Genomic DNA, 126349 nt, shown 5'->3' with positions numbered 1-126349 from the left:
GGCAGGGAAGCTGTGCAACAACTACAGCCAGGGAGAGGACGGAGAAGGAGTAGCTCCAGGCACCAGAGCAGAGGTTCCCATGCAGCCCCTGGTGCAGCCCGTGGTGAGCCAGGCTGTGCCCTGCACCCATGGAGGTCCATGGCAGAGCAGATCTCCACCTGCAGCTGGGGGAGGACCCCACACCAGAGCAGGTGATGCCCGAAGGGGCTGTGACCCTGTGGGAAGCCCACGCTGGAGCAGGCTCCTGTCAGGACCCGTGGGGAGAGGAGCCCACACTGGAGCAGGTTTGCTGGAAGTGCTTGTGACCCTGTGGGGGACCCATGCTGGAGCAGCCTGTTCCTGCAGGACTGCACCCTGTGGGGGACCCACACTGGAGCAGTTCATGAAGAACTGTCTTCTGTGGGAGGGACCCTACACTGGAGCAGGGGAAGAGTGTGAGGAGTCCTCCCTCTGAGAAGGAAGAAAGGAGTGGCAGAGATGACAAGTGATGAACTGACCGCAACCCCCAGTCCCCATCCCCTGCACTGCTGGGGTGGAGGAGATAAAGCAAATTGGGAGTAAAGTTAAGCCTGAGAAAAAGGAGGGGTGGGGGTAAAGTGTTTTAAGATTTAGTTTTTATTTTCTCATTATCCTATTCTGATTTGATTGGTAATAAATTAATTTTTTTTCCCAGGTCAAGTCTGTTTTGCCCATGATGGTTATCCGTGCATGATCACTCCCTGTACTTATCCCAACCAATGAGCCTTTTGATATATTTTCTCTCCCTTGTCCAGCTGAGGAGGGGAGTGCTAGAGAGGACTTGGTGGACATCCAGCTAGGGTCAATTCACCACAGCAGAACATTTCAGAGGATATCTGTAATTATTTTTTGACTTAACAAAAGAAAACAACAGAAGATGATGACAGGTGAAATTTCAAATGATGGAATATTGATACAGAGTGTTAATTAACAGAGAATGTTTATTCATGCTACATGGTGCATATAATCAGTTACACTTACTAAATGAGGATTTGACTGCCCACTATTCCAAAGCATTCCAGCACTTTTACATGGTAAAGGCAGGGACTCTGTTCATTTGTACTTTCTAAGTACAAGACGGATGGCCTCTGTGAGGAGCATGAAATGGTACCAGAATAGAAACAGAAAATTTTAATGTTGCTGAAAATGCTGCAACATCCTTTATGTCTGGATCTCAGCAAAGAGGGCGTTGTTTTTTTCCCGGAGGGGGGAGACAAAATTATTGGATATGATGTAGTTCTTCACACCTAATTTTAGCCACAGAATCACCTTCTTGAAACCTCTCTCCTCCTTTAACACTGGAGGGAATGCAGAAGACTAGAATAGCTTATGTGACTAATATCTCAGTCACTGAAGTTCTGTAAAGTGACACTAACCCCTTATCTTTAAACAGTTTCTTCAATAGACTGCCTCATCGTAGAGTCTGAGTATAATCAGGAAATTTAATCTGGGTGATGTGGTAGAAGTGTCCATATATGAATATTTATAGGAAGCCTTCAGTAATCAGGAAAATCTTTAAGCATGCTTTCAATTTGGAAAGAGACCTAAGCATGTGCTTAAAATAAAGAGCATGGTTTGTGTTTTCTTAAATCAAGATAGCCATAAGGCCATTCTTTGGTGCTTTCCTAATAGGGGTTTGAGCTCACAGAGATGAGTCGGCAATGTAGCACCAGTGCTACACAGAATTGCTGCAGCTCTTATTTCAGCGTTTGAAAAAAATGTCAAGTTCCGGTGATCCTAGATAATCTTTCCTAAAACTTCCCCATCTAAACCAGTTCCATTCTTGAACTCTCCCTGTCACATCCTTTCAGCCTAAATTCACAAGCCAAAATTCATATTAATCTCCCTTGTAGAGAAAAGATATGCTTTGACTATTCAGATATCTTTCTTGTAGTTATGTTTACTGTCCTGACTTATAATTTCCCGGGCAGCTCTTTGGTTTAATAAGGAACAAAACTATATCCAAATAAAGCATTGCAGATTTCATAGTGAAGTATGTATGTATCAGTAGAGTTTGCTCGCAGCTCACTACAAGAAAGGAGTAATCTCTATCTCACCTTTTCCTTGCAGTTTAATGCTTACCATGTCCAGCAGGAACACAGGGATGATAAAAAGTAGATCTGCAGGAGTGTTGCAGAATCAACTGCTGAAATTTTCAGCCATGTTCACACACGTCATTTAAATAAGTTTGAAGGAAGTCTGTGACATTGTATCCAGAGTGAAACATTTGGCCTCTGCTTTAAAACAAAAGAAAACTCATTGTATAATTTAGTCAGCAAAAGCATTCACTGTGTGTCCCAGCGCCTGATTAATTGTGAGTGGGTCTGGTAAGCTGTTGCAGTTGGGCTTGTTGCCATTCCAGCATGTGCAGTTTGAGGGTTTTTTTTTTTTTGCTTTGTTTTGTTTTTTGCAGCTGTATATTCTTCTCCTGCTGAACGTCAAAAATCTTGAAGTAGTGCCAATCAGATACAGCTGAATTGCATTTGCTGCAGTAAAAAAAAAAAAAAAAAAAAAAAAAAAAAAAAAAAAGCTTACAATTTATTATTAGAATAGACCATTCTAAATTTTTATTCTCATCACAGCAGAGAGCTATATCCATTTTTGTATAAAAAATTACTTAGCACAAATAAAAGGAACAGCAGGTTAGCTGGTTTTAAGACCATTATCCTACTTTAGCTGGACTCACTGCGGAGTGGACCTCAAGGACAGTCACATCCAGTGCATTTAGTTGCACTTGGGGAACCCTTTCTCTCCCACTCCATGTATAAAGCTTATTAAAAAAAAAAATAGTATCAGTGACTTAGGAACCTCACTTCAGTGAGATGAATATGTTACTATTTGAGAGAACTACGAACTACTGATTAAGCAGGGATGGGTGAATTTCCTCTAAAATTAAAAGGAAAAATAAGGCATCCACTGTGTCTCACTAAAAGACAAGGGGGAATCACATCTCCAATGCTTATATTTGGCTTTGAGAGTCCTCCCTGGAGCTCTGGCTTTACAGTCACTTTCGAATCTGCTTAATTCCTGTGAGTAGTCTTTTGAAAGCAATGGGAGGAACTGTCTGCAGGATGTTAGTAAATCCAGTCACATGACTGCACTGGGAAGACATATGTGTTCATATCACAAAGGTCAGAAAACATGTTTTTTTCATTAGAGTACACCAGTGAGCAGATAAGGAAAAATTATTTCTACAATAGCTGTAAATTTGCACCAGGACTCCCTGGATCCTATGCCTATTGATTTAGGAATTGTTTAAGATAGGATTTAAAACAAAACAAACCAACCAAACAAAACCAAACCACCAACCATAAACCCGCTAAAAACAACACTACCAGCATAAAAGTATTAATCGTTTTAGGAGCTCCCAAACTTCATCTTTGTGTCATAAGGGATGTCCTGCATGCAAGATACGGTAACCACTTGTGACTCTGGGAATGGTCTCCAAGAGCCTCAGGATTTGCAAACTCTACAGCCAGGGATCAAAGAGAACACACCCTGGGGGAGCTTGGAGGACCCAGATCTGTGCTTCCTGCAGCAGAGCTGAGTTATTGGTGCGATTCTAATGAATTCCATTAGGACTGCTGACTATGTCTTCTAGTTACTTAGTTAATCAGTAAACAAAGGAAGCAACTTGACTAAATTAGTAAACATAAACATCTTCATGATTGTTCAGACAAGTTGCAGAAGGAAAGAAAAAAACTATGTGAGATTAAGGTTGTTCTAAAATAAAAACAACTAAAATCACATGACTCATGAGAAAAATTAAGTTCAAGCCTCCCTTGGGCTAGGAATTTTGTGGAGTTATTTTTAAAGCAGTAATAGGAGCAGTGCTAAGCAACAAGGTCTCAAGGGTCATCACACACATCCTCATGGTGCCCTAGTTTCATTCAATGTAAGAGGCCTTCATCACATACCAGCTTTGTGCTCAGATAGTGGGGCTGAAACACTAAATTCTGCACTGAAGCCTCTGATTTTATAATTGAGTCAAGTCTGTGGAAAGCAGTCTGATAATTAAAGTGAAGACTGTTACAACATCAATATGATGAGGAAGATATCTAGCACAGTTATTATAAAGTACGCTTCAAAAAAATTACCAGGACAACATTAATTTGGTAGGATAAGTACCTTTGAGGAAATGTAGCCTGCAGTCCTGCATAGAGACTGCCAGTTATGGATTGACCAGGGGAGGACAGGGGACAGGCGGAAGGGAAGGGAAGGGAAGGGAAGGGAAGAGAAGAGAAGAGAAGAGAAGAGAAGAGAAGAGAAGAGAAGAGAAGAGAGGAGAAGAGAAGAGAAGAGAAGAGAAGAGAAGAGAAGAGAAGAGAAGAGAAGAGAAGAGAAGAGAAGAGAAGAGAAGAGAAGAGAAGAGAAGAGAAGAGAAGAGAAGAGAAGAGAAGAGAAGAGAGAAGAGGAGAAGAAGAATGAACTTTTTGCTCATCTATTTATAGAAGAAAGTAGTCTTAATCTGATGCCCTTTCTCCAGAGATGATAGTACATGAAAGCTAAAAATGTTAGCAAATACCCAGTGTTACTATATTTCAGGAAATACCATCTGCTAATCTGACTGTGTCTATTTGGCTCCATGTTGCTGCAATGTGGGAAGCAGACTCGGGAATGGATTTAAAGTACACACATTTATCCAATACTTTTGTTGGACATGCCCCACCTACTGCTTTGGTCAAAGCAATACTGTGATTAGAAAAAAATCAACTTTGGGTGTGTCCCACCCATGCCTGATCCATCCAGACTAGAAAGTGTAGAAAAGAGGCTGAAGCTGTTGTTAAAGTACAAGAGAGCTTAGGATCCAACCTCATAGAAAGCTCAGGCTGAGGCAAGCCCATAATTCATGTTTCACAAGGACAATCCATGTGATGGAAAAGCAACCTTTGAGAGGATTTTGACCTGCACTTAACTAGCAATGAAAGCATAATTTAACACTTCAGTAACAAAACATGCCAGGCTCCACAGGCATCAGGACTCTTGACTTTCAATTTTCCAGACATTTTGGAGTTATGTAATGACCTAGAAAAAAACTAATTTCTTGAAGTTATGGTACAGATAATACAGTTCCAACTACGTAAATAAGAATTAAGGGTTTCAGTCAGACCAAAGGTCTAACTACACCAGATCCCCTAGGAACAACGACTTCCAGTGTTTAATTCTGTTTTGTGTGAGCAAGTCTTCCCTTTTGTTTTAAAGTTCATCATGATTAACTTTATGTCTCTTTTACTTATTTTGTTATGCAAAATACAGGTGGAAAGCCTGCTCACAGATTTCTTGAACTCAGCAAGAGTTTATAGTATGATTACCCTCTCCATGTCTACCCAGCTCATGTTACCACTGTCCCAAATGTGTATTATCAAACATCATGTCAGCTGTTGACTGGTCTAGAGTACAGGCAGATGATGTGTTTTTCAGCAGTGTCAGGTATCAGATTGGATAGAAGGTAGGAATCAGAATTCTGTCTGATCTTTGGACGTGACATTACATATAGTCACAGAGAATCTGCAACACTTTGTCCACTGAGCTCTTGACCTTACCCATTTTCCCTCCATGGTGTCATTAAATGAACTACAGTTCATGGAAACCCAAGCACAGGGCTGTAAAGAAGATGTAGTGTCTACCTATATTTCCATTTCTCAGACTGATGGCATGTTTTGAGAAGGCTTTGCATTGTAGTGTCGCTGAATATTCCCCTGAGAACACAGGTCTTTACAGACACAAATGGAAAAGAACTTTCCCCAAATAAACTAACAGCCTAAGTGGGGATGCCTTAAACACAAACAGGCACACTACATCCTTTAACAACAAATAGTTGTGAGATAAGGCAAAGCAGGGGGTATGCTGTGTTTGTATATCCCAAAAGTTCAAGTAGAAGTCAGAGGAATGGTAAAAATAAAGACATATGCTTGATATACAGAGTAGGAAGGAGAGTGGATCACTTACCTCCAGAGTAAATCCACTCTTTTGGGTCAAAAACTTGTTCCATAACAATTACTGTTATGACTGTTATGATTCAGTCAGAAAATTCCTGCTCTCTGCCCCAAGAATTTCACAAGCTAGTTGCAGTTAGTCAGTGGCCACGTAGACACCACATAAAACATGAGCTATACTAGCATTATAAACCTTTCTGTGTAATAAATCTATTTTGATCCCTTTTGCACGGTGATAAAGGTTTCGTACTCCATGACATTACACCAGACCTGAGTTAGCCCACACAAGGGATGGGTAGTCTATGGCCAGTAATCCCTACTCTCTTAACACAAAAATAAATAAGAAACAGGAAGAAACTAGAGGACTGAAATCAGAGGGGAGACCCTACCACACAAGGTAACAGATAAATAGACTGTTATTCCTTCCAGAGATAGAGAGGAAGTTAATCAATAGAAAATGGTATTTCACAGAGTGTCCGGAGCCAAAATGCTTTCCTGAAATATCTCTCATATGAAGTATCTCTCCTTCAGGATTCAGCCTAACTTCTGCTGCACCATAGCTGTATCTCTCTTTGACCTGCAGAAAGTCTTCAAAGTTTGGGATCCATCCCAACCACACATAGCTCATCAGCCTGGCGTGTTTTGAAGTGTGTAGCCAGCAGAGGACAGGAGAAAGCCAACACCATCTCTTACACCAGCTAGCCAGGGGACCATGCACACCACTGGCTCAACAAATGTGGCTGTCAGTACAGGCATGAGGCCCATCTTGAACTCACAACCAGGCAAGAACTGCTTCAGCCACTGCTACATCCTCTCCTCAGAGGTCCAGGTGGTGGATCCCCTCTCTGAGGGGTTCAGCCTCTCTGAGACTCGGAGGCTGCACACAGTGGACAACAAAGGATATTACTGAGAGTTTTCCACTCAGCCTCCTTCAATCTTGCCACAGTTTTTACAGGCTAAAATTACAGATTTTGCATTATGTTTTGTCATGAAAACCCAACGAAGACAGTGATTCAGAAAGAGAAGATGTCCGATTGTTTTCAGGCTTAACTTCCTGAAGAGAGATTTTTTCCCTTTGGTTTATTTATTTATTTTCCTTCAAGTGTAGCCTGAACCCTCCCTTCCTGTTGGTAACAACAGCAGCAGCATAGGGCATCGGTTTGCCAAGCCTGAATGATTGTGAAATATCATTTCTCTTGGAGCAAGGTAGTATCAAAAAGAACAACCATGGGGGCCTGACTGAATTCATTACATAGTTGTGCTTAGGAGGAGTAGGCTAAGTGGCAGTATCAGAGGCAACAGAGGTCCCACTTCTGAGCTAACACTCTTGGACCTGAAAGGACTGTCACATCTGAAAGCACTACTACAACAAAAAGCAAATTTTGGTTTCCTTGCTCAGAAAAACACTCTGAGCTTTCAAAGGTTAGAGATACAAAAGTATTCACCAGGGAACATGGTGGCCCCAGAAGATGAAGTAATTGGCTGATGAAAGCCACACGGCTGACACAGACACTTCCCATCATACCTGCATTATCCCACAGATCTGGTGGATGCTGCATGAATGCCACAGCCCTTAGATAAAAAATGCTTTCAGCTAATCCTTCTGTTATCTTCATTCATTTGCCTTTTTGTGGGACTTTTTTTTTCCAGAAGCAACCACTGTATTTAAAGTTCAGGAGAGAGTTCAGACAAGCTGGAAATTATCAATTAATGATACATTTTCACCACCACCACTCCACTCCCATCTTTTGCTCTGGGTTACTTTGGTGCTTCCTGTTTAGTAGGAGCAGTCAACTGAGGGTTGGGGCAGGCAGAGCACTGGGATGCTCTTTGTTTTGTGCCCTGGTCTCAGGCTCCTCCAGAAGCATGCTGGGCTCTGTGGAGCTGTCATGTTCACTTCCTTTTTCAACCTCACATATTTCCCATTAATGATGAGAGGGAAAGGTCAGGGAGGGTCTCTTTAATGGCCCACTTGAGGGCAAGCAACAGCCTTGGATGGTTCTCTGATTTCCTGGGAACCTCAGTCTATTCAATAAGCAAAGAAAGAAGTCCTAAGAAAAGTGAAGATTCCAAGGTGTTAGAAGGGACTTTCCCACATAGGCTTGCCAGGCTCTGCCAGGATCCTCTTATGTAAGCTTGGGTATAACTCTCATGATTTTGGTGGTAGGAGAGTAGCCTTAATAAGAACAAAGAACACAGATGCAGGACCTGTTGGACAGATGCACTAGGAGCTAAGTGGGCTCAGTTTAGGGGAGCCCACTTGGGTGCCTGTATGCCATTTTGAGCAGTCCACCACAAAACTCCTGGGAAGGGACTAGACCACTGGCAGTAACATAATGAAGGCATCAGTACCTTCCGTCCTTCAGTTCAGCTGCAGCATCTAAGAAGTCTTTTCTTGACAGCAGTTCTGAAATTTCTCAGAGATTGGGATGATGAAATATTTAAATGTAATAACATGACAACGATTCTCATGCCTTAGGACAGAAAGCCCCAATTTTACCTGTGCACACTGTGCTTCAGATATAGAAGAAGTAATAAATAATATGCCCATCAGTATTTTCATGGAGAAACTATCTGTTGCAAATCAATGTAGTGCTATAGAGTTGAAGCCAGTGGAGCAATGTCAGGAGTTTTTGCTCTTTGTTTTGTGCCTTGCTTTGCTCCGTCTATCACTAAATGTTCCAGGGCTCTCTACCACAAGCCCAGAATGTGGAAAACGCTGACCGAAGTAATTTACTGTATCTGTGCTCACAAACAAGCTGTTATTTGTCGTTGGCATGTAAATAAGTCACCGTTAAACAAATACTGTGAACCAAGTTCACAGCATCGATTTCTTGTAGGTCACTGAGATGATTTCGCAGAAATATCCTGCAACAGTTTTGCAAAACAGGATGAGTCTCAGCCTGAAATTCATGACTGTTTTTTTCCACTTCTATTCCAACGGTTACTGTGTTTTTGCTGTCACAGATGAGCAGTTAATTCATCCTGACTGGCAGAGACCAGGAAAATGGAAACTTTGTCCACTCTTCTTAGTGTCTAAGACATATGCATTATAAATTACTTGTATTTTGGTACAACCTAGAAGTCCTAGCCCATGTCAGCTGCAGACTGACTATGTATGCACACTTAGAACAACTACATACCACTGATCGCAGCATAGCATGCAGATAGCAAACAGATAGCTTTAAATGGTAGAAAAATGAATGAGGAAGCTGGTAGCCTAGTCCAGGCTGAAAAACTTGCTGTGGTGTATGAGTAAATTGACCCATGCAGATCAATAAATATATCCTATTTATAAACAATGCCTCCCTGCAGATTAAAATAAAAATAGCAAAACTTGGAGGAAATCAGTTGTATCACTGAGGCAGATATTAAATGCTTTGCTCAAAGTACCATAGGAAGCCTGTGTCAGAGCCAGGACTGGACTTACTTGTGCCTACAGCCACAGGTTCCTCCTGTTCTGAGCACAGTATAGATTCATGTTATATGCTGACATAACTACGCTGACCTAGTAAATGTCATTCGCAATTTTCACCTGTTAAAAGGACAGAATCAGACTGTGAATGTTAAGGGTGCTGCTGGGCAATGAAAATTGAAAGCCCTACTTCCAATCTCTGATAACAGGCATTTTAGGAAGGGAGTCAGCAGCAAGTTTTGCACTTAATATCAACAGCAGTGAGTAGGGGTTTGGGAAGCGAATCTAATAGGTGCCTCTAGATTTGGCTAAGAATGAAAAGAACATTTTCTTTCCACTGGTTGCTGGCTAGTAAAAGCAAAGGGGTGGAATACATCCAACTTGCGAAACTTGAATACAGTTACTGCTATCTGCAAATGGGTGCCCCTCCCCGCTCATGTGAGCTACACAGGCAAAAGAGAATGACACATGTGCTGTTTCCTTTTCCAGTTGTAAAAGGGTCAGGAGCCAGGCAAGGAGAGCCTGAACAAGAGGAGCATTTTCCTGGGCTCTTCCAGCTGTTCTGTTCAATCCCGCCGTCGGTTCTGAGCAGGGAAGAGAGACTGTCAACACAAATAAGGCATTTTTCAAAGGCGTAAATTATGAGTTACCAAAACAATACGACATCTCAACCACGTGAGTACCCTTATCTCCCCCCCTCCTTACAATAAGAGTGGATTTATCAGTCTGTCACTTAAGGAAAAGATTGTTTAATGCATTTCGTATGCAAAAAAGAGAAAAAGGGAAAAGAAAAAAAGAACGCCTGAGACTAATCCTGAAGAAAAAAAGCTGTGATGAAACTGTTTTCCTTTTTTATTCTTTGTGTTTGTGTGCGCGTGTGTGTGTGTGAAGAACTGAAACGGGCTCTGCAAACTCTGGCTCCTGAATAGGACCGAGCAAAGTTAGTAACATTTCCGCCTAAACCCTGGCTTAGAAAAGTTTCATTTGCATGTTTTTCCCTCCCCCCGCCTTCAGGAATGAAAATATAGAGCATTTCGAAAGTGTACTGACGCTTTTCTAAGATATTAATGGTGCTGCCCAACTTGTGTTTAGAGTCTCAAGCTGTCTGTGTGTAATATGAGACGCAAGCCACAAACTGACAGTCTATATTTAAAGCCACAATGTGTTTCAGCTCCTGGAAATTTAGAAACATGGGCTTAAGGACTAGCGAATTAGTTTCTCAGCAAGAGAGGGTACAGGAGGGCAAGTCCTCTGCTGGTGTAACTCTTCATATTTCAGTAAATTTGAAAAGAGGGAATTTGGCCCAAACAGGCAAGTGCGCACAGAGGGTCAGCTGCATCGTGGTAGTGTTCATTTTGGGACAGTATTAAAAAAAGGGAGGAGAAGGGAGTGGATTCTGATTTGATAAGAAGGGAAAAGTCAATGGGAAAACTCTGAGGTTTCAGTGATGCAATAGCTCCATATCTCTTCCATGGCTTTAGTAAGGTCTTTCCTGGTTTAGTTCAAGACAGTAGCTTTGCATTATTTTTAATAACCAAACAGCCAATAGCAGAATTATTTATAATACGGTGGTATCAGTAATGAAGGCAGAAAGTACAGATGGCAGTGCTGGGACCTGCCTGTGATTCAGGATTTGATCCAGAGATTTCTGTAAGAATATTTGTTCTGTATGGATGTTGACACTGAAATGTTTCCCAAGCTTTGAATAAGGCAGGCTGATCCAGCAGAAATGACACAGTGAGCATCATATCTGAAATCCCGACCAGTAATTCCTAATTACCCTTTAGTCCTTTTTGCAAGTTCTAACCAACAATAAAGATTAGATGCTAGCTTTCTGTTCTTTTTTTTTTTTTTTCAGCAGTTTAGAATATTATAGTTTGGTTTTTGCTGTTTCTGTTACAGTTTGTTTTCTGTCATTGATAGGAAAGAAATACGCAGGCTAATTCAGGATTCTGAAAGTCTGGGTTTGGGAAAACTTGAGTAAATTACTATTATTGGTGCTCTCCAAGCCTGTGCAGAAGGATGGTCATGACTCACGGAGGTGCATTTTGCTCATTGTGCAATATCAACAAGGCTCCAGGCTCAATCATGTATCTTTAGTAACAGGCTTGGCCAGGTGACAAGTCCAGGACCAGCTCTACAGTTCTGAATACATTGCAAATCACTTCTCTGGCAGACCCAGGCTGTCAGAGGACACTGGAGAAGGCCCTAGGCTGGATCTGGATGAAGAGTTAGTATGCCTTGGGGCCTTTTGTCTGTTCATAACAGAAAAAGTCTGATGCATCAGGTTCTCTTGTTTGTTCCAAAATCTGGGTAGGAATTCTCATCTTGATACAATTTAAGGTCATATAAATGGCTTGCAATCTAGCTAGAAGAAGTATACTGACTGAAAAATAGTGACCATCTATGCTTTAATTGCTCTCATAATTTCCATTACTAATTCAAACAGAATGTTCCTGTATTTTTTCTCAGTCTTTGGGGTTTTTTTTGTTTTGTTTTGTGTTTTTTTTTAGTTACATGGACAAATTTACAGATTAAGAAAAACATTGAATCAGAGGGAAATCTGGTATAATATTCCTTTTATAATGCAAGTTTGATGCGTTGCTTTTATGATGGCTAAGGTTTTGGGGTAGGTCTTGGGGAAAAGGGTCTTATTTCTTATTAAAATTCCATCAATTTCTGAAAGAAACAAGCTATTGTAAGATCAGTCTATTGACAGGCACTATACAGCATGGACAGCATATATTTGCCAGAGAGGCAGAGTAATTGGGAATATGAATTTGCTTCATAACCATAGTGAGAATCTTTGAAATGGGTGTGAAAATGCATAAAGAAACAACAAAACCTTTGACTATACTGAACATACTAATCCTTTGCAGAGTACCTGGGGGTGAGACCACAAAGCAGCTGCCTACTGATGTAAACTGAACAGTGTTAAATTACCTAATTGCTGATGTTCTTCACTTATCTCCTTGTATTTGCTCACAGCCGATAAGGATTTTTTATTCATTCTATAAATACAGTATGATCCTGGCAATCCAGGTGGGAGCAAAGTACTGTTTCAGATTTAAGATACTCAACTCTGTGAACCCTGCCTCTATACAGGGATGCCATACCATCTAACCTCAGGCACTTCCCATGCCCATCTCAGATATCCCATCACTCTTAGTAGACTCTGTATACTCAGCAGAGGCAAGGGAGCCAGTAATTCAGCCTGCTGCTGTTAGGCAGCGTATGTATATTTACTCCATCATTCATTGCTAAAGGACATTTGTGTGTGGCTGGAAAAAAAATGGAATACTTAAGTAAAGAAGTCTGCTACCAAAGCCAAAAATGGAGCTGGGCTTAAATTTTATTGGCCCAGTTTGAATACAACGTTGTGCTGTGAATATATCTCCAGTTTCTTTTTTTTTCCCCATCTTATTAATATTATGATATAAAAGGGATCTAGCCTGACTGCAGGAATGTGAGCTTCCTAATTTTTCACTGCATCACTTCCATCTCTGCTCAGATATACAGGCAGTAGCTGCCTGACTTACTACAAAATCTGAGGGATTCCACAGGTTTGGCAATCTCTGTTCAGACTGCAGCTTTCATCCTCTTCCTTTTAGACTGCAGTGACCCAGTTCCAAGGCAACAGGACAGCTCAAATGAAGTGAAGGACTCACGCAAATAAATGTCACCAGGTCAAAGGTTTGGTCTGGGTAGGCAGTGATCTATGCAAAGCTGTCTTTAGGGGTCAAAGGTGTCCATCCCCTCGAAGAAAGCGTTGTGCACCTTACAGGATTTAATCTGTACTGGGCACACTGGGAATGTTTTATCTGGGCCTCATACTCCAAATGCCATCTGTCAAAGGAATTAGTGGTTAAGGACAGCAGTTTTTGGAGGCTTCTCTTCCTCACCACCTACCAGCAGATAAGGTCTTCCTTCTGAGTGGGCAGGGAAGCAGTGTGGTCGTGCTGTGTAGAAGAATTGTCCCAAAAGGAGGCAAGGCTGGGCTTCAGTCCAGCTGCAGAGAGGAGGAGGGTCAGGAGCAAGGTGAAGCAGCGCAAGCCGTGTGAGCTGTGTGCGTTCCATCCCCATTGCCAGCTGTAGTTCGGCAGTAGCCCAGGCGCAGGCCCTGCCCTGCTCCCAGGGAGCAGACCCTGGTGCTGCCCCTGTCCCACAGGAGGTATCAGTTCCATCGTGCCCAGCTTCTCCACCTGCTGCAATGACAGCCAGGGCTTCTGACAAAAAGAGACAAGTACGTGTGGGCTGTCCCCTCCAAGGAGGCTGAGAGCCCGGCAAAGGTGGCCCCTGATAAAGACAAAGCAACAGCTATGAATGGCAAGCGGGGTTCTGAGAACAGCCTTGCTCCATCTTTAACTCATTGTGAGATGTACGTTGGGACTGCAAAATGATCCTTTAAATGTTCCTGGAGTAATACCACTTACCTTTCACATGGGGCCTGCAAAAAGCCACAAATGATCCCTGTAGACTTTTAATCATGTTATTCACTGCCTTGGCAATAGCTTTGATTTCATTGTCCTTAATCAACAGAAGCGCTTGTCTGTGACAGTAACTAATAAACAAAAATGAAGGCTATTGATTATGAAAATTTTGGTCTTCACTGGTAAACCTGTGAGCATTTATAAGCAAGGAAACCTATAGATCATAATAACCTTTCATTTTTAGCACAGAAGTCTCAGAATGTGTCCCACAAGCATTTATGTAAATTGAATGCCTCTGCTTATATATTTGTCTCCCACCACTGTGCATATGAAATGGAAAATTTGGCTTTATACCCCAGGGCTCTCCCTGACACCCTCATGAGATGTTGATGTGAAAGTCTGCAAATTGAAAGGATCAGAATGTACCTGAAATTTCAGTAATTAACAGAAGATATGTTGGCAAACTGCTAAGATGGAGGGAATGGGGGGGATGTCCACCCAAACAGGATTCTGCTTTTTTAAAATACACAGTTCTCAGCATTTCTGGGCACTGCTTTTCACCAAAAAAAAAAAAAAAAAAAAGCTGATTATTTATACAGTAGACATTAAAAATTCAGGTTATGGCTGGTTATGTGCTTAAGCCTATTAGTATTACAGAATTGTGCGGTGTCTGCATCTCATTGCTGATACTGCTGCACCTTTCTTTCTAGGCTCTCATGGAATATACGCTGTATCCATCACTGTTCAAATAACTGAGTCCAATCAGCAAAGCCTTTTGTAAAACAGGCTTTCAGGACTGCATTCTCTAATGAAAGTCTGTTTGTGTGTCTGCTCTGTGGAGTGCCTGTCTCTATTGTTGGGGAGGGATTAGTATTCCTATAGCATAGAGAAATTCAAGCCAACAGAGGGATCTGATTGTGCTAGGTGCTGTACAGGCACCCTTTCTTCAAAAGGCTGTTAGACTACATAGAGAGGACAGATTACAGGTAGGAGAGAAATGATGGCTTTTCAGGGGCACTGCTGGAGATGCAGATTTTGGCTATGGGAAGGCATTTATAGCAGCCAGGAGGTAGGAGTTAGTAAAGATTCCGGTAGATCCACTGGGGCAACAGTTCTTTGCTTCCCACTCTCTAATTTTGTAATGCATGTTTAGGAAAAAAATGTAGCTCAGAAGTAATTTAGCAATCAGGCTATTTGTTTCCCACAGAAAGATCAGAAAACTTAAACATGGCATTTGGACTAGCTTCACATTCAAGTTGTGATAGGAAAAGCATGAAAAATTGGGGGACATGCAGATGCTGCAGTGACAAGAATACATGAAGACCTTAGCTGGGCAAGTATTTGGACAACAGACAGACTACATTTACTTACTTCTGAAAGACTTAAGTTCTGAAGTCAATGAATTTGACGGTGTTACCCCAGTAATGAGTTGATGGAAAATTCACCAGATGCTAAGCATTCTGAAAAACTGCTTGGCAAATGAAGAAAAGTGGCACTTGAAGAAATCAGGTTTGGTTTGCCAACAATTTATGAACATGAATGGAGAAAAGGACTGCCTTCTCTGGATAATTTATTTGTAACCATAACTCAACTGCAGCAAGTAACAATACTGCAATGTTATAACAACAGACATGGAGCTCTTAATTTGTAGCTGAAATAAGATCTGAACTCCTCCGTTTCTCCAAGAGTCAGCATGATCTAATCTTTTCAATATTAGCATGGAAATCAAATGCCGTCTGCGCTATGCTGCTCCCTTATTGCAGATGTACCTTGCACGTGTAGTTTCACCAATGAGACATCTGGCTAAGTGATTTTCCTCTTAATTAATCTTCTCATCTGCAAAGGAGGCCAGTTTTTCATATCTTCTTCTCTTCTGACATATGTTTCACCACAGGGTTCTTCCTGATGAAGCAGAAAACTTCACTTAAAATCTCAATGGGTTAAACTTGTTCTACTGCATTGAAGTTTTAAAGTTGGGTGGTGTTTTTTTTTTCCTTCTCTCTCCCTCTCTTTTTCATCTTAGGAAAAAAAAAAAATCAGTTATTTTGTGAGGGTCTACCTCTTTCTTCTTCAGATAAGCCCTGAAATGGAGTTAAGCTTTTTATCAGTAAGTTGCAGGGGGGCTTTTGAACACACCCTGAGACAGCTCCATGTTATTACCATGAGTGATGAATGCCTATTTTACTGAGAACTGCATGTTTAAAATGTCTAGTTTTATGAGGCAGTCCACATTATAAAGAGCATGTGTGACAAGGTCACAGCTATGCAGAATCAGACATCACAAGTCTTTACCTATGTGTAGGTGTTTAGATTTGCAAACAGAGACAACTTTAGTAACATCAAAACAAAATGGATTTTAATTCTTTATATACCTACATACATACTCACAGAGTGTATGTATATATAATATAGTGTATATCTGTAAGCACATATATATATATACAGACATGCATATATATACAAACCACCCTTTTCACTACTTATATGGCTTTTCACAAGTGAGACTTCTGGGTATGGAGAGTTTTATTTCCCTGACTACTTCTCTGTAGACAGACCAATACCCACAAGCTCACGTTTCCCTTTATATATGATCGATACCTTCAAAAGTAGCAGAAAAAATGACTAGATTTTTGAAGGCTTAGCAAAGGCATAAACTCAGTAACAAGAAAGAAAGCAAGAAGATGATTTGGGCTATTTACAAGAAGTTAGGAAACATTACAAAATATCCTTTTTACATGATGTAGTAAAACATTAGCAAAACAGCCTTATGCAAACTGTCCCTTGCAAATGCCAGATTCAGGCGTGTCTCTGCTGACTGTATATACAGTCAGAGCCTAGCAGCTATTAATGGTATAGATCACCCCATGTTTTGAATTTAAGTATCTACAGCTTTTGCCGAAATCCATCTTGGAGACTATTACAGAACCCATGTCCACATAAACAAAGATCCAGAGAAAAGTAACGATAATGATTTAAGAAACAAGGAGGAAGTAGGTGTTTCATATGGATCAAACTACTTAAAAGGGGATAACCCAGATTAGGAAAGGCCAAGTCTGCGTTCTTCTTCAGGCAGTGAACCCTGCAAGTTAAAACCTCAAGCAGGTAGGAGATTTGGTCAGATTTGTGTTCCTTTAGTAGGTCATCTGTACTAGGAGAACTTGTTAGTTGCATCTTCAGGACTGTTTTCTAGAAATACTGATCATTTTAGCATATTCGTTCTGAAATAGAAATTATTCTTTAAAGAATAACTATCTTCCTTTGGAAACAGAATACTTATTCATTAATCAATTCAATCACATTATGTAATTCTGTGTCCACCTCAATTAGTTATGGGAAAATGAATTTAGACTGGAATAGCTTTCACAGAATTGTTACTCCCAGTTAACTTGATCCCTTTGTGTAGGCAAATTTGTTTGTACGCAAGAAAAATAAGCTTGTTTTCTTTGCAAAAATATTCTTCCTACAGCAAAAGCAAATGCTTCTCATCTGCTAATGGGATGTTTCCAAAATTTCAGTCATTTAAAAAGGGATGAAAAAAGCAGCTCTTGATGACCAACTTGAGCTAGACCAAATAATCTTTAGGTAAAACAAATAGCCCACAAATCACTTAATCGCAGGTGATTAAAGAGTTACATGTATGAATGAGTGCAGGGGAAAAATATTTCTAGTGGATTGTGAAGAGTTATCATAAAAATGTGGTCATACAAGAATTCAGGAAACGTGTATGTTTTCAAAAATTCTGAAGTATGTTTAAAATGACACTTTGTTTTTTAATATTTTCTTTCTATTTTCTGTATCAGTATATCGTTGAATTCTGCTTTCAAGGTTTTCTTAGCATGTATTAGGGCTAGAAACTTACCATTTTATTATGAAATTATATTTTCAGTAGAGTCTGTTATTTCCTGAGGTTTTAATAGCCAGCACTCATGAGCTAACAGAGGTGGTTGTTCTAACTATTGATGGTTCATTCAAATGTCATGATCACAGTCCCTGTCCTATCCAATAGAGAGAACAGAAAATTAAATTCTTGATGTATCTTTGACGCAAGGATGCTCTCAAAGAGCAGAATAGTCTCTATCATTACGTCTCTCTCACACCTGCCCTCTCAAGTTGTCTAGTTTAGGTATCCTCTGTACCTCCTAATCCATCCTCTCTGTCCCTTTCTCAGCCCACAGGTAAATGCTCATATCTCAGCATAGGAGAGACACGCAGGTCCCAGTTGTTAAATGCCTTTTCCTCCCTTCTTTTAAGGACCTTCTACAGTCCTGGCAGTGGGAAGGAAGAAAAGCACAGGGAAGGAAGACATAGATCTTTCCCTGTCATCCTCTCGGCTGAGGCCTTGTTTCCTCTGGGAGTTGCCTTCTCTTCCATCTTCCTCCCTCTTCTCCACTGGTTTCTCTTTGCTTTCTCATCTTCACAGCTTGCTATGAAACAGCACCTCCCCCCTCCAGATCTTTCCTGTCATGCCATAGGAGTTCTTATTTACAGCACACTTTTTACATTCTGGATCACACAATTAAGAGAGTTTATTATTGTCTGTCTCTCTTGAATTTTCATAATTATGTCAATGGACTTTGATTTTTGGACTCTGTTACATAGAAATCCAATTTTCCCCTCACTGAACTCATTGGGATTTTTTATTTTAAAGATGACTATACTACCAGTTGCTAATGGTAATTAAGCCCTTGGTGGAAACAGGGGGATATACACAGGATTAGACTGCATCTCTACAGAAAACCCTGCATAAGCTGTTGAGCAGAGCAGATCGAGAAACAAAACTGCCATTGAGAGACATGCTTCCATTCCAGCTTCCCTTCTGCTTTAGGAAAAGGGGAAGTCATGGTTTTCTCACTCTTTCAAAACCACTCAGTGTGCTCTGCATACCCTGTTGCTTTTATCCTATCCCTGCTCCAGTCATGAAGAAGAGTGGAGTGAATGGCTTCTGCTAACATTAGCATGGCCAAGAAGAATAATACCAGGCCAGGGAGGAGAAGGGTGCTTTGTCCGTCCTTGTGCAGGCTGTGCCACCGAATGGAAAGGGACTAATTCTTCTGAAACCTTTTTGATTGCCTTTGGCATTTTCCCATCTCCCACTGAGAGGTGTCCTCTCTTCCATATCTAGAGCTCAAGCAATGGTTAGTGTCAGGACCCTTGATTATTATTTTAAAAATGAAAAATCACTTTCTATCTCATCTTTTGTAGGGTTGGATGGATCTGGTCCCTCCAAACACCTCTCCCATACTACTTACTTCCCCAGCCACCTCACCATATCTCCCCATATCTCATTCTCAAGTTAACAATCCCACACCTGATCCAAGAACCCAGTTCTCATTTCTGCTTACTTGCTCTACAGGGAACAATTTGAGATTACTTCAAGTTCAAGTCATTACCACAAAGGCAATGATGCATGGTGACTTCGTGTGTCAGGAAATGGAAAAGATGGTGGTGTACAGCCCCAGAAAGAAACTGGTTTACTCACAGCCTGGGTTAGCCAAGTCCTTACTCTGTTTCCAGCTCTCCAGTCAATGACTCCTTCCTACTTATGATTAATAGCAAGCTCTTACCATCTTTCCTCTCACATCCTTCCCATTCCTTCTTAACGAAATACAGTCTTCTCCATTGCATAAATGTATCCTTTTTGCTTTGTTTAGTCTGTAAATTGCTCAGGACAGAAATTATGTCTCCTTCCATCTCCTTTCCAAACAAAAGTCGCCAATTATTTGTGACTTCAATGTTTATGATAAGGGACACTATCCACATCCGTCTTAACAAGTTACGTCTTCAAGTTGATCATTCTGGGCAGAGATTTAGGCTTCCTGAAGCATAAAGATAAAATGCAAAAAAGAACCTTAGGTGTGACATCAACTGGCAAGGCATATCAAGTTGGAAGGATTTTAGAGGTTTCTCCTTGAAAATATTTTTTCCCCTAAACATATTTATTTGTACTCTCTGAGACAGTCTCTAAACTGTGGAGATCAAAGCAAGCTGGAAATCTAGCAGAGTTTTTAAGTGTATTAAAGGTAGTGTGATTCAAAGCCACATGCTTGAACATTTAAGCACCATGGAAGAAATGAAGTAGCAGGTGGTAATACATGTAAATATGATTGTTCTAATCTTCATACTTTTCAACTTGTCAAAGCCTAACTCTGTGACACAGTGTTTGACAAAGAGCAAAAAAAAAGGATGCTGCATGCGCACACAGACACACAGGAGAGCATAAAACCCAAGGACACCAGCCAGCTTTGGGTTTTCTCTTTCAGCTACATTTCTGATCTTGTAAGTCACTTACAGCAATAAGGACATGGATTTACCAGACTTATGTGGAACCTGACAAATTTGAGCATGGAGGGAGTGCTTCTTGGGAGGTTTGAATACAGAAATACAGTTCTCTGCTGCACATTTTTTTGCCAAGGTAAAGAGTATAAAATGTCATCCACTACAGACTAGTGGCATTTTGTAAATGTCTGCATATTGTGAATAGATATAACCAGTTTTTATGTTCCTCACTTAGCAACTGAAGAATTGTGGAAATATGTTCAGGTGGTTTCAGAGAGTCAAAGTGAGACAAAATTAGATGATTCTTCTTTTTATTACTCCCAAAGAAATGAGAATATAATAACAAGAGGTGTCCACCAGAGCTAACCCCTTTCCTACCATAAGTTTTGGTGTATGTTTTGTGATTAGCTCTAGCTGCAAACAGAAAGCTTCATCACCTGAGATCCTGACATATAAACAAATAGTTGACCATTTGTGTCTCCTCCATGTTTCTGCAGAGCTTCTCAGGAAATGCCCTACTCACTGCAAGTTATCATCACATTGCTAAACTCAGTGGTGTTGAGATACTTGTACCCTGGAATTTGAGATTGTTCATACTGATTTCATTGGACTTTGGATCAGAATTTGCTGATTTCAGTTCTTCACTTTTAAATATTATGCTACTTCAAATACCTTGATTTAGCTCACAGCAGCCTCATCTACTATTAACAGAGATTTTAATGAAGGCAAAGTGATTTCTCAGTGTTAACTAGAACTCTTGTAGGAAACACTATTGAAAGCAGGAGGTAGTGGAGAGCAAATAAAGATAAACTGATCCCGTATGCTCCCAAAGAAGAATACTTCCTGCTGAGTCAAGGTTCTTAAACATTAAGAAAAGATGCCTATGTCTCCTGAGCTCATTCTCCCTGTGGATTAATGATCCATAAGGGACTCCTTGTACCAAGGAGGAGTAAATCACCCCTCCCACTTTTGGCAGGCAGGAATGCGACTGGGGAGATAAATGCTTTTGCATTTCTCTGAACTTTGTTGTTACTTCTCAGTAAAAGATTTCCCCTTCTGGAATGCATTAAAATCTGTGAATCTCAGACAAAGACTCTTCTTTCTCCTCCCATGTTCTGTGTGAGATGCTTAATCTCTGCATCCTGGGGACATAACCATTTGTGAGCTGGAAATAGAGCATGAACCAAGCCCTTCTCCTCTTGGGGTGCCTTGTCTGATTTCCTTTGCCTGCAATGAATGAAACCTTTCATTTCAACAGCATCTGACTTGTGTCAGAAGGTTCATAACAGACTGCAGCAACAATGGGGTGGAAAAGAGGGATGAAACTGTTGAAAATGTGTCACCGCTAAATAAGTAAGGATCAGCTTTAAACATAGGGGGAGAAAGCAAGAGAAGGTATGATTGCATGACACTGTTTTTAAGGTAAAATGCAGCCTGGACTTTTTCCCCCTACTCCTCTCCATGACTTGTATTTCCTTTAAGGAAAAGGTCATGCCTTCTCTCCCTAGCTGCTACAAGCCCTTCCCAGGCAGGAAGCATATCCTGTGTCCTGTTTTCTCCAGAGGCCGGTAGTGGAGCAGGTGAGAGCATGACTTCCACGCCACTGCTTCTACTGTGCTAGGAAAATCTCCCTCCCTTTCAAATGTGGCACAGCCCAGCCCCAGGACCTTGCAGAGACTGTCAGCTGCTGGAGGCGGCCAGAGGGGGAAATAAAAGCTACTCCCTTTGAAGGTCTGGGTGCTTGTTTTTATCAGAGATGAAACTGCATCAGTCATTTGGGGGAGAGCACATGTCTTGTAATTAAAGATTGTGTCTGTGATTCATTCCAGAGGAGAAAGGTATATTTTCCTCATTGAATGAAGAACTTGTATAGCTGAAGGAATTCAACCTTGGGAGCTCAGCATTACTGAAGGCACAGCTCGTGTCAGGGAGCAAGGCACTCCCCTTCCTTGTTCCTCCACTGAATGAGGAAAATGGGCTTGGAAGCTGGAACATCTAGCACATGCTGTTTTCCACCTAAATGATTTCCTTCACAGTTCACACCAGAGAAGAGGCTTTCAAACTCTAAGGGATCAACCCCACCAGTCATGACCTGCTGACTGCAGCACAAAAGGTCCAGGACTTGTGGGTGGATGAGTGAAGTCTGCCAGGGAGATACTGATAAATGTGGGTGTCCAGTTTCACAACTGATTTTGTTTGCCACTGTTTGGTACATTAAGTTAACAGCTTGCTGTCTGTGGGCATGAGCATCTATATCTCTAAGAGGCTACTTCTCCCCCACACTGAACATAATCCTGGGTGAGGGAAGATGTAGCAAGAAATGCAAAATCAGTCCCCTGACAGGCGCAAAGCTGTGGCACACCAGCTGTGGCCAAGGGCAGTATATTCTCTCCAGACTACCGGGGCACCCATATCTATTCCTTCCCATTCTCCATCCCTGCTGGGATATTTCCAATCCAATTTCTAGCTAATGGGATTTGGTAGCAATTTTTCTTATCCTCTGTTTCGCTGCCATTGCACAATGAATCAATGTTGTGGTGTTACCAGAGCTGCCTGTATGTCTCCCTTGGCCCTCACCAGCTGAACGTTAGGTTACACCATTATTAAGGAAAAAATATTATCTTTCCCAGGGCCACTGACACTTCTTCCCATCTGCTACAGTATCCATGACAAATGATTGCCAGTGTTGGTTTGATCCTGATGGTGCTGGGTGTGCAGGACTTAAATGCTTTTCCAGCTCTGCTCATGAAAGTACTGTAGTGAGCATGGAGCTGATGGTCCGTCTGCCCCGTTAGAGCCAGTAGCAGATGCCTAATGGAGAGTTAAAGCACAAGGCAATGATCTAGGGATCTGAGGCATGGGAAATTCTTGAGCCAGAGTTAGTATTTCCGTGTTTAAAAGGTTGCCTTGGGGTATAAAAGCTTTCTCGTTTTCCAGAGTTTCTCATATGAAAAACTTTAACCTCCTGCTCACATCCAGACTCAGCGCTTGGCAGGACTGAGCCTTACCTCCCCCTTCTCCCTCTTCTTGAATGAGCTCTTTTAACTTGTAGCTGAAGGAATTCAGCCTTGGGAGCTCAGCGTTACTGAAGGCACAGCTCATGTCAGGGAGCAAGGCGCTTCCCTGCCTTGTTCCTCAGGTAACCACAGAGCCTCCAGGAGCCACGCAGAAATGCGTGTGGCCATGGCTATCGGTTTGTCCCCTCTAACAGCCAGCCGTGCAGCAGGAGCTGGTAGATAAAAGCCGTTGCCTGAAACTATCCATGCAACTCCGCACAGCACGTGGTTGCCGATACGCCTAGTCCCTGCCTGGGAATGCAAGCAGGATAGGAAAAGTCTGTGCCGTTCTTTTTTCCCTCATCATTCAGTGGAGCTCCTACTTGTAAGACAGAAGTGTTCAGTGGGAGGCATTAAGGAAGCCAGACTGCTGTGTATGTCCCTTCTTTGTAAAGCATGTGCACATCCTAGGGAACACTTCTTGCTGACTGTCTCCTAAAGCAACTCCCAAGGAAAAAAAAAAAAAAAAGCTAGAAAGACAAGCCTTAGAGCTTCTGTCTGTGTGTTTAACTCCACTGGGGGTGTCAGGGACATGGGGAAAGGCTACCATGTCTCATGAAAGTAGCTTAATGGGTTTAGAAACACAGACATTCAGGTCTTGTGGAAGAAGGAATTAAAATTGACAGACAGGCTCTGTAAAACTGTGGGCTGTTTTAACCACTTCTTTCAGTTTTCTATTCCATCCATGTAGACAGAACCAAAAAATGCAAAAGGGATGTGGACTTTACTCCTCTCTGACTCGTAACAGATACATACTTGTGTCCAAACCTTGCCCTGACATGAAGTACAGCACAGCTCCCCCTGAAATAAACTGTAGCTCACACTATCTCGGGGTGGAACTTGGCTCTTAAACAAAGTTTAATGGGAGTCTGCTCTGGCTGAACTCTACTTATGACTTCATATTTTCCAGGGCTGTACTAATGCTGTTGGTTTGTTCATTTTTCTTTTTTTTTTTTTTTTTTTTTTTTTTTTTTTTTTTTTTTCATTTTCTTTATACTAATAGGTGTTTCAGTGGGATAACTTGACCTTATGATAATGTTTCAAAGCAGACTTCTCTGGAGGCAATGGTAAATAGTTTGGGTTTGTTATGAAAGGGCTTTGAGAAATTTGCAGATTCTCTTCTGGCTACTTGAGAAGTCAGGGGTTTGCAGTCTTAGACAGTATCAACTGGTGAATTAAACTGGGAAGTTGGAAAACAGAGAGGATGGACACAAGAGGCTACATATGATGATCTTGATGATGAATCCTTGGTTCTATCATGTTTCTAATATTCATAAAATAGATTTTTTAAAAGCTTTCACCATTGGCCCAACTGAGCAGTTGGAATGCGTGGGAGATCTGTCACCAACTTCAAAGGGAGCAGAAGCAGTTTAACAGAATGAGCTTTTGCAAATCCCACCTTGTATGTATACCATTTGGTATTTCACTTTGTGTATTGGAATAGTGCCCTGCTTTGATACAAGTCTAAATGGGACAACAGTGACTTCTGCTGCTCAGCTGCAGTGCGTGACTGTTGCTGATTCAGCTGTGAAAGAGCAGCATCCCTCCAGGCAGGGAGGGAGGTAGAGTAACAGCTCTGCACTAGGGTCCCTATTTTGACAGCTGAGAGAAGGGTCTTAGTGCATTCCAATATATTCTTACACAGGGAATACCAAGCTCAACTTTTTCCATGGCCTTCTAGAGCTAATGTATTTCAAAGAAGTGACATGGCTGTAAAAATCTTGAGTGTTCTGTTCTATTCAGAGCAATCTAGCAAGGAAATCTCCAGCTTTATCCAGATGTTTTTCTCCTTATGCTTCTCTTTTGGGGGACTTGTTTTTTTCTGAGTGCAGATTTGTAATGTACTCCACCTGCCCAAAAGAGCATTCCTGCTTTTTGCCCTCTCTCTCTGCACCTAGCAAACCCCACCCAGTTAACAGATCGACAGACAGCCAGGCTACATGATCACTTTGCCAGTAAGTAAATACCCACCACCTCTCCTTTTGGTGGGCTGGTTTTCTGCTGGGTCAGCTTGAAAGGAAAAGGGTTAGGAACGAGAATGCCCTTTTCTGCTGGAATGTAGCAACCAGCTCAAATCACAAGAATTCACTCTCAGCTTTCCTGCATGTATATTTCATACCTTCAGGAAAGGAGCAGACCAAAGGCTTTATAGTAAGTCAAAAATATGTTGATCAGAGAAGTGCCATAGCAAGCATTTGTTGCTATTGAAAAGTACTAAGCCGTATTTCTTTGCTTAATGACACACATTAATCCTCTATTGAAATTGCCAGGGCTGTCCAAGCCAAATCTGGCTTTAAAGGTTTAAAATATAGTCCAAACTATAAAAATATAGCATTCTGACAAAAAATTAAGCTGAAAAAAATTTCAGCAATGTCCCTTTGGTTTTTCCTTTGCTGTTTAAACCACTAAGGACATCTTCTACAAGCCTTGAAATGGTTGCAAAAACATGGCATTTTTTAAATTGGTGACCAAAATATTAATATTATCCGAGTACCCACTGCTACTTCTGTTTCAGTCCAGTTTCCTAATGAAATGAGTCTTATGTGTTCCTGCTGTCTATCTGTCTGCTTAATCATCTGTTCATCCATCTGTCACTTCCCATCAAGAACTTTTGGATCCACTGTTTCAACCACATTTGAAAGAGAAGCAGAAGCCTCAGAAATTATTATCATTCTCCAAGTTGTGTGAAAGTCAACATTTGTCTACAGAGAGCCATTCAAGTGAGCAGTAACCCCAAAAGGACTCCTTATCAGGAGACTAAACTAAATGGAATTCTTTTCTAGTTAGGAATGTAATAGCACCAGGTTTTGGCACAATAAGATTGCTTCCATAAACATGACTTCAACTTTACAGGCAAAAGCAGAGTGTAAGACATTATTTAAGAACCTGTAAGAGAGATCTAGTCTTTCTGACCAGTGCATGTTGAAAGCTCTGCAAAAAAAGGCTTTGGAAAGGGATGGTTAAGCATTCCTAACAGTAATGGTTGGGATTTATTTTCCCTAAATATAGACTCCAGAAAGCTAGGTTTCTAATCTAATGTAGTCTTCCAGGTTTGCTGCTTGGTTGACAGGAAGACAAATTCCCATCTTATGCCCCAGGGTTCATCATACCTCAGTTGAAGCTGAATGGATCTTCTTGAAAGAAGGCATGTCAATGGAATGGAATGGAATGGAATGGAATGGAATGGAATGGAATGGAATGGAATGGAATGGAATGGAATGGAATGGGATGGAATGGGATGGGATGGAATGGGATGGAATAGAATAGAATAGAATAGAATAGAATAGAATAGAATAGAATAGAATAGAATAGAATAGAATAGAATAGAACGTTCCAGTTGGAAGGGACCTACAACAATCACCTAGGCCAACTGCCAACTAGTGTCCCCTCTGCAGCACCTGTGGAGAAAATTTAGATCATACAAATTCCTTTCCAGTGGTCAAATGTCTTGCCAGGTTGGATATTAGCTCTCCACATACATGGTACTTAGCATTCATGTTTCACTAGGAGAGAGGAACATTAGTAATGAGCTGTTAATGAATCTCACAACAATATAAATCCGGCACTGAAAAACATTCAGTATATGGCTGCAGTGGAGGCTTTTTCATGTTCAGCTCTCTTAATGCATTCAATATGCTATTTGTCAAATAATGCCAGACAACTGTCCAAAAATAATAGACAAGCAAGACTTTTTTTCTTTTTTTCCCCTCTCTTTTTAACATTTTTTGCGCAATCTGTCTAGAATTGCTCAGATGAATGATAGATGGTAAAGAAGTTTTGCTAAAATTACTCAACTTGATTCAGACAGCTTGGACGGATACGTAAACGCTTTTCAGATAATAAAATGGTCTTTGTCTTTTTAAATGGAGCAGATATGCAAAAGAAATCTGCATATTCATTGCAGATTCCTTGGAAAATGAGAAATGTTGTTGCCCTGAGCTACTATTTGCCTTGCAAGTTTCTAAGGTGTTTCAATATGTTTTATTTTCTTTGTTTAATATGCTCAATATTTAAAGCATTTGGAAGATTGTTTCTTCTAGAGATATCTCCATTAATAATATTAACCTCATCAGTGCTCCAGGAAAGATCTCTGTGTCCCTGAAGAGCATATGCTAAGCATCCTGACATTTCCACTTGGAATGCTTAGTAGATGGTGCCTTAGGCAAGCACTGGTGTATGAGCTGGATGTAGCTGAATACAATTCATATCAAATAAGCTAGGGGATGGAGCACAGAGAGCTCCTGTTTCCAAGAATTGTCACCTTTTTGCTTTGCTACAAAATATTGGTGGTGGGAATGAGACATAAAAGAAACTTGCCCATGCTGGGAAAATGATTATACATTTCTAAGGATAATAGCCTGGCACTGCATTCTTTGAATCATCAGGATAATATCTTTGTGCATAACTTTTGATTTTTGCTAGGTTCCAAGAGATTTCTAGATGACATCACCTGTAATTTGATCATATCACCTGTAATTTAAGCACAAGGTCAAGCTTTTTCATCTGAAAATGAGAAACAGACATTTATCAGCCTTAATAGAGTAATGGCCATGTTTCTTTCCTTACACATAAGTGTTCATTAAAACAAGTTTTCTGCCAGCAATAGAGCCACTGAAACACTCCTGCTTTGGGATTTGTGTCTCTGGCCCCTAAATCCCACCTGCAGCATACACTGGCTCCCTCCCAGAGCAGCTCCCTGCAGGAGGGGAAGCACCTTGCTTCAGGTCCTCTGGATCTACGGGCATGATGGTTGGAAAGCACGTGGTGACTGGAGAACCAACTGCTGCTAAGCAGAGCTTAAAATTTTTGAGTCCTTGCTGCGTCTCCTTCACTGTTGGACTACCTTAGTCTCCCTTTTCTCACCAGCCTACACTTTTCATGAAAATTGTGGCGAAGTGCTTATCTTTGCCTGTTCTTCCTTTAAAAACAGTTGGGATTGAATAATGGAGTCAAAAGTTGTAAAGGTTACAAGGACAGTCAGGCACACATCAGGAACAGAGAAAATCCATGCAAAAATGCTGCTGAATATATTCAGTGGAAATATTTCAAATACTAACAAACAGTTCAGTCTGTCTTAGTTAGGGGGACTAATTTTAACTAATGTTTGTCTTGAATAGTGCTGCATCCATAAAAAGGGTATGTTTCAAATGTAAACTAAAACCCAAACTTAAGAAGTTAAGGTCATAAAATCAAGCACAGCAACATTAAGAAACACAGAGATCACCATATCCTCTGATGACATGGTCAAAAGGTCTGAAAGTCAGGACGGAGGCTGGTAGACCTGTTAGGTACAAATTAAAAGCACGTCTTGGTAAATAATTACAAGCAGTTTAGTAGTTAAATTGTCTTACAGCATCATATAACCATTTACACAAGTGCTGGGAAGGAATTATCATGTCCTCTAAGACCTCTTGGCCTCTGACTTTCCACTGAAAGGTTCTGGCTCAAATTTTTATGCTAATGTTTCTAACATGCAAAGTTCAGGTCAGTGAGGTGTTCTTCTTTCATGCACTGTTTCTCAAGAATTACAAGTTAAGTATCTGTTGCAGGTGGTCAGATGGCATTTCACTATGTCCATAGTCAGCTTCTTTGATTACCTATGATCATTTCCAACATTTGCAATGGTTAATCAGTGAATCCAGTGACTCCTTTCCATTCAGCTTTGATCTCAGTGAATATGCAAATTACTGTTTTGTTCCCATTTTATTTCAACAAAAAATGACTAGAGCTTGAAATTGTTGACTTTGGAGGAAAGTCAGACAGAAATTTCACTGGATATTTAGTGTTTCTTTCAAAACCTTCCTGATTAAAAAGCCCTCAAAAGGAGTACTCTGATGAAGAAGGGGAAGCAGGGAGGAAAACACATGCAGGAAAACGTCCTGATCATAGACTGGACCCTATGGATTTATTCATACCATCACTTCTTCTTTAATGAAGCAATACCAGGTCAATTTATCTTCCCCAACAACATGTTGTACATTTGGAGCACGAACCAACTTTGGTGGTTGTGGAGGAAAAATGTAAATGATGGCCTGGTTAGATTAGCATAATTCCATGGAAAAGTAAGGAACTTTTTAGTGATATGACTATAAACATGAGACAGACAAAACAAGGCGCAACTTGGAAGGTGCCACATGCAGCATTTTTTGAAAAAGACTAGACCTTCTTCCAGGTCCACACACTTCATGCACCCTTGGCATGAAAATAAAAGAAAAAGTGTTTGATCTTCAGACATCAAGCAGCTTTCCTATAGGAGCACAGCAAAACCTGTCCACTATACATGAGCAGCAAGACCACCACTGAGTGGACCTTGGTGGCTTGCTACATCCCATCCCTAAAATCAAGATTTCTACAACATCCTTTTGTGAGCTTCATTGCCTGCTTGCAAAGGAACTCCAGTGCCAGGGAAGGAGCTCCTCTCTCTAACTTCTCCTCTGCTCTGGTTTTCTTCTGCTGACCCTGAAACCTTATTATCCTTCCTGATGCTATAAGAAGCAGATATATCCATATGAATGTCTCTGTCCATTTTATTCTGTATATACACATCAGTGTGAATACTCAGGACACATTAAATATCTGTTATCAGAGAGGACATGGGCCTAAAATAAGCTCTCAAGTACTGTGCTGTATGGGAGCTTTCAGGTTGTAAAATTCATACAACTTCTAAGGGGGAAATGCCATTTTAATGTTCTTACTGGATTCACTTTACTTAATTGCCATCAGAACTGGTGGCTGCTGTCAGCTACCCTGAGCTAAGGAGTCAAAGTACTTTAATGTATGTGTCTACTAAGTGCAAATTAAAAAAAGAGTATGTGGTTCAAACAGGAACGGGAATTGAGAGGGATGTCAGCTCTTTTGGGGGATAAACATAAAAGTTTGATTTAACTAAAAAATCTGTGGTTTTTCAGATTATATAACCCTTTAAAACATTATTTTCTTATCATCTCTTTTTTTTTTTTTTAATATAGAATGTCTGTTCAGTTTAAAAAGATCCTTAGTATTTACCTAAAATATTTTCCCAAATTTCATGAACATTTTCTCCTTGTCCCTCTTATCATTAAGGGATACCACATGATTATTTTTTGACAAGCTGATTTTTAATGTATCTCTCCATCTCTGATTTTCCCCAAGGCAAAGCACAATTCAGCTTCACAATAGAAGGAGAAACTATGTGAGTGAAGCCATTACTTCCTCAAACATTGGAAAACATATTTTCTCCTTCTTAGTTTATAACATTCTAGAATGGTACAAAAATATTTTGCTGACACTGTATACCAGAATCAAATGAGAACTGTTAAAATTATGTGGCAATCTTAATATAATTAAACTAATTTGATAATGCCTTTTTAACCTAACTATTTTAGAATGTGTAAAAAGTCTTGAACAGACTTTTATTTTAATTGAATGAGACTGGATTTTGTCTTCTCAGAATTAATTACTTGATAGCTAAAGTACTTGTTAGCTAGGATAACAAGAGGATTGGCCCTGGTGCATTTTAATTTTGTAAATATTTTTAGTCTGCATGATTTACCTTACATTTGAAGCATAGTCCATTTATTTACCCTAAAGATTATGTGGTGGTTGTTGTATGTCACCATTATTGTCCTTATAATAATTTAGTGTATAAATGGAAGCCAAATTATTCTGTCTCTTGTCCAGATTGACAGATGAGAAACTGCTCCTTAATTTTGAAAGAACAGCCTTGATGTGTTTCATTATCTAATGGGAGATGGTGATGGGTTTTTCAGTGCAATGTGTCAAATTGATGGGTTCAGGCTGATGACCCTTTGGGATAAGAGATGCCAGCTCTGGCAGGGCACTGCATGCTTACTGGCAAATATTAAAATAGGTAATAACTTCTTTTTAATCCAGAAAGGCCTTAGTGCAATGCCTCTGATATAATACAGGCCAGAGAGCAGCTCAAGCAGTTAATATCTTTTTAACATGAAGTTTTTAGAAGTTGGTTCAACTCATTTTTACACATGCAGCTGCAGTGAACCAGTTCTAACTATAGCTTGTAAATTAAATCAGTGTGCTAAGGTTAATAGATTAATGATTTTCTCATGAATGCAGTGTGTTGGCAAGGCACAAACATAAACCAAAGGGCAAGGAGGACATACCACCATTGCATAAACAATGGAGATGTTAAGCCTTCATTAGTTCTTCCATACTAAATGTGTGGTAAGAAATGTCTTGCATCAGTGATGACAACAGGGACACATTCAGACCTGCTTTTACACTCAAGAGGAATGATGACTTCAGAAGTGCATACAAAGAACAATAAGATCCCCTGGGAAAGGAACAGTTGTAATAAATACATTTTTAACTACATTATATTTCAAAAAATTAAAAATACAAAAGTTATAACAAATGTTTTTACCAGTTGCAAAAGCTTCCTAGTACATTCTGTTTATTCCTCAATACTTTCAGAATTTTATAATGTTTTACTGAACCCAGTCAAATACCTTTCTGTCATCTTCAGTGGAAGTAGTTAGATAGTGATTAATCTTTCTGAAACCCCACCTAAATTCTTTACATGATAAGACAGTCTTCCTTTAAAATTCCAACTTTTTTAAAAAAATAAGTCAAAATTGGTATCGTATGTTGTGCTAGGTCAATTGATACAACCCCCAAAATAGACAATAATTTACTAGACTCAGTATGACTGAGTAAACTGTATTTCATTAGTCGCCAGTTATACTTAAAACTTTCCTTCAAATGTATGAATGTATGAAAGAACGATCAATATAGTGGCAAAATCCTTCCCTAAATTCCATTTATATCTGACCTGAAGCATGAACTGGGTGTTACTCAGTTTGAACATCTCCCTTGTTTACTGAAAGTGCACAGATAGTACCAATATTTAAGACAAAACCATTAAACACTTAATAGTTGAATTCTAAAGACACATTTCAGGCTACAGAAGGCTTACACAGCACTTCCTACAACAACAGTCAATATTTGGGGTGGTTCTACAAAGCACATCGGTGAATATACTGAGATGAAGTTGGATTGTCCCTCACCTGGAAAAGTCCCACTAGCAGCAGTGTTTTTCATAAGGTGGTTAGGTGAGCTGATTAAAGATGAAATCTTACAGTGTGATTCCTAGTCTGCACACCTAGGAAAGCTGTAAGAAGGAAATGACTGCCCTAAGGAGCTCAGCTCGTCATTCACAGGGATTGAATGAATTTCAAGCACTTCTTATGCAATGAATAGGCACATCAAGAGAGAAAATGGGTTGCCCAAGAAAGCACTTAGAGACCTATTTGAGTGTAATTTAGCAGCCAAGACTTCATCTGAGATTGTAACCACAAGCAGGCAGCAATGGAGCATCATGATAAGAGATGGCTTAGGTTGCTAAGAATCGAAAGCACAAGCACGTGGATAGGAAAATCCTGAAAGGCAGGAGCAGTGCTGCCTGACTGGTGTTGAATGGCTTTGAAAAATGTGTTGTAAAAGCTGCTTATCACACATAGATATCTATATACTCACTCAGCTTGACTCGCCCACTCCAAAACAGCAGTATCACCCACAGCTGCAAGGAAACTGTGACAACATGAGCTGTAATCTTGGGCTTTTCTTTCTATATTCAGCACTGCTTAGCAGTAAACACTTGCCCAGCTTTAGTTTGGAGCATTACCTTAGTAAATGAGAGAGACACTGAGAAGTTTGGGGTAAGGTCTGCGTTATCCCATCAAATTTCTGTTGTGGTTGACACAGCAGAGATTTGGTAGTTTGCACCAGTGGGTTAGATGTGTCCTGTAGGATGATTCCCATGCATTCATATCAAATGTGCCAAATGGGGATCCTTTTGCAGGTCCAGTTTTCCTTTCATGCCTTTTCCATGTGTAAATCCATAACAAGCAAACATGTAGGTACTTAAATTGCTACTACCACGCTGACCGCAAAACCACTAAGGGTGCAAATACTAGATTTTTTCTGGAAATTCCTTTAGCGGGCAAAAACGATGCCTGAAAAATTAGAAAGCTTGAACCTCTGTAAATTTATCCCATGCGTCACTGACAGGAGCCACAGAAGCACATTGTATGCACAGAAGCACAGGTATTGTTTTCTGCAAGTAGCAGGATCTAAAATGTGTGCTTTCTATGCTGGATGGGAGAAGGTATTCTGGGAACAAATATACCCCTTCCCATCACCATGTAAGTTGAATGGTTTGTCACTTTGGATGTCTTAACATGGTTATTCTTCTAAAGTAGCTCACTGATAGGTCTTGCATTTTTATCAGAATTATCATAATACTTCGTGTTATCCTTAAAGATATGTTTCCTGGTGTTACAAAATCAGGCCAAAACCTCTACAAAGTTCATTTTGTCTTTGGTGTTGTAGAAAAGGCCTGGAAAGTAAGACTTGAGTAAAGCTCAGGTATGAAAGAAAGGGCAAATAAAAGAAGTTTCAAATTATTTTAAAGCCAGTGTCATAGTTTTTTGAGCCAGAAGTGACTTACGTCTTTTCATGGCTTAGATTTGTAATTTAAAGAACATTTTCACTGATGGACCAGCTTCCTTCAAAAAAATGCTCAGCCGAAATGGAATGGGATCAGTTTAAACTAGAAAAAACTATCACAATTAATAAAAGTCAAGTTTTATTAGAAAATCACACCTGGAGGAGATGGTTTACAAAATTTCCTGACAAATTTCCTGACAAATTTAGCAGAAAAAACTCACCACTGGCTACATGAACATAAAAGTTAGTTGTACTGGCTTTTCACCTTTGAAGTGTAAAGCCAGAGATCTGCTTGCAGTATTTAAGCCAGGAATATACCCCAGGCTTTCAGAGGCTTCTGCCTCCTCAGCATTATTTGATGGATGAGACTGACACAAGTAGCAATTGTCGTTCTATTGCAAAATTCCTTATCTGTAAGTTTATGGGCAGAACTGGAATTTGATGAATTTCAGGTCATGGTACAAAGTCATTTCTTTCCCTTCATTCTGGATTTTAGAAACATACTTTCCAATAACAAGCAATTTGATTTGTTTGTTCTGTTCTTGATTTAGTCAACCCATTCTGATGGCCAGAGATTTTACGAAAAACAAGTTTTCCCACAGTCTTTTGATTTCTGTGTGTCATGGTAACCAATGGCACTAAATAACAACAGTCTAGACACTTCAGGGATTGGATTGTAGCTATGGACAAGGGCCAGTGTAACAATGAGAGGAAGTTTTGTAAGGACAATTTAGCGGCAGATAACACAGAAGATGTCCTTGAAACAAAGGAAAATAACCAAAACAGGTGCAACAGCAGTTACTGAAACAGACTTCTGAGTGCTCTGCACACAAAAAAAGAGCAGAATAAAGAAGGTGCAAGAAGGCCAAAGCCTACAGCCATCGTTCAGCTGAAAATTCTTGCAGTATGTTGGATGTCTTTTGTGTCTCAGAAAATAAAGATTCAGTCCTACAGTAATGCAGTGTATTTCTCACGTAGACTGAGCTGAAGTTTGGAGAGACCATGTTGAGTTTCCTGGCCAAGCATGGATTCCTGTCTGAAAAGTGGCTGTTGTCTCACCCCTGCTCTGGGAACACAGCCTCATTTCATGAGCAGACGCCTTGAAATTTCCTCAGTCATATTTCATGAAGGGTGATACTGCTTGAATCTTGAATGACAATGATAGCTTCTCCCCCTGCCTAGCAATATCATGATACTGCCATGAATCACATAGCTATTTTTGGATAAAGTGATATTTCAGAGGCTGAGACAGGCATTGAGGTTCCCTTTCTCCCCTCCATTATCATTGCTATAAAATTGATCTGAGAACAGACCCTGGAAACTTCTGGTCATTAGTGTGTATTGGTTTTGTGTTGCAAGGTTTTGGTAGCAGGGGAACTACAGGGGAGCTTCTGTAAGAAGCTGTTAGAAGCTTGCCCTGTGTCGCACAGAACCAATGTCAGCCAGCTCCAAGAGAGACTCACCACTGGCCAAGGCTGAGCCCATCATCAATGGTGGTAGCACCTCTAGGATAACATATTTAAGAAGGGGGAAAAGCTTTGGTGGGCACCTGTTGTCCACCCTGTCCCCCTGCACCAGTGGTGGGGGAAGAAGTAGGCCCTTTAGGAACAGACTGCTCCAGTGTGGGTCCCCCACAGGGTCACAGTTCCTCCAGGAGCCTGCTCCAGCGTGGGCTTCCCACAGGGTCACAGCCCCTTTGGGCATCACCTGCTCTGGTGTGGAGTCCTCCCCCGGCTGCAGGTGGAGATCTGCTCTGCCATGGACCTCCATGGGTGCAGGGCACAGCCTGGCTCACCACGGGCTGCACCAGGGGCTGCAGGGGAACCTCTGCTCTGGTGCCTGAAGCATCTTCTCCCCCTCCTTCTTCACTGCCCTTGGTGTCTGCAGAGTTGTCTCTCATACATATTCTCACTCTTTCTGGCTGCATTTGTGTTGCACAGGTGGGTTTCTTCCCCCTTCTTAAACATGTTTTCCAAGAGTGCTACCACCGTCGCTGATGGGCTCAGCCTTGGCCAGCAGTGGATCCATCTTAGAGCCAGCTGACATTGGCTCTGTCAGACATAGGGGAAGCTTCTAGCAGCCTCTCAAAGAAGCCTCCTCTGTAGCCACCCTGCTACCAAAACCTTGCTACACAAACCCAATACATGGTGGTAGCTGCAATGTCCTGACACTCTGGATGATGCAGCAAAAGACCATGTGGGAGAACAGCAAGGCCATTCTGTGGTCAGAAGTTGACACACAAAGAAGTCACTCTCATGCTTGCAGTAAAATGGAAACTGGTGAGTGAAGCCACATCATGGTGTTAGCTGGTTGCTAAATAGCACAGCATCGTTATCTTAACCGATAGATCAGTGCCAACTACATGATAGCTTAATATGGGTCCAGCATTCTTCTGAAAACTTAGAAAGTGCAGTATGGAAATGGAAACTTTTCTGCAAAGTGATGCTACTGTAATCCATTATCAAAAAGCACTGTGGTGGCAAGTACTAGAGATAAGGCACCTGCTTGTTATCTGAATCTGAGAGGCACCTGGGAACGATAGGAAAGAGCGGAGAGTTACTCACATACCTTTTTATAATTAAAGGGATAATGATTTGATCTGGAATTAATGTTTGGAAGCAAGCTGTGTGGCTAGGGAAGCACTTTAGAATTCACACCTTCAAGTATTTGATTGCTGTAGAGGAGCCTGCTTTTTTGCCATGCAGCATATATTTGGTGTATAAAGAAATACAGAACAGTTTGACCTTGAAGCAATTAATCTCTTCTGAGGCACACGGGTTTTGAATGGACGTAGACATAATTAGAGTTTTTAAATTACACAAGGCGTGTTCAATCTTTCCATCAGTGTATAGCTGGAAAAAAATGTAGGAAGGATCTCTGGGGTAGAGGGAAGTATTCCTACTTTCTAGAAAAAAGATCTCCCATGTTTGGGAAGAAGGGGCTCCTTTGAATCTCAGTTCTTCTCAGTTTATTGCAATTTGATATAAAAGACCGGACATGAGTAAAGAGAAAGCTGCTGATAGTGTCTTATGTTTGCATCATATATCACATATTTAGCAAAAGGAGAGCCAGATATCAGTCATAGTGCCACTGTTGAATTTGTAGAAGGATTTAGAACTAGTATTTTTACCTTTTCCAGAGAAGTTTTCTATCCACTGTATTTACCAAAGGGAAATAAAAAAATACCTTGCATAAAGTTATTATTTGCCTTGTTCAGAAACCAATATATAGAATTGTATAAATAGTATAATAATAAACAAAGAAATGAGTTTCCTTCATAAACCTACATGGAAGAACTCCAGGAGTTCATCACCTTCTCAGTCATTCACATAATTCAGGACTAAAAGGGTTGATACCAATACTATGAAATAAGGAACAGAAAATAAGATCAGAATTGTACTCTGATCAGCCAAGGGGAAACTAGTGAAGAAATGCTTGTCTATATGAATTTACTTTCACTTAATTTCTATATCAAATAATAATGAGAGATAAATCCTCAGCATTTTTTAGGATATTTTTTCCTCTGCCCTTTAAAATACTGGCTATTCATTAGTTGTTTCGGATATTCTTAGTGTTATAATTAAGATCAAAATGTAATTCGAAGTCTAACAGCTTACAACTTTTCAGACCAATTTCTTACTTCTTAAAAAGACATGGTCAGGTACTTCTCTTTTGCATTTAAATTGTAAAGTTACTTCTTTTTTTTTTTTTTTTTTTTATTTTGATTTATCAGCACTGAATTCATACTTACTCTTAGGTGGGGACTATGTTTTATACCACTCATATAACAGGCTTGCCTTGATTCCAAATGTAGGTTTAAAAGAAAACAAAGGCTAAGATTAAAAACAGGATGCTACAGATAAATAAATACTAATTGAAATCAATAGAGCCAGATTAATTTGCATCAAATCAAGATCCAGACCATACTCTGAAGATCCATAAATGGGAACATAAATAGGCACCAATATTTTTTCCCCAAAACCACCTTTCTGAGAGTAATCACAGTACCTAAATGCTCTTAATTTAATCATTCACTGGAGGATGTTACAGGTAAGTGCTCATAATAAACAGTAGGTGTTTCCCTGAGGGCCATGATAGTTTGCATAATGTGCTAGCTATTTATTTTACAGTGTTATGGTGACAGAAAACTGTTACAGTACAGCTAACTCTAATGAGAAGTTTCATAAATGTCTTTTGCTAACAAGGTATCTTGTTTAAGTTCTGAGTTTCAGAGGTTAAAATAATACACCACCACCAGTACAGTTACTGCTGTTACATATGATCCAATTCCTTTTTCTTTAATTAACTTTGGTATGTTCTAATCTATTTATAGATGGAGACATCGAGAGCCCCACAGCTGGAGCAGATGTGGCTGTTATTGGAGGTAAGTAGCAGACCGTACTCAGCAGCACCATTAGAATTAAAACAGCAGGTTGGTTGATTTCTTGCATTTTGCAAAACCCCACTTTGCTGACAAGACAACAGGAGCGGCACAATTAGAGTTAATTAGGCCAGTGGGAAATCTGCTCCCAGAGGGGCTATTGGCAAGATAACAAGATGAGATAACGAGCATAAACCATATAGTGAACAGTACCACCCCCATCCATTCCTCATTTTAGGACAAAATACCTAACAGTCCAGCAGCAATGTCAACCTCTGATATTCTTCATTATTCACTGGGCCAAGATTTTCATTTAATACAGAACCAGTGTAGCACCTTTGATTTGAGTCATGCTAGCTCATACCAGCTGACCCTTTACTTTCACAGAATATACCACGGTGCATTTCCCGGCATTCCATTAAAGCTCTCTCATGCATTTAAACTAAATACAGTTGTCAGAATAAATGAGCAAAGCTATGTTCACAGAAAGAACCTGTCTTTTTATTTTTATTGTGTTTGTTCATTTCCATGCTAACACACTAATTTCAGTCATTCACAAGGGGGTATACCAATCATTAGTGCAAATTGGTGAGGTTCTGCTATATTTCCCTCAGGTCCCATCTCCTGTAACTTTAATTTCAGCTTTCTATGAACAAGTAGCAGGTAAATTGATTTGTACTTAGTCCCTTAGGCTTATTAATATTGTGCTACATCCAAAGCCTATTAAAGCCTCTTGTGTCAAGGGATACCAGTGAGGTCCTAAAAATTGATGAAGCCCCCACTGCAACTATGATATTATTGTAAACCTGAAATTCTTTCTATAAGCATTCTCATTTCTGTGAGCAGTAACTTCACTTTCCAAAACCAGGCACCATAAAATCTGCAGGATAACATTGCAGGCATATTTTTTAAGAGAGAGTTATCATTTTTATTTACAATGCTAATACTCATAGAATCATAGAATGGTTTGGATTGGAAAGGACATTAAAGATCATCTAGTTCCATCCCCCCTGCCATGGACAGGGACACGTTCCATTAGATCAGGCTGCTCAAAGTCCCATCCAGCCTGGCCTTGAACACTGCCAGGGAGGGGGCAGCCACAGCTTCTCTGGGCAACCTATTTCAGTGCCTCACCACCCTCACAACCAAGAACTTCTTCCTTATATCTAATGTATATCTACCCTCTTTCATTTTAAAGCCATTACCCATTGTTCTATCACCACATGCCATTGTAAATAGTCCCCCTCCTTTCTTGTAGGCCCCCTTTAAGTGCTGGAAGGCCACTAGAAGGTGTCCCCAAGAGCCTTCTCTTCTCTAGGCTGAACAACCCCAACTCTTTCAACCTGTCCTCATAAGGGAGGTGCTCCAGCTCCCTTTTCACCTTCATAGCCCTCCTCTAGACTCACTCAAGCATGTCCATGTTCTTCTGATGCTGGAGGCCCCAAAGCTGAGCACAGTGCTCCCGGTGGGGTCTCACGAGAGTGGAGTAGAGGGGGAGAATCCCCTCCCTCGACCTGCTGGCCACACTTCTCTTGATGCAGCCCAGGACACAGTTGGGTTTCTGGGCTGTGATCGCACATTGCTGGCTCATAGTCAGTTTTCCATCCATTAATACCCCCAAGTCCTTCTCCTCAGGGCCGCTCTCAATCCACTCACTGCCCAGCCTGAATTTGGTCTTGGGATTGTCTCAAGCCATGTGCAGGACCTTGCACTTGGACTTGTTGAACTTCATGAGGTTTGCACATGCAAACAAGCCTCTCAAGCCTGTCAAGGTCTCTCTGGATGGCTTCCCTTCCCTCCAGCGTGTCAACCACACCACACAGCTTGGTGTCATGGTCAAACTTGCACTCAATCCCATTGTCAGTGTCACCAACAAAGATGTGAAACATCACTAGTCCCAACACTGACCCCTGAGGAACGCCACTCATCACTGGTCTCCACTTGGACATCAAGCTGTTGAGTGCAACTCTTTGAGTGAGACCATCCAGCCAATTCCTTATCCACCGAGTGGTCCATCTGTCAAATCCATGTCTCTCCAATTTAGAGACAAGGATGTTACGCGGGACAGTGTGAAAAGCTTTGCACAAGGCCAGGTAGATGACATCAGTTGCTCTTCCCTTAAGCACCAATACTGTAACACTGTTGTAGAAGGCCACCAAATTTCTCAGGCACAATTTGCCTTTAGTGAAGGCATGTTGGCTGTCACCAATTTCCCCTGTGCCCTAGCATAGTTCCAGGAGGATCTGCTCCATGATCTTGCTGGGCACAGAGATGAGACTGACTGATGTTCCCCAGGTCTTCTTTTCTCCCTTTGCTAAAATGAGGGTTGTGTTTCCATTCTGTACATTCCCCCATTTTCATGCCAATGGAGTATCTCTGATCAGTTTAGTGATGCTGATAAATCTAAAGCTTTGGAGATACCCACTCCTGCCACATATCTTGAACACAGGGGACAGAAGAGATTTACTGTCTACATACCCCTCATCGTCTCCAGAATAGTAGGCATTTCCAGGGAGCAATTAATCTGACCAAATGTAGGAATTCAGTTCTAGAAGAGGAATTTACACACACACACACCCCTTCCACTGACAGTAGAGGAAGCCCAAGGGGAGTAACTCATATGGACCCTCCTGTCCTGTAGATGCCTACAATGGGTCAGACAAATTCCTACATATTGCATCTTCACAGCAGCTTCACACTCCAGATATGGATTTTCCTAGGAATGTCCTGTTCTGGTGCTTTTTATCGTCATGGAGTCATGTGAATATAGAATCAGCTCAGTATCATGTACTTGTACAGAATCACAGCTGAAGTCTTTATAAGCACATCCCAGCTATATGCAAGAAAATGTTAACAAAAATAAATACTACACTTATTGAATAAACTTCACAATACTTAATTTGTTTTCAGGATTCTTAACTGAACAATTTGATCTGGGATGAAGGGGATACAGCTTGTCATTTTTTAAAAACAACCAGGGGGTTGCCTCTCTTTTATGAACTACATTTCAGAATAGAGAAGGAAAAGAAGAAAGGGCTCTGGGAAACAAGGACACCCACTGTTCTCTGCACAACCACTCCTGGAACCTGAATTTGCTTTCCTTCACTAGGAGTGCTTCTGTTCATCGTTTAGTCCTATGCACATTGGGGTTACCTGTGGAAATTTTTGTCTAGTCAACACATTGATAGTAATTAGCCTTAGTCCAGTAGACAGGAAAGATCTACCCAGAGTCCCTTCCTTCTCCCATGTGTCACTTCCACATTCATTACAATCAGACTTTCTTAATTAGAGCACAGCATGAAATGGCAGCTTGCAAATACAGAGCAGAACTGCAGTCACACAGCTCCTGTTATTTGTTGAATGTCTCCTAAGAAATACTCACTGCCCTGTACTTCTCCTGTAACTGAGTACACTTACGGAGGCAGTCAGGTTGCCTGCAAACTCCCCTGGGTATCTGTTACCGGAAGGGTGAAAGAAACCTATTGGTTTTCCTTTATGTTCTCTAGTTCTCCTCATTCTGTAATGAACTTTTAACTCCAATGAGTTCAACTAAATCAAATGATGGATTTGAAAGATAGACAGTGAGAATTTGACCTGCATTCCTGCAGTATCTATGTCCCATATTGGTTTTTGCAGTGTCAGACTGTTCTGACAATGGACACTGCAACATGTGAGCATCCTATGATACATGGGCTTTTCCCTATCAAGTAATTCAAGTTGTGTTGTCTGCCTGTAAGATACTGCTCATATTTTGATCCTGACTGTTTAACTGGTCTCTTTCCTCTAGGTGTGATTGCTGCAGTGGTATTTGTTCTCATTTGCCTACTGGTGGTGATGGTCCGGTACATGTACAGGCATAAGGGCACCTACCACACCAACGAGGCAAAAGGAACTGAGTTTGCCGAAAGCGCAGATGCTGCTTTGAAAAATGACCCAGCTCTCCAGGAAGCAGTGGATGAGAGCAAAAAGGAATATTTCATCTGAGGGGCAAGGATTTCCATGGAGGCTTCTCCAAGGGAATCAATCAGAAATGCTACATCAACAGAAGTGCTAAGAGATGGATAATATGAGGATACAGGCAAGCATCCTAAACTGAAAAGTACCTCTTTACTTTTTTTGTCACTGGGTTGTTTCTTTTCTCTCCTGGTGAAGAACTAAATGCTGGGTACTTGCCTGTTGAAATTTATTAGCAACACAGCTGGTTACAGTTGAAATCAATATCAGATAAGAAGAAACAAAATCTCAGTATGAGTGATACACCAAAACCAGATAAAGATAGCAAATGTCAAGCCTTGACATTTGGTGAAAATAGCAGATGCCAATGGAAAATATCCTCTTAGAATTAATGATGCGTCCTATGCTGATATGATACAGAACTACCTGAAACTGAATTTCAAATGGTTACAGAACAAACATTAAACTAGATAAAACTGATGTAGCTGAAATAAAAATAGCTTTGTAGCACAGCTAACTCCCCCCTCCCCTTAAATGTGCAATTTTATTAGCACAGGGGACTTTGTTTTGTTTTTTGGGGGATTTAGATTGGGATTTTTTGTTAATTTTTTTGAATTTTATATATATATATAAATCAAAGACACTTCAAAGAAATAAACTGTTGGAAAACATGGGAAATGTAAGAATGAAGGACTTATTTCTAACTTGCTCTGCATGGCAGCTTGAGAACTGCAAAATGTTGGAATTTACAATGTAGCATACAATAGTCAGTAGACTTACAAATACAATTCCAATTAGTAAGCTCCCTGCACGCATGCATAAATAGGTAGATGTTAAAAAATAGAACATCTTGGTTTGAGCAGGACTTCTGAGTAAATGGAACTCAGCTAGATTTTTTTTCATGTAAGATATTTTTGCCTGAGTATTTATTTATTTATTTTGCATTGGAAAATTCTCTTGAATGCTAGCCAGCAGGATTTTGGATTTTTGCAGGGAGACAAATTCAGTTCTGGTGCAGATACCAACGAATGTTTTACAAATGCAACCATAAGACTGCCACTGTAAAGAAGTTTGTTCATCTGCATCCCACTGGCTTGTATGGATGTCTCCCTCTGTATGGACTCTCTATATCCTTTGCATTGTGCTAGCTAAGAGAATTACACCAACCATCAGTGCTTTATTTTTAACAAATAAATAGATTAGTCATGGTGGGTCACATGAAAACATCTTATTCCTTGCCTAAGATCGACAGTGATGAGTTTCTTTAACCCAGTAAGTTGTCTTCCTAACTGAAGCCCACAGTTATCTCTGCAAATAGGATAATTGTTCTTTTCACCTGCTCACCCCCAGCTGCAGTGGTGCACTGGACTACTGAAAATAGAGGGGGAGAAATACACTATAACAAATAAGATACTGATGAGCTCTGCTCAACTTTATGTATTTTTTCCTATGTTTTGATCTATATATGTGTGTACATACATATAAAGTCACCTACAGCTGTGCTTTCAAGACATTGTTGCTGATCACTTGTGCTCACTTCCTGGCACCAAAGCTTGGAAAGCTTCTGGATTCCAGTATCCATTACTGACACTGGCCACAAATATGCTGTAAGAGAATACAGATCTGAACAAGAAAAGACTCTGAGGACCCAAGTGAAGAAATGGGATATTTTTGTCTTTCAATCACAATCGCAGTCTTTTCTCAGTACTTGAAGGGGATGGACTCTGGTTTATTCTTAGAATCCTGATACCTATGATTTTGAATCTTAAATCCCTGCTTCTTTGCATTTTAACCAAAAATATCAAAATTGTGCCAAATTTACTAAATGCTTAAGATATTTTTTATAACATACCATTGCACAACCACATTGTATTCTGTGGCTAGTGCAATATAAAATGCCTAAACCCCAGCACTATCAGAGTTCAAATATTTTGGTATTATCTACATGACTTTTTATTTCTAAGATGCATTACTATCTTAATCTTTTTACTACTTTTGGAAAAGAATATGGTTTTATTTTTCTGGGACAAGTGTTGGAGAAATTCACTAATCTTAGCTGTAAGGTTGAATTTGTAAAACTGAAGACCCCTGACCATCCAGTTCAGTAAAAATGTAAATATTTCCTCTGAGGAGAGGATAAATGTGGTGATTTGAGCTCTGCTGCATCTCCCACACAAGACATGGAAACACCATGAACCATTCCTCCAGTTCTAGCAGGACCTATAGAGGGCTACCAGCCTTTTGTTCCCTGTTATATATTCAAAACCATGTGAGGTTAGCCTGGTTGTTAAAGAAAATTGACTTTAAAGGAAGGCATGAGGAACATGGGGAGTAAATTCCTGTCTCTCTCCGCAGTCATGAAATTCTATTTTTTGCAACTTGAGCCTTCTGCTTATAATTAGACAACTGTGTCATACCTGATACACAGGAGAACCTGAAATAGTGTCTCTTTTGGGGGGTGCGTGAGTTTTTTAATTATGAGGAGGACTTGAGACAGGCTAACTGTCCACATTGGAACATAAGGGCCAGATTTTCTGGTGGTGTATGAGTTAGTGGAGCTCAGCCAGTTCTTCTCAGTTCAGTCAACACCAGGCTTTGAGTCATTGCTTTCCCTAAATCTGAACTGAATGCAACTACTGGTCTTTGACTATATTCCTTCTTAGTAGCTTAGTTAAATCTCTTTATCCCATTTTCCCTATTCATCTAAGCTGACAAACAGTCCAAGCGTACAGCAACAGCTTCCCTATCGGTAATGAGCCACTTTGAATATTTGCAGAGCAGTGACTCCAGCAAGAGCTATGGTTTCAGTTAGTTTATTTTTTTTTACAGTGTTCATTTGGGTTTTAGGACTTTGTGTATTTAGAAATGACTCAAGCACGCTGAACAGAAGGAAGAGTTGGTTTGTAGAGATTTTCTGTCTATTTTTTTTTCCAGGACAAATTTTGCTTTGTAATGAAGAAAGCTCATGACATTTGATGACTGGCAGACTCTCATGTCCTCATCCTGCTATTTTTTACTCATACAATAACTCTACTGTCTTGATTCATTCAGTTTAGCTATAAAGAGAGTATATTATAAACTTCCTATAACTTTTAGGACTAATTAGCAACACATCCTTCTGCAAGCAACATGCTGTGCTTAAACAAACATGATGTACAACACCGAGACATCTCAGCTGGCAGCCATAGCTTTTCATCACTGATGATTAAATGATTTTTACAATTTGCTTCCTGAATAGGAGAATTAAGGAAACAGATTCTTTTTTTCCCCACATACTTTTATCCCGGGTCCCTCTACTGCTGTGGCCTGTTGTCCTGCGACTCTCTGGTGCCCCATCTACCCAACCATGACTGCTATTCTTGCTTGCAATCCCCAGGCTCCCATCTGGATCACTATCTGGATCACCACTGGATCACTCCCCTATGGCAAAGGATTGGCCATTTATTTATGTATTTATTTATCTATTTTTATCAGTGAAGATACTCTGTCCCTCTCTGCCAGCCAAGAACCAATTTTCAAAAAAAGTTTAGCTTTGGATTGACAATCCTGTGTCAAATTTTATCAAACCTGAGAAAGCTGACCTGAGACTGATCACATATGCCACATTTTCAGAAAACAGATCTAAACTAGCACTGCAAGCTCTGTAGTTAGTTAAATTTAGTGCTATAAATCTCCAGTGTGCACTAAACAAGGGAACAGTATGAAGATTCCTGATGCCTTAATGCCCTGTGAAAGCTTGTTGAATCACACTTTGCATAGAAAGCCACAGGTCCACATTTAGAAATATAAGTAATTTCTCAATGATGTAAAGGAAAGCTGTGCATCAAAATGACCAATATTTACTGGAGCTGGAAAAGAGAAGATAAAAAAGATCTTGTAGGAATACAAGACATTTTTTAACGATATAGGATATGACAAAAGTTAGTATTTCTTATTACATTGGTAAGCTTTAATTGTGGGTTCATGGAGTTTTCAAATTCTCTCACTGAAAAGAATCTTTGTTTGCAAAGGGAAATTAATCTCCTTTTAAACCATCTCTTCTTGTTTGGCTTTGAAAACAGTCTTCACAGATTCAATATTCTACCATTCTGCTTTAGCATCTGGAACTCAATTTCTTTGCATTTTTGGAGCATGCCTGTACAGTCCTGCCCTGCACAATGCTGACTGCTTGCCAATGTCAGCCCCTGGAGCAGCATTACAGCTCAGCAGAGTAATTCTGTCCAAAAGTGAGCCCCAAATGTGTATCTGGCCACCCATTACTGGTACGCATTTTTTTCTGGGGCTTGGCTTCTATCATTCCAGGTTTTCCTGAGGTCCAGTGTGCCATTGAACATTAATGCAGTCCTGCAGAGGATTTAATCAGCCACTAGTCAAAGTAACTATATATGTATTTTTATCTTTTTTAGAACAACAGGACCAAATAACTTTGGGAGACTATCAGAACATCAACATTGATTTTTCTGTTAAATCAAATCTAGGGGTCATTGGGGGAACACCAGGACAGAAAACCGAAAAGGACTGTTCCCTTTCAGCACAGAATGCAGACAAGGTGCTGAAACATTTTTAGCTGCAGGATAAGTAGGATAGCACCACTAGCTACAGCCTGTGAGGATTCCTCACAGAATACAGGAAACACTGAGACAAGACGTAAATCAGTAAAAAGATACATGGTAGGAGAAGGCAATTAGATGCCAATAGAGATGGAGAGTAGTTTTTCATCAAACAAAATAGATATTGCTGTTTGGAGAAATCAAAGTGTATTTGTTGAAGGTAACTGCTGACAACAATTTTCTTTGAATTATATGAGGTGTCTGAATACCTTGCATGTGCAAGTCCCATCAAAAAATGCTGGTAAATACACAGCAAAAGGGTATTCACTTTAAATGTATTAAGAGATGTTTATTGCATTTTCTAAGATCTCTCAGTTCTTCACATGAGAAAGCTTTGTGTATTTAGAAAATGCAGAACCTTCACAGCAGCAGTTCTTATAAGTCAGAAGACTAAAGAACCCCTGGATAAGCAATGAACACACATCTGATGCCTGGAAATTTAGGTAGTTAATAAAGGAAGCTAACAATACCAAAGAAAAACACATATCGTGAGTAAAAATTCCAACCATATTACAAAAAAATGAAATGTTTGTAGTAGTAGAAGTACTTCTCTAGTTCAAGATGGTGATATTGTCAGTGAGTGGAAATAAGGAATCCTTATTCTACATGACTGTTCCCTGTGTCGTTGGGATAAAATCCCACTGAATTCAGCAGAACAAGAATTTTGCTGACTATATCTATCCTTCCTGCAAAAAAATTGTATTCCGACCCATGTCAGAAAGAAACACAGTAAATTAAAGTAGAAATCTTTATACGTGCTGATCTTTCAGCATATCCTCTTGCCTTCCCACTGTTCTTCTGTTGTTTCAAACTCTATGTATGGCAGAAAGTATCTGATACATTCTATTAAAGTCTATTTGAATTGCAGCATTGCTATGACAAGAATAGAGAATACAGAGCATTCAAAGCTTACTGCTGATTGTATGTTAAAGCTGACTATAATGTTTGTATTTACCAAAGCTATTAATACTTTGCTGGTGTAAATCTACTATATCTTGAAAGGGGGGGGAAGCAGCTAAAATATGAAGAAACAAATAACTTTACAATTAAAGTTGTCATTTTCAGCATTTAAAAGACTGTTCTCATATTTTTTGTTTTCTTTTAAAATACCATGAACTTTTAGAATTGCCAATTATATTGTTGTCATAAGAATGTAGATCAAAAAGGAATAGCAGGCTAGAATTTTTCTTAATAGAGCATGCAAACCCTAAAAGATATACTGCTGGTGTTTGCATCAAAAAAAAAGGAAGAAAAAGCTTTTGATACATCTGAGAAGGAGTAAAACTTCAAATAAGAAATCAAACAATAATTCTCTCTGAAGGAACATTACCTTGTGAATGCCAGTGTGGATCTGTACACCGGTCTATTATCCTAGGCACAGTATTCTTAAAAATTCTAGGCAGTCTTGCACACATCTAATGGGTCTTTACTGATGGATGGCCTGCCTTCCACCCAGCTGCTACCAAATGTGAATGCTTCTACTTTATTCTTCATACTTTCTATACAATTTCTCTTTTATCTTTATATATCGATAGTTAAAGAATATTCAGAGGCTATGTCTAGTATAATATATATTGTAATCTTGCCACCGTTGCTCCTTTTTTCAAAGATTATTGCTGTCAGGGGGGAAAAAAAAAAAAAAAAAAAAAAAAAAAAAAAAACCAAAACAGTAGATCTTTAAGTGATATATTATTGGTTCAAAATGGTGCTTGAAAATGGTGAAAACCTAGAGTACCAGAAGGACAGTGGATCATCTAAGTTTTAATATCTGTAAGTGGAGAAGTTGTGGTAAAACCAGCTCTTCCAATGGGCCTTTCATGTGCCATAGGACTTTGATGTGTACAACTGTTTGGAGGCCAGCAACAGTCAAATGGTTCATAAGTAACGTTCTTGATGGGATGACAAGCAGAGAGGTAAGACTGCTGAAGATTAGACCCTGGATCCTCCATTATTAGCCAACCTTGTCCTTGACTGCATATCCCATCTGACAATGGGATTCAGTGTTATTGGAGCTGTTTTAGTAACCTAAATCTGTGATGGCTTTTACTGTAACCAGTGGCACTGCATGATATGGAGATTGGCCAGTGGTTGTTTGCTGAGGAATAATGAAAGTGTGTTGGAACCAAATTCATCCTTTATGGATAACGAGTAGCTGACAAGCTTACATCAGTAGTTGACAAGCTTACAGCAAAAACAAAGAGATGAATAAATGAAAAAAAAAAAACCACAAATAAAGGGAAATACATGAAAATAAGACTTTTCAGCAATATGTGTAATCACATAGCAGGATCTTATACATATGTATGATCTGCTTCACACCTCTTCTATCATCAGTGCTGAACCTAAAGTCTCAGTACAGGATATTTTGACTACACTGAGAAAAAACAGGGTCCAAACCTTGCAGTAATGAACCTGCTGCCCACCAAAGATTTTGATTAACATTTCTACTTCAGCTTAAAAAAAAAAAAAAAAAAAAAAAAAAAAAAGGTGTAAAAAACCCTTTTGCAGCCAGTCTTGCTAGGGCCAGTCTTGCTAGGGCTACATGTAAAGAGGTTTCCTAATTTCTGATGTTAGGCTAATGACCAGGAAGACCTGAGTGGTCACTGAATTTCCAGCATCTTTGAAAGAAAGTATTTAGTCTCCCTGAGGGATTGCTAGCAGATTTACTTGAAAGCCCTTCTCAGTGTGACATATGGATATGCTGATAAAATGCAACTCAACACCACATTCTTGGTTACTGGGACAATCATCCTTATTCATTCTAACACCTAATGGAGTGATCAATAGCATTTTAATAAAGTCTGCTGTAAGTCGTATTTAACTCAAATAAGATTTTATATTGTATTTCGATTAAATTACACTTTCAGTCGTTCTTTACTGTCAATTTCTGCTTTCCTCTCCATTCATAAATTTTTGTTTCAAAAATGCATGTATGACCCTCAGGGCTCTCCATACTTTTTCTAATATTCCTGTAATGTTATGCATAGATACAGCCTTGCACTCAGAAATTCTTCTATAGAGCTGAAATATCACCATTCCCTTCTGTTCAGCAGTAGCACAACTCACCTACCAGACCAGAAGTTGAAGAACCAGAAAGATTATTACATCTCTCAGTTTTCTGGTAAAGGGATAAAGACTGTTGTTCCATGAAGGGAGCTCAGGACTCTCTCAGTCTTTCTTCTTGCATGACATGATTCATGCTTCTGACACGAGGACATAAGAAAGCAGAAAGAAAAATGAAAGGCAGAGCACAGAATTAGGAACAAGCTGATTCCTCTGAACAGCAAGGTGCTGAACACTTGCTGAAAATTAAGCCACAAGAATTAGTCATAGAGACTTGTGCCCAGGCCCCAAATAATTATTTTTCTTAGTCTTCACATTCAATACCTCTCTCCCCTTCTTTCCCCCCAAAAATATCTGACAGTTCTGCTTAAGTTTAACCAGATCTCTCATCTCTGCAGCTTTACTGACTGCAATGAAAAATTAATTACAGACCCAAGGAGAAGAACAAATAGTTCAGGATCAGATTACTTTAAACCTTATCTGACCTACCAAGTCAGCTTACTCACTGTCCCACTTGGAGTTATAAGTTACATGGATTTTTAAAGCCTGTCCCATTTTTTTCATTTTGCCCCAGCCTTCCAGTCCAGTTTTTGTCCTCTAGTGCTGTAGTAGTAGGAAGTTTCTTATTAGATTATGGCTGACCTTTTCATAGATTAAATCTTCAGGGGAGGGAGGGGATAGTTGTTGGTTCAGTTGTGGGGTGTTTTTTCCTTTACAAAAAAACTTTTAACTTGACAAAACAGTTTTGTCAAACTCCATTCAGTAAGGCATTTCAGTAAGGAAGGTAATGGCAGTTGTGAGTGAAGGTCACGTTCCCAAAGGTCAGCCTCCCTACCCAAAGCAGAGGGACACTGAAGATCTAAAAGAAAGCATTACCAGAATATTGTTCTGACATGGATCAAAATTACCTTTTCTATAAACCAATTCTTGGCCAAAGTTTAATTGTTTTTGAAAAAAGTTAACCACTTAACTCCTCATAATTGTCTCTTCTCTGCAATAAAGAGTAAATAAATAATCAATTACCTAAGGAAAAAGCGTTTTCAATCAAACAAATGAATAAGAGGTTATTATTCACTAAAACAGTTTATTTTCCATCGGTTCTGTGCTGTATAGTAAAATTTGTTAATAGTGCAGAAAGGCAAAGTAATATTTTTGTTTCATCTTCCCTCTGCAGTAACATTCATGTGTCATTTTCTCTAATAAACATTTTTCTTGTGCAGTGTCTTCCCAGGTCTTGCCCTCTCTCTCTCCATGCATTGGGTTAAGGTGGAGCTCAGAAAATATATATAATCATTCATTGCCTATCTCTGAGCACAGGCAGGAGTTCACATCTTCCAAGGGCTCTGTTTTGTTTTATTGGTATTATTATGGAAAATTAAACCCCTGAGAAAATGCTATAGAGTTTCTTTAAATTGTGTATTTAACATGTATCTCTGTAGTCACTATCCAGACTATCTGCAAGAACATATCCTTGTTTTTATTTGCTAACAATCTTCCAACATTGTCTTCTCCACCCTGTTGCTGTGAGTACAAGTTTTAAGTCTGTATTTATCCAGTCTTAACTCTCAGCAGTATTCTTCCAGAAAGCCTGAGAAAATTACAGCATCATCAGTGTAAGGCTTCATAAGGATGCAGTTGGGTCATGGTACATGACATGGTACATTCTGTTGCTAGCAGTCAGGTTGTGGGATGTTCATTTCATTTTAGTTAACATCGTCAAAGCTGACTTACGCTTTCCTAACTAAAGCTGGTTCTGAAGAAAACCAGAAAATCCTTTGGATTTTGCAAGTAAAGCAAAAATCTCCTGTATCTTGGGTAAAGCTCAGTGATTCCTAACAATAACAAGTTTGGCACTCTGTTGTCTTCCACAAAGGTGAAGACTTCTTCTGCAGTTATACATGCTGGTACCTTAAAAGCCACTGGTCATAAAGAGAACTGAAACTTGACTGTTAAAGCTAAAAGCAGGTTCTCCAGATTTAGCTAGGCAATTAAAAGATTCCAGCTGAGACTGGTGACTCTCTCACATCCTTAGTTGGTCAGGAATACTTAATACACAAGAGATGTGTTGGCATAAGCTTCTATTGGGATAACTTAGAAAAATTACAAGTGACTTCCTGCACTTCTCTATCCAATAGATCATGATATATACTCAGTGAGTATCCCTTTTCAATAAAACACAAATTTCAGTTCTGTCTGCTCCAACAACAAATTGCATGAATATTTTGTCCCCCTGCATCTAGAAAATAATTTTTAGGAGTCTCCCTTCAGCTGTACAGTATCTTATAGACCATTGTACTGGGTCTGGCTGAGCCGGAATTACTTTTCCCCTGTAGCAGCCCTCGTGGTAGACTGTTTTATGTTGGGAGCTGGCAGGGTGTTGATAGCACATGGTGTCGTGGCTACTGCTGAGCGGTGCTTACACAGCACCAAGGCTCTTTCTGACGTTTCCCCCCTCAGTGGGATGGGGTGGGCAAGATCTTGGGAGGGGACACAGCCAGGACAGCTGACCCCAACTGACCAAAGGGATATTATATGACATCATACTATGTGACGTCTGCTCAAGTATAAAGCTGGGAGAAAGGAAGAAGGGGACAGGGTCATCCTTGGTCCTCCAAGGCAACCACTACACGTATCGGAGCCCTGCTCCCTGAGAAGGCCTGACATTGCCTGTTAATGGGAAGTAGAGAATAATTTTTTTTTTTCCTTCCGCACGTGGACCTTGGCTTCACTTTGCTTATATTAAAACTGCTTTTGTTTTACCCACAAGGGTTGGTCTATCTTATTTTCTTTCTCCTCTTTGCCCTGTTGAGAAAACAAGGGGAAAGGGGGGGAAGTGATAGAATGACTTGTTGGGTACCTGGCATTTGGCCAAGGTCAGACCACCACAACCATATAGGGGCACCACAAGCCCTCTAAGAGTTATGGAGCAGAAAAATTACTTCCCCAAAAGAGCAGTTACATTTGCCCATTATAGTTTATTTGTTTAGCAAAGTCCATCAGAATAAAAATTATTTGTTTCCTGAGAGTTATAAAGAAAAGAATGAGTATTTGAAATATCCATTTGTACTAAATTCATGACGAAATCGTTAAGTGTTGCCTTATTTTTCTAGTGGTTTCTGGAGTAACAAGGATCCAGCATTCTTATTAAAAGTATTCCCATATGAAAAATCCACTATTAGCTAAAAGCAGTTGACATGCATTGTCAGTACTGCAGAGCTCGAGATAAGGACCCTTGCCAAGGTGAACAACTTTCTAAACGTATCAGCTGGTAGACACTTGGGGGCATAAGACTGACCGACTTTCAAGCAAACTGGGATTGTTATGATTTTGTGTGTACTTCTAGTTAAGGACACTGGAATGGGGAAAATCTGTAAAGAAATCAAGGACAAAAGCAAGCAGCCAGACCAATAAGTCTATGGGGTGAGTTATCCAGGGTGATATGGCCAAGATGGCATTCTCAGCCAAAAAGGCAACAGAGCCGACAAACTGGGAAATCAGGAATAAAGGACTTCAGTAGTCCTACAAGCAAGGCATCTGAGTGTGTCTTGATTTGCCCTGGGACTTCAATAAAGTGGGGGGGTTGTGGGTTTTTTTAACAGTGGTATCGCTTAGCTGGTGAAATTCCTGATAGGAGTAAAAGAAAATAATCACTCCAAAGGTACATAGGCTTCTGCTCCAGAAGAATATACACAGCTTCTGGGATACAGAACATTTACATGCCCATTCCGTTGCCATGTCAGTGGCTGCTAAACTAGTGTAATCCAAATGATATTTGTATCTACAGGCAACGCCTGAATGCAAAAAAGCGGAAATAAAAAGATCTCCATACCTTGGAGTCTCTGCCTGTGTTTCTGTGTTTCTGTCTGTGTTTTCTAGGTTCTTGCTGATGGCAAGTGAAATAACAAGACATCTCTTATGCTTACTCTGAATGACATCACCTGACTGCACAACACCTCATTGAAACAACCTTGCAGACCACGGAATTTCATATTCCAGCTAACAGGACAAGATACCAATACAAATTGTATTTCTTAAGGTCTTTTGCAAAGCCAGCGTAGGGAAAGTTAAGCTTTGCACCGCTGTACCTGTTAACACCAGTGGGAACAGGAGATCAGGAAATTGTTTGTATCCCCGGGTGTGTGTGTCCTAATTTTGGTTGGATTATTTGACAGAGCTATAAGCAAATGCCTCAGTTAACTTCATAAAAAGGAGAAGCGTCTAGAGTCACTCCAGCCACCCCAGACTTGTGCAGCTTTTTGTGGCTGTGGCTCTGTTTCAGAGCAGCTGCTTCATTTCACAGTTACCGCAAGGAGCTCCGCTGTCTCACCCCTCTCAGATCCGCATGCAACCTCAAAACCTCCCCATCAACATCTGCTGCCAGCTTGTGAGGGCCATCAGCTACAGACAAAATGCTTTCCAGAGGGTCTTATCACCTCTGATTGAACCAAAAGAAATGGACTTTGCAATAACATTAACAACAGCTGAACGAGGCTACAGATGCTGGGCAGAGTCCATAACTCGCAACAGCAGCTGGATTGGATGCTGTAAAACCTGTAGGCTAAAAATGCTGTGTTGGTGGGTGAACACACAAACACATGGACCTGAGCAGGCAGATGGGCTCTACCCTGGTACTTTGGGAACAGTGGAAAGTGAATTCATATTGCCTAGCACCTGCACTTTGTAAATACAGCTATATACTTGTGATTCAAGAGCAGCCTGGCCACAAAGACAGGCTGAATTAACCCAGCACCTATCTGTGGTTGTTCAAACTCAGTTACAACAGAGTCTGAGAGAAATCTCTTCTGACAGCTGAGTCAGATAGGAGTAGGAATTGATGATAATCACTCACTATGAAGATCAAGCTGTGGATCTCACAAATATTTTATTGCCCTATAGCACAGAAAACCTCTCCTTGAAATTCTCTGCACCTGCACACTAAGGGACGAAGTCCAGGCAGGATCTCCCTGTAACAGGCTGTTTTCTTGTTGTTTGGATCCAGGGTTTCAGCTCAGCTCACAAGCAGCTGGTCTAAATTAACACAGATCCCTTGACTTCAATGGAGCTACTTTGACTTAAATAAGCAAAGTAAATTGGTCAAGTATCTGATACATGAACATGTTGAACATTGAGATCTGGATGAATAGTTTTTGAAAAGGCTTGAATCCAGGACTTAAGTCTGAGTATATTTTTTATTAGGTTTCCAACAGCAATTAATTTTGCAATAGGTAAATTTGAGAATTAAAATTACCACATACAAATAGCATTTTTGAGAGCAGAGGGATCTGTTCCTTTCTAAATTATATTGGCAGAGTCTTAATTTTGCAGAACTGATGGTTTTTGTTTTATCTTCTCGGTACAGTTAATCTGACAATGTGCTACTGTAATTATAAGCCAAGGCAAACTTGCTTATATTCTAGGGAGAGTATTTTTTAACAGAACAACAACAAAAAAAGAAGAAATATGCTATTGTGTATTAATGACTTCATTAAACAAATTTCTCAGGATTTTGGGAGGGGGACTGAAGTGATGGGCAAGAATTATCTTCAAACATCTGGGAGCAGAGCACAGCTGGCTCTCTATTGGAGCTTGGCACTCAGCGTGCTATGAGACATACTTGAGTACATAAGAGAGGCTCTTATAAGCTGAATCATTTGGGCAATTAACACTCAAAGCAATTTTCACACAAGCCCTTGATATATGAAATTTGAGTTTTCCATAAGTGACAGTCAGGCTTCTGTACGCAGACAGCTCCAGCTTTGCTGTAGCACTTCAAGGTTTATGAAGGGGAAAATGCTTTCAAAGATGGAAGGTGCTTTAAACAAGTTTTTCTGTTCATTTAAAAAGGAAGACTTACTGACAGTGTTTTACTATTATGGGCTTGTCCAAAGTTAGTTACCTCACAGAAATATTCATATCAAGGGGAGAAGTTTGAAAGTTCTACATTGCAAGCATATATATCTTATAGGACTATAAAAAACCCTTTTAATTGATTTTCACCTCTTGCACAAGATCTTGCATTGGGTGTAAGCTAGAGAGTCTCTCTTAAGAAGGCAGAGTTTTGCTCATTTTCTGTGCACAGCAACAGCTTAAGGTAATGACAAGAAATTGAAACAGATGACAAAAAATATGCATATGATAAGTGTAATTACTTTTTATCAGAATTCCTGGAAAGTCATTGATTTTTAAAATATATATATATTAAAAACACAACAAAATTTATGTTGCCTTTTAATGTTAAAAGGCCACATACAATATGGTTCACTGACTCAGAGTTCCCAGAGATCCAGAGATAGACTGCTGGATCTATGGTGCTTAGAATGGTTAATCCTGTTCATAAGGCAGCCAGAAATTATCATAGGCAGGTAAGGATGGTAAAATTTGGAGTTAGTCACAGACAAGAATAGAAAATAGAATTTGTTCTACCATCACCCATAACCCAAGAACTTCGCAAAGACATCATCCTTAAAGCATAAAATAAGAGGAAGAAAAACTTTCTTCTCTCGCCCCTTCAGTCCGTGAACTACAAATGAAGGTTTGATGTTCAGAAAATTAGTTCCAATTATTTTTAACTTTTTGGGTTATTTTTCCTATTTTTTTAATTAAGTGCAAGACTGAGTAAAATAGAAAACAGAAGAATAAATTTTGCTGCTCCTTTGGTTCTGCAGGGAAGTGATTTCAGATACTCTTTGGAAAGGAATATTGTGATTTAGTAGCAGTACAAGGAAGGTTATTTAGAAGACGAAGTTACATAAAGCATACACTACCCACTGCTCTGCTCTTACACTATCAGCTGGTTTTGATAAAGCTACTCAATTTCCACAGAGATAACTGAAAACAGAATCCACCTGAAGACTCCTGGCTTGATTAGAGTTTTTAAGTCAGAGTTAAACCCTATCGTCAGAAGCAGCCTTCCTGTAGTAACTGCTTCATAGTGAGAAATAGAGATACACAGTCAGATCCTTTAGACCTAACAGAAAATTGAACAGAGATGCCTTCCAGAGGTAGACCTATGCATTCAAGGTATTTCAGAAAGCCTATATTTGCTGCCTGCTAAGGTCAATAACAAAGACTTTATTTATGCATTGCTGCTAAAACTGACAATAGCACTTTGCCATTAAATGCCTCAAACTCATTTTAGCCTAAAATGACATTATACCAAACTTATTTTATGCTCCAATGACCAGAAAGAAACTTTTTATCAATGACATGGAACTCCCAGCATACCTTGCTTCTTGACACTGACTCCATCTCTGCACACCTGGATTTCATTCCCAAAAATACTGCTATTATCCAAGTGACCAGTCACCTAGGGTTTGCAATCTAACACAGCAACTAGGTGTAGTTAATTTTCTGTTCTGGCTTCCACTAAGAAGCTAATTCTAGCCACAGCTGGGCAGAAGCTTTTATAAGGAAGTTATTTGGTCAATCCTTTGATTTAGCTAGAGGGGTGCAAAATAGAGTGTTTTTCATTTGAGCTTCAGAAAACACTTGTAGCCAAAGATGAAGTATGGAGGAAGGAAAACTACAGTGTGAAAATACAGTGATGTTTAGTGAAGAGCACCTAACAATAGCTTTTCTTGGTGAATATGATACTCTGCATTAGAAGAGCAGGTCTGTATTTCTGTGTAATTCTATATGGTTATTCCACATAAGGCTGTTTTTCTGGCAGAGCAGAATACTTAAAGGGGGTAAAATTTCTTCCACTGTCCTTCTCTTTCCCTGTGCGCCTCAGCCAGTGTGGTGTGGGCTTCTCAGTCAGATCTTAGCATTGCACCATTCCCATGGAGACATGAGCTACACCTGGCACAGCTCACACACTCTGGTCTGTTGTAGGGACCAGAAAGTACACTGCTGGGCAGCACCTCTCCAACATGCTCTCCTGTTGGTACACTGCTATCAACCTTTTGACTGCATCCACCCCTTATTTATTTCCTACTAGAGCAGTTGCTTCCCACCAGTGACTAAGTCTGATTCCCTGTGTAGTGACCTTTTCTTTCAGCTTATTTTGTCCCTAATTGATTCAGATCAACAAATCTCTCTCACTGTCCTCGTACTGATATGCCGGTAAACTGCAGAAGCAGTTAGAGGCTGACTCCGGTATCGTAGAGAATGTCTGTAGCTCTGTAAGAAGGTAAGCATAACATAAAAGAGCTTTACTGGGACAGAAAAAAGATCCATGTAACCTAGTACCTCATTTGCAGATCTTTACCAATTGCAGATACTTAAGGGAAGAATACAAGAACGGAGGAATCTTATGGTGCAATTTCTCTAAAATAGACTCCAAACATAATTTAGAGATTTCCTCTATCAGAGGAGAGTTGTGCTGTCAGATTGTAAGGCTTTTTCTTCCATTAACTTTAGGTTAATGTTTTGAATTCACATAACATTTTTTTTTTTTTCCTCAGACGTGCTGAAGCAAGAAGCTATGCAGCTCAACAGCACATTTAATACAGCAGTACTTCCTTTTCTTAGTTCTGAACCTGTCCCCAGTGGTTTCTCAGCATATCCCTGATAGTCTTTGCATTAGAAGGAATGACCAACAGTTATTTCTGTTTACTTCCTCAGTGGTCCTCATGTCAGCTGGAAGCTCTGTCCTTTAAGACAGCTACAGTAACATGACCTGTCCCATATGAGGGAAACTACAGCAGCACTTTCAAAAAATGTGAGTAAATTAGCTAGGAAATGATGTTATTTAGATGTTTTTCTTATTGCTCTTGACTTCTGTTAAATTACTGTTTTAAAGCTTGACACATATTCTCTGCATAATAAAGCCAGCAAGACACTACCTTTCTGGCAGCAGCTTTATTCAAGAAGATAATACTCTGCAATCCATGGCTTCGATGCCAACAGACAGCATTTTAATCTTCATGTTGGACTTGCTTATGGAATCCAGATAAATTGGTAGCAGGAATCTCTGCTAACACAAAGCAGCTGCAGGCTGCAGACAGGATAAATGCTAGTCATGGAGGTGGCATATTTCACACTAGCTGACAGCATGGGAACATTACTAGAATGTTTCACCTACACATCACTCTCCCGTTTCTTTTCACAATCATAATGCTATTCTTTACCAAGGTTAAATAGGACTTCTCTTGTCTTTTTGTGAAACATGAAACAGCTCTGCATTAGAAAAACTGGGAATTCCAAGCCTGAGCTGTAGAGTTCCTAGTTTACCTTCCTACAGGGTATCCCACAGGCGAGCTGGAGGTAAATATAGAATTGCTCCCCATCAGAGAGGGTGGCATGTTGAATAAAGGTCAGTAAGGGCAGTTACAGATTTTGCTTTGAAATTTTGGTCCATCAAAACAAAGTGCATTTTAGTTAAGTGAAACGCATTATTACTGACCTAAAGGTAAGAAGTGAGGAAACAAACCCTAGAAATCAGTGATTCATATTTATAGTTCATAACAAAGAAACAACTCTACATACTTTGCAGAGGTGATATAATGGGTAAACAAACTCATTCATTGGATGCACCAGCAAGCAAGCATTGCAATGATTTTTGTTCTCTGTCTGGCACTGCTCACCTGACACTGGTGTGTTTCCTGCATACTGGAATGGCACACCCAGTTCTGGTGTTGACATTTTAAAGAGGAAGTTGAAAAACTACAAGGTGTGTAGGGAAGACACACAAACATAGCTCAAAGGATGGAGAAAAATATTTATGGGTAGTGAATTTGATCTTATCTCAAAAAAAGACTTGAGACAGCCATGATTAGTGCATTAGTAACCTTCCTGGGGAGAAAATAGCATATACAAAATGGTCGTTTAATCTTGCAGAGAAAGGCATAACAGACAATTTATGGAAATTGAAATGGAGCAAATTCATATAAAACACTTTTTAATGATTGTGATTAACCATTGAAATACACTGAAACAGAGCATAACATGTTCTCTGCGACTGTGGCTGTGATAATACTTAAAGGAAACCAACATTCTCATCACCAAAGCTAGAATCTTTCTACCTAGACATGGGTAAATGGATCACACTCACACTTTTATGGCTTCAGGTCAAGACTGGCTGTGCATTCTGTAGTAATATGTAAGCCGAAGCATAGCACAAGCTATTGGACTCCATCCAGGAGTAACAAAGTGAGACCGACTGGCCAATCACTTGGACTTTTTCATCCAAGGGTCATGTTTTAGTTAACACATCTACAAATCTACACAACCTTACTTGTTCACAAAATGTCTTGAATGCCTATACTTGCCCAAAGCAAGCTTGCTTGCAGAAATCATTTACGTGGATAGAGGGCAAGTACTGCAAGAGTAATAAAACCAGCATTACAACTGTGCCTCATGCATGAATGAAGCCAGTAGATATTGCCTCCTGGAAATAACAGTGCAGGAGGCCTATCAGCTTCTCAGGTACTGTTTAACCTGCAGGCATTGTTGTTCGTGCTACTTAACACAAAAATGTGTTACAGTGTTATCCCTCACTCCAGCAGACATAGCACTGCTAATTATCCCATCATGTAGTCACTTTGCAGTGATATAAATAGCCCAGTTAGTGTCATTTTACATTATCCACCACAGAACCTCCAAAGCCTGAGTAGGGCATAAAAGTTGCTTAAGAAGAAAAGCAGGTCACTTTAGAAATGGATGCTGTAATTTCTCCCCATACTCTTCAGATGATGCTGCTTACTTGAATGAAGTCAGTAGAGATGGAAAATGGGAATGACAAATAGGGTAATGAAAGAGATAAATTAGTAAATAGTCCTATTGTTGAGGATTCACCAGAAGCAGATATGTAGAGGCTGATGTGATTATTTTCCTCAGTCTCTGCTAAATACTATACTTCACAGTTCACGCTCCATAACTTGCAGCCTTTTTTTTCTCCCTGCAAATGGTCATGTTTCCTTGTTGCCAACAGAACAGTTCTCCTAGAGACCCACATTAAGGATCTCTTAGGCTTACTCTTAAGGTCCACCCCACAGCTGAGAAATTCTGCTGTATCTGAGCTGGACTGCTTACTCAGGTAAAAGGTTCAGTGCAATGTTAGACGCTATATGGGAGATTACACCAGATGAACAGGACTCCCAAATTTCAAGATGAGATTTCCAGGCTATAAATAGATAAAATAAGGAAGAAACTGTGAAACACAGGTGGTTTGGACTATTTGTGCACATGCATATGTCTGGAACAGCTAGAAATTCTGGACGAAAGACCTACATCCTCAAACTCTGCCTAGGTAAGATTTCCAGATAGTAAATGTATCTAAATGGGAAAAAATATTTAAGGTAGCATTATTATTATTATTATAAGTATCTGTAAGAAAAGATTGGAAAAACTGGGAAGCACAGACCTAACTGTTGGAGAGGTAATTGACAGAGAAGGTTATTAAAACCAAACTGAGCAAAGGAAAATGTAAGTAGTCTTAATGAAAATTTGCAGACGGGACACTGTGCTACACAGTAGAATCACTGAAAGGAGGCAGTGCTATCCTCATTTCACAGCTGAATAATTAAAAAAATAATCCAGTTTAGATATTTGGAAAAGGAGATGACACAGTAGTCTGAAATTTGTTTCATCTTTTTACAAGTTCTATAGTAATTGTTGGCACTGTAGTCTTTTCATCTGCAGTACATCTTGCTTGTGCTGTCTCTCTGATATGCAAGCAAGCTCCCTTTACTAGGAACCACCAGATTATTACCATAGCCAGCTTGGCTCCAGGACAGCTTCCCCCATGGCTGAAGGCTGGAAGATTTTCCAGCAGCAGGTTGTCATAGATCAGCATAGGCAGCACAAGTTACTAAAGTGAGGTCTATGATATTCCAAGGATACTTCATTCTGAGAGACTGACTTGTTATGCTTGTTTTCAGGTATCTAATTTTGCTTTAAACCACCTAAATAAATATTTTCCTGGTCTTTCTTTTCCAGTTGAGTAGCTATATGAGTTGCCACAGGGACGGTAGTTAATTGACAGCAGGAGAGAAGACAGCCCACCTCAGAATACATCAAAGTGTGATTCCTCTCCTTCAGGGTGTGGTCCACACTCTGGAAATCCGAGACCTTCTGTCCAGCTGCAACCATGGCAAAGGAATTAGTCAGAATATAATAAGGGGGTCTTGACAAAGAGGTGGAGAGTCACTATGTGAATTAAGGAGAATCTGGATGAACACATCTTCAAATGTCTTCATGGAAAGGACAGCACCTCCATAGAAGTATGTCCATCCCTACAGACTGCATTTATTCATGTAACATGGTAATCTAAAAAGTGCAAAGCCAGAAGAATACGGTCTGGGACACTAAAGAAATTACTCTTTGCAAGCAGAAGGCTGTGTAGCCTCTGTGGAAAGAGGAATAAAACTTCTACAACGTTGGACATGAAGTTTTTTCCCAGATTTGCGCTGAACTCACACACATTTTTTTCCCCATAAATTCTTTAAGGTGAGGAAGTGATATGCAAGCTCAAAGCAACCTTAGGGTATTATTTTCTGAGCAAATGCCTCTAAAATGAATGTTGTAAATCTCATCTGTTCCTTGAGATGACACAGCCACCTTCATGTCTCAAGGCAGAACCAAAGTTTTAAAAAACTTGCATACAGTCATCCAGGGAATTTTTCATGCACATCTCAGTCTCTATTTGCTATGCAAATTGTATAGCAGCATGCCCAAATAACTTACATGTGTGTCTGCCTATTTGCAAATCAAACGATGTAAGTTAATAGGCAGCAGAATACTTGGTCCCCACAGCAAAGTACATAGATTTACAATTTATAAATCAGCAAGACCTCTCTGTTGCTGCCTCATAACTCAGTTGCCCAATGAAATTACCTCCCATCTTGCATACCTCTAGCAATTTTTTTTTCTTCTGACAGTCTTTCTAACACCACTGTTCGCAAGTATGCCACGCTTCTATGGACCAGCTCCAGATCCCATTGAAGTCAACAGAAAAGCTCTCATTAGTTTCAGCAGCCTCTGGAGTGGTAAATAGGGATATTGCATCTGTTGCTCTCCATGCCAAATTATTCAAGGTACCATTGTAAAGAATACAGCAGTGGTTTGATGGAAATGAACATGTGTCCTGCAAAGTCTAGAGAACTGGAGCTGAAGCCCGGGAACTCAGAACGTAGCATGTACTGTGAGGTTTTACTGACATTTCAACATTTTTCCAAAGACTAATTCACAGCACTTCTCAGGGCCTCGCCATAAGTAGTTGCAACAGCCCAGACAGGATGACCCTTTTATGCACAGTACCTCCACTCTTGCATTTCACCTCTAGCAACACTGTTAGGATGCTCATCTCTTCAAGCTTTTTGGTGTTTTAAAGTAAGCTGGAAATTCTATTAACCAAACACTTTTCCCCTTTCAAAAGACGTGTTGCCTTCTCTGGAACCAAAATTTTTATCAGGAATGAGTCTCCATCTAGGTGAATCTCTTATATGAAAAGCATCTTCAGTCAAAAAAAGAAAGAAAATACATTGAAATTACCTATTTTGATGTGCCTAAAACCAGTTATATTTTCCACTCCAACAAAGTTCTCTTTGTAGATTATTTTTTAACAAAATAACTAAAACTGAACTCACTGCTTTGAAATGATCAATCACGGTGACTTTTTTCTTACGCCAATTCATTATCATAATTGTTTCTATTAATACATTTCCAGATTTTTGTGCCTCTCACCTGCTTTTGTGCACTGAAAATAAGAGCAGATTATCCCTTTTTCCCCACCTCCTGCCCAGCTTCCCGGGGTTAGAAGAACTGGGTTTTCATCCTTTGTGTTAGCAGCTCATCACTGACACCTTTTTTGTTTGTGTCCATACAGGCTGCTGCATTTTTAAATCCTTTAGCCAAGCAGCTTTTTTATACATCCTGGATCAATGTTGCTTAGAGCAATATTACAATCGATCCCTGCCCTTTTCTTGAATGAAGTGTTCACTGCAGCACCAGTAACCATGTTCCAAATATGCACCATGTCTTGGACACAAAGCACTCTCAGAATTTTGCAACCCTAAATTTAGCATTTGCTGGGCTATGTACTCACCCCGATGGGCGGTACATGCTAAAAGCTCATGCATGTTTCCTCTGAAAGGTAACACTACAGTATAGACAAGTGAAGAAGGGATTTCTATACCTCCCCTGGGGAGCTGTGCAGGGGCTTTTGTTCAGTGTGAGTGCAAACAGAAGGATACAATCTCTGGGGTGATTTTTGTAGCCATGCATCCCCAATAAGTTTGTATTTATCTTGGTATAGCTTTGTGAATATTGGACTACTAAGTGTTTGAATGACTGAAGGATGATAGAAAAAGCATAGGCCATGTATATCAACATAATCAGATTTTAGACTTGCAGACCTCAGGAACAACTGCATTTGAAGTCACACATAGTTGCAAGGGAATTAAATACAATTCGCTGATACCTGGTCAGAAAGTTTGGTTGAAGACAGCAGCATTGATTCCATTTATTATGCATAAATCACTTATGATCATGGGATGCTTGGTAAAATATATATGAACTGCTCTGCAGTAGGCACCTACAAACAGCTGTATTTTGGGAAGGCCCAGGAGGTCTTACCCCTCTCTCTGAAAAACTTTACTCCTTCTTTGTAATGGGATTTGGAAAGGAAAATAAAAGGAGTGAGCTTTCAGCCACCCCCAGCCTAAATCAGTATCTTTCCTATTGCTGCTGGGATCTCATGTTGTGACAGGTCATTGCAAGATCTGCAAATGCAAAGATAAAAGCAATTGAACCTCTTAAGGGAAAGGCAAAGAGGATAAAGCTGGAGGTAGCAGCAGGATGCCACAGGGTGGGAGGGGAAATCTGGAAAGAAACCTTGAGATTTGCTCTTCCATGACTGGCAGGGTTTGAATTGTTCTTGCCTCCCCTAAGAAGGCTTGCTGTTTCTGTAATGGGGTTGTTATTGTTTGAAGGCTAATTATCCTTTCCAGAAAAACAGACAAAAACAAAGATGTTGGATGAGTGTGAAGATCTAACAAAGTGAAACCTAGCAGACACATGACAAGGCCTTTCCCCATCCTGTCCAAAAACACAAACCTAAAGAGACCCTACTCTTCTAACAGAGAGATGCCACTCTTCTCTATTTACCTACTTTGTCATGTGATTTACTATTTTCTAAATCTTGCTGTTCACTAAGTAGCTCTCTAAGCTATTTGTAGATGAGCCCAGAATGAGAATGCACTGAGCTGATTGTTGCTCTCTGGCTTTCAGACTTTCAGTTTAGGAAAGGGGAGACTAATTTTGATTCTTTCATCTGGGATGATACGTAATTCATACAGGGAAAATATTAAATCAAAAAATCTTTCAGAATTAAAATAATGGGTTTGCTTACACATGAAATTGACGTTTTGACTTAAACAAAACTAAAAATCCCAAATAAAATTTTGTCCTTTTCCATAAAAATGGTTTCCATAAACTGTGGTGCTTGTGGAGGATAATAATTCTTGTGTGATATGCCCCATCTTCTTATCTAGTGCAGGGTGTCATAGCATAATTTAATCTCCAACACTGCACTATGGTAGCACCCTATGTCATATACATCTCTGCAGGCACAGGAGTTGTTGCTGTTGAGATTTTGCAGGGTGTTTTTAGCCTTCATCATTTGCTCTGCATTAGATTTAGGATGAAATCTGGCTGAAATGGAAAAGTTCAGTAATTTGGCACTATTTAGCCCCCAATAACTACAATATATGAGCACAAGTCAGTATTGAGAACTCTAAAAATTATGCTACTATTTGTCAGCTGCCATGAATAGAGCCTGTAAGTCTGGCCGGCAAACTCTATCAAACACAGGGAGACTATACCCTCAGCAATTTGATCTACAATATTCAATAGTATCCTGCACATTTCCAAGAAATTTCATCTGATTTTGTTTAAGTGTGTTTGAGTTCATGGGATGTTTTGATTTTCTCTTTGATATTTTTACACACAAACTCTCTGCTATAAAGCTGCCATATGTGTCTGAAATATACACCAAGCATGCTGGGGTTTTCCTCCCTAGAGAGCTGCTGTTCTCTATGGAGCACTGAAAAAAATTCATATGGGTGTTTCAAAGCCAAATAATAAAAAAAATGTAAAAAATTTTTTTAAAAAAGAGGAAAAATAAAATAGCTTCTGCGGGATTGAGGGAGTCAGATCTAACCGTCTTTACCAGCATTATGTCATCCAAACAATGTTCTCACTACAACAATAAAAATGTTGTCACAGTTAGCCTCTACAATTCATCCTCAGATTACACCACAAATATTAGAAAGCTTGTGCTACATGTGAGGTTTACATGCTATAGACCAGAAGGATGTAGAGGAGGATTTGGCTTGTAAAACAAACCAGCAGCAAACACTGAATAAAGCTCATGGGCATCACTCACTGAGTAGGGATGAACATTTGGTGGCTATAATTACTGTTCTTTCACTGTCACTGGACCAACCCTAACCTCTTATGCTGCACTGGGGACCAGTGCCATTGCTTCACTGTCACTTATCTAGTCTGACCACTGAGGGTACTTGAGGACCATCTTAAAGGTGAGACAGCCAGTTTGGGTAGCAAAACTTTTGATCGTAGACTCTGGTAGGGCCAGCAGCTCCCCGATAGAGTAGGGAGCATCCTGAGTTTTCCAGTGTCCTTAGCAGGACACATAGATCTAGACCTAGCACATGACCATGTCAAAGTGCCAGCATGACTTTGTCTTAACCTGGGTAAGCAGGGTCACATAAGAAATGTGGACAAAGGCCATTTATGCTGATTCAGACCTCTGATCCACAGCCTGGAGCACTCCCATATGGGATTCCATTCCTCCTCTTTCCATGACTGATTTGTATTATAATGATGTTCAGAACCCCATTCAGGAGCCAGCTGCCATACTGATGGACATCACAATAAATCCTCATTATGGACTGGACTGGTTGCCATCTTCTGTGAACTCCATTATGAAAATAATTGGCTCCACTGTGGACTTCCTTGCCCCTATCAACTGGAAAGTCTGGTCATGTGCAGTAAAGGCAATTCTTGCCCTCAGGAGCTTCCAAAGGTTTGTATTAGAGAGTGATAAACCGCAGTGCTGTGAAGTGACTTGCTCCTCTTGTCTGCTGATAGTTTAAATGAACAGCTCTTGCTGAAGAGAGAAATCATAGGTGCACAATGCTGTCACCAACAGCTACACTGGAAAGATTTTCTGATGCACTTCTTGGAACCTGCTACAAAGTGGTACATCAAGAAGCTCATTCACTACTAAAAGCAGCAATATGCTGCATCAGACCTACAGATCTCAGGCATTATGTTGAGTGTGTGCTTGGTCAAAGCCTCTGACACCTATGTCTTAATTAAGAATGCAGCTGCTGTTGTCATGACACAGCAGTTACTCAGAGTTATCGGAGTTCCTTGCAAAATGAGAACAAATGCTCCAGCTTTGGAAGATATGCCTTCCTTATTTAGTTTGTAACACAAAGCAAGTAGATAGAGCAAGAAACACTGCAGAAGAATTAGTTCTTCATCACAGGCTTTGGCAGAATAAAATCCAGGTAAGCAGTTGGTGATGCCCCCTCCCTGGCAGGGTTCAAGGCCAGGATGGATGAGGCTTTGAACAACCTGATCTAGTGGAAGATGTCCCTGCCCATGGCAGGGGGCTTGGGTTTAGGTGATCTTTATGGTCCCTTCCAACCCAAAACATTCTATGAGATTCTATGAATTGCCCATAGGGAGCAGATATAGGATTTCTCAGAAGTAATCCCTGAGAGACACCATTGAAACAGTGTATTGTTAACTTCATCTGTCTCAGGCCTGGCTTATGGCATTAAACCTTACGTGACCTGGAGCAAAAAGAAGAACTGATGTGCTCTGAGCTGTGAAAAGATACTGAGGCACAGTTAGGGAAGGAAGCTGGGAGTTCTCATTTTTCACAGCTTCCTCTTCTAGCAGTGGATAACCCACCTATGTACCATAATTGAAACAGAGAAGTCCTTTCACTTTAAACCATGTTACAGCTTTGGAGCAAGCTGTTCATTTTTATGGCCTGGAACCTTTGAGGCAATAGAAAAATGATTGTTACCCTTACTGAAAACTGCATCTGTCTCTGGGATCGAGCACTCTCTGCTGTCATGATATGGTGGGATACAGCCGAAGATTCAGAGCTTGCTGGTATCAAGGGGAGTTTTTTTCACTGACTTCCATGGGTGCTGGATAAGGCCTTATCCTTTATGAATGTTCAGTATTAAATATTTCTTTTTTCCACAGTTATTAGTGTCTGATATACACAGGACACTGCAAAGCATTTTTACTGCCAACCCTCTGTTTGAACCAATGGGCAGTTTGGCATGTTATGGTCCATTATTTTTGACTGAGACTCTAAACTTCACTGTAAAAATGCTGTTCCTCGTTGTTAGTTTGCTATCCTGGGTGTTGCCATAAACACAGGTTCTTGCCAGCCAGGAGACAAGTAAGGTAATTTCTGATGATCTGATGAACCCCTGGTTGCTCCCAGGAAGAAGTAGGATGCCTCAGCTGGGATCACAGTGATTTAAACACCAGATTGAATCAGGAATGGGGCTGTACAGTGCTTGCAGAGATATATCTCTTCCCTGGCTAACTACTCACTGTATGCCAGCAACTCACATGTGAAAGGATAAACCTGAGCCCAACTCACACAATTTACCTGAGGACTAAGCTTTACATAAAGCCTGTTAAAAGATTTTTAATGTGCATTATAGGCCAGTGAGCAGGAGATTCCCTCCAAACTAGTGAGCATGGCATTTATTGACCCTATTTTACCAATGTCATTCTGGGGAAATCTGTGGATTTGTGTCAGCAGCAGCACACAAGGGACAGATGACAACCTGTACCTCCCAGCAGGTTCCCACCAGCTCTACTACATTTCATCTTACAACTTTATCGATCTACAACAAACAAACAAATAAGGAAAACTTAACAAAATTACACTAGGCAGCCCCAACATATACAATTTTGGCTCAGATATTTTCCTAGCCAGTGATTTTAAAAGTTGGCATGAGTTTCATTGGGATTTGAATAATTAATAAAAAATAAGATGAATGCAAATGGGGATTCTAAATATGAGGATAGCAGCCCTGGATGTTGGGATCATCTGTGTGTGGTAGCACCCTATCTTGGAGTCTCCTATTGGCAGCACTGTCATCAGGTTCCCACCCCTGGCTCCCCTCTCCCAGTCATGTATGGTAGCCAGGTGCAGGGGTTTTTGTGACAAACTAGAAAAAACACAAAAGCTGCCAGAAAGAGGAGCATATCAACAATATAGCTAAGAAGTGAAGCTCTGTATAGCTTTTTTCTTCCTTTTAAATCAAAGAGGATTTCACAACTGCCCAGTCTACATGCTTTTGTAAAGCTCACCTCTGCAGTAGTATAGTTAATAAATAATTGGGCTTTTTCATCTCCTGATTCAAGAATGGCAGCTGTTTGTTTATATGCTTTTAAAGATTTCAAGAGGTCTTTTTTAAATAAATAATGGGGCAGAAGCCTTATATTTTGACCTCTGGCTCACAAAATAGATTTTTCAAATGGTAGATTTGTATACAAGTGGATAGTGGCAGGGTGCCTTGCCCATTTTGCTGCGAGAGCGTTGGGCCAGGCAGTGGGGCAATCAAGCAGTCCCGGGGGTTCATTATCACTAATGTGACTTTTCTATTTGTCTCTTTGCTGAGAGCAGGGAACTATGAGGGAAGTCCCTGTTTGTGCTAGGCTGTGGTGCCTGGGCAAGGCTACTTCTCTGAAACGTAAACAAAACTGGCTGTTGTCACCCAGGAGATGAGGAGGGTTAGACCATTCCTGCTGCAGAAAGGTAAAGGGCTTGAGAGGACAAAGAGTGGGGGAGGAAGGTGCAATGGGTAAGACTGAGGTGGTGACTTGGCCATCAGTGTGTCTCCAGGTGCTCCTTCTTCTTCCTCAGAGATGACAACAGCAGCCTGGCACATTTTGACATGGTCCCTCTAAGGACTGGTGCTACAACACCTGTGTATACAGCAACCTGCAGTAAAGAGATTCAACGCAATAGCACTCCCATGAAAACTGGCATGAGCCATTGAAATTTTAGGAATAGTGAACCCTGAGGTGGGGTAAGGGGACAGACTAGATGATTGCAAATATAGAATGTCCCACCAGCTCTGCTGAGCCTGTAGGAGCAAGAGGTCCTTTTGTCATGGTTTGCATTCAGTAAATGTTCCTGGACTTTCACTGTGTTTTCAAAGGTGGGGTATTTTGAAGATGCTGTATACCTTTTTTTTTTCCTCCCCCATCACCAGACAGCTATATGAGTTTTTCTTGCAGTGACTTGTGCTTGCCACTGTGATCAGGTGAAAAATGCAGACATCTTTAGCAAAATGATTTAAAACACACCAGATAATAAAAGTAAATCAATTAAGGTTAAAATATCTGAAAATCAAAAATCAAACTCATACTCATTCTTAATGATTCCTTCCATCATCTGTTTTAATTCAAAAAGAGCCTCTGGTTTAGAAGGCTATTATCATCAACCAATAAGAAAAAGAGAAAAAGAAAAAGAAAAAGAAAAAGAAAAAGAAAAAGAAAAAGAAAAAGAAAAAGAAAAAGAAAAAGAAAAAGAAAAAGAAAAAGAAAAAGAAAAAAAAAAGAAAAAGAAAAAGAAAAAGAAAAAGAAAAAGAAAAAGAAAAACAAAAAGAAAAACAAAGGGAAAAAGAAAAAAAGAAAAAAAGAGACCTGTTAAGTGCTGGGTGCTAGCAAGTTTAATTGGCCAAGATTAAACATGCTTTTACAGAAATATAACTACTCAGGAGGAAGAGAGAAAAAAAAAAAAAGTTTCTGCCTATGAGGTCTGTTTTATGTATGGAAATGCAGTAAACTGTATCATTCAGCTCCTGTGTCTCAATAGTTTAATCCAAGGACTCTTTTTCTGGGTCTCTTCCAACTGGTTCCCACTTGGGATACTGCTTTAGGTTACTTTTAACTCAAACTGAGGAGAAATTAGTCACTATGGAAAGTTATAAAATGTCAGAATGAATCGGTAAGTGGCACAAAGTTCCACAATAGAGACAGTTGGATAAAAATAATGCTAACTTCATCCTAGTTAGAAGAATACACTGACTAGTTGCCTTCTTCCAGTACACAGCAAATGTGATGTACACTACAGAGGTGGTTCAAGCCAATGCATTTTACCTCATATTCACACCGAACTAGAAGTATACATGGGACTGATTACTGCTGTTCAGCTGATAAGTGGTAACATGTTAATTCCTTGTTACTCAGTCATGTCTCACTGCTCTTAAAAGGGAGATTAAATTTTCACTATAGTGCATGATTTGGGTTACAAGACCAAAGCCTTGGGCAGGTGTCAGCTTCTCCCCATCTGGCCTTTCTGGTGTAGATGGATTTAGAATGGATGTTGTCTAAGAAATCCAAAATGTTCCTCATTTTCTGATGAAAGCAAAATCAATTAAAAAAAAATCTCTGAGAAAAATCCCTTGACAAGTAAGGTTTCCCAATTCCCTATTAAAGGCTCCTTCCCATAGAGTTCTTCTAAACTTATCTTGCAATGTATCTAGCAGACCTGAGTTGAGTTTTGATGTCTCATATTATTCATCTGAGAGCTGTAAGACTGAATCTTGGTCCAAGTGAAGCAAAACTAGAATAATTCAATGACTTCTTTTAAGCCTTCTTTTGAAAACTTGAAACCATATCTTCATGTTCCTTTTCAAATCTTGCCATGAATGATTTGTTCAAAGCAGTTTGAGGAGGAGAAGTAAATGAATTCAAGTCTCCATGGCTCCTGCTCAGGGCCATCATTTCTTTACCGTCCTTCTTGGCAGGGGATGAAGTACACACAGCAGAATTAATAGAGACTAGCAGAAGGGCAGTTCAATGTGTCAGCCATCAGTATCCACTTCTTTGACTACAGACCTTTTCCAGCTGTATCTACTCATAAAAAACAGCTGGAAATGGCTGGTGCCTCCAACTGTGCCGCTATGACACTGGGAAGCTCCTGCAGACAAATTAAAGCAGGAGGAGACTGATGGTGCCTTGATTCTGCACACACTGACCCCAGCACCTGCCTCTAGTCTCCTCCCTTGCTGAGCTGCGACATTAGCTAATGTGTTCTTGATTGCTGCTGCACTTAAGCAAATGAACTAATGCAAAGTTGTTAAATGCAGAGCAAACAATTAATTAAACACTTTATTTTTGTGCTGTTTAGAACAAGAAAAATAAACGAAAATGTGACTTTCCTCCCCAGCCATTGACACCTTTCACACATGGCTTTTTTTAATCAGCTTGGCATCCAATCTGCTAATGACCTGACTTTTCATACCACAGACTTAATGGCTCAGTAAATACCACCGTGTGACAAATAGGTTCAGTTAGTTCCTCAATCTCACCCTAACTGTTTATATAAAGTTTTGTTGCCATTTAGAGCTCCATTTCCTGGAAATATGAGTCCTGGACTTAGTACCTGCTAGAATATACCTATCCTGTTCATGTCTATGAGGTCAAAACCTTCCTCTAAGCAGAGTTCTCCTACTGATGAAGTTTTTAACTCTCAGAATTCACTCAATGTAAACTTTTATAGCCTTTAAACTGCAAGGATCCTTGATAAGGTAATTTTTTTTTTCTGGTATTAAAAATTGTGTACCAAGAACTGTATTCTACAAGTAGATGAATGCCTTAGAAAGAATCAGGACCCCTGAATGGAACAAACTAGACATATAGAAAAATCTGTTCCCACATGTTTCAACAAACACTAAGTTTAGACCCCCATCTTCAGCAGATGGTAGCATTCTGGGGCAGTTCTACCAGCACACTCTGCAAAGGAACTATTCAAAAGTGGGAAAGTCACGAGCAAGAAGATGGGGGGACCAAATAATAGAGGTTGACCAGGTCTTGAAAGCAGAGTTCCTAACCAAATAAACATCCTTTCTTAGGAATGTGCTCTACAAATCCCTCTTCATCTATCCCCAATTTTCAGGAGGCATAAAACTCAGTTGGAACATTGCTTCTGGGCTAAAACTTGTATCTATGCTTTTAGTCAGAAAGCAATTTTATTTTGCATACTTTGAAGAAAAAAGGTCGTGTGAATGATCTCAAGCTTACAAAGTTTGAAACACACACACAAAAAAAAAAAGAAAAAAACAAATTGAAGTTAGTTTTTCTGAAGATGCTCTTTAGTATTTACATAATGGGTTTGTATTTCTAAAAAGAAAATTTTGCAGACCATTGAACCACAGCACAGCAACTAAGTGAGTTTGTTACTAAATCATTCAAAACAAGAGTTATTTAGCTTTTAGAAGAAGCAAAACATATTGTTATATAAGGCTCTGAAAGGACTATTACAGTTTTTGTGCATCATTAAAGCAAAACCCCCAAATAATCCCTTAGTACATAGGTTGGGAAACCATAGCCTGTAATGAAGCTATGAATATTTATTATAGCAGAACTACAGCAAGTGAGAAGTAGCTTTGGCTTAATAGTCTATAATGTAGCTGGCTGGATAGTCTGAGTATTACAAAGTCAAGAATTTACCAAAGCTAAATAACAAAAATCTGCTGTGCAAGTAAAGCAGCTAGACATACAGGAAGAAACAAACCTCCCCACCGTATTGGACCAAAAGTGACTGTGTCCCAGCCTGCTGCCTCTGTTAGGGGTCAGCAGCAAGTGGTGAGGGCCAGCAGCATCCCATGGCATTCACAATCCTCTACTATCTCAAACAGATCTTCCTGAGGGAGGACAGCCCTTGCTAATGCCTCTTTCCTGAGGTCTTATTTCAGCCATGTCCTACAGAACACAGTGGTTCCAGCACAACACTTGAACAGGCTGATTGATCCTGTTCCTGTCCATATACCCAAACCATGTTATCCCCACATTCACATTGAATTAGAATATGGGCACAGCCCAGATATAGGGATGTCATTAATGGTGTTTTATGCCCTTGTCTTATTACTTTCCTCATAATTTCTGACAAATTATTTTGTTTCTCTGATTTGACTGATATTTCTGTACTTTTATCTGACTGATATTTTTGACCCGTGCCAAGCATAGGGATAGTGTTTTCAGGGAAATCTGCAATAACTAATTTAGAGCCTATACTGCATAGATAGTGGAGTTATTTTTCCTGTTGTGCATTACTTCACACCAAGCAACACTGAATTTCATTTAACATTTTATTACTCAGCCTCTCCATTTCACCCGCCCGCAACTATTTATCTGCACCATCAACTTCAGGTTTGTCGGATCAAAATAAGTTCATGTTAATGGCAACTCTGTCACTTCACTACTCCCAGCTTTTCCCAGGTCATTCATTATTATCTTGATCAGCTCCAGTTCCATGGTATCTTTCACTCTTCTGCACTGTGTTATTTTTAACAGTGGTCACTGCAAAGTGATGACTTTTAGTAACCAGATATTATTTTCTATCTTATCTCACAATGACCTTATGTTTTACCCAAATATGATTGTTTGCACCAAACTGTTGGGGTTTTTTTACCGCAATAACTTTTACCTTCCCAGAACATTCTGAAAATCCAAGTATATTTTATGAGCCTAAGGCATCCTCTTTGACACATGCCTTGACTACTTCAGTGAGCTATGGTATACATAACTTTCTCTTCCACCGACACTTCAATTTTAAACGCTTTTTTCCCAGATTAGTTCCTTATATGGGAATCTCCTGATTTCCCCCAGAGTAAACACCAAGACAAATAGTTTAAGTTTTCTGTTTACCCTTTTCACTGGGTGCTTTGGAACATTCTACAGTTTAGAGGTCACTAATACCTCCCAAAATGAGTAAAACTGAGAACTATATCCACCTCTTATTGCTTCCAGAGGGAGTAACCCAGTCAGTCTATCTGCATATTTATAACTTAACCGGGCCAACTCTTCACTCAAGACAAAAGTTCAGATCCACAAAATGCTCTTGACCTTGAAGTCCTGGTGACTGAGCATTTGTTTAGTCACATTAGGCTATTAGTTTCTACATCACATAAATGTTTTGGGGTTTTTTTCTTCCACTCCTATATTCTAGAGTTCATTTTAAAAGACCTTTCTTTCAGAAAAATTCAGAAGGATTAACTTGTGTCACATAGCACCACTCAACAATTCGTTAAGTTTTGATTTTTACCTTACATCTACTTTGATGAGCGTTTGTTGTTTGGGATTTTTTTTTTCCCTTGTTTCATAAAATATACAAAGGTGCAGCTTACGCTGGCACCACAAAGAGCAAGTGCCTGTGGGTGGCATGCAGCTCTGTGCCATCATGGTCTCAGAGTTGGAGGAGCCCAAAGGTTGCTCTGATTTAATCAAGACAGCAGCCCCTACTGGTTGCAGTTATGTTGATGAAAGGTGTAAGGAAGCCTTTGAAGGTTTACCCTGCGCCTGTGGCCACTCTGCTTCCTCCATCACAGACAACCATCGGCGATGCAGATCTCTTCTGTGCTCCTCCCTTCTGAGCTGAAACAGCCCTTCCCATGCAGCTGCAGGTGGCAAGAGAGTAACATACAGTGGCAGATCTCTGTTTTTTTGTGCAGAAAGCATACCCCTTTTCAGTGAGAGCACAATACAGTTCCTAAATCCATCTAGGACAAACTGACATAATTTCTGTAATGTCACATTCTAATTAATGCCGGTTATAAATGGGGCCCCTTTTATACCGGATTATCATCTGTGTTTCTAGGATTCAAGTCATTAGTTCATCTTCTGAAGTAAACCTGTATACACAAGCGGCTCTTCGCTGGAGAAAATAAACTTTGGCAACAGTTTTTGAAACTCACCTTCCCAAGGTTGAATTTCCTGAACACTACTACTTTTTGAAACTCAGTAGGATCTTTTAAAATTAATAAAGCAAAATCTTCCATCTTCTGTTAGAGTATGATTAGGATTTAGGGGTGGATTTTTCTGGTTTTTAAAAAGATGCATATTTCTTTTCGATTCCCTTAAGACAACACAAATTGTCTTGATCTAAATAATATAACCTTCTTGCTAACATTAATTAATCCTCCATTACAGAAACACATTTTCCTACAGAGTATTTCTCCTTCCTTCTGGCAATGTAGTCAACCAAAAAAAGAAAGGAAAAATCACATCCCTCACATAAACATGTGTGAGTGTGCACACATACATACAGGGGCACCCCCAAAAGACTCTCTGGGAGAAGCAGGAGCACGTGGACACCAGAGATCTGACCCATTTCTTCTCCAAATCAGACTGTTACCCACTGAGTGTTTTGCAAGTCTGACTGCAATGTATAACATTGAAGTTAAAATCACTCGAGTCAGGAGCACAGATAAAATCAATGGCTTATAGCTGCTCACATTTATCAGTTGAAGTGGTCAAATTCTTTATGATATAAGATCCATTTGAAAAGATTTACTCATGCTTGATTTCTCTGTATTTTCCACTTTCAAGGCACTGAGCAGATCACAGATTTTTGAAAAGCAATTGCTATTCAGACATGGAGTACTTTTTTTTGGTGTCAACCTGTGTACCCAGGAATGATGATTTGACCAAATCACGGGAAGCCTTTATTTAGTTTTCCACCACAATTGATTTGGCATTTATCATTGAGAAGTCTAAGAAAGAAAAAAAAAAAAAAGTGGGTTTGCACGTAACAAGTTACTGCACATCATCTAAACTACACTAAATGACTCTGTAAATGTTGATATCTGCTCTCCGATGTGTGAGAAAAGGTGACTTCCTCCCAATCCATTTCACCTCTTCATCAGAGGACAGCAGTGCACTAGCTGCCTGGTGAGCTCCAGCAGAGGGACCCCAGCTATTTTGGTTGCCAAAAGAAATAACTGTGGAGCCACAGCCTCTAGTAGCATTTTCATGACAGCCTACAACAATTTAACCAGCTAGCAGAAAGCTGGCTTAACGCATGGTAGCAAAATAAAGGTGAAAATATATAGCTGGTTTTATCTGGCTTAGTGTGCTGAACTGGTCCAACAAAAGTCTGCAGGAGAGCTGAGATTACCACGGGAGGAACGTGAGCCTAGGATGAGGGTAAGGATGTGGCAATCAGTGGGTGGACTGGTGAGAGGTACCATGCAGTAAGATATGAGCCTCCTTCTGCCTTTCAGTGTTGATCACAGCTTGGCTGATGTGCAGAATCTGTCAGACCATGATCTTCCTATGTTGATGCACTAAGTTTTCAAAGAGATCACCCAAACTACCTAGGATTGTTCTCTTGCCTTGACTAAACTTATGACACTACTGAACTACAAATAACACAGAGAGATTAAAAAATTGAATGAAACCAGTGCTTTCAAATTCAGTTCTGTTTGTCACAGCAGTTTCCATACCAGGATCCCTGGTGACACAGACAAAGGCATATCAATGTCATAACAAGTTTTGACTGATTTCCACCCCCAAACACCCCCACACCCCACCCCACCCCCCAAAAAAATATGTCAACGGCAAATCAACTTTACAAATGCTTCTGAAGGACAGTTTCCTGACTCCATGGCTGTCCTCACAGGGCACAATTTGCTTGACTCACTGTATTCTGTCCCTTCCACCACAGTACTATGTATCCTTACATGCCCGGCTGTGTGACAGCCCTTCTTCCTTTGAGGAGGGACAACAACCACACTGAAATCTCAGACATGGATGAGGCAGACTCAGGCTCTTGATGGTAAATAACTTTACACAGGATTTACTACTTTTGTGACCTTCTTTCATCAGAAATCTCTCTAGCAGACCCTGATACCAATCCCAGTTTCTCATTCTGAGGTAGAAGGGACCCCTTTGATTTCATCCTCATCATCTCCATAATAATTGTTTGGATTAAAAATTTTATACAGAGGAAGGTTCATAGCCCCAAACTGCTGTTTGTTTCAGTGACCTTGACAGTTTCTCTACACTTGCCCTCTGTTCCAGAAATTGCTTTACCTGGAGGCTCTCCTTAGTCTTCTCCTCCTCAATTTATAGGAACAACATTCCTAAACTCAGTATCAACTCTCAGTATGCATAGGAGTTAACTTATTCCCTGATACAGAGAAATTATTACTTATAGAAAACTGCTTAACAACTTATTTACTTACTTATAGCAAATTGTAGTATTTTCTTAAATATTGCTAAGAATTCTGCTTGCCCAGACTGTTCTGTGGAACTTTACCAAGGACTGCTGTGTTCATCAAAACAAAGCAGTTCACTGTGAAAATCTACCAAGGATTACAATGTTCAGCAAAATACTATATTTTGTCCTTGAGTAACAGGTGGCTCTAACTAGTTGGAATTTTGCTAATGAGTAAAGATAGCCATATACGAATGGTAGAAGTTCTATAGGTTCTCGTAGATAAAATAGAAAGTAAACCATCTGAAAAACACTTGTTATTCAAGAAATTGGCCAAGAGAATCTGCGCATGCTCCAGGGAAAAAAGCAAAGTGAGAAAGACTATGAGCCTTCCTCCCAAAGACCCCCAAAGATACCCACCAGGAGGCAATGCACAGGTGCAAAGATGACATAAACTGTTGACATCAGCCTTTGGAACTAACCCAGCCTTACTCATGCATATGTATGTTTTTGTTATGTAATCCAATGAATATGGTTATCCACACTCTATAAGTTTTTGGTAAAATGTGCTGGGGGGTGTGCAAGCTTTGTGGAGAGATCCCTTGCACCCTGGCTGGAGTAAACATACCTGCTTTGTAACTCTATTAGAGTTGTAGAGTCTTTTTATTTTCCATGAATCACCCCCCACAGAGTGAGCGGTTTGAAACTGCACTTGACTGTTTTCAAAAAACTGCTTGGTGGAAGCAAATATTCAAGGGGTTTACATGGTACTTTAGATCATATAATGACCATGATTTTTAGTTCAAGGGAAGTATCAACAATCCTACTCAAGGGCTGCTCCACTTTTGCTCCCTCTACAGTCAAGGACAAGCATTAATTGTAATTCCTAAACAAGACACATCACATATACAGTCTAGATTTTCCCTCTGTATCAGACAAATAATACCATTTTCCAGGTCTTGGCATGAACAGAGGAACTATTCGAGCGGTGGGAAGGCAGAGGAACTTTGATTTTATTTTTCTTCATTTTTCAGGTTGCTAAATGGTTTGATGTATTAACAGCAGGACCTGGACACTAACAAAATTTAACTAGCATGTTGCCTTAGTAACAATACAAAATATTTTAATCACTTCTGAAATGTGTCTGTTCCATGGGAGGTACTGGGAACTGCAGCAATAGTGTGACAGCCAGCACATGGCATCTCCAGCTGCTGCTGCCTCTCCATGCCTCCTCACCTGCTCTGAACATTCCTGAGATGGGTGCAACACAGACTAATGACTAACATTGGATTAAAATCAGTATTATGACAATGTAGATTTAAGTGCTTTCTTGAAACATCCTTGCAATCTGGGGTAGCCTGAATCTGTCACCCTTTCTTTTCCCCTCAATACTAGCTGCTGCATCTCATTGTACTGTAATTATGGCCCTTCTCCTACACTTTTTATAGTTTTTTTATATTGCAGTTTTTTGCAGTATTACAGTTTTTTATACTACATCTTGGGCTTAATCTGGTCCTGAATAACACAGAAGGCTTTTTCTTTAAAAGGTCTTTTTCGTGTCTCTGACAATGCTGCTCTACTGTAATGAGTCAGGCCATATTGCAGGGAGAAAAAAAAAACACCACCACCTTGACAAGATGCAATAACAGAAGCTAATATGCTAACCCTTTGGCATTACTTGGCTGTACAATGTTGGATCAGCAACATTATACCAGAGTATGCCAGAGTATGTAAAGCAATTCAGTAATTACCATTGATTGCACTCTTTTAGTAGGCTATTTAATGTTACAATAAAACAGAGTATGGCAGGCCAGGCTCCAAATTAGAGCCCGGATTTCAGTACAAGGATATCCAAGGAAGAATTTTCCAGTGCCAAAGGCCAGGGTGATTCTGCTGAAGCTCAGGTTTGGGCACTCACCTCATCTTTCAGCAAATGACTGCACTGCATAACTAGCAGCATGCCAGTGCAGGACACCAGTGATTTCCGAGGCTGTGGGTGCTGGGAGGAGCTCTCCCTGCACGTGGCCCCTGTCACCCTCACTACCACTAAACCTGTCACTTCACCAAGACACTTTCACAGATGCAATCTGCTCACCTGCCACCCTTTTCCCTTCCACCATGGCTCTTAAATCCTTCCTGAAGTATTTCTTGCACTGCCATCTCAGCCTAATCCGAGTCTGCCTACCATAAGGATTGAAATGCTTCCTCTGCTCACAAACCTTGGCAGTAGATGTTATAGAGATGCTCTTGCCCCCCTTCCTAAACAAATACAAGAATTACATTGTAAGTTATTCAGCTTCAACTTTACCTCCTGCGTCCCTTCATGTACACATGCACACACATGAATACAGATACTTTTAGAACTTGGCAATGCCTAACAGTAACCTCATCTGACTCCTCTTAAATAAAGAGTTTGAGAAAAAATGGGAAAAAAAAGGCATGAAAATGCTATCAAAATATCAGGAGACATTTGACAGTCAGGATGTAAAAGTTTTCCAAGAATGACAGAAAAACCTAAAAAGGAAAAAGTTCATTTTCAGCTGGATTTTTTAAAAACTCAATCTAACCCCAAAGACAAAAATATTTGGCTATAATCAATTTGTTAACAAGCACATTAATATTAACCTACTTTGAAAACTGTTCCTTAAAAAAAAGGGAAAGCAGTTAGGGAATGACTGAAGAAGCTGAGATAAACAACCCTTTTCAATGTGTGGGAACAAGGATCCATTTCACTGTAACCACAGCAAATAAGGGAATTTTCTATCATCACACTGTATACCTCTTTCTGAAGAATTTCTGTGTCCTAAACTATTTGTTTTCCTCAGTCTCCCTGGCCTGGTTTTGTCTCTGATATATTTGTTTTTGTAACACTGGCTATGTTTGTGGCTCATTTTCCTGTTTTTCTCATCTCAGCCTGAACACTGATGAGTCTCTCTGATTTCTGGACTAATGCATCCCCCAGCTCTTTCAGTTTTCTGACTGTGGACGGTCTTGGTTATACCTTCTCCTCTGCACACCAGATATGTGGCTTTATCCAGCAGAAGTAACCGGTACTACTTGTGCCAGATGGTACTACTAGCACCTAGCTGTGCATGCAGTGTGTTTCTGTACCACCTGAAACTCCCCTGGAGGACATACTTCAAGCTCAGGGGTTACACATCAGATTTTGAGGAACTGCTCTTTGAAGTTAAAAAGGCATCTAAACTGTCATCAGATCTCTGTCCTCTCTCCATGGCTCTGGCCCTACCTGACATGGGGACTGACTCATTAGAAGCACCTAATTTCCTCCACTAGCTGTGAAAAAGCCAAATTTGTCATCTGAGGTACTCCAGGTAGACGGGGAGCCACACAGCTCCCCATCATACAATGGGGATAATAGTCCCGCTTCACCTCACAGAAGTGAAGTAAGGTAAACTGTCGCAAAGATTCACTGTAGTATGGAAAATAGAACCATCACAAATAGGATAGAATAGGACTGTGAATAATCCTTTGCTCCATTATCTAAAACAGATAGGCAACACAACTTCTGCCATTCCTTAATTCTCTATCCATCACCTCTCCTTCACCCTCTCACTTTCTTTGTTCACTTCTTTGTAGCTCTGCAGATGGCTTCTTTAACTCCTCAAAGCAGCTGGGAATACAGTATGACTGCAAGGTGCTACTACTGGGAATAAAGTTGATTGTAATAAATAAGGAGGCAGAAAACTACTGCAGATGAAATAAAATGCAACGCACGAGTCATTAAATATTGAACCAAATTCAGGCTGCATAGCCAACCTCAATCTCTTTTTACTGATGGTAAATGATGGGCTTATATAATTTCCAGGCATCCTGATGGATAGTATGACATCAGTTGTTTAGGCTGAGGAAGACAGAGTGAAAAGGTGCCTTTTACTATTCTTATTAAAAGGCAAATTCCTGTACAGTGCTGAGGACTCAGGATGGCTTTCTGATTGGACTCTCAGTTTCTACAGTGTTAATGAAATCTGCAACGTTTTGGAGCAGTTTGGTTTGGGCAGTTTGTAAAAGGTCCCCAAACGCAAGCTTGAGGATTGATTACCCTTGTCTGTTTTTAATGAAAATTAACAACGTGAGTGGGAGTAGAATTTTATAATTACCAGGCCACTGAAATTAAAAATAGAAGAGACATTCCCCAAATCTCTGAGACACCATTTCCCTCCAGCCAGGTTCACCACCACATGGTGACTGAAGGGAGACACGCTCTGCTGAAGAAGTGCTGTTCTGCTGCAAGGGAGAGAAAATAAAAATTAACCTCTGATCTACAAAAGTGCTGGAGCTGCTGGCAATTAAGATGTTATTTAATAAGATGCCATGCTTTGAATCACTAAAATGAAGGGTTGGACGAATCTCTCTGCCATGCTGCTCCTTTTGCCACTTTCAGACATCGACATGGCAGCTACCTGAGGAGGTTGAAGAGCTGTAATTAAATTAATAAAGCATGGCCTGGCTACTAGAGAGAAAGATAGAGACAGAGAGAAAAGCGATTGCAGGTAATTGCTAAACGTACTACTGTAGTTTAATCTAATTTTTTTTTCTGCACTTGAGAGTGGTAATTTTTTTGTTGCTCTTGTGCTTGACGGGGTCTTGAGCTAGAAGTCACCAGTCAAGCCACAATTTTTCATCAAAAGTTAAGGAGAGGTTGAGATGACAGTAAAAGTGACAGATTCTCTCAAAAATATCTAGATATTTTTGCCAGAATACTGAAAATGTAAAAGATTTTTCTGATACTCTTTGTTGGGAAAAATTGTGCTTTTCTGAGCAAATTAAGAAAACAAATTTATCAACAGTTTTCACTGCAACCCCTTTAACAAAACAATGTTTCTAAAAGAGTTTTGTTTCAAGTATTCTTTGCTGGGTGCTAACATGAGGACACGCTGTCTTTGTTAAGGAAAAGGTTGATTGCGATGCTTAAACAACAGCTGTTGTTCAAACCACGTATGCTGTGACTGGCTTCTTGGCAGCTCATTTTAATTCTTCCTTCCTGAACCTTGCATTCTTCCTTCCAAATCCACGAAGCTTGTTAATGTCTGCTGCTAAATCTAGATTTAAAAGGCATCGTTGCTTGTGAAACTTCTCTGAGTTGTGGATCAGTCCTTTGCTCTGAGTTTGACAGAGTAGTCAGAAATGTGTGTTTGGATCTCAGCTTGGGTATTCTGTAGCTGAACAACACATTTTTCACAGCTTCTCTTCTCACCACCCTCCAGCCGGTAAGTCCTGGCTTGTTCAAAAGTTTAACAAGGAATCAGTCTTATAACCCACAGTTCACTATTTGAGTTCAGGGCGATGATCTGTACATTTTCATATAAGCACGTCTTGTGGTTTACGTAGGACACAGCCCCAAGTTGAGGCAGCACAGACAAATGTAGTCTTTGTAGATGAGCAGCATATTCATGTATCTTTGGATGGAACCCAGCTCCCACCATGGAATTCAGATCTGCACCAGGCTTAGGGCATTTGAAAGATGTGAGACCTTTAGATGTAGGGATTTGGTTCAGCTTATGAGGGGAAAAAAAAAAAAAAAAAAAAAAAAAAAAAAAAAAAAAGCCACCTGAAAGATTTAGATCTATATCCCCATAACGGCCTTTTGAACTTCCCCGAAAGTGTTTTGATCTGAAGTTTTTGATTCAGGCTCACCTACGTTTGCTTATCAGGTTTGGTTTCCTTCCTATTTAGAGCACACATATCACAGCTTGAACTCCCTGGCCTTGCTTTCAAAAGCTGTAGGGTGAATTACAACTCCTCCTAAGTAAAAAAATGAAACACAGAGTGAGTCTCTTTCTGATTTTGCTAAAACTTTCCTAGAAAGTGGGCCTTAAAATGGCAGTGCTCGCTCTGATCTAGCAAGATGGCTGTCAGTTTGGATATGGAGCAAAAGGTTAAGGCAGCCTGCAAAAAATTTGGGGTTTACCACATGATTTTGAAAAAGCAGACTTCAGCCATGGGTTCTATACATAAAATAGCAGCACCCCCAGGCATCCCAGGTGAGAGGAGCAACCATGTGCTGAGTGTTGATGCAGAGAGAAGGTTGCTGCTCTAGATAACTCAAATATTTTTTTCTTAGTAAGGTAGAGGGAGTAGCAGGCCTGATGACCCATCAGAGAGGAATCCAGTTTTCCCGATTCCCAGCCTTGAACACCCTACAACTTGGTCAGACAATGAAAAAGAAGAAGCAGCAGGCAAAACCTAGCTCAGACTTTTGCCTCAGGGACTGCTGCAATTTTCAGTTCTGGAACTGCCTTCCCCAGGAACTGGTATTAGGAAGACACTTATTTTTCACTCCTGTGGTAAAATGGCAGCAGGCAGCAGGTCATTTCTATCCCTTGCAGCTTTTTAGCTCTCATGCAGACAGACAGCCATGCTGGGAAAAGCAGGAAATGTGGAAGACTGACCTTAGCATTTCTTTTATCAGATTGCTTCCCATTAACTTGGTTAGCATACCCTCTATATCCATCTCTCTTTTTCCCTCTGTAGTTCACATAATACAGCCCTCTGGAAGAAAACAGATATGCATATTCATAGAGCACCTTGTGATGAATACTACCATCGACTTAGGGCTTTGAGGTTTTGTTAGTGGTGGGGATATTTCTCTCTTTACAAACCCCATGTAACCTCAAATTCGGGTTACAGAAAAGTTTTTGACTTTCCCTTGATTTAGTGCAGAACAAGAGTGCTGCTCACTTCAACACTCGCACTAGGACTTTTTCTGCCTGTGGTTCTGAGAAGGAAACTCTTTGAGGGTATTACACAGTTGAGTAAACAAAAGGAACAACTGTAGCAGATCTGCACTAAAACGCCCTGAGGCTTAGAGAGAACAACAGGAAGAAGATAACGTTTAAAGTCCTTACATTTAAGAGAACTGCAGATAACCTGTGACTGCTAATGTGACTGAAAGTCGTTTTCTGAGCAGACTGTGGGGACTGATCCTGGACCTCTTGGGAATCCAGGATTACAGTGTCCTGGTGACAAGGTTCAGTGTCTCACCACACTGACATACATTCATGTAACTCTCAGTTGGACAACAACAGAGTCTGCACAGTTTCCTCAGATGTCCAGCTCTGTTTTCAGATAAATCCTGACGGAAAAGCACAAGTGTTGCTGATACAGAGAAATGATGATTTGTTTTGAGACATATTTACTTACAGAAAACCGCTTAGCAATTTATTTACTTACTTATAGCAACTTATAGTATTGCTTATAGTATTTTTGAATACTGGTAAGAATCCTGCTTGCCCAGACTGTTCTGTGGAATTTTACCAAGCACTACTGTGTTCATCAAAACAAAGCAGTTTACTGGAAAATCTACCAAGAACTGCAGTGTTCAACAAAATACTATGTTTTCGTCCTGGGGGAACAGGTGGCTCTAACTAGTTGGGTCTTGGTAATGAGTGAAGATGGCCATATATGGACAGTAGAAGTTCCATTGGTTCTCTTAAATAGGATAGAATGACTAAACCAGCTGAAAACCACTCTTGTTATTCAAGAAATTGGCCAAGAGAATCTGCGCATACTCCGGGGAAAAGTACAAGGTGAGAAAGACTACGAGCCTTCCTCCCAAAGACCCCCAAAGACGACCACCAGGAGGCAATGCGCGGGAGCAAAGAGAACATAAACTGCTGACACCAGCCTTTGGAACTAACCCAGCCTTACTCATGCATATGTATGTTTGTGTTATGTAATCCAATGAATATGGATATTCACACTCTATGGGTTTTTGTTAAAATGTGCAGTGGGTGTGCAAGTTTTGTGGAGAAATCCCTTTGCACCCCAGCGCCGGAGTAAACATACCTGCTTTATAACTCGATTCGAGTTGTAGAGTCTGTTTTCCACAAGTCACTGCAGTGAAACTCAGACAAAGAGTGCTGCACCCAAGGTTTGGAAACTTATCAATGGAGAGCCAAGAAGGATTCTCAGAATCACTTATTAGATCCCAGATTAAATCAGCAAACTCTTGATCTGAACCAGAATCCAAATTTAGAAACATTTTGAGAAATTTCCCCCAGTGCCCTGGGGACTCCAACCCATTCTGTGGGAATGCACAGGGGCTGGTTCCTCCCATCCCACTCCTGCTGGGAGCTTACACCAGGTCCCAGCCTCAGCCTGTGGTCTATCACAAGCTATCAACTGTCCCTCTGCTTTGCAAGGGCAACCAGGCATTTTGTGGCTAGACGGCGCACTGGTGTGCTTTCAAAATTGTACATTGCACAGGTATAAATCTGTGGGTTCAAGAGCTATATGCGAATTAAAGCCAAGCATTTGTCCGCACTGAGTGCTTCAGTCCCTGATCAGCTGCAGAGAAAAGTCCTTCTTTCGACCAGTATGGGAGAGAAAGACAGATGGGTCAGGCTGTCCCAGCAGGATGAACAGGGCAGTGACTGATTCATGGGTTTCACTGTGGTTTCCTTTGAGTCTGGATCGATGCTGCTCAGCACTGTGGGTTACAGGCAGTTGTGCTCATGCCTGCAAACTGACAAAAAGCCTACCAGTGAAGCTTTATCATGTCTATCCAGGGGAACTGCCGGTGCTTCCAGGGTCACAGTCATTTCTGGACTAGAGCAGATTTTCGTGTGGGCTTTGGTCAAAAGAGAGAGTGTTGCTACTTAGGGGGTTCAGTGCAGGCTGGAAAGTATATGACTTTGACATAGTCATCTTCTTTCTTGTTAATCTTTCTTCAGTGTTCAGGTTAAAATCTTGGTGGATTTCCCCAGGAAATTTAATGAGGCAAAAATGCAGCCATTGCATTTTCGAAGGCATAGTCTGTAGCTGACACCTTTCAGGGGCAGAAAAGCATGCAAGCTATTAGGTATGCAGTTTCTTCATCAGTCCCAACAAAGATGCAGAAAGAGTCAAACTGTGACCATTGGTTAGAAATGATGCCTTCAGGTTAATCTAAATATGTTAATCAATTAAGTATTTGAAGGGAAAGGAAGGTTAGCACCCAAGAGGAGTAGAAATCCTCTTAATAAGGGGAAAAAGATTACAGGAGCTGAGAAAAAGAGGCAAACAGTATCTGTGAAATAGAGGTTATCAGATGGCAAGGCAAGAAGGAGTTTGTCTCAAGACATAAAATCAACTTTTTTGAGTTTCCATTGCATTTGTGCAACTGGGTATTGGTGCACTTTGACCCTCCTGAGCAACACCCTGGCATGGACAATGCCTCTGCCAAGAGGAAAACCTGCATTGTCCCCCCCCACTCTCCAGGGAAGCACTAAACCCGTTTCCACATGCCATGCACAGACACACAGCGTCAAGCTGATCTGCACTTCAGTCGAAATTTTGCAGTCATTCCCCAGCTGTTATATTTCAGCCTTAGGGCATCACATTCGGGGTGAATGGCATCTCTACACTCTGCTTGCTCTCCTCTGAAGAGGGTATTTGTTTGAGTGCACACTACATCTGACTTTATTGTTTGTGCCTTTGGTTTGAGTAATTGCCTTAATCTGAATTTCAAGGCTGTCACGATGCCTGACCCTTTTCTGTTCAGTTCTGTATCATGAATTACATCCAGCCTTCCTACTTTTTTTTTTCTTAATTAAAAACTACAGAGGCTTAAGGAGTCACTTCTATATCAAATTTATTTCCAAAAACAATATGCATGCATGCATGTTCATGTACCACAGTATTTATGGAAAATAACTCAAAATATTTATGTTTTAGTTGAAAGTGTGTCCCTTGAAAGTATTGCAGCACCTACTGGTTTTCTCACCAGTGTGTCAGATCATCACTCTTTTTCACCCCTCAGCTGCTACCACCGAAGGAAACTGTCATGGCCCCAGATAACAGTGATTTGGCATCCAGGTGCATATACACGTGCGCAGATGTAGCAGGTTTAATTGCTGTTTGCGTTGCAATTTAAGCCTCTTTAATTTTCCATTTGTTAAATGAGGAAGATGCAACATTTACGTAATTAATTTCTCAAATAGTTCAGCAATTAAGCTCACCAGTTTAGTATCTGTTTCTGAGGCCATCTCAGAGTGGCCTCCCTGGCTACTGCAGCCCTGGAGTACTCCTCCCCTGCGGTGCATCACCACTTTCTCCAGCAAGAGTACATTGACCTCCTTGAACTTTCTCTGACACCTACCTGCCAAGCTACTTTTCAGCTGAACTCTCTGATCCTGCAATCTCATTATCCCTTCTTCCATGGCTCCCTCATCCTGCCCTCTTGGTCTCCTTGCTGATCTCTTGGTCACCTCCTCCCACACCCATCCATTCTCCCATTTCAGCCTTCACCCGACCTATCTACCCGCAGCAGCACCACCCCACACTGCTGTGATGATTCCCGTGCTGCTTAGCAGGCTGCTATGCATCTGTCCTCTCTCTCAAGTCCTTTGTTCTCTAAGATCATTTTAGGACCACAGTGCTAACTGAATACTCGATGCAAAAATTGTGAAGGTCCTTTCATGTATATTGAAGCAAAAGGACATATGTAATAACAAAAATACCAGGTCAAACTGAAATTTTCACTGAAAATGTTGCAAGATTGGACAAGACCTGCAAAACATGTTTTATCTGGATGTGTTAGGTTTGGTTATCTGGAAAATAGGAATAGAGGGCAATCAACCCCCTTTCTGGTTGTGAATTTCTGATTTATATATTAATGGTATATGTATCAACATGTATATCAGGACCTCCAGAACAAAATACATAACTGACTATTCACATGTATCTATCAAGTACTGTGGTTTGTATGTGCCTGTGATGTTAGTAACAGGGATGTTGAAAGGAAGAGAGGATCACCTATAGCATACAGGCAAAAAAGAATTTATTATGTCAGGATTTCATATCAGTTAATGGTTAAAATACTCACATAAAAGCTCTGTCAATCTGATAAATTTTGAGTTGCTGGTTGAAAAAAAAAAAATTAACTTCAGCTGTTTTGAATTTCCTGTGTGTTTATAAAATAAAATGTTCCTTTCACACTTGAAGTAATTCTTTTGTCTGTCAGTTTAGCTGGTTGGATTTTTTTCTTATCGAAACCAAATGAATCATGACTGCTCCTTGGCTGGCAACTCAGATAGTCTTTATGTTTCATAATGTAATAAGAGATTTTCCTAGGATGCATTTGTTGTATTTTCTTTTTTCTCCTCAAGCCATCTATTTGTTACCCTTAAGAAAGCACTGCTATAAAACATAGTTTCCACTGTGTAATTTCAGCTCCGGGCTTTGCCCTGTTGTGTTAGCGGAGACCAGACCTGACCCTATGTCCCAATACCACTCAGGGCTGTCGACCAGTGCAGCCCATTCACAGCTCCTGGATATTTCTTGCTCTGGTAAAACCCTAGAATTAAAGCCAGTCTCCTCCTGGCCCTCCTCATTCAGGCTGATCTAACAGCCTTTTAGGCAATGGCGTCTTGCTGTGGGTTTTTTCCCACATTATTTTTCACTTTGTACAGTCCAGGAAATGGTATTATGGGTTCATATGTCGTAAACTCAATGCAAGCAATATATTGTTGATAGAAAAAAAAAAAAACAAACCAACCAAACCAAAATAAATACCTTGTGCATGTTCATCATCTGAGTTGATTTGTTGCAAGAAGTACCTAGTTGCTTTGCTGCAGTAAATTAAAACAGAGATGTAGGTGTTCTCACCATTTAAATTCACCATGAATCACTTGAAAAATGAATATACCAAATAAAATGCCCTGGGTCCTGAACCAACTGCCTTGTGAAGCCTGGATGTTCAAAAAACAGCTCTACATTATACGTCTTTGAACTTTCTTCATATTTTAATTTCAAGCACGGATGTGTGTAGTTCTAATAATTGATCCCTTCTGTACCTTTCTCACAGAAAGTTAAGAATGCTCAATCTTGTGTTCGTACAGGGATTCCTGCCGAGGGGTTAGCCTTGTATTTTCCATGCTTTTCTCCTAGCTTTGTTGCTAACAGAGATGACTCATTGTTGATGAAACACGTAATGATACGTGCAACAAAAATACTTAGTAGTTCCACAGCATTTTGAATTTTCAAGGGATATTCCATATATCAATTATCTCTAGAGCATGCCTTGATACTCTCATTACAGACCTTCTTATAATTTTTGTGGTATGAATCAGGAGATGGCAATGAAACATTGCATAAGTCCTGCAAAACCTAAGGACTGACATCTGTAATGTGATATGGCTTCAGGAGCTCATGAGCCAGAATACGAAACGTATTTGATGTTGTAGTTCAACAGGCACTTACTGTCAGCAGAAGCCCAGTCTTACCTCCAGAAAGAAGTGTCCCTGCTGCTGTGTCCCAGCTACTTCCAGAAAAAAAAAAAAAAAAAAAAAAAAAAAAGTTTCCCCATGAAGTTCAGGAATAGCCACACAAAAGATGAACAGTGGTAGCATTAGGAGGGGAGGAATCAGAGAGTAGTCCTCATCTTTCTATTGAGTGAAAATAGCAAAGCTGATTTAACTAAAGTATGACAATATTCTGTGGTCACTTGCACAAGAGGAGCTTTATTGTGTCAAAGGAGACACAGCTGCATCTGATGTACAGCTATAATATTCAGATCAAAACAAGGGCATTTATTTTCTTCAGTGGAATTTTGAACCAATAGGTTAAAACATTGCATTACTTAGCTGTGGATTAAATATTCAGCCATGAAGTATGACAATGAAAACAAATATGATCAAAAGCTTTCTGACAGTAATAGCACTTCAAGTATATGCATTTTGAGGGAAAAATCATCTAATTTGGGATTTTTGTAAAAAAAACCCAATCATGCGTACATTTTCAAATGCAGTTATTGGTAAAAACAGTTTCAAAAGAACATTATGATATTGATTTGCAAACTTGCTGCTGGTCTTGTCAGAAAGTGGTGGTCTCTGAACAGCTTCATGGACAATCAGATTGATAAAACCTTTATCAGTTCCTGGTATCTCAAAGTTTAAAATCGGATAAGGTTTATTTTTGGATCCCAAGTATGGAAAATAGATTTTTTTCCTTATGAGGATTTTCTCACAAGACGATGATAAAAATTCCACTGAGGATGTAGAAAAACATTTTAGATATGTCTGGAAAAGCAATATTTGCAGGCTGAGAAGCCAAATGTAATCTTTCCCTGTGATCAACCGGTGTTAGTTTTGACAGTGTGATGCCTGCATGGCTATCCATTTATCTATTCATGTGCCTTATGTTTAGAGCAGAATGTAGTTTAGCTTTGCAAATGGAATGGGAATAAATTATTCTAATTGCCATTAAAATGTTTCCATTTAAATATCGGCTTCTGCCAACTGTTACCCTGCAATGGTTCATGAATAGTACCTTAGCCGGCATGTGCAAGGGCAGCTTTTGTGACTGGACAAATGTGTGCTGCCTGAACGGATGCTGTGAAAAAGGGAAAGTCCTAGGGAATTAAGGAATTAAAGCAAGCAGGAGCTTATACCTTTTGTAGGCTGTTGTGCAGTTTCACTTTGGTTAAATTAATCACTTCTGGAGAAAAAAAAAAAAAAAAACCATCATTAGTTATTGTTCCCTTCCTCAGTAACCTCAGGATTCTTGGTCCCATTTTTCTCTAAGTAGTACCCATGATTACTGTCCCTTTCTTTCAAACACAGTGTATTTTCTGATTGTAACCAGATGTTAGGAGAGATTTTTAAGATGAGAGCTATGGAAGCCACAATTCAGGTTCGGTATTACAATATAACCTTGGGTCATCTGCCCCTCAGTTGTCCGAAACTTTCTATTATTCAAAACACGGCCATGTCCCCCGATATCTATTAATTATGCTGACAAGTCCCTTGAATTTCTGAAACCTCTGTTATCCAGGCTTATTCAGCTTTCCCTATGGCATCTGGATAATCAGGGCTCTACTGTATTTCATTATTTTTCATAATGCTTTCTGCTTGTCAGAGGGCAGAAGCAGTCGCTCTGTCTCTCCCCTTTGCAGACTGTATTAGACTAGCCAAAAAAATGGACCTGGCCAGATGGGAAATGCAACCTCTCTCTGTCTCAGATATTACTTTATACTGTTGTATAATGCTGGCACTACAGATTTGGCTGCAGAATACATTGTCTACATATTCAGCAAGAACAAGATGGGATTTTTCACTTCCATTTGCCTTATTATAAAAAAACCAAAACCCCAAAACAAATGAACAAACAAAACAACAAAAAAAGTCTGATAAACAAGAAAGTCAAAACAATCATCAAAACTTAAGTCACCATTACTGGATGCCCTGTTTTCTCCCCAGTCACTGTAACAGCAGTTCCATAGTACTTTTGAGAAATGTTCCTGTTTATCCCCACAGTTCCTTTCAAGAAGTAAAGAATTTTTGTTTCTGCACAGCAGAAGCTGAGCACCAGCAAAGCACCATGGAAGCAGCCTGGAGTACAGCTGCAAGTGCAACTTTTCTTCCCAACAATGAGAGCCAAGACTGTCTACAAGATTGTCCCAATATATTGGGAAGAATTACCACTGTGAAGTTTTGTGATTAACCAGTGGGACCACCCGGAAGCTTCCAAATGCTCTCTATTTGCCTTGAATTAAAGCAGTATAACCAACAATATGTCCGCAAACTGGGGATGCACAGAAGGGCAAACTCTCCCTAAGTGATTCAAGATTATCTGAATGACATGAATGCTACCACGTTCAGGGTCCTATACCTGTTAGTGACCATGATTTGATGCTTAAAGATGGATTAAAAGGAGAGAGCAACATATCCCTGGGGTGGTGCTCCCTGCAAATCAAAAGCTCAAAGAAACATCCTGAGCCTCAGGTTGTTTCTTTGTGCATAAAAGCATTTGCAGACTTTTCTTCCTGGAATTCATTAAATTTGTTCTTGAACTCTTCTATCTTAGTACATCCCAAGTTCAGTGTGTAGTGGTGCACAGCGTGTGGAATTAAGTAAACCTTTTTATTGGCTTTCTGTTCACCACCTCACAAGTACATGGGCTGCCTTCTCATTTCCTGTATTGTGCAAAACAGTCGGTAATATTTCTTTATTCATATTCTCAATGCAAGTCAGGATGTTACTGACCTCTGCCAAGGCATCATGGAGCCAAAGTAGATGTGCTTCAAACTAAAAAATGGGAAGAGAGTTACATGTGTAGAGTCCACCTCTGCACTTACTGCAGAGTGGAAGGAAAATCAAATATACAAGAAAAAGGAAAGGAATAAGAAAATGAACAGCCAAGAGAAAGAAAGCCTAGTACTTCTGAGATCAACATATTATAGTGATCATACTGGACCAAAACAAAGGTCCTCACTGCCCAGTGATCTACACTGGCTCCATAAGTGTATAAAGATGGAGTCGTGCTATTAGACAAACCCATAGTGAGACTTCCCAGTTGTCAGAATGGAAGTATAGTTGTTAAATGACCTTGCCTGGCCTGGTCAAGACATTGAGGATTACCAGTGAAACTTTGTATGTTAATTCAAGGGACACAGTGAATAAAGCAGAGGTCCTAGAACAACTGATGTTATATGTGAAATCAGACATTGATGGAATAGCATAAAAATAAAAATATAATGACCGTATTTATAATGGTTTTGGAAACAGAAAGAAAAGCAAAGATGGCTGAGTGGCCTTGCTTGATGCAGCAAAATGAATGAGAAAGGGTAGGATGGATAAAACAGACTAGTAAAACTGTTTACAGAAAGGATAATAAGAGATTCTATTGAGTAGTGCTGGAAGTTTGTTATAGATGGTCCCCCCTCCAGGTTCAGCCTCGGATATGAATAGCAATTTCTGTAATGTTATTAGAGGAAGACAGAGACTAGTGAGAATTGTGTCATTAAGGTAGGCTGGCTTCCAGACATATGTTGAAAAATAAATGCAACCAATAATCCTAAGGCTCAGATACTCCTTCAGGTGACAGGCAACAGATTGGGCCACTAAGCAGTGAGAATAGAGTAGAGATGAAAAACGATCTCAGCATGGTCCTGCATACTCTGTCTCAATTTTCAATAAAGGCAGTGGCATCAGCCATGCGGACAAATGCAGGTGGGGGGCAAGAGCAGAGAAAGCATGACCATATCTGAGAATTTGGTACTGAATGAGATAAAGCTGAAGAAGACAGACTGTCTTCAACCCACTGTTTGGAAACTGCAGTTACAAGGATTTTTAATAAATCCGTCAAACTTTCTCTGAATGGGACCATATGCTTGGACAATAACAAATGTACCACCCGTATTGAGGAAACAGGGTTAAGAGGAGAAGCAAAAAGAGAGCTTGGCAATTGCAAGCCTCCAAATCTGACCTTAGGAATATGAAACAGGTGTGGTCTCTCCAGGAAAACACTTAGGCTGAAAAATAAATTAAAAAAAAATAGATATCTTCCCTGTCTGAGAGCAGTGAAGCTAGAAAGAAGAGCCAGCCATCAGGAAGCCTAATTTCCTACCTGGACTTAGGAGGGAATGTGATTCAGTATATGAAAAAAAATATGTGAAGCAGTTGCCTGCAGTACTGGGAAACTGGACACAGTAACATCAGCTGTCCCTTCCATTGCTATTACCATATTTTTTTCTGAGGCCTTGCTTTTTGAAGATAATTAAGCATGTATATTACTCTCAGATTTTATCTACTGAAGCCAAAAGGCAGATTTTCAAAATCTACTTGTTAAACGATAAAGTGGGTCTCTTTAATCTTGACAACCAAAATCACTGGATCTTCTTCGAACATCTCAATCTCAAATCTCTATTGGATATATTTATTTACTTAAAGTGAAGCACATAATGTCATAGCACCTTTAAATAGGATCTTATTCAACACTGTATTTGCATTACCTATTCTTATTCCAGGTACTGGAGGTTGGTACTGAAGTCAGGAGAGCTTTCTCACCAATATGTTCACAGAGGAGTTTTTGAAGAATTTTCCAAACCCTTCATTTCTGTTGCCGTTGTTCCTCAGTTCCCAAGTTTGTTCCAACCTTGGGATCTCATTTCTCTTGCCAGCAGGCACTGAGGCACCATCACAGTTGTAGATTTTACTGATAATCAGACATAAAACTACCAACACTTATTTCTAGATGAATCCCAAAAAAGATGTCAAAATCCCCATCAGCTAACCCTCTTCTCAATAATTTGGGAATGACACCAAAAAAAAAAAAATGTATAAACATGGCTGGTGCCAAGTGCTCCAGCAGCCTTAAGCCCATGTGTGTCACCTCATCTCACCAACCACACCACCAAAAGAATTCCCTTGTGCAATGGCTGATTGCTGGTTTTCAGGAGAAAATGTCTGAATGTTTGTTTGGCTGGGAATGAGGAGCTTTGGCAAATATGAAGTATTTTCCTTTCCACTCCTTACACTCCTGTCTGTCTTCACACTGAACAAGGTCCCTGTTTTCACTGCCACTATCCTCTGTACTCTTAGGTTGTGTTACAGAGCTGGCACCTCTTCAGCAACCCTATTCCCATACCCTTTACACCAGGGGAAAGTGCCTTTCTGTCTTAAAATAACACTTTCCCATACACCTTGTAAAAAGGCCATGAAGTTTCCATTGTTTGAGAATGATATCTGCACATATTCAAATAGCTGACTGATTAAGAAGGTGTCAGTAGATGGATGTCAAGAATGCATGGCCTAGTTTCTAGGTTTTGTGAGACCAATTAAAATAGGGCATCATTGTTCTGCATGACAAATGGCTTCCTCTGGCTGTTCGTTACCTCAGTTCTTGGCATATGTTATCTCTAACTACATTTATCTCAAGGGGAAACTGAAATACATTTTTTTCTGCAAGTGTGGCTTTTTTGTTTCATGTAAAATGAGTCTTGGCGTTGTTTGTGAGGACTTCACACTGCATCTCCCAGAATGTCATGTGCTATAAAGCTCTTCCCTGCCCTCCTTCCATTGTTTTTATAAAACAACATATCCTACACACAGGGGCACCAGAGAGGATCTAATGCAGGTGGAAAAGTGACTAAAGCCCTTCCCCAAAACCATCCCATTATGGACAGTACAGTCTCCTCTGATTTTCTTGCTTGAGAGGTCTATCAGTAACACTGATATACCATCAAAATACATGTCCCTTGCTGGCATTCTGGCTCTCAGATAAGGCAATGATAGGATTTTGTCTCTTTAAATGATAGAGAGGGAACAGTAAAAAAGGAGTTCAAGGGAATAACAAGGGTTTTGGAGAGGCCAAATTGTCACAGGAAAATGAAAATCTGGGAAAGGAAGCAAAGCACGAGGTTGCCAGGAGGAGGTATCTGCTTGCAGCTGGCTAGAGATTAGAAGGAAGTTAAAGTAAAGGAGAACACACTAAGGGTTCTGGTGAAAACTAAATTGTCGATAAATGTTTCCGATTACAGGTTATATCAGATTGTGAGAGGGAGAGGAAGAAAATAGCAGTGCTTCTGGAGCAAGGCAGCACATTGCCTCACTATTAGGAGACGTAGTTTGTAGTTAAGAGAGCTGCCTGCCCTGCTGGCACCTTCCTGATCCGCTCTCGGCACAGATAGAGGTTTGTTAGTTTTGAAGTAACACTCTGTGCTCCAAGTTAATTAGGAAAAGGGACTGCTTTCTAGGACAAAGCAGGTAGCAAAGACTACAGCAGCACACTTCACCAGGATGAGGGCAATGGCTTTAGAAGCATCTTAAGGTGTTTCCACTTCTTGTGGAAATAAAAGTGATAAATTTACCCCTTGAGCAGCAAAGAGATCCCACATGGGATTGAATTCCTTGAATTCCTTGAAAGCAGCCCTTACTGCAAACTATCTATCAAATGGCTGAAAGCAGCAAGTACATCCCACATAGCCCAGAGCACCAAAGCAAGGGGGGATGCAAGTCAGCAATATCAGCCCAACCACCTTTTGCTGGTTTGCTACCCACTTACACAGACCTGGGCTCAATTTACCCAGCACAGATTATGCCGCTGTTCTCATTTCATAGGATATTTGAGCCACAAGTCCTAGGTATGCAGCAAACAAAGGGCAAGAAAGGTGGCTCAGCTCAACACTCATTGCCCACCGTGCTGATCAAAGGGTCAGCAGTGGCTTTGAGGTTTTGAGATATAGCAGGTTATAGGAATGGGCTGGACAACTAATACCTAAAGAGGGAAAACTTTCCCATTACCTCCTTTACCTCCTAGCTACCTTTCCATCTCTGAGGAACTAGAATTGACTAGGTCATCAGAAAGGCTGCCAAACCAAACAGATATAGAGAAGTAGTGAAAAAATCAAACCAAGAAGTGGAACCTAACAAAGAAGGGAGGTCAAAATGAAAAATCAAGGGAAAAACGGTAAAGCAAACTAGAAATTACCATACGACCTTTGATTAATATTAATATGGAAAAATAGGGGACAAGAACAAATAGTGTAAAAAAAAAAAAAAGAGAGAGAGAGAAGATAATGAAATCTATTATGATAAAAGCATAAACCCTGATAATGGTTGTCATTTGCTACCAGTAACATTTTCATATATAGGGAAGCTAATGCAAAATTATTTGGGCATACACATGCTTATGTCGAGCAGTGGGATTGGACCAGATTAGGAAGAAATGTGGACTCTACAGTTGTCAATGACCATGTAGTATGATGAAAAATATGGTCAGAAGAGCAAGATTTTTAAGAACAGTGGGAAATTACATTTGCAAGCCTAAGCCAGGACAAAGGACAGTGACTGGATCTGTTTCCTAATAAACAGGAAATTCAGAAGAGGGGGAAATGGCAAAAAAAACCCAGATGTTCTGGTCTTTTTTGTGTGATTTTGTTGTGTTTAGTTTTTCCCAGGAAGAAGCAGATCTGAGATGATGGAAGTGCTTGAGGAATATATTTTAAATTGTTTAAGAGCTTAAAAATACATCAGAAAACAATTATGGTTAACAAAAGAAAACAGAAAAATAATCACAATATTTTCTAAATGAAAACTTTTCAGCAGCTGATGCTGGGTGTTACATCTTGAAACTGATGTTCAGTTTCATTAAAGGCATGTAATGAACTGAAACATAAAAAATATTTCAACAAGAATAACAAACATCATTTTTGTGGCAAACAAAACAAACCATTCTGTTGAGCCCAAAACTAGAGGAGTTTAGGTTTGTTTTATCTCTTAAATTTCCAGGCACTGAAAATTTCCAGGATGTTTTGTTTCCAGTTGAACTGAAAATAATAATTTATTTACTTTGAATTATCATAACTAGTAGGGCATCAAGCAATTATTTATTACAGGGTTCTAAGCAGAGCTATGAAAATGAAGAGTTTTACAGATTGCCTTGTTTCGATCATTTTGCAGCCAATCTGGAAAGGTTACCGCCATAGAGAAATTATGCTAAAACGGCTGTGCTGGGAAAGGATGGTATTTTCCACAATATCAGTAGGTGCAACAATTTTCAGTCCTAGGCATTTTGATACAGAGGTAGCAGAAATGTGATCCACCAGCCTTTAGGACAGAGAAAGGGATTATGTGTGGAAGAGCTAGCAAGGAGCAATAGGAAATGGACCAGAAAGGGAAAGAAAGAAGGAAGGAGCAGTACATTCATATCAGCCAATTCTTCCCTCCTCCCTTCCCCCACAGAGCTAGGTTAAATGCATCTGCAGTTCTGCAGCTGATAATTATTACCAATGATTAACAAGCCTTTGCACAAATTGTCATGTTCTTAATCTGCAGGGCTAATTATGAAAAACAAAGGAAAGTATCTAGATCAGTGGAACTAAATGATTAAACAAAGAACATGAAGCACGCTTGTAAAATAAGATGAGGGTTCTCTTTTCATTTTTAATGGTAAATATATGTACATTGAAACACTTATTGCAGATGTCAGTAATTTAAAGGATGAGGGAAATGTAGTCAAAAAACCTATTTTACTCATTATGCAGAAAACAGAAAATGAAGATTATCTTTCCTGGTAGGGTACAGAATTGGAAATGAGGACATCTTAGTTCCCGGGAGGTCTGGGACATTTGCAGATGGAAGGATAGTCCACCAAAGAGAGGAAGATCTCCCCATTGAGAGATACTGCCTCTTACTTTACTTAAATGCTTTTTTATCTTAAATCCTGTTCTTGATCCTGTCGACTTCAGTGAGCATATTGATATGCTGAGACATTTTCATGGCTGAAATCAAGGCTAAAAGTATTTCCTAACACACATGCTGAGTGCTTGCTGCTATGTGGGATAGCCTAAACTATGTGCCCTAACCCAAGTGGGAAGCCTATGGCAGAAATTGGGCTTTAAAACACTTCAATGATATTCTGGGTTAAAGTTTTACAGACTCTTTTAGATGTCTGTTAAATAGCCCCAGAAGTAGAAAGATGTATTATTGCAGATTTATTTCTATTTTATTATGCTTTTAAAAGTTCCTTGCTTTTTATTCATTGGTGTCCAGACCTTTTCTTATGTCTCTCACTCTAAACACACAATAAACATAGGGGAAAGGTGGTTTGATAAATTTTCGAGAACCTGTCAGCTCCAGGATATGGTTCTAAGGAGAAGAAAGAGGAAAAACACACAGACATATAAAGAAATGCTGGCAGAGAACTCAGTTCAAGTTAAGAAAGTCTGTTATATTTTTCAGACCTTTCTCTTCCTTCCTTATAGATAACACTATTAGAGAGAACATGGTTATTTCTACAAACGTCTGTCAGAGACACGGGAAATTCAGACTGAAGGTTAATATGTAAAAAAAGAGCCCAAATTTCCAAAAACGTGGCAACTCCCAGCAAATGCACATACAACTCTGCCAGGAGCATAATTGACTTAGTTGCTGTGTGGTAGCTGGGGAGGCATCAGGCAGCAGCACAGCTGGTAAGGTTGCAGGCAAGCTGTGATTTTACCTATTTATTTTAAAAACTCACAGCCTTGTCAGTCCCAGCAATAGGGTAATATTTTAAAGGCAATTTCCATAAGGAAAAAGGCCAGATTTTTTTTCTCTTTTTAATAAAAAGAAGGCTTTAAATTGTTATTTGAGATGTTTACACATCTCTTGTACTCCATGATGGGTCCTTTAGGGGATCCAGATCACCGTAGAGCAACTTGTCAAATGCTCCTTTTGCTGCTAGGACAATAAACTCCATGTACTGTTTAGAAAAGTTTATTCCCTTCCTACTGAACATACTGCATCTCATTATGAACTTCATGTGGAGTTTCTAGGGCAAGTTGATTTGGAGACCATACATGAAGGTGTGGAAGATGTTCCTAAAACTTTCAGAGTCATCAGAATCCTTCTTTTTAGCTTTTCTCTTAATTTTATTCCTAGAATTCACAATTCAGAAATAGCAGATCCAAAACACTTCAGATTTTGGCAAGCAATCCTCTGCTCAGCACTGGCCTTTTCCTTTAGATAGGACATCACTGTGATATTTTTCAAGTGTTTCTCCTGAAACAGGAAAGAGAAAATGGAGTCTGCAGTGGAAAGTTGACAAGAAATCCACCATCTTTGGAAAAAAGGTACCCAAGGTACAGAAAGCATACATCTTTGTTAACTATGTTTAATGCATTACAAAATGCCTACAGATGTTCATGGACTGCGTACAGTGTTCCTTCCAGTGAAGCAGAATTCATCCAGAATCAGTTCACTGGATCTGTATTGTGCTAGGAGACAGAAAATAAGGCCATGCTAATGTTATGATTTAGAGTGTGTTTTCATTTATTCCTAAATACAAACAATAATGTAGCAAACAATTCTTCCGCAGAGAAAAGATGTACAATCACTTGAAATTAACAACACATTGACTATTACTGGAATCCTACTGTCTCGTATTGCTGTGTGTATAATAACTTGACAAATATATTCAGATCTGGCGTGGGTTTGACACTCATTCCATGTCTGTTCTTTTTCTGCCAGCATGGTCTAATCCACTTAAGAGAGGATAATGAAAAAAGGCCTGATAAATCCTTACCTAGAATTCTTAATCTCTATGAGCTTTTTGCAGCCCCCAATCCACTTAGTTTAAAGCTAAATCAGGCATCTCGCAGTAACAGCTCCACACGGCTCCAGACACTCTGGAGACATTCTGGAAACAAAGTTAACTTTCCATTAAACAAGACAAATTCCTGCAGGAGTTTCCTGCAAAGGGAACAATGTCAATCCCATCTTTCCCAGCCATGTCCACCAAAGAGATGAAGGTGGAAGGAGGAAAATATTCAACTTAAATCCAAGGTGACTGAGCAGTGGTAGTGATGTGCTGGAGTTCTTGAAAAAAGCCTTTGGCGTGTGCTTGAAAATAAGTGTATACTTGATTCTAATGGCCATAACCACTGAAATAAGAGAGCCCTTGCATGTCACTGGGCATTTCTTGGCAGCTATATTTTGAGTTTATTTGTTGCATAGTGTTTTACCCATAGTGCCAGAAATTGCCACAAACTCTGGATATTCCCTGCACCATGTCTCCAAGCCAACCTCTAACTCCTGCTGAGCAGATTAGTGCAAAGGAAATATTCTCTCCAACCGGTCTGACCTTTTGGTTTAGTATCCGTCCTGATGCCACCAGAGATGAAAACTCTCCCACTTCATAACCACAGTAGGGGGGGACTTCACATCAGTTTCCATAGCAGAAAGCAACTGGTCCCTTTTCCTCTGCCCAACCCCATCCTGTATCTCTCTCACTTGTGCAGAAGTGTCCCTCGGGGCCTTATCAGCCCATCTTCATTGAAGCCCTGAGCCCTGAGGCCGATCCACTTAGCTCAGCACTGCAGCCCCTATGCTACAACTGCAGGCTACGTAATCAGTATGTGCAAAAGATCAGTTGCCTCACACGGAATAAAGCCGAGATGAAACACAGTCCTCAAAGAAAGAGGGGGAGTATCTCCTGGCACACATGGGAAATAAAAAAACAGTAACTAGAAAGTGACTGCCAATTACAGTGATTTTAAGATGGAGCAGAAGAAAGGTTAATAATTACTGAGCTGGAGGATGCTGGATTAGTCATAGTGTCTCCTTCAGCCTTTCTTTTCTGTCCTACCTGCTTTTTTTTCTACCAACAAGTAAACTTCTCTAGACACAGAGATTTCTCTCAGACTTTGGTGCATCTGCAAGGTCAAAGCCTCCTTTTTTCCTGTGCTGGCGAGTAGGTGCTGCAATAGCCATGATGGTGTATAGAGAGAAGGGGAAACTGCCTCTTTTCCTTCCCCTCAGTAAATCTTTGCCTGTCTTCCTGTCAGTTTGTACAGCCTGGAGCACAACGGAGCCTCTGGAAAGTGGGTCTAAAAAACAGGTGTAAAGTTCAACTTTTTCACAAACCATGGGCCAAGGTGGGGGCTGTAAATTGTGAGGGAGACTTTGTTCGTACTGGAGTTATAGGTTAGTCTTCAGTATAGTATAGTGAAGTTATAGTCTTCATCTATAACCCAAGCCAGTAAATGCTTCTTTCCCAAATACAGAAGGAATTGAGCTCATTGATGACCACTTTCAACCCCAGCAGCTCCACTGATGCAGACCCAAATTCAAAGCAAAATCAAACTGATTAAATGAGACTAATGCTAGCTGACAGTATGCATCTCAGAGATGTTTTTCCACCATCCACCCATTACTGACTGCCTTCCTCTTCTGGGAAGCAGGATTATTTTTCAGAAACAGAAAAGGAAGTAATCATCTCCCTGGAGGCATCAGAGAAGCCCCACACCCATCCCTGCCTGCCCATACCCACATCACCCTCTGGGGGAAGGTTCCTGCAGTGAACAGCGCTGTCATGTAGGAAGGGATCTGAAATGGAGCCATCCCAGCAACAGTTTCCAGACCAACATCTCTCATGAAGGAGAAATGTGTTTCTCCCTGATTAGCCTTGGAAAGTTGAACTTCTGCATCCAGGAGTTTGAACTGAACAAATACTTTTGAATCTACATCCTTTTTCCTGACTGGGTATGCTATGTATGTATATGGGGATTCCTCCCTTCCTAGCTTGCCAAAAAGCCCTGCAGGGGGAAAAAATACATATAAAAAGGAAAATTATTGTTGTGCTTTATCTCAGTAACTTGCTGAAAAAAACCCTTCTCAACACCAGGCAGCAGAAATAAAAAAACATACTTGTTTGTACAAGACAGGTGGATGTTGGAGTACAGAACAAGTGTGTTATTTAATTCAGTTTGTCACGTTTTCTCCATTTTCCCCTGCCCATCTCATCAGGATGCTGTTTATCTGATTTGTGGGATGCAGGAGGAGATTTGTCCCACTGGCTTCTTCAAATCAGGCCTCTCCTTTCATGTCCACTTCAAAGTACTGGACTTTTGCAGAGTGATGGGCTACAGCTCTCACTGGGGTCAATATAAATGTCAGCAACCACAGACTCTGACAGTTTTCCAGAGAGAAAAAGGTGCATAGACAGAGAACTGAAGTATAAGACAGAGAGCTGAAGCATAAATTGCTCCTCCTGGGGGTTTTCAAAGGCCAGAAGAGGGTTACAATTGAGTGGGGTTACCTGATCCAAGAGATACCTGTGCATCAAAATTTCCTGGTAACAAATTCCAGGAGTAAAGGTCTTATCTCTATTCCCCATCTCTCACTGGCAGTGAGTTTTACCTACCGTTTTGCTGTACCGATTGTCCCCCAGTAGCTGGTAAAGACAGGAGGCACCTCATCAGCCCCACTGGATGAACCTACTTCTCCGTTCCATCTGCACCGTGTTTGGCCTATTGATGTTGTGTGCACCTCCCGCTCCTCTGCGGTGCCAAGCAGAAGTGCTCTATAAAGCCAGACTATACTAAATGTTTCAGAGGAAAATGTTTCACCAGAGGCTCTTAATCAGTCCCAAATCTCACACTGTTGGAATACAATGCACAACACATGCAGAGAGGGAGCAGAAGGTACATGTCTGTACCTGCCCAAAAAATACCAGCACGCTCCCACTGCCCGCCTGCCCACAGGGGCACCCACTGTCTGAGCCTTTCCTTCATTGCGCCATAGTGACTAGGAGTTAAGGCGCCTTGCTGACCATGTGGAGTCAAGTATCTGTTTCCTTCTGATCTCCAGCAGAGACTCAGTCAGTTTGTGGATCCAAGTTTGGAACAGCTCCAAGTTTTCTCTTTGCCTGCCTGGGGTTTAGACAGTATACAAGCTTTTTGAAAAATGCACTAAAATCCAGCTCCATGAACTTGCCAATCAGGGAAGATGGGCAATGGGATTCTCCATCTTTGCACTCATGTGTGGGAGGCTAATCAATGTATCAAACCCCTCAAAGAAGGATGGCTTTGAAGGCGAAGAGCGGGATTCCTCCAGACCTCTTGCCTGTGTTACTGAAGAGTATCAGGAGCAGGATACAGTCAAATACCTTCATGGAGTTTCAGGACCAAGATTTAATAGATACCTTCTACAGAAGGTATCTTCTACTGAAAACAAACTGACATAGTAAACGATCTTCCTGAGCCAGTTGAATTATACAGAGTTCCTCAGCCCCATAGCACACTGTCCTCACTTTCGGTTAAGAAAGCAGTCTGACACAGGCAGTGCCACAGCCTTCATCTTTCCTAGACCACAAGGCTATCACAGGTCCACAGCTCAGCAGTGAAAAATCTAAATGTGTCCTAGCTCTGATATCAAACTTCGGATGCTCCCTGACAGTTCCAGGACACGCCATGTGTTCAAAAAAATTGAACAAGGTTTTTTAAATTATGTTACTGGTGGTTTATCCTAGTCAGGTATTGTCTGGTAGAGACTACAGACATACAGGACAACTTCTATTAGCTATGCATTAGCCAGCTCCGGTGCCACAGTAGCTATGTCAACATCAGCAGATTAAGGAAGATTTATGATTGCCCAGTCTGTTTTGGTTTGGGATTTTTTTCCACCATGTTCTCTTGCACAGTTTTTGCTGAAGCTCAGGAAAAAGCCTGAACCAGAAACTGTGCCTGTTAAGCATTGTGGACAAGATCAGTCTGGGGGGCAAGAGAAGGTGGTTTGTCATTTTGCCCCTAGGGCATGAGAACAGCTCCTTTCTCATTTTATTTTTAGTACAAATGTAGCCTGTGGGTCCAGCTGGCTTCACTAGATTCTAGGCAATGTCACATATATTTGTCCAACTGGAAGAAACGTCTGGCTCCAGCCCTCTCCCAGTGGCCATCTCAATGAAGAAGGTCACTAGCCAGCTGAGCAGCCTGTGCCATCAATCCCTAACCCACTTCGGTTACAGTGAACAAAGATAGCAAAGACCTGCTGTGTACCAACACCTGTTAAACTAATCTGGGTAACTGTGACTGAAGCAAGTAACAGCCTTCACCCAAGAAGCTGAGGTGGTAAATCTGAGGGGACACCAACCTACAGCCCTTGTGAGAAACAGCTGGAGATGCAGGGGGAGCCACAGCATTTTCCAGAAGCCTCTGTATAAAGAGCAACTGTCAATCAACATCCTTAATTGGTAGTAACAAATCTCATCACAGCCTGGTGTCTCAAAAAGCCACTTTCCGTGTCAAGGAGAGCTGCTATGAGGGAGGCTTGGGGAACAGATAACATGTAAAGATCCCTTTTGATGGACTCAGGGTTAGCCACCATTACCATCAATTATTTATGGATCCCATGCGGATTTAAGGCAAATAACATATTAAAAATTTACATCTCCCTTCCTCCCCACTCCTCCTTGGTGTTATCACCTCTTAAGAATAGCTGGTGAATGTGACCATTTGTTGTTAATTAACTGTAATGATAGCTGCAAAGAAAGTATGGATGCCTTAACTGGGGAGATATGATATGTCTTTCATTAAACCCAGACTAACAGAAAGTTCTTCAAATTCCTCTCTTTTATTCCAGAATCTCCAATCCCACATTAATTTAAGATTTATTACAACAGAAGATACAGGGCTAGATATTGGTCTGCTGAACATCTCTAAAGGCTGTGAAGATTATGTGATTTATGAAGTTTTAAGAACAGAGTAATTATGGTTTATTATAATACATCTTTATTTTGTAGACATTTTGAATTTTAAAAAATTAATTAGCTGTTAAAAATGTAATAAAAGTAATCTTTAGATATTATTTATACAAAATTTATACTTTGAATAAACAGCTTTCATTCTCTGCGTGGGTTTCCATTTTGCATTTGCCAAAGTTCAAGAGAGTAGCATCAAACCGGTCCACCTTATTTTTCATTTGTATGCAGTTTCACTTCCTGGTTGTTAATAGTGTAAGATGCTCTGGCACAAATAATTCACAGACTTGAGAGTGTCCTGGATGCCTCTCCAGTTCGCAAAGCCTTAAGTCTGTTACAGTTCAAATTAAACTTCTAAATTCTTCTTTCTCTAGAAATGCCCGGCTCAGTGAGATGTATGATGCAAGGTGGTAGTAATCACAGTGCTGTTTCTTCTAATTCCTATTTCTTTACAAACTGTCATTTGTATTGCACGTCTGTAATGATGCTGATGAAAAATTTTGCACAATATTTCTTTTTTTCTGTTGCAAAAAGCTGACTAGATCAAAACCAAAATGCTTTATGGCAATTTTTGCAGATCATACTCAGAATAGCCAATACACCCATGGTAAAGCTACTCACCTGGGCTGTCTCATACTCAGTGGAGCCCTCCAGGCTATAAAGCCGTTTTTTCTCTGTGGCTTACTGAATATTTCATTATTTATACTAAGTGAAACAGCTTCAGGAGGAGAGATGGAAAATGCTTTCCATGCCAGGATGACAAATAGGTCAGTAATTCATTCTAGGCTTTGCTAAATTTTTTTAAAAGCAAAACTTGGGCTTTTGCATTTAGACAATTCAACTGTGTCCCAGTCAGGCTGCCCCAACAGTCAGAGCAAATAGAATAAATATTCTTTTCAGTGTGCACCTGTCTAGCCACCATTGTGTGCTGCAGTATAAACCTGTAGTTATTACCAAGCTGTTTCCTTTTATTCAATCGCATCTAACACACACATGAATGATGTAAAAGTTGGGAATTCTTAGAGGAGCGACTGGAAACAGACTGGACTGAGCATATATGCAGTTCACAGAGGTTCCTGAGAAAGGGCTGGACTTAGGTTGCTTTGCATTTGCCCCTTGGAGACAGAGGACCTTGAGGTGTTGTGGAGGATCACTCCTCTCTTCTGACCTTCAGACTGCACAGGAAATTGCAGAAGCTGCCAGTCAGCTAAAACACAATTTCATTGGGAAAGGGGGTAAATCAGCAAGGTGGAAAATGGGAAAATCTCAAAACATATAAATGGCCATGATTGACAAGAAGATGAGAAAATACATATAAACCACACAAACATATTTTTAAGTTTGACATGTGGCAAGTGGCCATTGTCAAGAAATCCAAATGCCTTATCATTTTCTTGCTTGCTGCAAAAAATGCTGTAGTGATGCACCAAAATCAGCAAGAGCACATCAAATGGACTCATCTGCCTTCTGAAATCACTAGAGACAGCATTTGCTGCCCATTTGAGCAAGGCTGGGAGAAAAGCTGAGCAGTCTACCCTTGAATTTGCATTTGCATTGAAGTCCTCCCTTGTCATGTCCTGGTAAGACCCTGTTGTACAGCTAATGGCTCCTATGCTCTTCACCATGCAGAACTGTAATGTCCAGAGAAGAGTAAGAATTCATTCAGTTTGTGTATTCTGCTGGGCAATAAAGCTCAGGTCTGTCAGGACACACAGAAAACAACAGTCAAGCTACTCTCAAGTTTAAACAAGTGCCTAAAGCCCTAGTTCATCCAGCTACTTAAACACATCGGTACTTAAACTGGACTGAAGTCTCAGATGAAATGGGATGCTGAGTATCTGCAATAACTCATTCCTTTGCCAATGGGGTTTCTGGAGTCAGTGCTGTTAGGTTAGCACCAGCTATCAGGAGCAAAGACCCCATTCACATCACATCACCACCTTTTACAGCACTTTAGAGAGATCCAGGCACTTTTGTTAGAGGAAGTGATGAATGAGTCAAGTTTCCCTTTGTTAAGGTTGCCAAATCACAGCTCCCACTTGGTGCTGTATCAGATGCTCCTCTTTGGTGCCTGACAAATTATGTTAACTTTTGTCTGTTGACCGCCCTGGGAACCAGAGTCTGGCTGTCCTGCAGCCCAGGTGGTCCAAATCTATTGTGATTCTTGAATTTAAACACTAGAATCTGGTATCCATCCTAGGCAAGTGTGTGGCCTGGGTGCCATAGGAACTATCACATTTTTCTATCCCTCTCTAGCACATATTCATTACCCTAGGAAGGAAATGTGCTGCAAGTCCCACATTGTCTCTGCAGATTCCAGCTTTGCTTCCAGAACAAATAACCGGAAATAAGAATGATTGCAGCACTTACAAAATGGCATTCCAGTGAGAAAACAAAATCTGTAAAGTTATATAATGTAAATTGTACAGCCTCCAAGCTCAAGGAATATGTTTTTGAAGAATGGACTTTAAATAAAAAATAGTTAGAACTAATTAATCTTCCTATTTCTTTCCCTATCAGCTCTTTAAAAGTCAGAGGCAGATTTCCTCAAAACAATATGTTAGCCCTATCTCCCAGGTATTATTTTTTCAAAGCAAGCTCTAAGAGTCATATTGCAGTAACATTTTACAAGTAACATAATAGAGGAGAAAGTGAAGAAGTGAAGAGGAGACTGCATTTCTCCAGAGAATGTAAGTGTATACTACATAATCATAAACAATACACAATGACATAAACTCTGCCATAAATATTCTCATATGTAGCATTCTTTAATCGGGATGAAAGGGAAAACTGTGGCTTCCTTGGGGGATGGTGTGTTCTCATTTGTAATCACATCTGTCTTCTCACTATGAAGCATTTTAAGTTTCAACCAGTTTTGTGATTTTGCAAAGGCTTAAAGAAAAAAGAAGGTCAGAAAGGTGATGAAAGGAGGAAAAACTTGGAAATATGTTTGAACCCAGTGGTTAAAATGGAAATGCAGAATCCCTGTATGAAACCCTTCCATTTGGTAGATCATGTCTGTAAAATTTCTATTGGTATTTCTATTTAACATTTTTAGAGCTGTCACTGTAGTTATCCAGGCACATTACGACCGCTGATTGTCCTCCAAAGACTCATTTGATTCAGCGGAGCTATGTTGATCTGCCCGGCTGCAGGGTTGCCTTCAATTCTCTGACATAACATAAAGCAAGGGAGGCAGTAAACAGCCCACCAACAAAAGAATGTCTTTTACCTAAAAACGGTGTGTCAATTTAAGTGCAAAATGTATTAATTTAACTGGAAACCAAATGCATGCCACAAAGAAAATAGTTCTGCTATAGTACAAGAAACCAACAAACATCTTCAGACAGCCCGTGGGAGAAGCAGTTAAAGCCCCTGGGCAAAATTCTGCCTAAAGTAAATGCTCTTTGACAGCACGAACCTTTGCTACCTGTGATTGTATCCCTCATTAACAATAATGTGTAAATCCAGTAGAAATCCACGCTTGTTTCAGCACTGCTTTTCATAAACATATATAACATTCTAAAACCTGTCAAATATGTGATATTTTAAATGCATTGCTGCCTATCCTTTCATAGCATCCCAAAGGTCTTAGCAAAATGGGCATCTTAGCCCTGAAAAAACTGTCTGCCTTTGTGACACGCGTTTTTCTCAGTCTGTATTAAGGAACAGGTATGCATACAACACCACCACCACCGATATGCAGAGTTGGGAAAAAATTCCTGACCTAAGCTTAGCATTCAAGAATAGTGATGAGATAAATAACCTGGTAGACAATTAGGTACAAGCTTCACCTGGAGCCAGGTGACTCAGAGGTTGGCAGGGTAAAGTCACAGCACAACCGGTTTCTAATACCAATGATATACACCCTTCTGCATCACATCCAGTGCCTTTGGTTCCTATTCCTAAACAAGCTGGTGTGAAGTTGGATCTACCAGAGAGGCTGCCTTAAGTACAAGACCAGAGTGAGCCTGGTGGGTTTCTAGTGAAACCCTTAAACTGTTTTACTATGGGCTCATGGAGTTGTTCAACAGCCTCATTTGAAAGCTAAATCCATGTTATAGCATTCGGGTATGCTGATGAATTGCAGGAAAGAGAAAATTGTAACATATATAGACATCATTCTCCTGGCAAACCCTGTCTGTGTAAATGAATGTAGACTGCCAAAGTAAATATTTTGATGGAAAAGTGTCTGTCCTTCAAACATGTGATTTGTCTATACATGCAAAAGTCCTGTTATCTAAATAAATCAGACCTTCACTAGGGACTTTAGCCAACGTGTCTCCCAGTGTAACCTTTGTAGTGCAAACCAGCCCTAAGAGGATCGTTAAAAAGCACTCATAAAAGAATGATGGATTTAAGATTAGCAGAGATCAGGATCAGATTTGGAGGGGACTTTTCTCTTTGAGGAATTTAGATGGAAAATCAGTGATCTCAGTATTAAAAGCAGGGACTGTGTCCTTGAAATGTCTGTATTGCTGGTTGAAATCACATTTCATCAAAACATGAAAGAACAAAAGAAAAATTATATCATTTTTTAAAGCTTCATAGACCACGTTCCGTGAAGTATGTGAGGACTTGCTTAATTTTATGCAAGTAAATGATTTTCTTGAAAGCATCAGTCTCTAACCATACAGTTAACTACTTGCTACATGATACTTCTAAGAAATAGCACCCTGTTCCTTTAGTGAAGGCTCTTAATGCGTGAAAGAAGGACACCTGAATGATATTGTTGGCCTCATTCCCTTTCATAGAAAGGCCCTCAAGCCACGTGCTTTGAAATAATCAATATTATTTTCTTCAGAAGAGCAGGAAGATAGGTGATCCCTTCAAGCAGAAGTCAAAGCCCATCTTCCTGGCAGAGCAGGGAAACAGAAGAATTGTCCTAAGAGTGTAGGTGATATCAAGAGTTCAGGCAGATGACATAGGGAAGAGACACTAAACTGGCAAACCAAAAGAGGAGAAGCAATAAGGATCCAGATTCTGAAAGGGATTTAGGTACCCAGTTCCTATTTCCTAGAAAATGTCTAAGGAAGCAAAGCCTGCAGAAGATCTGTCACTGTTTTTTATCACTTCTGGACCTAAAACTAAAAAAAGTCCAGGAAATCAAAGGGTAAGTGAAAACTCAAAGAGGAATTAGGTTCCAAAATCCATTTGGAAACCTTGTCTGGGAAAGTTAGCAAGCTTCCAAGTTGTGCCAGGTGGCTAGAGATAACCCCACAGGGATGTGACTTCTTACCTTGCACAAGCAAGCAGTTGTGATAAAAGACCATTTTTATTTCCCTTGTAAAGAAAAGTCAATGTTCATTTGTTTGGGAGGCCTCCTTGACAGAAAGCTTTATCAGCCATGAAATTAGCCCTTCATGGTCTCTTAAGCCAATAGGCCAGGACGGAGATGCCTACTGCACCTGATGCTTGCAGTTAGTTCTGATTAGCAGCCCCTCATGGATTTCAAACAGCAGCCTCCTTAAATGCAGGCTGTAAAACTTCACTGGCTGTACTAAATCAATAGGGAGGCAAGAGACAGAGTTGGAGAAGAGAGGGGAGAAATAAACAGACACTAAAGCTACAACATTATTATCTGCTTTGGCAAATAGCCACCAAAATTGCTCAGTATACTGTATACACACAAACATATACTCATGTACACACATACAGGCTGCTCAGGAAAGCAAAAAAGAAAATATCCCTTATAACAACTTAGTTCTCTTGGGTAAATAAGAAGCAAGCAGTTGTATTTAGCAAGGGAGTAAAACTGTATTCTTAAGCCCTGGAGACCTATTATGGTAATGCCCTCTGCACTTTTTGTGCTTAGAGGATTCTTATTTACTCAACTATGAGAGGATTGCTAGAGACTCATAAAGTGCCACCAGGAGTCCAGGTGAGCCTGCAGTCTCTTGGCGGCTCAGTGAGACGTGAGCGTTAGCTACCCAAAACTTCACAGCAGTGCTATCATAAGGATCCCATAACTGCTCTGTGGGAACTGTGACCCCCAAGGATAACTCACCAATTTATAAACTTAGCAATACAGAGTTGGAAATAGAAAACTGATCTTGGGAATATTCCTGCATGGGAGCAGATTGTTTAAAAGACAAAGGAGGAATCCTAGACAATGTGTGTGATGGTTTTCAGGGAGAGATCCAAAGGATCTGATGTAGAGTCCATGGAAAGACTGACACTGACTGGATCAACCCCTGACATGATGCAGGAAATCAGCGATACAGTTTAATTACAGGGAGAAAAGGAGAATAGAGGGTAGGTTTTATCTCATCTAATTTTCAACATCTGTAATGTAGACAGCTCTAGCTGAACTCGTGTTCCCTTGCTGCCAGAGGAAAATAACACTTTCTTTAATTGCAATTTACCTGACTTATATTCAGATTAAATTATTTTTGCTCTGAAAATGTCTATTTCTGTCTACTGACTGTAACAGAAGCATAAAGCAAATTCCATTCAGAGTGACAGTGACAATGGGAAAGAGAGACTGACACAGAGCAAACTCTGTTAATACAAAAAGTTGTTAGAAAATGTGCTATCTTTTACAGTTTGCTTTAGATAATCCTGCAGAGAACAGAATTAATTTCTTTCTAATTATATTTTATTAAATAGGCTTAAAAATCCATCTCTCCCAATCAAACAGGAAGTACCTTTAGAGAAAATTTGCTTTGACAGATTTAAATTTCTCTTCTATACCACAGAAGTCTTCCCTGTAGATTCACATCAAAACTAGGGACTTTCCCAGAAGAAATCTGAATGGTTTTTGGCCACACATTGATAGTATTGCATTTAAAAGCATAATGAAGTCACTTGAATGGAATGAAACTGGATGCACGAGGGATATGCTGAAATTTGGAAAGACATTCTCAGATTGGGTGAACACTTCCACATTTGTGGACTACAACCGAGGCTTACACCAAGGTCAGCATCTTGAAGACCCAATGATAGCACATTATATGTATATGTCCAGACCATGTGTTAAAGAGCACAGCTGGGGCAGACTCTGTGGGTGTGGGAGCTTGACGCTTTTAATACTAGCTCAGCTTTCCCCTCTGTTTCTGAGCCCCCATGTGTAAAATTAGGATAATAATATTGCTTTCATCTTCCTCACCACGGTGTTGTGACTATTAATTAGTTAGCATGTGCAGAGACCTGGATAAATGTTAAGTTTTAATCAGGTCTTGATGAGCTTGGGGAATGCATCAGGGTCTGAGCAGAGATGAAAGAGCAAGTCATACTGATCCCATCTGCCTGGCACAGCATGATGCCAATGGCATTGTCTCACCACAGTCTCCCTCCTCACACCCCTTCAGGTGGCAGCTGTAGCTCTCAGCGGAAGGGCCCTGTTGTCTGGATGGCTCTGACCCCCTCCAGCCTCTCTAGCTGATGTGACTTCTCTCTGGCAAAGGGCTGGTGCATGCTTCTTCCACTAGGAAGAGTACAGATTGGAACAGCATTCACCAACTACTCCTATTGCCCCCACAGCCTCAATAAATTTCTTGCTGCCAGGTGTTCATGGGGATTAAAAGTGGGATTCAGTTCCACCAAGTATTTTGAAAATACATGATTAAATTGGATGGCCAGCATGTCTCCTATGCCAGCTAAAGGAGATCAGTGGAATGCCATGAGTGGAAATAGTCCCAAGGGTTTGCATCTATGCATCGTAACCTTATTCTCCCTCTCCTGGGATCATTGGCTTTCTCCCTCCTCCCCTTGTTTATTGGTGGTGTTTGGGGTGTTTTTTTGCTAGTAAGGATTATTTACAATTCTGTGGTGATTAGCCCCTTTTGAACGGAACTAGATATTTGTAGAGCCTACATTGATTCCAGGAGCATTGACTACTGTATAAACTACTGGAGTGACCTCTGATTTTGCTTCTACTTCTTTGGCCAGGTCTGATATTCTGGGACTAATGATGTTGCATAGGACAAAACTCTCTCAAATATAGTGTAATTCTTCACAAAGCAATAGAACCAAGTTCCACAGGAAGCCAAGCACAATATTCAGAGACGGAAACTTGGAAATATATGTAAAACAAGCACTTCTGTTGTGGGTGGAATAGAGAACTCAGGAAAGACAGAAACGTAACCCCCTGAATTAATGATGAATCCCAGTACTCAGAGATGTGTCTTTTAAACAACCTTTGATAATTGGCCTCTCGGTAGCATGTAGTGCACATCCTGAAATAATGGAATGGAAATCAGCATCAATCAACACAGCATGAGGCTCCTTCTTCTCCTGCAAACACATATCCTTGCTAAACACTGGTGGCTGTTTGTCCTAAATTTAACACCAATTAGGGCCTGATCCTCAGCTCTGCCTGGAGGGATGAATGTCCTCCACACCCATCCAAGTCTATCAAGAAACACAGAAATATCTCAGCATCTCTTAGAAGACATTCTGCAGAATCAAACCCTTAATAGTTTGATAGCTTGAATGCTAACATTGCCCAGAGCACTTAAACTGATAAACAGTCAAAGACATCCCTGTACATTTATACACAACAAAACAGAGGCAACAACAACAGAGGAGGAAAAAAAAAAAAAAAAAAAAAAAAAAAGCTTCTCCTGTGTATCTTGAGAGCCAGGAAATCTGCAACAAAGATAAGAGGGGCTAGTAAGAGGAAAGAGAAGAGGCAGCATTGATGGGTAAGCATAAATAATTGGTGTGAAGATTTACTTCATGTCAGAAAGACAAACTGGGCTAATTTTCTATGAACATCCCAGAGAGAAAGAGAGTTTCATTTTATTTCACCTATGAAAAAAGGAACATTCTGCCATGTTCCTTCTTTTCTGGTGTAAAAGGGAAGGAAAGGTGTCCCTGCCCATGGCAGGGGGGGAGGAATTAGATGATCTTTAAGGTCTCTTTCAACCCAAATCTTCCTATGATTCTATGAAATTTTCTCATATCCCCATCAAGCCATTTTGCTAGGCTGAACATGTAGGAAGAAGGCTCAGCTTTACAACAACATGCACCACACTCTGCCCCTACCTTTGTCCTAAGCACTCAGCAAAATGTTGCCAGATCTCTGCAGCCACTGGTGAAGACGTCCATATTCTCTTTATATCCACGACCTTTCACATTCAGACCTTTTCTTACAATGTGATTGCAAACCACTTTGGCAGAAGTCAATATTTGTGGTAGAAATGGGCAGTAGATTTAACTTTGCCCCAGCCCATTTGGTTTTGGAGCAACCTACTACAATAAAAAGGAGGATAATCCGTAAGTAGATCCAAGTCGTGGAGACAAGGAAGCACCAGTCTGCAAGTGCCATAGAGTGAACAACACACAGAGACTGCCATCAAGACATTAAGAAAAATTAGGTCCTTCAACCAGAGCTGGAATTGTGAAAATGTAGAGGTGTAAAGGGATGAAAAAGCCCTCCTCACTGGTGCCATCAGACACTAAGATATCATGGAGATTATGGGGATATGTGGAAGGGCTTTCCTGTCACAGAGGACAATATCCTGCAACAAGACTTGCCCTTCCCACTTTGGAAAGAGTTGAGACATGGCCATTATCAGCCATCCATCACTTTGGCAGCTAATAAGAAGAGGGAGTACAGTGCTCCAGCTTCTCATCCACCCTCTTAGCTATGACAGACCTGAGTGCAGCAAGGCTGCTCCTGGCAGCCACCAAGTGCCACGTCTTAGATGGCTTTTAGAGGTAAAAGTGGCAATAAGTTCATCACCTTTGAGAGGCAGACAGAGCAAACCCCACTGAAGTCAAACGCTCACTGAGGGCATTTCTTCCTTTGCCAAACCAAGAGAACTCAGTTGAAATACGTTTAAATCAATGAATTATAATTGTTATTCCAGAGCATCAGAAAACACAGACTATCTCCCTTATTTCTTATCCTTTTCTAGGGTTTAGAACATGCACAATTCAAATGCTTTCATATTTTGTTAGGAATTAGAATCAGAATATTCAATGCAAAAGAACCATATTAAAACTTCCCAGTAAAACAATAATCTGCTGGAAAGTGCTGATCTGATGAAATGCAAAGTTTCATAGTAATAACTTGACTGGGAGTTTCACTGGGAAAAATTTTGCCTAAGTAAGGTGAAATGCCTAATTTTCCATTCATCTGAAAGTTTCTCAGTTGATTTTCTATGTTATAGTAATATTTGAAATAGTACTACTGAAGATAGTGTTATAATGCTATAATACTATCTTCTTGCCATGGTCAACTTTTATCTAAATTAAACATTTAGACAAGCCTGAAGTGAAACCTTTTAAGAATATGCTTTTCAGAGAATGAGAAAAAAATATCTATAATGTCAATATCAAGGCTTAAACATATATCGTAATAGTAACAGAAAGATAGTAACATTACTTCCATCTTTACAGTTTGCCTTATCATTTCAGAAGAACAAGTCTTACCCTCACAGCTATTTCTTTCTTCTCCAAGAGAATTTCCATGTAATTAACCTATATTTCGTCTCAACATCAGAGTGATTCTATCTCTTTCAGAGGCTTTCAAAGCCTTCCCAGGATTTGATCAACAGGAGTCAAACCCTCCCATATTTTCCCAATGGGACCACTTGGATGAGTTAAACAGGAGATAGCATTTGTAGAACTGCCCGTTGAGTGATAACACCAGATAAATATAGAGCCCATATTTAGGAGCCTGTCCAGAGAAGCCCATTGAGGTACCAATAATGAATAATAAAAAGTAACAAAGGTAAAAAAGTAACAAATTCTGTAGCTATGCATTAAACTTTCTCCATCCAGAGCACAAATATCCTAAAGAATCCAGCTTCAAAGTGGTCAAAAGTGGGTTGCATCTCAGCTGCTCTCATGTATACACAGTCCATGCTTAGCTAGCCCAGGCATGCTTGCTGGCAAAATAATCCATTGGGCATGCAAGGTTCTCCTGTCTGGAGAGTGTGATCCAGCATGCCTGCCTGGAAGGCATCTGATCCTGAAGGCTAACAGAGCAATGTCCTTAGTGAGAAGCATGAAACACTCCTCCACACACACACACGCCTATTATAGCTCAGGCACTTACAATAAATCACCTGAAAAAGTGAAGGAAGAAAAAAAAACTACAAAAACCCAACACAAACAGCTTGAATAGCAATTTACAAAGTTGCTCAGCACAGCAATATTTAAAGCTGTTCTTCACGATATGTCATTTTCAGATAAGTTAATAAAGAAATATAGGAGACAATCAATTTTTAGTAATCATTACGATGTACAGTAGTGAAACCTCCAGGCTATTCAATTAATTCTAGACCATAATTATGACCCAGGAACAAATTGTATAAATCAGCATTTTTTTATTTAACCATACAAATCAGACTCTGATCTTGAGTGCAGATCAAGAGTTGTGTATTTCACAGCTCTTGCTGTCCCAGAAAATGGGCTCTCCAAGGATTCAAGCCCCCTGAGGCATAAACTGTGCACTCTTCAGATTCCTCAGGGATCACAATAATTACAGTAATTTTTAACTCAACATGTCACAGTGCCCCAAAGACACTCAGGTTCCTTAATAGAATGCAGAAAAGGAAAGGTGAAACCAGCTGGCTAATCTAGCAAATTCTAGGTCTGAGGTGGAAAAGCAGATCTTAAAAAAACCCCAAAATCTCAAAGCCACCATTTCAGTCCAGGATCCAGCTCACCTGGAGAAAGCTACTACAGAGAAGAGCTCAGTTTCCTACACCTTGTAGCACTTTGTGTTACCAGTGCAGTTCTCCGTGGATTTCAAAGCACATTCTGGTTGCAGCATTACATTTACTGCTTTAGTCTTACAGTGTGTTTTAGCAGACAGCCCACAGCTCAGAGGTGAAGCTTCTTACTTAAGAACATGCAGTCAGCGAATTTCAGAAACCATAAAATGAACTCAGGAGTTCAAGAGGTCTCCATACGCTGTAGCTAGGCACACACATGAAGGGATGCCAGCGATTCACAGCCCCTCCCACTGGAGGAATTCACGAGATCCTTTTCAAAAATCAATATTAATTTGTTTGGGGTCCCTTGTGCTCCTAGAGAGCAATTTGGTTGGCTTGCCGTTTTCTTCCAGGGCCTCGGTCTCTCTGTCATTCCTGCTGCATATCTGTTAGTTCACTCCCCAGTTTTGATCTGTAAGGCATAAACATGGCCCTTGAGTGCACATTCCCAAGAGCAAGATGAGGATGTTGTACACCAGACATCTGTGTCTGCATCTCACAGGACTCAGAATTGTCACTCCAAACAAATAAACCAGATGTAAGCATGGTAGCTCAATTCTGAATTCACTGCCTAAGAGAAGAAGTTTACTGTTATTAACCAAAGAAGGGTCAGGAAAGCACAATCCAAGCCCCGTTTTTTTTTCTTTGCTTCATTGTCTGTCTGCAGCTTTGATTTCACCAGTTTTGAGCAGGCGGACTGGTCACTATAGTGATAGAAGTGATCATATTAAGTGATTGCTTCCCATCACTTATTGATTTAGCTTAACCCATTGTTATCATGCTTTGGTTTTTAATTTTTCAGTAGAATATTTGAATTTCAGAAGTATTATTTGTTTGAAAGTAAAATGCATGTGGCTATTGCCAGGAGGTAGATTAACCTTTTCTACAAACTGATGTTTTCATTAGACACCAGTCTTGCCAAATAGCAATGAAAGAAATAGACCTCTCTCGTTTTTGATAATCTTCTCCTATTTCAGCAAAAGTGTGATGGTTTTTCAGCTACTAAGAATCTGTCTCTAGCATTATTTATATATATATTCCTTTAAAATTAAGGGAAAGCAATCAGTAAGAAAACACAAGGAGCAGTACAACTTCAGCTTCAATGTGCTAATACTGCACATACTGTCTGGCCAGAATATGTTTTCACTCACAGACAAGTAGGTGCTAGAAACATGTAGAAATAATAAAATTAATCATAACAGTTTTTAAAACATTGAAAAAGGTCATACAATTTATAACACATGTACAAGCAGAATCAGACTTTTAAAACTTTCAAAGGATTGGAGATTTTATTTCTTTTAATACAGGGAACACTGTGAATTCTGCAAGTAAAATCTAGGTTAGGAAATAATTTTAGCTAAAATGAGATTTAACCAAAATGAATCATCATAATAAATTGTGAATGAAGCTCTTTATTTTAACTTCCCAATGTATTTCATTATCATGTGTTTGAAACACAAGAAAGTAGGCACTAAATATCCATCTTTGCATCTAACAATTTAATCTTTCTTCCCAGAATGCCTTCTTTGCAGACATCTCTTTAAAATACTAATCACACCAGATATCCAGCCCAGTTTCTAAACCAAAAAGGATCAGCTGAACCTTCAGACTTTGGAAAGCTTGTCTAAATTCCCACACAAACATCATTATTAACTTACAGCTAGATAAGGTTGTAAGTAATGTCATCCTTATACAAAAAAAAGTGACAAACACACAGCAGTTAGAAAAGCTTAAACATGAAAAAGAATGGATATAAGCAGTTTAAGCACTTTACATAAATATTCTACTGCCTTTATATTTCACACACTTTGTTACAGACAATATTGACCTAAGATCCTTTACCATATACATTCCAATAACAACTTAAACTCCATTCTTTGAAATATATTCATGATACCTTTCAATCCAAATTCATGTGCACTTACACTGTTGACAGTTTAAGTATATATTTTATTTAGATTAATACACATACTCAGGAAAAAAAACAAAACCTGTCTATCTATTTTAGACACTTTCAGTATGTCTTAAGGCTAATAATAATAAAAAAAAAAAAAATTAGTACCTGGAATAACCAGTAGAAGTGCAAGTCAGTATAGCTCCTTAACATCAAAACAAATCAATAAAAGTTAGTTCTACCTTCTTTTCCCTTTACCTTTCATTTTTTCTTCCCTACTTTAAACTGACCTGGTTAAGACAGTCCTTTAAGGACCATGGTGTTCAGACTACTGGGGATCAACCAAAAGAACAAATTCCCAAGCTAAGATATCTGAACACCAAATGCTGGACCACAATCTACTTTATATATCTATATGAGGTTTGGTGGTTTTTTGTTCCTCTCAACTCTGACACAGCAGCTTGGGAAGACAAATGAAGGCAAACATGGCTGCTGACACATGCTGAAGAGTTTTGTGTGCCAGCACTAAGCTCATTCTGCAAAAGTCAATATTCACTTGTTCATGTTGCATGAATGACAAGGAGAGAGTGGCCACTGCCAGATCAAAACTGTCATTTGGAGCTCTCACCACGTGACATGCCAAGCTGTAGCAGAGCATTAGGCTAGCTAGTTTGAAAAAACAGTTCAATCTGCTACCTAAAGTAAATGTGCCCAAAAGACATTCTTCAGAAACTGAGGTGGCTCTAGGTAAGTGCAGCAAGAGTGATTTCCCCAAGTCCCAGTCTCAGGGATGGCTCTGATGCCCTTGCCTGCTCTGTACACACAAAGGCTCCACTTGTGCAGTGAGTGGGTTAAAGATGTTTTATACACTGGTGGTTTGTATCTTACCCAGACATTCGAGGATCATCATCAAAGTGTCTGATGTTCCTGAGCATGGCTTTCAGGTTAGTTGCATTGGAAAATTCTTGCTTCATGTCAAGCCAAACTCTTGAGAAGGGGCAATCCCAGAACAGATCTATCAAATGAAAATATCATTTCAACTGCTGTGAATCTCAGACACACAGATTCTTGTGGTTATTCTGTGAGGATGTTTGTTTGTTTCTTTTCAAAAGGGCAGGCTTAAAATTAATCTCTTTCAGACAGAGATTGAATTTAAATATAATCAAACGTGTTGCTTTGAAGCACTCATTTTTCTTGTTTAAATTTTTATAGATACATACATAATAGCACTCAAGCAAGAATTCTTCATGTTGGTTTCCAAAGTAGGTCAGTCTCAGAACTGCCTGCCTGTAAAGGAAGTGACATGGAGAACCAGATGTGGAATATAGAATATATTGTTTGTTATCTGTGGTATAGAATAGAATATTTCAGCTGGAAGGTTTATACAATGATCATCTAGTGCAAATTTTTCTGCATTTCCTTTCCCTACCCCCCCAACCTCACCTGTCATTGTGATTCAGATCCCAGTTTCTCAAAATAAAGCTACAGCTATGTCTTTTCTCAGTAACAAAGGCTTGCACAGATGGTAAGGAAGAGCTCCAGTCCAGCCATTGCTGCTCTTACTTTCAACTGAACCACTGAAACTGTCTCTGTGTTGACATCTCCAGTTCCAACTTCAGGATATGGCATTAGGGTCAGAGCATGAGGGTGATGGCAAAGACATCATGGTAGGGCCTTCTTGCTCCGCACTTGCTCTTTTGGGACCACGCAAGCTGGAAAACTCATAAATAGAAATCATGCTTAAGTTTCTTGACTTTTTTCACCCCCAACAAGTTATCTAACTTCCTTAGCAGCAAGTGCTTTGTAGGACAGACAAGCTGCTTAGTTCAGGCATGTTTTCTCTTCCATTAAGGCTTATAAGCTTTTCTTTCAAAACTGATCCATTGACTAGAGGAAAGAAAATCTTTGAACTACTTTTCTGGTCATTGTATCCTGTTCTCAGCTTTCAGACTAAGGTTGACAAGTTGAACTGTAAAAGGTATATTCAAGGGAAGATAGACTTGTCTCTAAATAATTACCCTCATTAACTACAAAAGTTTAAAGTGTGGGTGCACAAAGTCATTTTAATGTTTGGTCCAAGCTCAGATTTGGCCTACTCAGTAGGAAGAAAATACTGAAATGGACTTGCACAGGCAGACCTGTGTTTCCAATATATAGAATAAATATCCTGTAAGTGTTTTCTTTCTTGATTTCTAAATCAAATTTGGCACAATATAAGTGTGGAAAGATACAATATTGTCTCTGTAAAGGAAGAGCAACAAGAGGGATTGGAGTTAAATTATGAATTAAAAAAAATATAGCAGCATCTATCTATAAATTCAATAAGGCGGGATGTTTAATATATAGCAATCATAGCACAGTTTGAAGCAAAATGAAAATCCATAGCCATTCCAAGTGTGAATTGGACTTGAATGGTACATTATAAAATTTGATATGTGGAATGGGTTAAACTATTTTAAAAATGCAATACAAAGCTTATCACCAAACTTGACTGAACAGCCTTAATAAACCACAAGCATATACTCTCTGTGATCTCTTAGCCTTTTTGTTCTTTCATATTCAAAATTTTCTTGGATCTAAGATGGAGGATGATATTATTCAAAAGGATTAATATCTTTATGGTTTTTGTTGTGATGGTGTTCTTGCAATGGTGCTATATGACTTAGTATGCAGTGGCACCTCTCAGTTTGCAGATTACTGTAACTCTCCATGATTCTAATCTGCACATTCATTGGAAAGTTCAGGTCTCTGACCTCTTATCAGATATGTTTGTACTGGGTATTACGGATCAAGTAGAGTTTTGAAGTCCTATGTCACAAACCAGATCTAACACAAAACAAAGTTGAAATAACGTTGAGTGTGTGTGAATAAAACTGTCTTGGTCTAGTACAGCTAGCTACTTGGCTATAGCTGACTGTGAGAAAGCTATCTTATGTCTGTTTGCAATTCGGTACTATATTGACTGGAAGCTGTTCCAGGTTTATTGGCTTTGTGCCCAGATTCAAGAGAGGCAAGTTGTAACAGGGGGATTTGTGCTGCTCTCTTACCATAATGACCCCATAAGAATAAATAATGTCCTCATCTTCAGTGCATTTTTCTCAGGATAGGTATCAATGTGAAAATGTTAGGACTGTCAGAAGAACAATTATACTGATGTCAGCTATTTACGTTCATGATGCCATCCAGACTACAGATCACAGGACACCATGCCAACACTTAAAGTAATGGCTGCTATTCCTACATGATGCAGTGTCAAGATAAGGGCAGCATTAGATGAGGTTGCTGAGAACCATCTAATCTATGGTTCCTCTGATGTCTGAGGGACTCCTCTAAAGGAAATGCTGCTGTTTACTGGAACATGCAGAGCAATATAATTTCTAAATTGCCCTATGGAAAGAAATTATAACACATCTGTCAAGTCCAAAACCAATGAAGAGAGATTTCAGAAACTTGAGGAAACTGGTTAAGGGGTCGGGGGCACCAACGGTGTTCTCTTCTATCCCTTCAGTTGCAGGGATGGATGAGGAAGATTACAGAAGTCAACAGATGAAGTTGTGGCTCTGAGACTGGTGTTACTAGCAGAGCTTTGGATTTTTCAATCACGGGTTAGTATATAGGACACCAGAACTCTTGGCAACAGATGGGATGCACCTGTCCCAGAGGGTGAAAAGGATCCCGGGGCAGGAGTTAGCTGGGCTCATTGAGGGAGCTTTAACCTAGATTTGAAAGGGGAAGGGGACAAAACTGGAACTCCTGGATATAAGCCTCGGAAAATTACCAGAGTTTGTGGGCTGGTCTACCAACAACCACCCTAACCCTGCCATCTCAGTGGAAGCAAGGGATGGAGGCATGCAGCACAACAAAGATGCAAGGGATGTTTATGGATTAGTAACCATGGTAACACCTGTGAAAGGTCAGGATCGAATTAGGACCTCTAAATGCAAAGAGGTGCTGGGAACATCAGCCCATCTGAAGGGCATCTATACCAATGCACACAGCATGGGTAACAAACAGAAGGAGCTTGAAGCCATGATGCAACAGGAAAATTATGATGTAGTGGCTATCACAGAAACATGGTGGGATGTCTCCCATGACTGGAGTGCACCAGTTGATGGCTACAAGCTCTTTAGAAGGGATAGACAAGGAAGGAGAGGCGGTGGGGTGGCACTGTATGTTAGGGACTGTTAAGATTGCTTCGAGCACAGGTGTAGTGAAGACAGGGTGGAGTGTCTTTGCATTAGAATCAGAGGGAAGGCCAACAGGGCAGATGTCATAGCAGAAGTCTATTATAGGCCACCCAACCAGGACAGAGAGGTGGATGAAATATTCTACAGGCACTTAAGAGAAATCTCATGATCGCTTGCCCTTGTTCTTGTGGGAGATTTTAATTTCCCAGACATCTGCTGGAAATACAACACAGCAGAGCGGGATCAGTCCTGGAGATTCCTGGAATGTGTGGAAGATAACTTCCTGACACTGCTGGTGAGTGAACCGACCAGAGAAGGTGCCAGACCTCTCCTTGTGAACAGAGGAGGACTGGTGGATGATGTGGCACTTGGAAGCTGACTAGGGCACAGTGATCATGAAATAGAGTTCTCTATTCTTAGAGAGGCCAGGAGAGGGGGCAGCAGAAGTGCCATCCTGGACTTCCAAAGGGCTGACTTAGACTTGTTTAGGCAACTGCTTGTCAGAATCCCTTGGGAGACGGTCCTGAAAGGTACAGGGGTCCAGGAAGGCTGGACACTCTTTAAGAAGGAAGTCTTAATGACACAGGAGCAGGTGGTCTCCTGGTGCTGTAAGAGAAGCCAGTAGCATAGAAGGCCACAGTGGCTGAACAGGAAGAAGCTCAGGGAGAAAAGGAGAGTTTATGACCTTTGGAAGAAGGGGCTAGACACTCACAATGATTACAAAGATGCTATGAGGTATGCAGGATGGGAATCGGGAGGGATAATGCCCAGCTAGAAATTAATCTGGCTTCAGCAGTCAAAGATAACGAGAAGTGTTTCTATAAATACTTCAACAGCAAAAGAAAGACCAGGGAGAGCCTCCTTCCCCTGCTATATGCAGGAGGAAACATGGCAACGAGTGATGAGGAAAAGGCTGAGGTGCTTTATGCCTTCTTAGCCTCAGTCTTTAATAACAAAACTAGTTGTACTGAGAGAATCCAGCCTTCTCAGCCAGAAGACAGAGACTGGGAGAATGACCCCCCCACACAATCCAGGAGGAGATAGTAACTTTCTGCATCACATAGTCATACATAAGTCTATGGGACCAGATGGGACACACCCAAGGGTGCTGAAGGAGCTGGCTGGGGTGTTCACCAAGCTTCTTTCTATCACTTGCCATCAGTCCTGGCTGACCGGGGAGGTCCTAACAGATTAGAAACTGGCCAATGCGACGCCCATATATAAGAAATATCAGAAGAATGATCTGGGAAATTACAGGCCTGTCAGCTTGACTTCATTATCTGGGAAGCTGATGGAGCAGCTAACCAAGTAACAAGGAATAGGACAAGAGGTAATGGCCTCAAGTTGCACCAGGGAAGGTTTAGACTGGATATTAGGAAGCATTTCTTTACAGAAGGGGTTGTCAGGCATTGGAATGGGCTGCCCAGGGAGGTGGTGTAGTCCCCATCCCTGGAGGTGTTTAGGAGTCGGGTCGACATAGCGCTGAGGGATGTGGTGTAGTTGGGAACTGTCAGTGTTAGGTTAATGATTGGACTGCATGATCTTCAAGGTCTTTTCAAACCTAAATGATTCTGTGAAGTGGCCAGACCCCTTGTTCCCATGCACAGAAAGGGAATGGAGAACGGAGTCCACAGAAATAAATTAGTTCTTACACAATGAATGTTTTAATGCTCAGTTTTTAGGGGATGTCCCTAGCTGAAAAATCCCTTACTCTCAGTTTCAGCTTCAAATTCTTTCCTCTCTGTAGGAAAAGGGTAATGTAAGCACTAAGACAGATCATACCTTGTGTGAGGAGCAACTCAGCTGCTCAAAGATTTTGCAGTTTTCTTCACAGTCTTAAAACTCCACTGGCCCAATGAAAGACTGTCTTCCAGAACCCTGAAATTATCTTACTGTGCATAGAATTGGCAACCAATCACTTTGGACACCCATCCATTTATGTCTCGAGCCTCATACTAATGTCAGATCATCTTCAGCATGACTGTGCAGCAAGCAGGTATGCCATGAAAGTCTCTGGAAAAATATCAGCAGCTCTTCCTGTATGCCAGCACAGACTAGAGAAGGGATCAAGGTTGTCAGTCATCACACCTTTCACAGAATTAGGAAAATAGACATACACTTTGAAAAGGACATATTCATTCTTTCAGTGTTAAAGGTCACACAGGGTAGAGTAAAATAACTGATCTTTACATGAAGATTTCCTCTCAGGGATTAAAGAGCTTGCCTTTATCCTCAGTCTTTATAAAATGTGGAATTTCCAGGAGGAAAATCAGCCTTCTTTCCCATCATTTGCTTGCCTCATAAAATATGCAAGAGCATGTTGGCAATGAATCCTACATCAATTCATCAACGCACCACTCCTGAAGCTTAAACTTTCATTGTGCAGGAGAAAAGTCACTATCTGATAGTAGGTTGAGATCCATACTGATGCTCTCACTGCATCAATAATTAAGCATGACTTTCAACCACATCGTTTAATACAACAAAATGTTTCTAAAGAATTGTAAAATTATCACCCCAAAAAACAGAATTACCAAGATTATAAAGAACCCATCATGCTCAGTGGCCTATGTTCCAAGACATAGAGCGTTCCTTCCACTTACTTTAACACAGCAGTAGCATTCAATGGCTTCAGGCTGTAATTAACAGCACAAAGCTCTCTTACTGGGAAACAGGATAACAATTCAACAAAGTATATCTATGTTCTGCAGCGGGTTCCTGAGATGCTCAGGGTTTAAATAGCTTTTAAAGCAAAGTTAAAGGAAGTTGCACAAATTACAGTTAGTACAGGTGAAAAGAAGCAATAGAAACCAAGCACTAATATTGGAAATTAATGTCCTTAATTAATTCTGCTGGCATAGCCTGCTGGCTCCAATCAAAAATGCTGCAGTGTAAGTTGTTCTCCACAGTTTTGGAGCTTTTGAAACATTATGTGTACCAAACTGCTTCTAAAGCAAATACCATCCATTCTCTTGGAATAATACTATAGCATTAGAAAAGAAGCTAGTAGGATGCTCCCAGTTTTAGACATCATGCAAAATAGTTTGGGAATTTTTTCTGTACAAGGAGAAAAAAAACCACCAGAGAATTCAGGACTATTCCACAAAGGCCAGATGCTCATCCTTTAACCTGCAAACTTTGCACAACAGTCAAGGACAATTCCTCCAGGTTTTAGTCTGTTCCTGGAGACTTTTTGGGACAGAGAGATGAAGGCCACACAGGTTGGATGAATTGTTCTGATGGTGGTAGGTAGCAAGCTACCAGACCACATCTTTCCTGAGGGCTTAATCTTTCCTGCTTTT

The 126349-nt window shown here is 40.2% G+C and overlaps 1 protein-coding gene across 1 annotated transcript; it reads left to right on the top strand.

Annotated features, from left to right (window-relative positions):
- Window positions 1–9825: 9825 nt before the first annotated feature.
- GYPC (glycophorin C (Gerbich blood group)) lies at window positions 9826–47551 on the top strand. Its single transcript, XM_026852934.1, has 3 exons — window positions 9826–10044; window positions 37929–37979; window positions 41764–47551. The coding sequence occupies exons 1-3, from the start codon at window positions 10011–10013 to the stop codon at window positions 41958–41960; spliced, it is 282 nt and encodes a 93-aa protein (XP_026708735.1). The 5' UTR covers window positions 9826–10010; the 3' UTR covers window positions 41961–47551.
- Window positions 47552–126349: the final 78798 nt, after the last annotated feature.

The sequence above is a fragment of the Athene cunicularia genome (genome assembly GCF_003259725.1).
Source record: "Athene cunicularia isolate RWA chromosome 7 unlocalized genomic scaffold, athCun1 chr7_part1, whole genome shotgun sequence".
NCBI lineage: Eukaryota > Metazoa > Chordata > Aves > Strigiformes > Strigidae > Athene > Athene cunicularia.
This window is presented reverse-complemented; position numbering and strand designations above follow the sequence as displayed.

What these genes read in the sequence shown, in the direction of transcription:
- GYPC (XM_026852934.1), top strand. Translation starts at nt 10,011, where the DNA reads ATGAGTTACCAAAACAATACGACATCTCAACCAC. An exon ending in CAATACGACATCTCAACCAC is followed by an intron (nt 10,045 to 37,928) that starts GTGAGTACCCTT and finishes ATCTATTTATAG; the next exon opens with ATGGAGACATCGAGAGCCCC. An exon ending in AGATGTGGCTGTTATTGGAG is followed by an intron (nt 37,980 to 41,763) that starts GTAAGTAGCAGA and finishes TCTTTCCTCTAG; the next exon opens with GTGTGATTGCTGCAGTGGTA.